General features: G+C 42.6%; 3 protein-coding genes across 5 annotated transcripts; 2 read left to right on the plus strand and 1 right to left on the minus strand.

Annotated features, from left to right (window-relative positions):
• Nucleotides 1–2,488: 2,488 nt before the first annotated feature.
• On the plus strand, nt 2,489–15,740 carry TEX26 (testis expressed 26). Of its 2 annotated transcripts, XM_048494598.1 has the most exons (7): nt 2,489–2,746; nt 3,923–4,004; nt 7,169–7,331; nt 10,096–10,252; nt 12,358–12,534; nt 13,907–14,068; nt 14,218–15,740. In XM_048494598.1, the coding sequence occupies exons 1-7, from the start codon at nt 2,632–2,634 to the stop codon at nt 14,310–14,312; spliced, it is 951 nt and encodes a 316-aa protein (XP_048350555.1). In that variant the 5' UTR covers nt 2,489–2,631; the 3' UTR covers nt 14,313–15,740. The 2 variants fall into 2 exon arrangements, with proteins under 2 accessions (XP_048350555.1, XP_048350556.1); XM_048494599.1 differs by lacking the exon at nt 12,358–12,534.
• A 6,195-nt stretch (nt 15,741–21,935) lies between these two features.
• On the plus strand, nt 21,936–68,634 carry LOC125430831 (WD repeat-containing protein on Y chromosome-like). Its single transcript, XM_048493085.1, has 31 exons — nt 21,936–22,007; nt 22,274–22,302; nt 27,264–27,543; nt 30,840–30,893; nt 32,751–32,834; nt 33,093–33,158; nt 34,871–35,101; nt 35,760–35,839; nt 37,111–37,203; nt 37,309–37,354; nt 40,586–40,632; nt 40,838–40,955; nt 42,962–43,031; nt 43,789–44,032; nt 45,322–45,427; nt 45,515–45,666; nt 48,401–48,503; nt 51,470–51,576; nt 52,611–52,690; nt 52,783–52,837; nt 53,815–53,860; nt 54,116–54,175; nt 55,374–55,536; nt 56,522–56,626; nt 57,722–57,780; nt 59,807–59,948; nt 61,659–61,698; nt 61,782–61,870; nt 63,854–64,020; nt 67,274–67,371; nt 67,459–68,634. The coding sequence occupies exons 3-31, from the start codon at nt 27,427–27,429 to the stop codon at nt 67,616–67,618; spliced, it is 2,982 nt and encodes a 993-aa protein (XP_048349042.1). The 5' UTR covers nt 21,936–22,007; nt 22,274–22,302; nt 27,264–27,426; the 3' UTR covers nt 67,619–68,634.
• Nucleotides 68,635–68,642: 8 nt separating this feature from the next.
• HSPH1 (heat shock protein family H (Hsp110) member 1) lies at nt 68,643–93,642 on the minus strand. 2 transcript variants are annotated; one of them, XM_048493086.1, is made up of 19 exons: nt 93,358–93,641; nt 89,886–89,943; nt 88,679–88,819; nt 87,617–87,739; nt 86,243–86,342; nt 85,161–85,294; nt 83,867–84,111; nt 82,811–83,039; nt 81,794–81,900; nt 79,995–80,128; nt 77,743–77,948; nt 77,056–77,187; nt 75,978–76,124; nt 75,094–75,219; nt 74,105–74,212; nt 73,900–74,019; nt 70,731–70,892; nt 69,410–69,637; nt 68,643–69,266 (listed from the first exon to the last, which is right to left on the minus strand). In XM_048493086.1, exons 1-18 carry the CDS (start codon nt 93,462–93,464, stop codon nt 69,443–69,445), a joined length of 2,574 nt encoding a protein of 857 aa, XP_048349043.1. In that variant the 5' UTR covers nt 93,465–93,641; the 3' UTR covers nt 68,643–69,266; nt 69,410–69,442. The 2 variants fall into 2 exon arrangements, with proteins under 2 accessions (XP_048349043.1, XP_048349045.1); XM_048493088.1 differs by lacking the exon at nt 77,056–77,187 and having other exon boundaries at nt 93,358–93,642.
• Nucleotides 93,643–105,084: the final 11,442 nt, after the last annotated feature.

The following is a 105,084-nucleotide window of genomic DNA, read 5'->3' on the forward strand; positions in this document are numbered from 1 at the left end:
ATGGCTGCTATTGGCATGTCCTTGAAACAAAGCAACACAGATGTTTTATGAGGTAAACAGGCACGGGTTTCTTAATCTGAACAAAGATCAAAACTGCTTTAGTGGTTTGTCATTTCAAACTTGCGGCCACACTATCTTACCCTATATAATTCACTAACATGCAAATTGTCCCAAAAATGAACTCTCAGCCAATGTCCTGCTTGCCTATTGGTTGAGGGTTCGTCATGCAAGGGTGCACCAGCGCATTTGCCCACCCTGCCGGCACATCTGGCAAAGGGAGTTGCATTGGTGTCCAATTGTATGCTGGCACCAGAGGGGGTGGGGTGGGCCAGGGCATTTCTGGGGGAGGAGCTGACGATAGTTGGTTTCCATCCAGGTTTCCATCCAGGCCACAGCCAGTGCCCTAGACTTACACCACCCCAAAGGGTGATGTAAGTCCATTTAGTCCTGTGGAGGGCTTTTTGCTGGTCGGAGAGGTTTGTTGTTTTTCCTGCATCCCTGTGCCACCTGAAAGCCCTCTAGAGGTGGGGAGGGGAGTGTGTAGTAATGGTGCCAAATCCTGGCACTTTGAGCTGTAGTTGGGGCTGCCCGGGCAATATCCTGCTCCTTCTCCAAAGTGTCTCTCTCTCAGCTAGTGATTTAGCTAGGACCCCCCCCCCCTCTCTATCCTCTTTACTATCAAGTTCTGGGGAAAAAATTATCTACACTTTAAACAGAGCCCTGTTGTGCATAGCGTTAAGCTGCAGTGCTTCAGTGAAAGCGCTGCTCATGATCTGAGTTTGATCTTGTCAAAAGTTGGTTTCAAGTAGTCTGGTGAAGGTTGACTCAGCCTTCCATGGTCAGTAAAATGAGTACTCAGCTTGGAGGAGGTAACACATAGATGACTAGGGAAGGCAATGGCAAACAATCCCATAAACATAGTCTGCCTAGTAAACGTAATGTGAAGTCAACCCATGGGGTTAGTAATGACCCAGAGTTTTACCTTTTAATCTGTGCTTTTGTCAACATTTTACCCATTCAAGGTCACTTTTAAAGTGTGAACTTTAAAAAAAAGTGGTCCATGTGATATATGTAGTACCTCCATGACTTTTTACATCAAAAGGGAATATTGATAATAATTTAGAGCCACACGTGAGTCCATGGCAGAACTAGAATTTGAATCTGAGCCTACACATTGTTAATTGAGGGGCTGTGATGATTCTTAGAGAAGGGTAAACCAAATTCAATATATTGAGGTCTAGTCCTTTAGCTCAACAGGGATGGAAGGTTGGGAACACCCCTGCGCTAGCTGTATGAGATTTAGGTTGAGCTTTATCCTTGTATTTGTTTTGTGCACAGTCAAAGCCAAAGGGCTCTTTGTTTCTGACTTGCAGGCCGGTGGATCCAGGACATGCTCAGGATTTGTAATATTGTGGGTCCCTCCCCTGTTGTATTTATATTGTACTTCATTAGCCACTTATGTGTTTCAATTTCTTCTGCTCAAGACATTCCTGAAGATTTGGAAGCGGTGCCTGGGGAGGGCAGAGTTTGAGGTGGGGGCTCAGCAAGGATGAGATGCATCTGAGTAGGTATTTTCCAGGATACAGCCTGGTCCACCTATCAGCCTACCAGCATGGCCAATTGGCCATGCTGGTAGGGGCTGATGGGAATTGTAGTTCCTGAACATCTGGAGAGCCGCAGGTTCCCTACCCCTGCACTAGAGTTTACTCTCTCAAACTTTCAAAGGTAAAACTTTCATTTTAAACCTTCAATCCTAAAAAAATACAGCAAGAGAAAGACTGATAAAACCATAGATACACAAAGCAGAGAATAAAATGTTAAGTAAAAAATTGTTGCTGGCTTTTTTAATTTCCAAAAGGAAATCTGCCACTATCACACAAAAGGATGGATCTGGATTGGGCAGCTAGTAATCTAAATAAATCAAGGAATTGTTCCAGATTCAAGGAAATCAGTTCCAAGTATGTGAGTCTTATTCCTTTATTTGTAACTGATCTCCCTGACTTATCTAGATTACTTTACTTGCAATTTTTTACTTAACATTTTATTTGCTGCTTTTATCAGTCTTTCTTTCCCTTGCTGTATTTTTAACTGTTTATTATGCCAATAAAGGCTTGATTGAAGGCTCAAACTGCCATTTGCAGCATTGCAGGCGCAGCCTGTAGTCTGGAGATGAACTGTAATTCCAAGAGATCTTCAACCTCTAGCTGGAGGACGGTCGCAACCCGAAAGCCGTTTTGAATAAGAAAAACACAGTGATAAATACCATCAACCCCCACGTTGGAAATACGCCCCCATGTTGCAGTTTGGGATGAAAGGAGAGCTCCTCCTGGATCTGAAATGCCAGAAGGCACAGCTTATGACGGCCCCTTTGGCTTTGGTCACTCATCCAAAAAAACAAAAGCCACCCTCTGGTGAAAACCACACTGGCCAGCTGGGTCATAATAACAAGCTTGACACCCGGGCAACCAGGCAGCAGCATTATCCATTACGTCTCGCACTTCCCAGCAACGCTGCCTCCTGCCCATTTCTGCTCCCTTGTCCTTCCGCGGATACAGCTTTTCTTGCTTGCGGTCCAGCAGCAGGAGAGGGATTGGGAGACAAACTTTGCAACCACTGAAGCGGGCAGCCCGCATGGAGTCGTCGGAAGGCACTCTGCTACCCCCCATTAAGGGAACCGGGTCTGCTCCTATTCCCCCAGCCCGCCCATGGAGACCAAGATCGGCTCGAACAGCACCGTCCCCTAGTGGTGAGCAACTTATTTCGCGCCTTGCCCAATGGAGCAAGCTCCCTGAGCTGATCCAGAACGGCCTTAAAGCGCACGCGCAAATGGAGAGAGCATGCGCTCTGATGGTCTTGAAGCTGTTGCCCTTGCTAGAGAGTTTGGGGACAGTAGAGCAGTGGTGTTGGTTGTTGAATTGGCGTGGGGATAAAATGGAGAGAGAACAGGTGGGGAGGCTTATATTAAGCATAGCTGGGGTGTTTGGGATTCGAGGATAATAGTATGGACTCGCACACAAATTCATTTTTCCCTATATTTCAATACCTGGTAAAGTCGCACCTGTTGAATTTCTGCCTGTTATGCAGTCCATGAAAAGGCTATAACACTAGAATACTAATTGAAAGTGTCTATTATACCCAGTGACACATTTCTTGTAGAGAAGGTATAGAAAAATAAAGATTTAACCATTTTGTGTTGGTACAAATTAAGGGTTTGTGGAAAATTCTAAGCATTCCATATGGCATCTGTTTGTTAATTCTCTGCAATAGTCTGTAGTCGCTCATATAACAAAGGGTCTTGTGGTCATAGAGTTCATGCCTCTGACAGAATGGGGTCTGGCTTGCAAGACCTGATGTCACAGTAAATTATTTAGTCTTTAAGGTGCCACAAGTATCTCTTAACATACTGATTCTGTACTCTACAGTTTATGATCATGACCTTATTGAAATCAAGCACTTTAAAATTCAGTTGATTGATAAGATTCAGTTCAGGGGTTTTGATTGTTTATTTGCTTTGTTTTAGAGCATGGACAAGAAGTTCGTTTCAGCATTTTCACAATTCACAGGAATTATTGTAGGCATACTATCTGATGGTGGAAAACACATTTCATGTGAAATGACTCCTGCTCTCCCTTAAAAGTAGGAGAGTTGTTTAAGTGTTTTCCCTTTAAACTATCAGCACGTATCCTGAATGTTGCTGCACAGAAGTTCTATGTGTGACAGTTGGCTGGTTCTGAGAGGATCAGAGAACAAAATGAAGTCAAATATCTCTGAAATTGCAAGGCTGTAAGGGACTATAATTAACTTAAGTCATTTTGTATAATTGGGGGGTGGCTCGGCTATAATTTTTCTGTTTTCTCAGTGGAAAGGACAATGCTAGGAAGCATTTAAAATTCATAGCACTTACAGCTACTGTTTTTAGTAGGTAAAATAAAGTGGGATCCTTATGAGTCGACAACGAAACACGATTTTGTCTTTAATCCAGCAACAGAACTCAATGCGGACTGGTAAGGCGGCATGAATAGATCAATTATAGTTGGTTTTTACCATCTTAAACCATAACACCCCTTCCCAATACGTTAGATGTGTGATGCCAGTGTGATGTAGTGGTTAAGAGCGGTGGACTTTAATCTGAAGAACTGGGTTTGATTCCTTGCTCCTCTGCATGCGCAGTGGACCAGGTTTGTTCCTCTGCTCCTCCACGTGTAGCCTGCTGGGTGACCTTGGGCCTGTCACAGTTCTCTCAAAACTCTCCCAGCCCCACCTATTTCACAAGGTATCTGTTGTAGGGAGAAGAGGGAAAGGTATTTGTAAGCTGCTCCCCTTAAGGTGGAGAACAGTAAGGTATTTAAGAAACCTCTTCTTTTTCTTCTGTGGTTTTAGACTGTTTGATGAGATTTTATTGTGGGATAACATCAAACTCTGTTCAGACTGAGAACAGTACTGTGTCTGTTCTGTTTGATCTGTCAGTGAATTGATCCTGGTATCTGTCTCTGACAGTTGCCCTCAGTTGTCTCTGACAGTTGCCCTCAGTTGCATGCAAAGACTAAAACTGAACTTTAATGCTAATATGGCAGTAATATTAAACATTGGAGCCCATGGGACCCTCTGTTCTGGGCAATACTGCAAACAGAGAACTTATTCTCTTTTGTAACCAATTCTGCTTGGGACTGCCAATTCTTCTGGTTGTGCTGGTTTTTCCGGGCTGTGGCTGTGGTTTTGTTCCTAACATTTCGCCTGTATCTGTGGCTACTTCTTCTCCTCCTCCTCCTTCTCCTCCTCCTTCATTATCACCATCTGTACCCCACCTTTGTCTTTGAACTGAACCCAAAGTGGTTTACAGTGTTCTCCTTTCTTCCATCTTATCCTTTCTGCAACCCCTGTGAAATAGGTTAAGTTGGGAGAATGTGACTTGCCCAAACTTCTATGGCAGAGATCCAGACCTGGGTTTCCCAGATCCTAGTCCAATATTCTGTGGGGAAAATGGTACCACTGTGGGGAGGACCAGAAAAAAATATGGACTTTCCCTTCTGAATGGCAGTCACCTGGGCTTTGGTCTGAGCTTTCCAGGAAGGTCATGGTAAAGCAGGTTTTGGACAGTACACAGCAAAGAGAGGGAAAAGATGGAAGGTTCAAAAAAGCACCACAATACTACGTGGAAGTAGAGAAGTTAATGGAAAACGGCTTTTCCCCTTCATCAAAACCAGGCCAGAAATCCAGTGTGGAAGTCACCATTGTGTGTATAGGTGTGTGTGAGTGAGAGGGTTCTGAAGTAGGCATAGGCTGCCAGTTGTTTGACTCCCCACATCTTTCAAAAATGGTTTGGACCTTGATGAAAAATGAGGAGTCAGTTCCACTGCTACTCACAGAAAATAAACTGGTTGTCGAAGACTTTCATGGCAGGAATCACTGGGGTGTTGTGGGGTTTCCGGGCTGTATAGCTGTGTTCCAGTAGCATTTTCTCCTGACGTTTCGCCTGCATCTGTGGCTGGCATCTTCAGAGGATCCCCAGCAAACACAGCTATACAGCCTGGAAACGCCACAACACCATAATAAACTGGTTCACGGGATAGAGCAGGAATCCGGAACATGGTATCTGTGGGCACTTTGGCATCCACCAAAACTTTTCCTGAAGGCTACTGTTTTTAGAAAATAGGTGGGACTAATAGGACATTTGCCCAACAGTGTTTCCGACTGGCCACTGGAAATCTGATTTGCTGTGCAGATTTTTTTATGCTTTTGGCAGCAGCTATCATCCCACAAAGATCTGTGTGATTGTAGTTAAGCTGTTTATATATTAAAAATGTTTTAAATAATATAGTCATTTTTAAAAGTGCCTTAAGTAGAACTTCTGCCTGAAGTGCTGAAGAGTTACTTTTTGAGTTATTCATAACTTTACTCCCTGATGTTTTGTAGTTGGCTCTGTCTCAGCGGTAGCTATTTTGTGGTTGCACCCACCAGCCTGTGTCAGAATTTCGAAGGTGCCCACAGGATTAATTTGTTTTATTATATTCAAAAAGAATGAGGACCCCTGGAATAGGATAATCTGGGGAACCCCACAAAATTTTTGCCTTGAATCTTCCAACACAACACCCTGAGATTTTCAAGCTCCTTGGCAGACTTAGCCTCAAATATCTCTCCCTCACTATGTTTTTCCTTTGTAGATTCCTCCTGTTCTACATCATTTCTTTCTAATATTTTTCCTGTGGAGTAATTGAAAGACATTTTCCTGCCTGCTGCTGTCTCCATTCCTGTAAAGGCATTCCAAAACACCGAGAATGCATAGAATTTCCTGTGATCCAGCAACAACTTTCTCTCAGAATAATTTTGAGAAGAAAAATCTCTATTGTGGGCTGTGTACCATCCATTACCTTTGGGCTTCTTGTAACAGCATTAGGACTTATTATGGTGATATCATGGACACCTTCTCTTCTATCAAATGTGTCTTTCCAGTCTATTTGGGTAAACACGACTCCCCCACACAAAAAAATATTTTGAGCCTACTGGCTTTATTAGAATTTTGAAAATGGATAGCAGGTGCCAGTAGGATTGCCAGCTCCTACCTGGAAAACACCTGGAGGTTTTGGAGATGGTAGCTGAGGAAGTTTGGATTTGAGGAGGTGAGGTATTTCAAGAGGGTATAGTGGCATATAGTCCATTTTCCAAAGCACCCATTTTCTCCAGGTGAACTGATCTCTATTCCCAGGAGATCTCCAACAGCCACCAGGTGTTTGGCAACCTTAGGTGCCACCACAAAATGGCTGCCATAGAGACTGGGGCCAGTCACAAAATGAGAGTGTGAGACCCAAGCATCCTCCTATGATGAACTGTTTATGGACAGTTGCTCCTTGAAGTCATAAAGATAACATCTGCTTGGTATACTGAAAGTTCCAGGCTCGATTTGCATTGACTCTTCTGAAAGGCCTCATATAATAAGGAAGCAGAAGAAAGCCAGGATTGGCTCTTGACTTTAAGGAAATGAAAAGTGGGCACCAGAAAATATACTGTCAGCTGTCCAGGAGCACTGCACTGAGGAGATAAACTGATATTGTATTGGAAGAAACTTTACTTAAAACATGAACAGAATAGGTTGGGGGAGATTTGCAGTGAAACCAGTTCAAAGATAGAGGCTGCTGTTGTATTTCATTATCATCCCAATTGTTTCATATAGTGCCGGAGCAGGGACAGGACATGTCATTCCCTTCCAAGTGAATGAACCAACTGGGAGGAATACCTACCAAGATGAGTTCTATTGGAAGCCTTTTTCCAAGGCAGAACCTATAAGGTGCGAGTCTATATCTAGAGGGAGAAGAAACAATCCTCAGTCTGGAGAAGTAAGGAACACAGTTGCTACCACTCATTCATATTTCTACAGGAATGGCAGTTCAGTAATGCTAATATTTTACTTTGGCTATTGAATGAAAAGAACTTTAGAACCTCACCTCACATATTATGCTAAGATTTAGGAGTAAGAAATGTGCTAGCCTTGTTTTATGCATGTTTATTCAAAAGCAAGCTTCAGAGAATCCGGTGAGATTTACTCCCGAGTGTATAGGATTACAACCTTGGTATAATTTGGATTGGTGATGTATGTGGTATGAATTCACATTTGGGGTTCCAGGCAGGGTTACAGCCCTTGGCTCTGGCCTGTGTTTGTTTTTCATTCCAAAAATTATTCAGATTTTGTTGTTAGGGGGCCTTTCCCCACTCTCCCCTATTTCCCCTATGCCGCGCGCCAGCTGCTACTCAGCTGCAGGGTATCCCTGGCGCTGTGCCCTCTAGCATCCCCATCGACTATCCCGCGCTATGCGCTAAGTCATCAAAGGCTTTGGCAAGAGCGCCAGGGATGCTGCGCGCTGAGGGGGCGCGGCAGCGGCAGGGCGGCTGCGCTGTCGCCACCCCTCTTGTGGGGAGTGCAGGGGGACCCCGCGCTACTCTCCTCAAGTAGCGCGGGGCTTAAGGTAAGTGGGGAAAGGCCCACAGTTGACTATTTAGGTCACGAGTTCCCCTGCAGTGTCCTTTTACACATATTGCATCTGTATAATAGTTCATTTAATATAAAGAGGTGAGTTCCCAAAGGCACCTGGTGGGCCACTGCAAGTAGCAGAGTGCTGGACTAGATGGACTCTGGTCTGACCCAGCAGGCTCTTTCTTATGTTCTTATGGGAAAACAACAGAAGTCATCATCATTTTTTTCCTGTGACCCTGTTGGAAACCTTTCTATGTTCCACTGCTACCTGCCTGGGCCACTGCAGGGAGGAATTACCTATCTGCAAGATGGCACTATCAACAGGCCTGCAGCAGAGCTTATTGAATGAGAATAACTTCTTCCAGGTAGATGAACGGCCCCATGCCTGAGCATTTTCTTTAGCAGCCCTGACTTTGTGGAATGGCCTTCCTGAATCAGTCAGGAAGTGTGCCATTCTGTTACTTTTCCCGAGACTTTCAAATTGCCTTTAAAAAGTAATTCTTAGACAATGGAAACATTATGGTCAAACTCTTATAGGTAGTCTTAGTTGGTTTCTGTATTGTATGGATGTTGCTTTTATGTTTTATTGTTTTTATTAAACGCTGTATTCCGCCTTGAATCCTTGAAGAGGAGAAAAGTGGGCAAAAATGCCGCAGTAAATAAATGGAATGTGCTGAAACACACATACATGATAGCAATTTAAGACATATTCATATCAGCTCCCTTGCTGCAGTTCTTAATGTCTGGCTTTCAATCTCAGTGGCAGAGTGCTGCTCTTCACATATTTTGTTTAATAAACATGCCTCTCCCTCTTGAATCTGCAGACTTTTTACAAGTTCAGAACAAGAAAAAGGCCATACCACTCAGTTTGTTCACAAGCAGTTGCGTTATTTGTTTATAAAAACTCCCAGAGAAGATGTGGGAGGACCTCCAAAAATTTAAGTGTAGGAGGAAATCAACTTTACAAGATAGGAAGCAACATCCTGTGGCATTTGCTCAGACGGTAGAAATGCACTGTCTCTTGAAAGGAATTCCTGATAGGCTGATAGGCATAAAACCACGGTTAAAAATTGACATCAGGAATTACTGTAGATAAAAGAGGGAATGTGGAAACAATATCTGTGTTCCTATATTCTAGCAACAACGACATGAGACTGTTGAGCAAAAGAGCATAATTACTGTAGAAGAGTATCTGAAGTAGTTGGTGTGGTATAGTGGTTACAGTCTCTGATGAAAGTCAGGGGAGTTCAGGTTCAAATCTCCATTCAGCCATGAATCTTTTACAGTGGTTTGTGGGGAGTCAGTCTCTCAGAGCCTAATCTACTAATTGGGGAGAGGCCATGACTGAGTGGTAGAACATCTGCTTGGTATACTGAAAGTTCCAGGTTCGATCCTCAGCATCTCCAGTTAAAGGATCTGGCAGTAAGTGCTGTGAAAGACCTTTGCCTGAGACCCTGAGAGCCACTGTCAGGCTAGGTAGACAATACTTGCTATAATGGACCAGGAGTCTGATTCAGTCTATCAGCCCAATCCAGAGCTGGTGGGTGGGTGGGAACTGTGCTGTTCCAGCAGCACTCCACCCTCTCCAGAGGGCTTTCCTGTGGTGTGGGAAACTCCAAGAAGTTTTTAAAAGGCAACCCACCCACCCCTCCCATACCAGGGAATAGAGATATGGTGGCATATTGCTGCTGATGGCTCCAATAGCGTAAAGGGGCCAACAAGACTCTGGAGTCCAACTAAGGTCAGCCCCCTCAGCCATGCTAGGGCAGCGTTTTGCGCCAGTGGGCCTGGGCAGTGGAGCCAACTTCTGGGTCAAGTGCTGTAGAGCTGAGCGATGCCCAGCCGTCTGGGTAAGTTGTCCCTCTTCCGGGGCATTTGTCCCTTGCATTGATGGAAAGGGCATTTCCACAGCATACAGGTGCACTGGCTCCAGAGAGGGATTCCCCCCACCCACCCTGGATTGGGCTGTCTGGCAGCTTTATGTGTTCATGTATAACAGGCTTTGGGGGGAAGAGGGGGAGAAACATGTATGTCACCTTGGGCTCCTTAAAGGAAGGGCAGGGTAAAATGTTGCTAGACTGTCACAAATTAACTCGACTTATTTGGCCTTTCTCTCCCTATGTTGGTAGCGTTTCTTGTTTTGGAGAATGCCCCAAGAAGAAACTCCATTATCTACAGACAGTATATCACCTTGGACCAAACCTATTTCTATACAGGATGTTGAAGAAACCATAAAAAAGCAGTACCGAACAGTATATACTGAAGATTATTTAGGGATACAACCAGGTGAGGACTTTCATTTCCCTTCTTTTAAAATATACTGTATTAAACATTAAGGATTGTGGGCTGTTTCTGTAACCAAGAGTGACAGGATTCTATTTCATGCATTTCCCACTCCTAGCCTATTTTGTCCCATGGAGGACAGTATTCAACTTTAGTTCTATATTTCCTTTCCCCCTCCCTCCTCCTAAGTGCAGAATCAATGTAGTGAGCCTGTGGCCCCACTTCCTGACAAGTCACCCAATTTAGATCATCCTTGATGGAATAGCGAAGCAGACCATGACCCTGACAAGATAAGAAGATAAAATGATGCCCAGCTGCTCTGCCAATATTGCTGCACTGACTTTCTGTGCACTTGGAACTGAACAGACAACCGTCTTGCAGACCTGCTTTGGAAGTGTGGCCTCTTTCATCCACCTGTTCTCTTCTACACCTCCCTGATACTTCAGTCCTGAGTAAGGGCTCATTTTGCTTGCAATTTTATCTTCCTCCCAGCAGATGCTCTTCGAGATAATATGACAGTCACCCCAGTTCTCCAAGTGGTGAGAGGTTCAAGGGGCTAGCATTTTCCTGGGTTTGTTTTCTGGGAAAGAGAAAAGCACTGGAGGCTTGGGATGTCTGATTTATTTACAGATATACACGTAGAACGCAGGTAGATGCACAGATAAGCCCCTGGGGGCAGCATACCTGCTACCCCACATCAGATCTTGCGCCCCAGATAGGGGGCTGTAGTGAGAAGGAAAATTTGGGAAAGGAATTCCTAGCACCAGATGAGAGCTTGCTCCACAAGCTGCTCCTGGAAGCAGAGTAATTAATCTCTGACTGAAGTTTCTGTGATGTATTTTTTTTCAAGAGGATTCCCTAGCTCTCTCCATCAGCTTTTTTTTTAACCAGACATTGCTGGGAAAAGCGTAGGTCTGCCTCTGTGAACATCAACACACAATGTTTTGAAGTCTTCTATTTTCTTGGTAGGAATAGGTCCAAAACTGGCTTTAAGTGAAGCTGGGTGAATTATTCTGTTTTCCTCGTCATTACTTCAACAATAGCTTTAGGGCAATGAACCCTAACATGGTAGTTGTCAGTAGAAGAACATTCCCATGTTGTTCCTCACATATCCCTTTCCAGAACAGATTTGGACTAAATTTGTGGAAAAAAACAGTTTATAACCATGCTTGTTTACATATTTCTTGCCTGTCTCTATTTGTATCTTTCATTTGCATGTCATAAAACTAGCATGTGCCACATAGTTCTGTAGCAAACACAGAATGTGGTGAAGCAGTCTTATCCAGCTTCTAACTCAACTTCTTACCACACTACCATTCCAAGGGCTCCAAGGGCTCTTAGCCTTAACCAGAGGGATTAACCTGCTGGCCGTGAAGCCAAAATGTCTGGTCTATTTTTTGTCTTTGTTTTATATAAATTAGCTTAATAGTATATTTTCATAAGCCCATATGGTCCCTGTCAAGGAGAAAAGCAGAATAAAAATTGAATAAATACATAAATAAAAATAAAGTGATGTGGAGAAACAGCAGGCTAATTGCAGAACGAGATAGGTGATTCAATTGTTGGTGTTGTGTGACTAATCTTGTTGCTCCCATCTGACAACTGCCCTTCATTTTCCCCTATCGAAGATACTACATGCTCTTCAATCAGATTGCCAGTGCTTTAGGATCTGTATTTGTTTTCTTTCTCTATATTCCTGGTTTATGACTGTAAGGAAAGTTCTGCCATGAACAACACATGGAGCTCAGCTGCTTCATACTGAAGGCAAACCAGTGGTCTTCTGAAATTGGTATCGTCTACTCTGGCTGGCAGACCACTGGTCTATTGAAATTGGTATTGACTGCTCTGGCTAGCAAATGGGTCTCCAGCTTCACAAGTTTCATATCATCTACTACAATATCCTTTCTAAACTAAAGACCTGGGGATTGAACCGTGGACCTTCTGCACACAAGGCAAATGTTCTATCCTTCAGCCAGACCTGTGCCAAATATAGACCCAATGGCATTCTGCTATTGGCTTTTCACATGGCTTTTTCTCTCTTCCACAAGAAAAAAGGGGGAAAAGCGGATCCTTGTCTTTACCATGGTGTTATTGTTGAACCTTTCCAGGTACGCCAAAAGAGTCAATTGCTTCTGCTCCACCAGACTGGAAAAGTTTAGCCCCGCATCCTCCAGATACTGAGTTCAGGCGTCATTACCAGCCACAAGTCCAGGCCCCTGACTTAAAGGACTTCACTTGGAAATACGGATGCAATGCAAATCGCCGTATTCCAGTGAGAGGTGTTGGTGAGAATTCAACTTTGGTTGTAAAAACTGTAGCATATTGCGAGAAGATGAACTTTAAGAGGGCAAGGGAGAACAAGATGAAACTGAATCCAAACCTGTGCCTACACTGAGGTCAGTTCAGCAGTGCTTACTTGGCCATACCGTCATCTTGGATGGTCTGTCTAGGTTAAATAAACCGTAAGCAGAAAACAACAGGAAATATGAACATGCAAATTTTAAAGCACAACAAACAAATCAAAGCACTCCCACACTGAGGGTGTTACAGACCAATCCACTTACGTGTAGTAACAAACAAATGGTATACTAAGCCCTGAGTCCATCCATACCAAACTATCAAACCCAGAGATGGATAGAGCCCTACGAGATGGCTACTTTGTCAGCTTTCTATGCATATTGATTCTGTAGTGCTACAGAATTTCCCGAGCTCAGCTTCGCCCAAAGGAGGTTTGAATGCATTGAGTAGCTAAATAGAATTCTACAGAAGTAATATGGGCAACATTAATATCCATAGAAAGCTGACGAGGTGGGTTAAAGACCCCATGAAACGAGAGTTCTTTGAGAATGACCGGTAATCTTGTTCTCAAGTCTTTCAAGTTGGGCGCTATGCATCACCCGTGGCAGAACTGCACCAACTGCAAACACTTCATTTTAGCAACATTACAGACTCAGCAGTGGCGTACTGCTAATGGGGACATGGGGCATCCCATGTCCCTGTCCGCCTGCCACCAATCCCTGCCTGTCCTCCCTCCCTGCAAGCTGGCTCCTGCTCTCCCTAGGCCCTGGAGCTGGCCTGCCATCGCAGCGCCCGTCCAAGCTGCCCCCCTGAATCCCGCCCTCTCCTGGCCTCCCTGCTGGGTCCCATAAGTGGGGCACAGGGAGCTGGGCGGGGCGGGGGCACAAGGAGGCGGTCATGCCCCCTGGCGTCATTTAGGCCCAGAACGCCACTGCTGCACAATGATCATGTTAGCACTAAGCTCTCCAGAATAACCAGGTTTTACACATCTTCTGGAAAGCTTGGAAGGAAGAAATATGGCATAAAGTATCAGGAAAACTGCTCCATAGGAGGGGAGTGACCAAAGAAACTTGCCTTCTGACCAAAGCCAGGCAGAGAAAGAATTAGCAAAACCAGTGGGCTGATCTAAATGAGTTTTTCAGAAGAGATAAAATGCTTCAGGTATGTGGGGTCCAGATCATCTGGGTCATTAGGTAGTTTTCTAATTTCAGTCAGACACACACATACGCACACACAATCCCATGGAGACGGTATTTGCCCCAGAGCAGACAAATGTGCGCCTTAGGATAGAGGAAAGACCTTTCCTGTTTCATTACTTCATAGCTTTCAAAAGTGTTTCTTTATGACTTGTCTTCCCAGTTCCTTCAGTGTCGTTTGTTCAGATCAGGAACCAAGAAAAAGCTAAACACTTGTCTACATATCAAAACGATTTTGGGAAAGAATATCAGGATATCGTATCAGTTTTGAATTCTCTGGACCCAGAAGAAGTTAAGGCCTATGTGGAAAGAGCTCCTAATCCTGGTGAGTAAACTTTTGTGTCGGTTCAGAGGTATGTAGAGAGAATTCCCAAGGGTTACAACCCATCAATTCCTGTTCTAATATGAAATAAACTATTTGGATGTCTTTGGGTAAGCAAGCTTCACAATACATTCTTTCCATTGTTTGCATAGAAAAAATCATCCTTCAGAACTTTCTTGACAAAGTCAATTGGAACAAGAAAGCAGAAAGACCTTCTTCCTCAAAGAAGCCAAGAGATCATTCCTGAAATTCATGTGAAAAATTTACCAGTATTCAAAGAACCTGTATAACAATTGAATGCCTTTGTGGTCACTCTTTATATTAAACTATCTGAAAACCTATGCCCATTTTTTTTATATACTTGAGGGCATCTTCTGAAATTTTAATACGGCTAGTACCACCACGTCACTAAATCTGGAAATTCAGAATGCTTTTGGGAACATTCAGTCACAGAAGGTATAGTATGAATCTCTGTACCCAATCCCAGTTTTGCAGAGGATTATTATTATCTCCTTGTTAAACAACTGTTGCAATTTTGAGATAGTTATTGAATAGGCATTAGTTTTGAAAAATAAAATTAAGTATATTCCGATTTTTATTGTGCTGCAATGTCAAATGAGTTTCTGGATATCACATTTTAATTCCTGAAATTCTCACCTTTAACCCAGTGCTTCTTTATTTTATTTTTTCCACTCTAGTTGAATAAGGGTCTGAGCCTTTTCCATATGGCTTAGATTTGCTGCTTTGTACATTGCTCCATTTAGAAACAAAAACCAAATACGCCCACTGCTTGTGAGCAAATGTTTTCACCATAGATGCTGAAGTTTTCCACATCAACAGTACAGTCCTGTACTGAGTTATGTAAGTCTACCCGTCTGTTAATTTCAGTGGATTTAGACTAAAGTAACTCTGCATAGGATTGGTCTGAAAATCAACCTAGTACTCATCTATAAGCAAGTTAACCACATGTCTGAGATCATTAAAATAGTAACAAGGGAAGGTTTGCTTAGAAGTCTGATGCCAGCAGCTGTGAGTCGACTGTGCAATGAATCAGAGACAATCACTGACAAATGATAGTAGGAGTTAATGATAGAAATATGCATAAATAAAGATTTGATTATATGATTAATATCAGAAGGGTAGCAGGTGGGTTGACACTGATGATTGCTTTATTTTTAAATATAAAACTATACGCTTGCATGTAAGTGAGAAGAGAATTATTTTTTCCAAATTCTTGATTTTGCATAAAGTGGAGGTGAGACAGGAATATTGGTGCATAGGGGAAGTATTATATGTTGCAGGGGGAAATTAAGTTGATTCTCAAATATATGAAAAGCCTAAAACAGACAAATGTAAAACAAATGTATGTGTGCGTGTGTGCCATCAAGACACAATCAACTTACGGTGGTGACCCCATAGGGTTTTCAAGGCAAGAGATGTTCAAAAGTGGTTTGCCACTGACTACTTTTGCAAGGGCTGGGAGAATTCTGAGAGAATTATGACTGACCTAAGGTCACCCAGCAGGCTTCATGTGAAGGAGTGGGGAAACACTTGTACAGAATAAAATTTTTGCTCCATTTACTACCTGCATTGATAGAATTTTGGCCCTTTCCCCACTTACCTTTGACCACACTTTGCTGCGTGCTGCTCTCAGTGCACGGCATCTCTGGCGCATGCCCGGGCGTCCCCACGACCCCGCACTCTGCGCGGGGTCATCAAAAGGCGCCGTTTTGAGGAGTGCCAGGGATGCCTTGCGCGCTGAGGGAACGTGAGAGCGGCAGCGTCGGGGCGGCTGCGCTGTCGCCGCCCCTGTAGTGGGGAGTGCCCTGGGACCCTGCGCAACTTGAGAGTAGCGCGGGGCTTAAGGTAAGTGGGGAAAGGGCCTCTCATACCCCTTCCCAAAATTCTGCCTTCTCAGAATATTCAATAAAATTCCATGCCAATATCAAATATCTATTTCAGTATTTTTGACAACTGGATTTGATTTCAATTGAATGTCGTATCCAGTGAATATTTGGAGTATGGTTGAATATTCTTGAGATTCCTGGTAAATCTTTAGTACCAGAAGTCAGAGAAAAATGATATTCACAAATATTTGGGTGACAGGTTCCTCTTATCTCTTCCATTCACCATAATCCTTTAAGATGAGAAAGTGAAAATCCATTCTATCCAATAGCTCAGGTTCCCTCATTGCCTGTACCCTCAGACATTTGTGGCTGTGGAAAGGCCCGGCCTGATGTCTTCTGTTTCATTTCTGATTACAGAATGTTCCAACCACTTTGTGAATCACTCTGGAATTTCTTGGCTGCTGCTCTGTGTTCTTGTTTGCCTTTAATCTGAAATACAGGAAATAATAATTGAGAATGAAAAGTTGCCCGCAGGCTAGACTGATGCACCTTGCATAATACAACATAGAGCAAGAAATTCTAGATTTGTTTAGGGCTTTGCACATTTGTTTTTCCATTAACAAGTGTGGTCTTTCCTACCAGGCAGAGAAGTGAATATGGAAAGAGGATATCAGTACATGGACTTTAGATAGGCAATAATCTCCATATACATAGGATCCTTTCATTCAATATCAAAAGTTTTCTTGTGTATGAGACTTTTCCTGCCGGTTGCAGTTATGATGATGCCTTTAAGATAATCATAACTCCATATGATCCACCATTTTGACAGAACACTCAACTGCAACTTGTAAAGAGGAATACCATGTGGTTTGCTTACATCATGCCATGGTTTTTAGCACCTGAGGAAAACAAATATGTGAGAAGAGGCTCTAGTAATGTTGGTTGTTGGAAGCTAGCCTTAATTCATGTAAGCTTTTTTGGGTTTTTTAACTGTATCTAAATAAAATAAAATGTTTTTGCTGGAATGTAAACTTCGTTTTGCTGGTTTGATTTAATCAGTACAACCTAGAGAGTGAACAATGTGTAAACAGAGTAAACAAACAAATGTGTAAAAGAGTAAACAAACAAACAAAGCAAAGGGACCTCATTCTAAATCAGTGAAGTAGACATTTCCTATTGGCATCAGGGGCAATGGGAAAGAACTCCCCTAGTAAGGCTCTGATAATCAAGCAACAAATAAAGAAAAGTCTACGGTCGTTTCCGCACGGCCCATATACGACTGCCTGGGGGATGTAAAACGTGCTTGCGCTTCCCAGGTCGCCGTTTACAGAAGCGCTGCTGCTGCTGCAACGCAGCAGCGGGCGACCTGACTCCGCTTTCCTCCCCCCCCAGGAAGCGGTGTCCTGGCAGCCCTAAACAACACACCCCTTTAAAGGGTTGTTGTTTGAGGGAGTGTCTTGCTCCAGCGACACTTGGTGCGAACCAAGCAGCCGGGAAGACTGCTTGCCCCTTCTCCTTCCCACTCACGTTGTCCCCGGTCGCTGCCTGCTGCCCGTGGAAGCCCGCCCGCCTATCGCTGTCCTCGGACCTCCAGGGGTCGGAGGACATGGGCGGGCTTCCACGGGCAGCAGGCTAACGCACCGGGACATCGTGGCGGGAAGCGACATGGAGAAGGGGGGAGGGCGGCCTGCAGGAGTCAGCTTCGCCCACGCGTCTGGCGACACCTCTGCTTTCGGCCCGCTCATCGCGAAGCGGGCATACAGCTCTAATGGCCCGGAACTCGGCCGGGCTGATGGAAGGCGTTTCTGGAGGCCGATGTAGAAACGACCTACAACATCACACAATCTGGCACTATGTTGCTTGAGTGGACAGAAGGGGATTTCCACAAAGATAACCAGTTTCTTGGATCGGGGGCCAAGTCACAGCGGAGCCTTGGAACTTGGATGTTAGGTCTCACAACCTTAGCCAATATATGGACTCTGAAGTATTGATTCTTTCATTTCATTCATTATTCGATTTATACCCCGCCCTCCCCTGTAGGGCTTGATGAGTAGCGTTTATTTAATAGGCATCAAAGCACCACACTTGGCAAAGACAGTTCTGACAAAGCTGGCATTCACAGTCCCCTTTATCCCCTCAGAGAGCTCCCTCCTCCTGCTTTCTCTCTTTCTCCTGGGTAGCCTAGGAAAAACAGTTTTTGGAGCTAAGGCACCCCAAAGTCGGCAGCAGATAGCAAGAGAAAGCCACCTGGCTTCCTGCCCTATGAGATAATGGATGTAGTACAGTTCCCATGGGACAGGAGTACTAGGGAAAGCCTAGTTGTCTACAAAGTGTGTGAAGCCATAAAGTAAAGATCAAGGAAAGAATGCACAGATAGCAGTGGTTACATATAGCAGGTTGGTTGCATATATCTTTCTAGCAGCAGCAATTTGTTATTTTAAGCAGTAAGGTTCCAGGAATGAATCTCAATCATCTAGATAGCCTCCCACGGGCAATGGAACATTCTTCATGTTGTATGCTCAAAACGATACACTTAAGAAGGAGTAATGAAGAGATTAACAGTCCCTTATTCTCTGCACTAGAGTAATTTTCTGTGTTATGTTCAATAAAACTTATACATGAGCCACATCAAGGGATTTAGCCAACTAGAGAACCTCAGTAGTGGATACTCGTTCACTACATTCCAAGCTCATATATTTCAGTCTCAAATGCATTCTTTCAAGAAGCAGTCAAGTAGAAAGAGGGCAGATTCTGTGAGATTTTATATGAGGGTAAAATGTCAAAAGAAAATCAGTTACAAAAAATATGAATGGGAGGGGGCCTGTCCCTTGGTACCAGTATCTTCAGGTTCTCATTTGTTTTTACCTCCATTTACCAAAAAGCACTTACAAAGAGAGTTAACCTCTTTCAAGAGCCGAAGATGGAACAAAATTATCTATTTCATTGCTGGGGCAGTTGCTGGGTTCATAATATTGGAAAAGGTGCAAAACATGTAGCGTTGGCAGCAACAGTTAGAAAAACCAATAACTGATGGTACAAATAGGTAAATGATTGGTCTGAAATAGGGAAATTGCCATGCAGCTTAGTGAGACGACAACATAGAGCAATATGAGTTGGATCTCATTAAGAATTTCTTCTAATTGAAGGAGGATGATTTTTGCTGATTTCTCTCAGGGCAGTCTTTTGGTGCTGAGGGAGGTCTGCTGGGTCAGAAGGAAAGCTCATGGGGCTACAGCAATGGGCAAGGGTGGGGAAGGTAGGAAGATTCCCTTGTTGACAGAATACATAAAGTGGTTCATAGAGGTTCATACACCTGGTGTTTAACAGACCCTAGATCAGTGGCGGCGAACCTATGGCACGGGTGCCAGAGGTGGCACTCAGAGCCCTCTCTGTGGGCACGCGCAAACAGAGTTGCCTCCCCCCCCCCCCCCCGCCCCCCCCACATCTAGGCTGGCCTGGGCTGCTGGGCTCGATTATTAGCATTAAATCTAAGACCTAGTTTTGAGGAAACCTACCGAGTGTAGGTAACCCTGTTAAGCCACTGTTAACCTCACTGATTTTCATCGCATATAAGAACTAAAAGCGCAATCCTTTACCTGGGAGTAAGCTCAGTTGCTGGCAATGAGTCTTGCTTCTGAGTAAACCCTCCTAGGGTCGTGATTCACCTGTTGGAAGAGTTGCATGGTTGCTTCAAAGCAAAGCCACTGACTACCACCAAACTTACTCCCAAGTTAACGCACGCATACTGAGCCAACCATTTTTTCTAAAACTAAAACCTCAGTATTCAGGTTAAACTGCCGTGTGTTGGCACTTTGCAATAAATAAGTGGGTTTTGGGTTGCAATTTGGGTACTCGGTCTCAAAAAGGTTCGCCATCACTGCCCTAGATTGTGTTTGAATAGGGAGGCACAGTTTTCAGTCATACTAGGTGATCATGCCCAAAAGCACAGAAATATTAAGCATGCTTTTGTATTATGCAAAAATGACTACTGGGAATAGGTTTCCAATGGGTGCTGGTCTGCAATTAAGATCCCAGTCCAGAAGCACCTGAAAGACAAACAAGATTTCCAAGGTATAAGCTTCTGAGAGTCAAAGCTCCCTTTGTCAGATATTAAAGAGGGAGGAAGCTTTGATTCTTGAAAGCTTATACCTTGGAAATCCTGTTGGTCTTTAAGAAGAAGAGTTTGGATTCATATCCCCCCTTTCTCTCCTGTAAGGAGACTCAAAGGGCCTTACAATCTCCTTTTCCTTCCCCCCTCACAACAAACATTCTTTGAGGTAGGTGGGGCTGAGAGAGCTCTGAAGGACTGTGACTAGCCCAAGGTCACCCAGCTGGCATGTGTTGCAATGCACAAGCTAATCTGGTTCTCTAGATAAGCTTCCACAGCTCAAGTGGCAGAGCGGGGAATCAAACCCAGTTCTCCAGAGTAGAGTGCACCTGCTCTTAACCACTACACCACACTGGCTCTTTAAGGTACTACTGGACCTGAATCTTACTCTAAACAAGATAGTAGAGGATCCAAATGCTGTCCTTATGAATGCCGTGCCATTCAATAGCAATTCCCAGTGCTAAGGTCTGAACTGTTTTTAATCCAGCTGTGAGGTCTGAGTGGACAATGCAGTATAAAAATATATTTTTAAACCTATCCAGCAGTGATTTATTATAATTTGTTGCTGTTTGATGATATACAAAATAATATACAAAATATAATTTCTGGAATTATATTTTTTACTGCTGTTGTTTACTAAAGGTAAATCAAATCCCACTCACATTTTAAAAGCCTGCTGAAGGGGTACTGCCTCTAAAATAGTTTCAAAATAAACAGAGATGAACAGTTTAGAAGTCCAACCCTTCCAAATCCAGTGGTCAACAAAGTTAGAATGGTGTAACTCTGCTTGGGATGGCGCTGTTAAATAGCCAACATTGGCGTCAGATTGAAGCAGTGGTGGGATCCAAAATTTTTAGTAACAGGTTCCCATGGTGGTGGGATTCAAACAGTGGCATAACGCCAATGAGGTTAAGTATGCGAGGAACAATTAAGAGGCGTATTGGGCATTCCAGGTGGGAGGGCATTCCAAGCGGGCTGTAGGCATTTCAGGCCATGCCTAGTCCTCATGAAACATATGCGAGAAGGTAATGCCGCGCAGGGTACAGACCTGCCACGACGCCTGTGCGGCACTCTGCTAGACTGCTTTAAGTTCTGCGGCCTTCCACTGCTGAGGGAGCGGAGGAGGGGCGTAACTAAGGCAAAAATCACGTGGCAAAATCACCAATTAGTAACCCCCTCTCGGCACACACAAATAATTAGTAACCTACTCTCGGGAACCTGTGAGAACCTGCTGGATCCCACCTCTGGATTGAAGTGGCAGAGTACCAAAACCTGCTGAAGTTAATAGGGACTTACGTGGCATTTCTACAACCACAGAATATGCAGTGCTCCAAAGTGCAATAAAGGTGTTACCTGGAAACAACAAACATTTGGTTTAAAACCCTGAGAAAATGCGATTTCCCTGCAAAAGCTGAGGAAAATGTCTGTATTCCAGAGTATCATTTCAATGTGCAAGGAAAAATGCTTGGGGATTGAGGAGATTCACAACAAGATTCAAGATTAAGCAGGAAAAATTCCACGAGGTTCATGAAAAAAGGGCTGAGCGAACACAATGGCCTGAAGCTGAGATAAAACATGCGGAAGTAAGGAGGTCTGACACAATACATGTATACCACCCTTCTGCTCCTGTCTCTGCTGCTTTTTTTTTCGGAATTCCCTTGCTCAGCTGTGCATTCATCGTACAGTGTGAGCAGGTCCGAAGGGTTGCTATACGTATTCCCAGTCACCTTTACATGTGATGCTGTGGGACTTGAGGGAGGTGCAAAGATAGCTGTCACAAGAACTGCTGCAAACACTGAGACCTACCCAGGAAGCTCCAGCGTGCACAGCAAAGTTGGCACGCGCTGCTGCCAGAGAGAGAACTTGCAACTGTGGTTGACGCTGGGCAGGTTGAAGCTTGGCTTGGTTTTTTTTATACCATGCCTCTGAGGAGAAAAGTGAGATCAAGTTCTGCTTCAGGAAAGCTAGAAACATCTACTCTGAACAGGTAAGAAGTAGAAACATGGAAGAAAACAACAGCTTGTTTTCCTTTGCCTAGAAACCCAACTATTTTGTTGTCTTTTTTGAAAACTAAAAGGAGTTGTGGTTCAGGCAGAGGCCAGAACCGGCTACTAATCAGTATTGTTTGGAAGCTGTACTAGTTGTTAGGAAACCAAAGTTGTTGATCTTTCTTTCCTATGAACCGAAATATTCTACTACAGGATGATCAATTATTCTGTTTAGAAACAATCCCTTTGTTTTCTGTCTTGTCAGCGTGTGCATTTCACTTGTGGATATTCTTGGTATGTAAAAACACTTTTTTTTTGTTCTGCCTGCTTTGCTTGGAAACGTGCTGCGTATTATAATTAGCTTCACCCCTGAGTGCTGGCTACAAAGAGAGAATCTTTCAACCCCACAATCTCTCTTAGATTTGGAAAAGGTCATGGCACTCTGTTTCTTTAGGGAAATGTGAGCAGAAAAGAAAAAGAAAAAAATCTGTCTTTACTAGCCAATTGCACGGCAGCGGTGTTGTGCTTTTAATTTCTACTTTCATTATTGAAACCCCACTGCAGGAGAATCTGCTTAAGACATCTGACAGACGAAAAATTAGCAATGAAAGATACCAATCAAAATGATACACAAGTACAAAAGCGTTCAATAAAACCTGTTTTTAGCAATAAAACTATCCAGTATTCATGTTAAAACTGGCAGTCAATAAAATCAGCAGCAAAGTCATACAGTCCTAGGGTGTTTCCCGCTTACCATAGTCCAAAAGGTTGTTATAGCAGAACTTCCCAGCGCTGCTGCCATTGGCGCTGCGTCTGAGAAAACTTCCTACCTAATTCTGCTGGGCCACCTGGGTCATATAAAAGAGTGCCCGGTGCAGTTTCAAAGGCACCAGGAATGTCGTGGGCGCTGGGGGGGGGCACAACAAGGAAGCGCCGGGTGTATTTCGTTGCGCCACCCTGTAGTGGGGAGTGTTGTAATCTCATGCTACTTCTAGAGAGAGTAGCCATTTAAGGTAAGTGGGAAAACGCCCCAAGACATAAAAGAGATAAAAGCCAGCCACACATCCCATGAAAGCCTCAGTAAGTAAGCCAGAAGGCCAGGATTAAAGCATACCAGTGATGGGATAAAAACAGAATCATTTTAATGTAATCATTGACATGCTAATAAAATGGGTTAGTTAGAATTAGCTGATTTATAAAGCCGCCTGCAACTCCCCCCTCCCCCTGCCTAACCCAACCCTGTTCATCAGCATCATTTATTTAGTTCCCATAATCCAGAGATTCCACAAAACAACCATGAATTGTATTTTCTTAGAAAGTTCTGTTGATTGTTCTATTTTAAAAAAATTTAGTCACAGTGCCGAGTTCCCTTCCCAGTACAGATGAAGAATAAGAAATCCCAGTTTTTTTGAATAAAATGTCTATAGCTATAGAAATCTGTAAGGATTTCTGCCATAACAGATTACCATTCTGCATGATAGACTCTCCAGATAGTAAGTGCCAATCTAAACCACATCATGCCCACGTAGTTGGCAGCCAGTATAGTGTAGTAGTTAGAGAGTCAGACTAGGATCTGGGAAACCCAGGTTTGAATCCCTGCCATTGAAGCTTGCTGGGTGACCTTCAGACAGTCATACAGCCTCAGTCTAACCTACCTCACAGGGTTGTTGTAAAGATAAATTGCAGAAGAGGAGAGCAATGTAAGCCACTTTAAAGCCCCATGGGGAGATAGGGCAGAGCAAGTATGAAGTGAAGCGATCCTTTGAGCCTCCGAATTACAGGGATCACACCTCCCATCCTTGCCGTTGCAAGCATGGCTAAATTGCAGGGCTGATGGGAATTGTAGACCTCCATAACATCGGAGTGCCAAAGGGTTCGCTTTACCATGAAAAGAATAAATCATTGCTTGACATCTCGTCTTGGAAAGTTATTCTAGTTGGTTTGCCACACACCACATTCAAGAGGAAACAGCAATCCACACAAGGCTAGTCTTCCTATTGATTACGAGCTAATTTTGTGACCCAGGTACTTAGGAAACAAGCCATCAAACTGCTAATTTGCAATGCCATCCTAAACAGAGTTACACTTTTTTCAAGCTGATTAACTTCAGTGGCTAAGGACAGCACTGTCCATCACACAGCGATCCTCCTGATTTGCCCTGGTTGTTCAATCTGGTAGTGGTGAGGAGACACCAGACCTGGCTGGTACTTGGCAACTCTTTATTGTTACAATCTAGCAGGATGGTCAACATGCAACTCCCTCCCTCCTCCAGGTCCCATTAAAATATTATTTTGTCCAGCACCCATTATTTTCTCCAGGGTTTGCAAACATCCCTCTCCCTTTTTTTTTTTAGTAGAGTGGACCCTTGGTACTAAGAATTAGAGCCTCATTCTGACAAACTTGTTAAGTTTCTCTTTCCCACAGTGCAAAAGGAGAGTTCCAGACAGCCCCTTATATGATGCTTTAGCTTATTTAAAATGCACTGAACCTACTAGATCAGCGGGGCTTCTTTTTTAAATCTTGAGAGGGGGTTCTGTACAGTATCAAACCAGCACTGAGCTAGGGTCAGTTCATTGTTTCACAAGCATATTCACATGCAGCAAAACTTTCCTACAGCTCTGTCCAAGGTGCAATCAGCTCAAACTTAGTTAGAATTCTGTTGAATATTCATTGGACTGCATGTGTGTTTTGCTACAAATCACTGAATCATTTATGAACCACTTTAATCTCCAGTTTATCAAAAGAATAATTTCTTTTTGTTACAGAAACAACTTGGAGACCTGTACACTATGCAGTAGGCATAACTGCAGCCTAGCAACATTTCTAGGTCAACATTAAACAAAACAAAAAAAAGCAACCCAAACAACCCTTCACGACTTATACACAGAAATAATTTCTCTTCAGTCTGGCCTTCTGCCAAAAATCCTTCCGGGCCTTGTTTTGGCCATTCATAGTGTTAGCAGTGCTATGAAGTAACCAGGCTCCCATACTGTAAATAATTTGTGTGAGCAGGGCAACTGGTTGGACCATAGTAAAAGGAATCTGCTTCTAACACGGTACAACAATTTGATCTGGCTGCAAAATAATTTCAAGTCCCTATGCTCGCAGAATCCTAAAAAGAATGACAGCCTTCTAAGCCCATTGACTTGTGCTCCTTGTTTCTTAAAGGATGTCTACTTTTTAATTCCTGAACTGACTGTGTATGCAAACGCTTTCTTCTTTCATTCCTGTGTACTTGTAGAAACCTTTATTTGGGTGTTGTGGATCATAGAATCATAGGTCAGCTCGCGACGTGGGCATTTAATGGCTGACCTGGAGAGGCAAAAAGCGCTGGCCTCCAGGTCGCTTACGTCTTCGCACAGGCGCAGCTGCTTTGCAGCCACTTGCCCACTCTCAGCCAAGGCCACTGCTCGTCTGGCCGGCGTTTTTTTCCCCAGTGCTACTGGAAGCGCACTCTGGTGAACGCATCCAGCGAGCTTTAGCGGCTTCCGGCGCTTCCCACTCCTCCCCGTAGCCTGTTTGTCCCGCTGGCCTTCAGCTGATACGAGTACCTGGGGATTACGCTTCACCCTGGCGCTGCTGGAGCGAAGCGGCGCCAGGTTAGCGAAGTGTCCCCAGGCCTCGGCCGACAGCTTCAAGAAGGCCCGGACATAGCCGAGTCGGCTGGCCATGCTGCGAGCGCTGCCAGGCAATCGTTTTTTTCTAGGACCGTCTGCGTTAATGAAGACGGTCCTAGCGTCCTCGGGTCGGCTTCAAGTACGCCGACCCGGCCGCTTCCGCATTCGTGCGGAAACGGCCATAGAATAGAATCATAGAGTTGAAAGAGACACCAAGGGCCATCAAGTCCAACCCCCTGCAATGCAGGAACACATAATAAAAGCATTCCTGACAAATGGCCATCCAGCCTCTGTTTAAAAACCTCCAAAGAAGGAGATTCCAAAGAAGGAGATTTTCTAAGCTGTGTGGCCATGGTCTGGTAGTTTTTGCTCCTAACGTTTTGCTTGCATGAGAACGAAATAGTAGGAGCAAAAACTACCAGACCACAGCCACACAGCCAGGAAAACCCACAACACCCAGTTGATTCTGGCCTTGAAATCTCTATTTCATTTCAGATGGGAGGGGGGCTTCATTAGCTATTCAAATTCACTTTGCCATACATAAACCATTAATTCACTTAGAAGTGCAACTTTAACATTCCCTGGCTTAGTGCATATTACGGAGGCTGAGAATAGCCACAACTTTCTGTGTAATCCCCCCCCCCCACAAAAAAAACCCCACCCTTCAAATGCAGGTCAAGTTGCAAGCCTGTGTAGTTTAATATAGAAAACGTAATCTATACTGATTTAACTACATGTTTAATACAATTGTATCCCATCTTTCCTACCAAGAACTCAGGACAAAATATGTGTACCCCCACAAGAAGAAGAGGAGAAGAGGAGAGGCTTACAAAGTCCTTCCGTTCCTCTCCCCTCAACAGACACTTTGTGAAGTAGGTGGGGCTGAGAGAGTTCTGAGAGAATTGTGACTGGCCCAAGGTCATCCAGGAGGCTTCATGTGGAAGAGTGGGGAAACAAACCTAGTTCTCCAGATTAGAATCCACCTCTCTTAATCTCTATACCCTGCTGGCTAAGTGAGGCTGGTTGAGTTGCGAGTGAGTGGGTGGGCCAAGACACCCACTGAGCTTCATAGCAGCAGGGACGTTTAAACTGGGTTTCCCCATTTCTCATCTGACCAGTAGTATCTACTAGTGACCGTTAATATAGCATAGTGGTCAGAATGTCAGTAACACCCATGTTCATATCTCCATTCTGTCATGGAAGTTTGTTGGCTGACCTTGATCTGGTCACTCACTATTAGCTTAATCCCCACTGGGGAGAAGGTAGGTTATAAATGAAGTAAATAAAAAAATATACCACACTGAATCTGTAGTGAAATTGTCCATGCTGGAGCTATACAGCATGACTTCTCTTTCTGCAATGCTGGTACTCAGTCCTTGTGTGAATATGAATGGATCATCCATTTGTGCCTCAGTTTCTTTCCCCCCCCCCCTTTTAGTACCATAGACGAGAAATTTGAGAATTATGTATGAAAAAGAGTGCACAGTTCTGTCCTCTTCAGTTGCTAGCCCAATTCATGCAGTGGAATCATGCTATTTTCTGCTTGGAACCATACCTTTTTCCGCTGTGGGCATCTAATAATTAATGAACAGAGATAATATGATCTGTGACTACCTTCTCACATTTGTGCTTTGGCAGCATTCTGAATGAGCTGAGAGAGTCTACAGCTACAACAGACCCTTTGTCTCGACGTGCTCAGACTTCTTTAGGAGGCCCCAGGTTGCAAGCTGTTTCTCCGGTTTCTCGCAGCAGTTTTTCACAAGACCCTCAGGAAGAGATAGCCCAGGTCCCAGAATGGCTGATGAAGGAGTTCATCAAAGGGCAGCAGAGAAGCCACTCCATAGGACTTATGGAAAACATACTGGAGAGCGAAAGAGTTCATCATGTCAGTCCGTCTAGGAGCTCATGGAGAGGAAAGGTATTGCGACTTCCCTTGCAGGGAGCTGGAGGATTTGTAAAAATGTTAAATGGTGCAAGAGATTATGTTTGTGTGAATGCTTGAGTCATGTAAATATCAGAGGGGGATCTGTTTGGAAGTTTAGTGAAGTGAATCTTGGTTGTGATAATAATATCACACTTCTTATAAATGCAGCATTTGCACAATAAAGAGGCTATATGCCAATAAAGGCTTGTGTTGTGTTGAACAATAAAGAGGCAGAGGCAGTTGCTTACTGAATAAAGTTTACTAACTATAAAAGAAGGGAAGGGTAAACTTGGATATAAAACAAGAAGATGCCTTTCTAACTGGCTAGTTCCATCAGCTAGCTAGCTTCTGCTTGGCTATCACACGGCTAATAAGCTACTAGACAGCATGTGCAGAGAATGAATAAAGGATATATACCTCTTGCGTACATGCAGACCTGCATGTAGACCTGCTTGACCAATGGGGGTCAATTACCTGGTCACTAACTTCTGACCTCACTGACTAATTAGCTTGCACAACATTAACTCCTTCATTACTGGATTATGTGACTGGCACTTGCCAAATACCAACATTTAGCCTTCCAAAAACGATCTGCCAGGTACAACTGATATATTGTAAAGCTGGCACGTCTTAGTCATAACACCAAACCATGATTTGCTTTCACATTAATAAACCTGAAATGTGATCTCTCCTCACTTTCCCTCCCACACACCACAAGTTACAGCCTGGATAAACCTATTGTTTGGCATTACATTTGAACTGGCAAACCACCACTGCCCCCCTTCTAAGCCAATACTCATTAACTTCAGTGGACTCAGAAGAGTATAAATCTGCTTAGTGTGGCACTATAAATTTTGCTCTGGTTTTATAAAACTAGGGTTGCAAACAGGTTACACCAGACTACATTTGTTATCTTGACTTGAAAGTTAAGCACAAATAATAAGTTGACAGTTCAGTCGGAAGTGCCAGCAATGGTTTACCAAACATCAAATTACTATTTAGCTTGCTGCTCATGAAAAGAGAAGTGAGGCTAATTCACGTAGCACCAAACCATGATTTGGTGTTACCCTGAAAAATGTGATTATGTCAGACAGCAGCAACCTGTATCAGATAAGTGAGAACGATTACATATGTTATCATCACAGTGAGGATACCAGCGAATAGGTCCTTCTGCATACATAATCAGCAGCCACTGGAAACATCAAGCAGGGATGCATGGACATTAGGAACATTTGCAAACATTCATATAGGATAGGATGGCTTGGAATGCAGAGGCAATTTTGTCTTCATCCTCATGCTGAATGTGATGCTTCTTCCAGTTATTACTGAGCAGGGGCATGCAAACCCAAATACCAATCTGATTAGCAGTAGGGAAGGAGAATGTCCTTCAGGTACCCTGACCCCAAGCCATTTAGGGCCTTAAAAGTAAGAATTGCCGCTTTGAATTGTGCCTGGAAACAGATGGGTACGATCCGTATTCAACACTTAACAATAGCCAGGCACCATTTTGCACCAACTGAATTTTTCAGCTGGCTTTCAAGACAACCTCATGTGTTCATATCAACACATATACACGACTCCCTGTTCCTCTGCCAAATTTCCACCTCCAGCTGCTCCCCCTTCCAGTCACAATTCCATTCATGTATTTCCATACTAAGCACAAGTCTAAAACTCTGACTGGATTGGTGTGTGTGTGTGTGGAAGTGCAGTGGATATTTTAATCATTTGCATTTTTATAATGATCTGTCTGTGCTGCTGGGGTTTTTTTAGTTCCTAGCTTCTAAGGCAGGGTTTCTCAACTAGGGTTCTGCAGAGGTGACTAGGAATTCCATGGGAGATCATGATTGATTTAAAAATTATTTCAAATTAGGGCAATCTGCTATCAAAGGAGTAAGCAGAGACCAAACAAAAGTACAATTGCAACTCTTTCTAAGCTCTCTGGCAGTGCGCTGAGGGGCTGGGTTTATTTAGTTGAATCCAATAATGATTTTTGATATGAGATAGGGGAGACCATTGAGGTAAATGCTATATTACAGAAAGGGGAGAGTAAAGCTAGTTTTTAAAAGAAATTAAATGGAATCATCCAACTTGGCCTGTGATATCAGTCTCTCCCTCCTGTATCTTTTCCCTGCAGTTTTCTTGTAGTTACTTTATCCTGTTATCATAAATAAATTTCATATATGTCCATTAAGTCATGTCTGAGGGTCCGACAGCAGGCATTAAAAAGAAAAGGAGGATTCTACAATAGACAGTCCTGATAAGTTTAATGATGTTGATGATGATGAAAAAAGTAAATCTTCTCAGATATTTCCTTGCATTAGTACATCAATGCATATATGCATATATACAGGCCTAAACATGAAACTAATATAATAATTTTGCAACTTATGGCCATTATTTGAACCTGAATGTGAAGGGTTACCTGAGGTCTGAAAAATATTTCAAGGGTTTCTTCAGGGCCAAAAGGTTGAGAAAGTCTGTTCTAAGGTATTGTTTCCTGACTCTCTTAACAGGGGTGGGGCAAATTCACGCTAGACATGGGTATTAGCCATGGTAACAAAATGGAGTCTTTATGTCCAGACACAGTATATCTCTGAACATCAGATGCTGTGAACACATGACTGCAAAAGACCGTCAGCTTTATGCCTTGTCTGAGAGCATCCAGTGACATTTGGCAGACTGCAACTGAAACATTGAACTGGTTGATTCAGAGTTGACAAGGTTGTTCTTTTGTTCTTACGTTCCAATCTTGTGAAGGATGGAATCCAAATTGTTAATTAACAAACGTTTAGCAGCAATGTGCTTTGCTATTTTGACACAACTGTAGTAGAATGAAACGCAACCTTTCCCATTTTTTTTCTATTCCAGTGAAATAAGTAATCCAAAAAGCTATCACTTCACAGCTAAGGGATTCACATTGTGTACACAGTAAATTATTGATGCATGATGCCCTGCACATATTCAAATAGCTGCCTTCTTCTTCTTCAAGGAAATAAAACCTCTGAGGCAGCTGGTGAAAAAGAATAAGAAACAAAAAAATATCAAAAGAGAGCTAAGATTCTCTACATAAAATTATAAAACACCAGAATGTGGACTTATCTGGTCGAAGTGATTCACAGTAGTTTCAGCACAGACACAAAGGCATTTCTGTATGCAGGTCAATATCTCAAGATATGGAGATAGGTCAATTCTTTATTCTCCTTTTATGTTTCCAAGGGACCTCCTTGCCTGGAATGCCTGATGCAAGTACCTTTTGAAAATTATTTCATTTTACTTTTTGTCTCCATAAGATTGAGCAGCAAGTAACTCTTGAGGAGCTTCAGAAACTCCATGCAGCCTTTCAGGTATGACCATCCCAAAGTGTACACTCCAATGACAAAGATAATTTTCAGAAGAACAACATGTGGGGGACAAAAGAACATGGATTCAAAATGATCTTTTGTCTAGGGATAGCTCTGTTTTTAACCTCTAGATCAGTGATGGCGAACCTTTTTGAGACCGAGTGCCCAAATTGCAACCCAAAACCCACTTAATTACCGCAATGTGCCAACATGGCAATTTAACCTGAATACTGAGGTTTTAGTTTAGAAAAAAACCGGTTTGCTCCGAGGCACACGTTACTCGGGAGTAAGCTTGGTGAAGCAACTGTGCATTGCTTTGAATGGGTGAATCACGACCCTAGGAGGGTTTACTCAGAAGCAAGGCCAGCCTAGATATGTGTATGTGTGTGTGGGGGGGTGATTTTCCGCTCCCTCTACATGACGAACTCTGTGCACGCGTGCCCACAGAGAGGACTCTGAGTGCCACCTCTGGCATGCGTGCCATAGGTTTGCCACCACTGCTCTAGATATATCATTGTGGCGTAGTGGTTAAGAGTAGGTGCATTCTAATCTGGAGGAACCGGGTTTGATTCCCCACTCTACCACCTGAGCTGTGGAAGCTTATCTGGGGAATTCAGATTAGCCTGTACACTCCCACACACACCAGCCTGGTGACCTTAGGCTAGTCACAGCTTTTCGGAGCTCTCTTAGCCCCACCCACCTCACAGGGTGTTTATTGTGAGGGGGGAAGGGCAAGGAGTCTGTAAGCCTCTTTGAGTCTCCTACAGGAAAGAAAGGGGGGATATAAATCCTAACTCCTCCTCCTCCTCCTCCTCCTCCTCCTCTTCTTCTTCTTCTTCTTCTTCTTCTTCTTCTTCTTCTTCTTCTTCTTCTTCTTCTTCTTCTTCTTCTTCTTCTTCTTGCCTCTGAATTATTCTCTGGTAGAGGTATAATGTTTAGGTAGGGCTTTATTTCATTTTATTAAGAAACAGTGCAAACCATGGCTTGTTATGCTTATACGCAAAAGATTTTGTGATCCCATTAATTTATGTTTGGTTCCAATAGCTGCCTTGTCTCCATCTCTAGCCTTCTCCCCTGACCTTCCTTGTTCTCTATTTCTCCATTCTACTTCATGTGGAAACCATGGAGGCTGACTCGCCCACTGAGATAAATCAGATAGAACTTCATGGTGATGCATCAACTCCACATATCATAAATCAGGCTGGGAAACTCCAGCTTCATGAACTGCTACAGATTTCTCTCTGAGTTGGCCCAGATGCTGAATGGAGGGTTACCTCTTTGCAAGAATAGCTACACTTCCTACTAGACATTTCCATGTGAAATGTTATGAGTGATTTGTTGGAAGTGAAGCCTGTGATACTGCAAACTGCTCAGGGTTTCTCTGAACACCTGGCCTGGTGTGCATTAGATTCAATTGAACCCAAGTTTCAGAGAGCCTGAAGACAGGGAGTATCAAGTATCTTCGTGCTTTATTTCTGCTTTCAGCTTTGCTCAAATGTAGGACTTTTCAAGAGAGAAAGAAATGGTACTAGTGTGAGTCTAGGGATGCCAGCCACCAGATGAGACTGGGGGATCTCCTGGAATTATAGCTCATCTCGATTATAGAGATCAGTTCCCCTCTGAGTTGGAGAAAATGGATGCTTTGGAGGGTGGCATGATACCCTCCTGAGGTCCCTGTCCGCCCCACGCTCCATCTCCAAATCTCAAGAGCTTTCCAACCTGGGTCTGGCGGCTCTACCACACACCCCACGTCCCCTGCTGGTGACCAGAGGGAACCTGGAAACCCTATATGAGACTATGGTGTTCAGCCCTAAAAAGGTTGGCCACTCTCTTTCTAATTATGGCTTTATCTGATTCCAGGAACTAGAAATGAATGGACATAAATATTTGGATATAGAAGACTTCAAGCACACAGTGAAGAAATGCATGGGATCCCACAATGTAGTAAGCAAACAGCAGTTTGAAAGATGAATGCCAAATAGCTTATTATTCCAAGAACTAAAATTGAGAGAGTGTATGAACGTCTTGTCCTGCCCCACATTTAACACCTGGCTCTTAAGATTTTTTATGAGTACTGCCACCACTTGCAATTGCTGGGTTGTATCCGGTGAATTCTTTGCAAGTAGAGACCCTAGCACGCCTCATGAAATCTTGCTCTTTCAATATATAGAAGTTCATTATGGATCTTTTTTGCCCCTGCAGAACGATGGACAAATAGAAATACTTTTCATGAAAATAGACTATTTTGCAAGTGGCTGGATTCAGTGGGTGAGTTCATGTTCCAAATAAATGTAGCAAGGAACTGGCATAGAATAAGTACATGATGAAGTTCTTAAAATATGATATGACTGTGGGAAAGTGATGAAGAAAGCACAGGCCCAGTAAGGAAGAGAGATAAGATGGTGGCAAATTCCAGGTGTTCTGGGATCACGGAGCTGAAAGGGAAAATAAATGTCTTTCACTTTGACACAGTTCACTGTTAGTGGCAAGGCAAGAATCTTGCCCTTTTCACTATAGACAGAATGGAGCTAATGGGTGCACTCCTCTGCCTAGTGCAATGGGTTGCCCCAAATCTGACTCCACGACCTGACCAGGTTTGTCTACCCAAGCTTCCACCCAGATGGATTTTTTAAAGATCACTGTCACCTTTATCATGCTTAAGTGATTCTGAAAAATGTCCCCCTTCAGATTAATTAGGACTGACAGTGCACAAGAGGTTTCTCAAAGAGTTAGGGGACAACCAAAGAACAGTACTGTTGAGGAAAGAAGGTGTTCATTATAAATTGACAAAAGTTTCTGAACATAAAAATAAGTGTCCCTGTTCAAGTTTTTACATTTCTGTTGCTAGCAGTTTGTGAGCTATCAAAATATACACAGATTCTTGTGCTTAGTGACATTGTTAATAGTAGTTTCTGTTTCAGCCCCCAGTTGCTGGGAGGGTGCAGGATCCCACAGATCAATAGCTGTGAAGGATGGGTGGGTTTCAATGAGGAAGGGAATCAGAATCAGGCATAATCATACCTATTTTTCTAGTGCACCAGGGAGAATCTTGGCAGAGGAGACATGGTGGAGCAAGAACTTTATTGACCCAAGAGCATGTCCAGGCTGTGGTGTAGTCACAGAAGGGGGTAGAGCCCCAGCACCACTTCTTTGTGTAGGGTCACGCTCCCCCCTTGCAACTGCGCCCTGGTCCTAAATGCCCTGTGGAGTCTGGGGCAGGGGCACAGTTGAATGCCAGTGAGCCCCCCAGTACTCAGTCTAATCCTGAGGATTTGATTGAGCTGGAAGCCTGCAGCTTAAAACTGGACCCAGGTGAGCTGAGGCCAGTGTCAAATTGGCCCTCCACATGGAGATCAGGGCAGGGTGAGCTGGCTAGCCCACTCCCAAACTCCACGTGGAAATCGGGGGCAGGGTGAGCCTGAATGGTTGAGTGGGGCACAGTGTCCAGGGTTAGCCCCGGGCACTGTTTTATAAAATTATTCCCCTGTGCCTAGGGTAATGCCAATTACCACTTAGGGGTCAGGAGAGAATTTCCCTCCATGCTAGATTGGCCAGGGATCCTGGAGGTTTATCGCCTTCCTCTGGGCAAAGTGCAGGGGTCATTGGGAGTGGGGGGCGGAGGTAGTTGTGAATTTCCTCTGTTGTGCAAGTGGTTGGATTAGATGACCCTTGAGATACCTTCCAGTTCTATGTTTCTGTGCTTTCCTGAACTAAAAAAAAAAAGTCTGAGACTAGCACTAAAAACCAACCTGACTCAGTACCAGGTGGAAAGGCAAGGGAAAGATATTTTACAAGCAAGGCATTATTTCTTTGAAGACTTTCTGGTTATGGAGCAATACTACCTAACAAAGAAGGCTGGCTATGGGCCTGCAACTTCTATAATTTGTACTATACCCTCCAATGCCAGTTGGTCCTCTTGACCCAGTGACAAAGAAAGTTACTATCACCAATGACTGACTCTTTTTTCCCCTCTGTACTAGAATGACTTCTGCACGTACATGCACCTGGAATATACAGGGCAGGATAGGTCAACTGTCCGATTGAAAGGAACCACTTTCTCACTTCCTGCCACAATTCAGGATATCCCATATGGAGAGCCTGTGATTCGCATTTGCTCATTGTTGAATAGCACCTTAATAACAGCTCGTGAAGATGGAACTATTTCCTTCTGGACACCACAGCTCAAACAAAAACGAAGCAAGATGGTGTTGGTATGTTTCATTTCTTCATCTTGTCTAAGTGCTATTTATCTGTTATTATTGGATCCTATTGGTACACTTCAAACTGCTTACATTATGTAAGTCTTTGCATGTCATGGAATTCCCTCTACCAGTTTAATTATTTATTAACTTCATTCATGCCCTGCCTTCCTCATTGATGAGGATCCAAAACAGCTTAAATCATTCTATTTTCTTCTATTTTATCCTCACAGCACTCCTGTGAAGTAGGTTAGACTGATTGTGTATGACTGGCCCAAGGTTACCCAGCAAGCTTCCAGGGCAGTCTGGAGTCTGTGGACATTTGTACCAGGATCTGTTAGGTCCTAGTTTGGCACTCAGACCACTACACCACACTGTACTAAAATCAAACTCAACCCTCTATTCCATGCTTGCATAGTTTTCATTTAAACCTTAGAATACTGATGCACTCAAAAATATTTTGTCACCATTTATCTTAAAGAAAATCTTAAAGAAAGTCTTCTCTTCCAAACATAAAACTTTCTTCCTCATCCAGTTCAGTTCCCTGCTCATCTAGTTCTCTCCTGCACCCAAGTTATTTTTAGTCAGTTGCCTTTTGAAAACATATTTGATTGATTGATTGATATTTGTAACTCAGGAATCACAGTCAATGCTTAACTTTTTTTAAAAGGGGAAAACCCACAAAAAATCTAAGCGGTTGATGGATTTTGCTATCATGACTCCATACAACAAATTAATCTTGGGAACTGGGTAAGTGTATATTCTAAATAATCACTAAAACAAAAGGTCTTCCCCCCTACTAATGTTCTTCAACTGGATCATTGGGGTTTGGCTCACTGGAAAAAGCTGCAAATTTTGGCTAACATTATAGAAATCCTGTTGAATATTCTATTGATGTGCCTGACAGGGCTGCTGAGAGCCACAAAGATTCAGCCTTGCTCCCCCCCTCCCCATGACCCCCCTTCCCATGACCCCGATCCAAAGCAAATATTGTAACAAAACAAATCACTTTTCTTGCTGTTACCATTAATCTATAGCATCCTGTCGGCTTAACCATCCTGAAAAATCTGCAGTTGTAGAACATGTGTTAAACAAAACTGGACATAATATTTTATTTGAGAACACTGAAATTCTGGACAATTTGAGAACACTGAAATTCTGGACAATTCAGAAGCTTACTATGTCAGACTGCACAGGGAGGCCATTGAAATTCACAAACACCAGGACAACTTCAATAAGAAAGAAGAGACATTAAAAATTAGCAAAGCCTGGCTCCCAGTACTTAAAAAATGGACTGATAACCCCACCCGCAATACAATGCGCTCAACCACACCTTTGAGTAGCAAGTTTCACCCAAACACTTAATGATTGGTCCCCCACCCTGGGACATGGACAATATACCCCACTAAACTTTTCCTTCTCACTTAGACACAGTGTGAAACAGACTTTTCTCTGTGATACACCCAGTGGTGGGATCCAAAAATTTTAATAACAGGTTCCAATGGTGATGGGATTCAAACAGTGGCGCCGCCGCATACACGAACCTCCAGTCCCTACTGGGCAGGGAGGTTGCTTTAGTAACCCCTTCTCAGCACTCAGAAAAAATTAGTAACCACTTCTAGTGAACTGGTGAGAACTGGTTGGATCCCACCTCTGGATACACCTCTGAAGATGCCAGCCACAGATGCAGGCGAAACGTTAGGAACAAAATACACCAGACCATGGCCACACAGCCCGGAAAACCCACCAGAACTAATTGGAAACACATTCAGCAAACTTCAGGGATCCTCCAGCTGATTTAGACCCTTGGAATTTTGTCCCCCAGGACCCCTGACAGTGATACTGGTGCCAGAAAAAAATATATAAAGCAGGTATGGGCAGCATAAATATGCAGGGCCTTGAGTTTTGGCTCATGCTAATAATATTCACCAACCATGATAAAATATATGGTAGTTGTACTGTTTCTCTTAGGCAATGGAAGAAGACGGTCTGTTTATACACATATTTTAATTTTGTAACAGGGATCATGAACTTCAGTTCTATGAAATCTCCAATTTCGAACCGTACCTTCAAATTAGTGGTTTGGAAGCTATACCTTTGAATTTGGACTACTGGTAAGGATGTCAAATTTATATCATGGCCAAGGATGGGCGAGGAACAAGTAAAATGAAATTTTAAAATAATTTTTCTTCCTCTTTCTCCTCACATCATTTATTCAGCTATACAGATCCTGACGAATGCATGATTCTTTATGGTGATGATCAGGTATGTGTAATGTTTCAAAAATGTTCTCTAAGGCTCATTCCGCACATGCAGAATAATGCACTTTCAAACTGCTTTCAGTGCTCTTTGAAGCTGTGCGGAATAGCAAAATTCACTTGCAAACAGTTGTGAAAGTGGTTTGAAAACGCATTATTTTGCGTGTGAGGAAGGGGCCTTCGTTAAGAGAAATGCAGAGGTACTCAAGGAAGTGAAAACGAATAAAGCTTGAGCTATAGAAAACTGGCAGTTGTTGGTATGGTATAATGGTTAAACTATTGGATTGGGATCTGGGTGGACATGAGTTTATATCTGCCTCTGCCATGGAAATTCACTGGGTGGCCTTGAGCCAGTAATTTTCATAGAATCACAGAGTTGAAAGGGACCATACAGACCATCTAGTCCAGCCCTCTGCTCAATGCAGGGTCATCCTAAAGCATCCCTGACAAGTGTTTATCCAACTACTGCTTGAAAACTGCCAGTGAGGGGGATCTCACCCCCCGCCCCCCAGCAGCTGATTTAACTGCTGAGTAACTCTTACTGGAAGAAATATGTTTATCATATCCAGCTGGTACCTTTCCACCCATAATTTAAACCCACTATTGTGAGTCCTTTCTCTCAGCCTACGTTGTTATGAGGGAAAATTGCGGAAGGGAGAATGATGAAAATTGCGGAAGGGAGAATGATGAAAGCCACTTTGGTCCCCATATGGGAGAAAAGTAGGTATACATAATTTTAAAAAAAATCTGCCAAAATACTTTCTGTGCAGCTGGGTAGAAACTTTAGATGGGCAAGGCTTCTTCATTAATGAAGGCTTCTTCATTAGATCCTGAATCCCCATTAGCACATTAATAAACTTAGCAATTGAATAATGGATATCTGATTAATCAAAAATGTACTTTTAGCAAACCAATTGCCTTTAAAGAAGAAGAAGAGTTGGATTTATATCCCCCTTTCTCTCCTGTAAGGAGACTCAAAGGGGTTAACAATCTCCTTTCCCTCCCCCCACCCCTCCACAGAAAACACCCTGTGAGGTAGGTGGGGCTGAGAAAAGAGCTGTGACTAGCCCAAGGTCACCCAGCTTGTGTGTGTGGGAGTGCACAGGCTAATCTGAATTCCCCGGATGAGCCTCCACAGCTCAGGCGGCAGAGCAGGGAATCAAACCCGGTTCCTCCAAATTAGCATGCACCTGATCTTAACCACTATGCCACAGCTGCAGTGCAGTGACTCCCTGATAATACACAACGGTTGAAATTATCCCTGATAATACATTTTATTTCTAAAGGCATATTACCTTTCCAATTCTAGTAATACTCAGCAAGCATTATTAATACTACATATGTAGATACACAGCAAGTTCAGAAATTTTCAAAATAAATATACATATAGATAAAGATAGAGATGTGTGTTTGTATGCAAGTGTGTAAAAGCTGGACTGAAGAAGCTTTACATCTGCCTGTTATCTCAAAGTTTCTTAAAATGGAGGAAGTTCTCTGTTTTTGTACTTTATATTCTGCCTTTATGTTCTTATCTGCTCTTTGATAGCACTTCCATGTGGATGGTTTATGACTTTCTATGCCCACATTATCCCCTTCCATTCTGCTCAAAAGCTGGTCTGTGAGCTACATATTCATGGATAACTCAACATCATCTCCAAAATAATATCAACAAATATGAATTCTGAATCTCTCCCCATATCTTCATCTATTTGCTGCTCCTTTCAAGCTTGCAATCTTGGGCCAATTACCCACCGATGCATGGGCCCGCGATGGGACAGGCAGTGCGTTGGGGCAAGAAATCTTGTCCTGCCATGCCTCCTCTTTGTGGCGCACTGAGAAGGTGTGTCAGGGCAATATTTCATGTCATTAAGTGTTTCCTCTTGCCCTACACATGCTTCTCGCTTTCCCCACAGAAAGTGAGAGCACTTCTGGTGTGATTTTTCATGAGTGTTTTGTGGATAGGAAGTAAAGAAGGAAACAGGGAAAGGGGAAAGGATATGGGACCTGCAAGAAAGAAGGAAAGAGGAAATGTGGAGGAGTGTAATAAAAGGGAAAACGAGGTACATCCCCACTTATCAATATGTCTAATTCTCCACATAACCAAATCTGAGGGTACATAACTCCAGAAATTCGAGCCATGGACAAAACAGAAAAGCCCAGGTCTGCAGAAAAAAATTGAAATCTAAAAAACAAAAACAAGCAAAAGAGAGGAGATTTAATCACCTCAAATAATAGAAGCCGTACCTATAGCTTTAAGAAACAAATGCCCTCTCAGTGGCCATTGTGAGGCTTGCTAGGCAACTGCAAGTATTGCCAACCTTCAAGTGTTGGTTTCTGTGAGTAAAAGGCAGTGGGAGGGGAAAAGGCCCTTTCCATGACTGTTTCGGCCCTTGAGAAGGGACTCTTGAGGACCAGGGTCAGCAGCAACCACTGGGCTACTTGCTACCATGAGACTTGTATGACTCACCAGGCCCTGATACATGCTACTGTTCAACAGCAGTCACCAGGAAATCTCTACCTTGTAGTGATTAGAGTTTCAGCCTAGGACAGTGATGGCGAACCTTTTCGAGACCAAGTGCCCAAATTGCAACCCAAAACCCACTTATTTATCGTAAAGTGCCAATTATCGTAAAGTGCCAATGGCAATTTAACCTGAATGTTCAGGTTTTAGTTAGAAAAAACAGTTGGCTCTGAGGTGTGCGTTACACAGGAGTAAGTTTGGTGGTAGTCGGTGGCTTTGCTTTGAAGCAACCGTGCAACTCTTCCAACGGGCGAGTCATGACCCTAGGAGGGTTTACTCAGAAGCAAGTCCCATTGCCAGCAACCGAGCTTACTCCCAGGTAAAGGATCACTCTGCTTGCGCGTGCCCACAGAGAGGGCTCTGAGTGCCACCTCTGGCACCTGTGCCATAGGTCTAAGCCCACCACTTTGGCCTAGGATCTGAGGAGGAACTCCATGTTTTGAACTATCCACCTTCAAGTGCTATGGAAGGTTCTTGCGGGGTGACCTTTATACTAGTTATGTTACATTTTTCAACGCCCTGAAATCTACCTGAGCTTTTGTGAGGATAAAATGGAGGAAAGGAGAACAATATAAGCTGCACAAGCCCAACAAATCAAAAAGGCATATTCTGAAATAAATCCATCTATGTTCATAAATAGATGCCTTTCATGTAATTGTGTTCTGCAGCTGCATAACTTTAAAAGCACATTTATTTATTTTTTTGTCATTATTGCAGGGCTGTGTCAATATCTTGCTCTTGCAGTCTGTGGGTGAGTTCCTAAGGCAAGTACTTCCATTCTACAAATTTAAATTGATAATAAAAGTAGCCATACTTTTCAATATTTCACATTAACTGATATTGGCAAACAAGGATTTTCCTTGTGGACAATGGTGGATTGTCCATTTAGACAGCAGTCCCACAACAACCAATTGAATCTGGCCGTGAAAGCCTTCGACAATACATAATTTCAACTGTTTTTCCCCCTAGAACTTGGAACAAGCTACCAAAAATGGAACATCTTCCTAATATAAGCCTTGAACATGTTGCTCTGTCTCCAAATGCCACTTATATTCGCTGGAAAGTTCATGGAGATTGGGTTACTCAGGTAAAAATAATGCCCTACAAATCAGTATATTATAGGAAAATACAGGATTAAATTCACTCCTCTGTATCAGGTTTAACTAGCAACTCATGACCCAATAATCTTGTCTAGTTTGAATCTCAGTGTTATGTTTAATGCTTTTTTTTAAAGGTGCCTTGCGGTGTCACTGCAGATTTTCTTTTAGTTCCTGTAATGCCTTTCTGGTATTCTGAGCTCAGTGAAGAGAGTGGATTGGATGTTTTGCCAGAACCCCATATTTTGTGACCTCTATCAGTTGATGAATCTTACCCTGACCTTCTTCCAAGGATTTCAATTGAGCATACGTGATTCTCCCCTCATCCATTTTATCATGTCAGCGAACTGAGGAGGAACAAAAATGGCTTTCTAATGCCTATCTTTTCCAATCCACATTTACTACTGTACAGCCAAAGCTACCTCAGCTTGCACCACCAACTACTGTTTCCTTTCTATAAAGCTAAGGATTATTTCAGATGTTCACAGGAAACGTAGAAATTGATGTGATAGCATCCACACATCCAACTCATAGACCCTACCATCATTTTAAAGATATTTAAGAATACCACAAGGATGCAGCACGGTAGGCTGAGGCATTCTTGCCCCACTGCACACACCTTTTCAAGTGCCAAAGTGGCTCCTAGGGATGTGTGTGGCCATTTCCGCACTTGAAAAGGCTGGAGGAGAAGAAACAACAGCACCTCAACCTGAAGTTCTCGCAGCATTTTAAAATCCCTTTAAAATGGAAGCAGTGCCCACAGGTCAGACTGATGGATAATGCCACATCTAGGTCAGCCCTGAAAGAATTACCAGTGTGCTGTTTTGTGTACCAAGGGAATTGTTTTTATTTATTGTGCAGGCAATTGTAGCAACATTTACTCAGAAGCTGGGTTTCAGATGTCCTGAAAGTTCTCTGTACTACAGTCTGTAATACTTTTTAAAAAATAATAGTCTCATAACTGGATTGTTGGGTTTTCTCTATTTTCATAACATTGAAGAATGCTGGCTCTAAAATCAAATAGAAACTTTAGGAACAAGATCCACCAGACCACGGCCACAGTCTCCAATAGATGGCCTCATAGCTCCTCCTAACTGGCTTTCTCCAATCGCGAGTGGCACCAATCAAGACAGCAAGTAGTAGATCTGCAAGTACTCTGTCGGCTTTGGACTGGGAGAGTAGGGTGAAGTGGTCCAATATAGGATCAGAAAACGGCCAAGGGGCCTTTAGTTCCCTTACTGTATCAACTGTGGCAGGGAGATCTCAAAACTTTATTCTCAAAAAAGCTCATAAAAGCCTCAATGCTAATAGCCAATTCCTTATTTTTGTCAGTGATCAAATTGCCCTAAATAATTGTGCTGGCCATGATCAAGTGAATGCAATAGAAGAAGAAAGAAAGATTTTTTTTCGTCCTCTTAATTGCCATCTCATACGCTTTTGGGTGATGGTAGGCAGGTAGGCAACAGGTGTTTTAGATGAATGGGGAAAGGGAATTTATTCAGCTATGTGCACAGCACAGTTCCCTCAGGAAAGCAAGAGAGAGAGAGAGAGCGCCAAAATTAGCAAGATGACAGCTAGTTTCACACTCCTGTTGAGCACAGCATGCTGGCTGAGGAAAATGGATTGATCACAAGTGGTGAAATTACAGGCCAGGCTTGTAGCTGTCAAGGGTTTGAGAGCATAAAAGCAGCTGGGAAACAGTTTCTTGAGAGCAGCTGGGGAGAGATGGGGGTGGGGGGGGAGAAATGGTTTGAAGACACGTTAAACAAACATGCCATACCTCCTCGGGGGATGTCAGAACAAGAAGAGCAACACCATGCCCATGAAACCACACTGAGACAAATATTTATAAATGTTATTTATATGCTTAAGTGTTTTCGCTCTCTTCGTGAATCAAACTGTTACATGAAGGAATAAAATCTCTTCAATAGAAAGGATTCTTTTATTACAATATTTTGACCATTTGCATAATAAATGTTATTTTCTATCTTTTTAGCTCAATTACTATGATTCTATTAAAGCGATTGTTTCTGCCTCAAGGCATGAGCCTACAGCCTTGGTAATAGGTAATTATATTATTGCTTTTACATCCCGGGAGGTGGTTTATTTATGTTTATGTGTGCTTGGTTTGTACACAGCGTCTCTTCTCTTCCTACCTGCATTACAGTGGCATAATTTAAGGTCTATATACAGTACACCACATGACAAGTCTTTTGCTCAAAGCAGCTTTTATAAATTGGTGCAATTATGAAGTTGCTGTTTTAAAGTACTACTTCAAACTAAAAGACTATTCCTGCTATACATTGATTGTGGTGCTCAAGTGCTCAAGTGTACATCATTCAATGAAGCCATGGGTAGCAGCTGCTCTCAAGAAACTGTTTCCCAGCTTGCAGGGAGAAGGGATATGGTACTGCTGTTTGCTATCCAGGTACAATGCAGCATAAATAAGTAGTAACAGCTATCAGCAAAGGGAGCTGCTGTGAAATTCTTATGCTTTAACTGTGTCTTCATTTCTGCTCAGACCTAGGAAGTGTCAATATGGCATTTTCAAGCAGTCGGGGAAGCAACCTAATTACTTTGGATCAGGGCCAAGAGGCAGTACACATTTTCCTCCATAAGGCTGTTCTGTCTGCTGACTGAATATGCTCCAAAACGCATTCTTGCCCTATATGGCAATAGTTCCTTTCCTTTTTTTCATATTTCTTCAATCAAAACATTTCTGGTAGCTCCCAGTCCTGGAACATGCTGGTGTTTATTCTGTGGGAGTATGCTGTGGTGAACTTGTGGCTGAATACAGTATTCACAATTTGTGTCCTTCTGCAGGCTGCGTTGTTGGAGCTACCAATGTTGAACAACAGATGAAAGAAATAAGAGAGCACAGGAAGGATTCAAAGGCAAGGAAAGGGCAGGCGAGCCTAGGAACTCCTTGCAGTCGAGCTGAGGGGGATCAGATTGTTTTTCGAGTTCACAAAGGGGTAAAAACATTTGCTTTCAGTAAAAAGAACAACCTCATAGTAACAGGTGGGATGGATCGAATCATTCGAATGTGGAATCCTTATATGCCTGGGTAAGATATTACATTACTGCAGTAAATTTTTGCAGGCTGTGCCCATTTCACTTTATATACAAATGTATAAGATAACATATTTATTTAGGACAGGTAGATTTCTCTGATTTTCTTTTACAATATTTTATGGATGGGTTTATAAATGAAAGTCAAATCCATGACCACTTTGGGAACAAAATCCTAGAGTATAAATACAGTTTAGGAGCCTGAGATTTTATTGGTGGTGATCAATGAAGCTAGCGGAAGAGAAAGGGGGACAAAGGAGCAGACCTTGGAGGAGCAATATCTCAGCCACAGCAGTCAGGGAGGGCCAGGCCTACAGTAATAACCAAGGACTTGCTCATGTTCTCAGTACTCAAGAACATAGGAAGAGGACATGGGGAGGGCATGGTTGAAAGGAAGAACTGGTCAATCCACAGTGGAATTGGAAGGAAGAAGAGTTAGGTTATCGTTATAGGCAAGAGTCCTGGAAAAGAGGCAGCTAGAAGACTTCACAGGGTCAAAGATACAGACATTTCATCCTGACTAAGGGGAATAGAGAACCAGAGATTGCTTCATAGATCTCCCATGGCCCTACCCCCTGAAGAAAAAGAGCAGGATTCTGCTGCCACTTATAGCTGCCTCATATAGGGCTTGGGCAGCAGGTTTATATCAATGCCTGTAGCTTCTACAAACTCCAAATGGGGCAAAGGCTGCTCCTTGCTTTGCCATAGCGAAGTCTTGGGGGATGGGGGGGGGTCAACAGAAGCGTAGCTCCAAGGGGGCGGGGATGCACGATGCACCGGGTGCGCGCCCCTGTGGGAGTGTGACGGGGCATTACGGGACGGAAGCATTGCGGGGCATTGCGGTGCAGGAGCATTGCGGGGTGAGGACGCACCAGTGCACCGGGCACTTTCCCCCCTTGCTATGCCTCTGGGGGTCAGTGGTGCAGTGGCAGTGATTTTGCGTCCCGCGCTAGACTTTTACCCAGAATCACTAAAACCTCCCCCACAGGGTCGTTTTAGTAATAACCTCAGAACAGTGAGAATTCCCTGTCTTATGAAATCTACCTGGCTGCAGCTTAACAAATATTATTTTAAAAAACTGAAAGCCTTTTAAACAATTAAAAAAGACTGAAAGTATTTTGAATTGCCGTTTGCTGCTGCTACCATGTTTCCTTATTGTTTCCTCATTTTATTGATATTAATATTTTTATTTACTGTGTTTACTTTCCGCTTTGAGCAGTTAAAAACCGCTTAGAAATCTAGTTAATTAAAATAAAATACAGTAAAATTCTGATCATATTGCAGAAGGCCAACAGGCATGCTTAGAAGCCATATGGCCCCTGTTTTCTATGTCTGCATATCTGAAGAGGACAGTAAAATATTTTCCATCTCAACAGACAACACTGTTAAGGTCAGTCTACATTTTGTGTGTATTGAATTATGCTTACAACATCTTCAATGGTTTATTTTCAATGTGGCTCAATTTTTTTCCTTGCAGATATGGGATATAGTAGACCAAAATTGTCTATTCACAGCCTGTTCAAAAAACAATGAAATAAAAGGAGAAATCAGTGCTTGCCACTACTTCTCAAGTAATAGATCCCTTTATGTTGCCACAGACACTTTGGCTGTTCTCCGTCTAAGATTAAGGTAAATCAGAATTGAAGATTTTGTGCATTTAATTAAGTTCTACATTTATGGAAAATCTAGAGAGCATGCAGAAGTATATAGTGAGCATGTCAATGCAATCAAATGCCAGTAACATTGACAGGTATTACTATTTTGGCTGCAAAAGAAATCAATATAGAGCTGAACAAAAATTTGTAAATATTTAAAAATATTGCAGTGTTCATACTTGGCCTTGAGTGTCAATCATTTTTTAAATGTTTACTTTTTAAATTCACTGTTAAGGGATTCCTTTTTTTTTAAAGTACTAACTCTAAAATTTAAGCCATATTCAATATTTGTACACTTTGTCAGGGCTGCAGCAAGGGTTCACAATTGATGCGTGATGCACACAGTCATACTCATCTAGTTCCGGCATCCTGATTCAGAACACAAGATATTGTCAAACCATGCTGCTAGCCATGACATTAGCCATGCTGCTCGCCATGACACACCAAAAGCTATCAGGATGAGGGCTGCTGATAATTCTGAACAATTCCTGCATTTCCAGGATTGCACTGCAACACAGACGGTGATATTAGAGCTGCTGGACTAGAAAGATACAAGTTCCGGTCTTTTGCTATAAACTCACTGGGTGATCTTGGGCCAGTCACATTTTCTCAGCCTAACTTACCTCACAGAATTATTGTTGTGAGAAAAACAATGAGGGGAGAACAATGTTCTAAGCTGCTTTGAGTCCCCATTGGAGACTCAAAAGTTATGGCAATGTAAAATTATTGTGCTGATGTTTTTTGTTGATAATGGCTGTTCTATTACATAGTTGGTTTGTGTATTGTTTGTGTGACTGTTGGAAACTGCCCTGAGCCAATTGACAGGGTTGGGTGGCCCATAAATCAAATTAATTAATAGATAGAAGAGGGATATAAATAACTATAAATAAATGCAAATAAATGACATCCTAACTGAATTACTTGCTTTTGACTTCAGTAGACTTAGAAGGATGTAACTGTTGAAGGAAAGGCAACCCAGGATGTCTAGACACTGAGGGGGAGGCTACTATATTTTTGTTTGTATTAGAAATAGATGTGTGAGTTATCTTCTTACTAAATGGGGTGGCTCTCCTTTTCTAAGCTAGGTGTTCTTCTGACTTCTCCTTTAACTGTCCTTTTGTGTTCATCCCTTTTCTTTGTGGTCTTGCAAAAAGCAAGATACTTTGGTGGGTCTCCACATGAGAGACATGCTGGCCAGTTTATATGTGCCTGACGAAATCATACTTACATTCACCTGATTCTAGACAAGCTAACTGGTTGTCTTATGGGGAAGTATTGTTTATATTAGGCTTCTATCCAGTGGCAGGATTCAGCAGGTTCGCACCACTTTGGCAGAACCGGTTATTAAAATGGTGCTTGTAAACAACCAGTTGTTAAATTATTTGAATCCTACCACCAGAACCAGTTATTAAATTATTTGAATCCCACCACTGCTTCTATCTGCTTTCTGCTATAATAGATCTATTATCATGGATGCATAATCCACTTGAATGGAATGTAGGTTTGTCTTTTTCTAATATATTTGCCTCATGTAGGGATGCCAGCCTCCAGATGGGATCTGGGGATCCCCTGGAATTACCAATCTTGATCCTCTTTGATCTGAGATTGCAAAAGCCTTAACAGTCCAGGTGCTCGGGAGCAACAGCCGCAGAAGGCCATTGCTTTCACATCCTGCATGTGAGCTCCCAAAGGCACCTGGTGGGCCACTGCGAGTAGCAGAGAGCTGGACTAGATGGACTCTGGTCTGATCCAGCTGGCTTGTTCTTATGTTCTTACAGTTCATCTCCTGACTATAGAGATTAACCCCTGGAGAAAATATATGCTTGGGAGTGTGGACTGTATGGCATTGTACCCCACTGAGGCGCCTGTATTCCTGAGGCTCCATTCCCATATCTCCTGGAGTTTTCCAACATTACCCCGTATCCTCCACCCGTGGCCAGGGGGAACCTGGCAACCTGCCTCATGTATGCTTTGAGTGATTACTTGTATTTTTTAACTGTGCAACTGTACTGCAGTAATTAATAAATATTCCAAGTAGTAACTGGGCCAAGGATGGCACTTTCAGCCAAATGTTGGGGTAACTTTTGCCTGCACAAGCAATGACACACTACATATTTCTAAACATTCTAATCACATGAAATAACAATAAGTAGAGAAGAGGACTGAGCAAAGACAGCAGTGTTAGAACAGTTAATTACAGCTCTTAACACAACTCAGGTAGGAAGCAATCTTCAACCACAAAGGGTAATCAGAGTAAAACAACAATAATTTAAACAGATTGGTGAGAAACAACTACGGTAAGTCTGGGGTCTCAACACCGACACTGAAGGCACCAGGCAGTGCTCAAGGTGAAATGACTTCCGCAGTTACTCTGTGACAATTGAAAAGGTTCCAACTATAAGTGACAGATGCACACGAGGCTTCAAAACAGGTGAGACACCAATGGAATGCTTGCAAATGGATCTTCCCAGGGTCTTTTCAAGCTTGGTCCCTGCAGCTTGTAGTGCTGACTCAGATGCAGAGAAAGAAGAGGGGTTTTAACCCTATCATCCTATCATATTGTAACAAATCAATACCAGGATCCCCTTCTGTTATAATTTGTTAAAGAAAAAAGGTGGGAATCCCTGATCTCTGTCTTGTCTAGTTTGACAGTTGAATAACCAACAGTGTGTTTCCCACTTCTCTTGTTTTGATTCTCCGCATGGCAGCACACCTGCAGATCCCAACTTGGTGATTTCCCACAAGGACCCCGTTTTGTGCTGCAAGTACAACAGAGTGTTCAGGCATGTGGTGAGCTGCTCGGAAGGCTCTGTAAGTGAAACGGTACTGTCAAAGAGTTCTCGTAGGGTGCTTCCCAACATGGAATGATCCATGCATCACAGTGGAAGCTGGGGTGTGGCTCAGTGACAGAACCATTGCTTTCCATGGAGGAGATCCTAGATGTCTAACTGAGCACCCATGAACATACATGAGTCTGCCTTATACTGACTCAGACCACTGTACAATCAAGTTCAATATTGTCGACTTAGACTAGCAGCAGTCCTCCAGGGTCTCAGGTTAAGGTCTTTCACATTAGCTGCTGCCTGACCCTTTTAACTGGAGATGCTGAGGATGGAACTTGGGACCTTTAGCATGGAAAGCAGAGGCTCTTCCATTGAGCCACAACTCCTCCTTTAAAAAGTACTGGGATACAGTAATGATGTCATCAAGGCCTGGTTCCATCTCCACCCAGATAACACATGGAGCTCAGCTGGTGTCAAGGTTAGTTTTTGTCTGCTCAGACTGGCAGTGACTCTCCAATGTGTCAGGCTTTCACATCACCTGCTACCTGATCCTTTTAACTGGAGATACTGGGAATGGAACCTGGGACCTTCTGCATGCGAAGTAGAGACTCTTCCATTGAGCTACATCTCTTCCCCCTTAAAGGACCCTTATAGGATGTTAACAACATCCTGGCAGCTATTATTCTGGATAGCTGACTAGCAGTGAACTAGATGGATCAGCATTCATTGCTTTTGCTAAAACAGAACAATAGTTTTTGATAATGCAACATACAATGATTTTCTGAAAAGAGAAATTCACCCAAAGTTATGTACTTGAAAATCTTAGTGGTTTCAGTGGGAGATATTCATATGTGTTTTTAAAAACTAGCATTGAAATCCATGGGACTTGCAAGCCTATATCTTTGGATGGAACAGCTGAGGAGGTTGCTTCTGTAAGTCTTGAAGTCTATTGAAATATTTATTGTATATATCACCTCCCTTCTACCTTTGTAATCCCATTTCTTCACTATTATATATCATGTCCCAGACAGTTTTTGTTGCCTAAGACAGTTTTTGTTTAAATTGCCGTCTGAGGGTGGAGATTTCCGGGGCAAGTTTTCTAACCATAAACCACACTGCATTCCTTTTGGCTGGGGTAAATCAATCGGCCATAGCCGTATTTATTAATAACAAAAAACAGAAGCGTGAGGTGCAGCATGGGTCTTGATTTGATTGTATCAGCATCACTGTGGAGCGCCAGTGGGCGGATGCCTCATGCTGGAGCTCCGCCCCGCCATGGGGCTCTTCCAGGCGGACGCTCCTGGCAAGAGCTGCTCCCCAGACACCCTGGTCGGCAGGGTGGATGCCTCTTGTCGTTGTCTGCCATCCCTGGGGGAGGGATAGCTCCCTAGCTCCCCCCTTCTGCCCTTCCAAATCAACACCCATGCGCGAAAACTGCCAATGGCTATGACAGGTTAGCATGCATTAACAACAATTGTAACTCGGGAGAGGTGGGTGGGAAAATCGTCGGCCGGCCACAGCACATGGCCGAGACAAAGAAGGGGTTGCTCCTTTAAAGGCTCGGGTTCCCTCCTCCCCTTGACGTGGCCGGCGGGCTTCCAACTTGCCGTTGCCCGCCCAAGACAATAATGGCCACCCCTTTGTTTCTGCCCTTACCAGGGCTGGAATCAGACTCTGCCCTTCCCACCCCTATCAGCAATAGTGGCCCGTGGTGATTCACAGCCTTCCTTTAATGCATTGTTTTCTGGTTCTGCAAACCTAATCGTACTGTATTGTTTATTTTGATGCCCAATTGCAATGCTTTTCATAGTTGATAAATCACCCTTGAATCTTAGTAAGAAAGACAGGTACAAATGTAGTTAACAATAGTAGTGACAGTAATTATTATTACCTCTTAATCCATCGCTTGCACTTGTATTTGTATAATTTAAGTGATTAAAACAGGCATCTTGTGGCAACTTAAAGGCTAACATGTTTTTATTCTCGTACAACCGCATTTTGTTAGACACATTTCCAGAAGTGAGCTCTAGTTCACAGAACCCTAGTCCTCCAAATGTGCTGATATTTAAGATGCCACAAGACTTCTGATTATTTTTGCTGGAACAGGCTGTCATGACTACCCTTCTGGAAATATTACTTTTTTAAAGTTGCAGCACTATTTTGTTAAATAAATAAAATAAACCCCTGACCTCAAGAATGTTTTGCAACAACCTGGAGTGCTAAGTAATATAGCTGCCTCTGTCAGAATATGACAGGGAGTTAAATAGGAAACTCACAAGCATCGCCTGAAAACACCAAATACGGCTCTTCACTGAAATTAAGTAGGTCTAAATCTGATTAGTGCCTAGAATGGAGAATGCTTATGAAGGACCCTATATATATCACCTTAAGCTGTCTGGAAGAAAGCTGGGGTATGAATTTAATAACATTAAGATGGGATTTAGAAGCAGGCTTGTGGTATTATAATGTTGGTAGCAACAATTTTTCCTTCTGCACACAGCCTGATATACAATTTGCAAAGGAAAAGAAATCTTAATCAGAAATTATGTTTTACATGCACAACTTCCTGCTTGTGATGTAAATCCATGTGTCTGTACACGGTTATTATTCCATTACCTTATTTGTGGCTCAGTTTCTTGCATTAAGACTTGTTCATCCATGTACAGAACAGTGTAAGCCAATCATTCTCTTCCACTCCCCTGGAGGGCTCAGGGCGGTGAACATGAATATACGAATAGAGCACAAAATAAAATCAATCTCAAATAATTAAATAAATCATAATAAAATGGCTCTATACACTTTGAATCATTAAAACCCCATTAAAAGCAGCGTACTGGTACCAAAGTACAATAAATAATACAACAGGAGGCGACCTACTAACTAATCCCCTAAAAGAGGGGAGGGACGGCAGGATCCACAGATGTTAAAGGGGGGGGCATCCTGGCTATGATGTTCATGCTGATGCTTTTTTCTGATTCTGCTTTGCTTTTTAAGGTGATCAAAGTGTGGGATTTTGAAACTGGAAAGCAGCTGTTTGAATTTGGCAATGCTCACGGTGGATCTGCAATAACCTGCCTCACTTTTGACCCTAGTGGAAGAAGGTATGGTTCTATATACTTATTCACAAAGGTAGAAGTTTCCAAAATTAGTTTGGACTAATTAAAATAAATCATTACAAAAATAGGACCCCCCCGGGGAGGGGGAACTTAGCCAGGCTTCTCCCAGCTGGGTGACAGACAGGCCACATGTGGGGGGGGGGCGTGTTGCTGGTCCCCAGCAGGCCCATGGCAACTCCCCTCCAACGGCCTGCTGGCCAGGTGCTCTGCATGCGGGGGCGGGACGACGCCCTTCCTGCCTGCCAGGCGCTCCTCCCTCCCAAGGATGCTCCCACTGGGCGAGAAAGGCAGCCACCACCGTCCAGGTCCTGGGTTTCAGCCAGAGAAAGCAGGAGGTGCCTCTGCCGAGGGAGCTAGCCCGGCCACATTCCTCTCTTGTTGGAGCTGGTAGGCGGCCCACCTGTCACTCCTGAGCCCGCCTGCCTTCAAGTGGGGCTGGCCAGTGACTTGGAGTGTGGGAGAAAGGAGGGGGGTGGGGTGATTTTCAGTCCCCCCACATGACTAAATGGGTCCCCCCCAGGGACCTTTGACCCCCATATGTCCCCTTGGGTGGTACGCCCCTGGATACTGGCAACCAAGACGAAGTTAATTCATGCCATAGTATTCCCCATTACCATGTATGGGGTATAAAAGCTGGACAATGAAAAAAAGCTGATGGAAAAAAAGTAGGAAAAGGTAGATTCTTTTGAAATGTGATGTTTGAATTGAATAAACTAAAATTGTCATACTTTAAAGTCACATAATGAGAAAACAAAAGTCACTGGAAAAGTCAGTAATGCTAGGAAAGGTTGAAGGCAGCAAGGAAAGAAAAAGACCCAAGATGAGATGGATTGACTCGAGAAAGAAAGCCATGACCCTCAGTTTGCAAGATCTGAGCAAGAGAGTTAACGATAAGACATTTTGGAGGACATCGATTCTTAGGATTACCATGAGTTGGAAGTGATTTAAGGGCCCTTAACACACACACATATTCATTTCATTCTATCCATACTGAAGAAATAATTTTCATCACATTTTAGACTTATAACAGGAGGAAGAGACGGCTGTTTGAAAATATGGAATTATAATAATGGACATTGTTTGCACACTTTGAAAAAAGGTAAGTGTCGTGCTGACAAATAGGAAAATAAACATACCAGTCTGCCATACCACACTCAGGTTTTAGCGCTGTTGTGTTTCTGTTCTGTGCAGAAGACACATGCGAAGAAATCTGTGACTGCACCTATGTGGAGGTGAATCGAAAAAAGTAAGCAATCTACTGGGCAATCAAAACTGCTGCCATAGAAAGTGATAGTTTAGGGCCAATTTTTTTCTCCAGAGGATATGTTTGGTTACTTAAAGGGACCCCTGCATGAATGCTCATGCTTCCAAGAAAAGTTAGTAGCAATTAACAGCAAAAACTCTCAAAATACCAATGATGCCCACAGGCTCAAAAAGGTTGGGGACCCCTGAGCTAAAGATTGATTGATTGATTGATTGATTGATTGATTGATTGATTGATTGATACTCTGCCTTTCCTGACCAGAACTGGGCTCAGGGTGGCTTACAAAGAGTTAAAACAATAAAATTCCACTCCAACATTAAAATTCCAATGCAATCTTATAACTAATTCTAAAATGAAGCACATATAGGTGCCAACCCAATAGGGGTCCTAAGTTCCCAAGCCTAATAATCTAACATTTCTCTTCCCGGTTTATTTCTTTCTAAATTGTGCAGGAAGGGAGGAGATGAAGGGGCACACAATGAATGTGTAAGCTGGAAATGGGGATGCTGGCAAGTGTACAATTGGACTGATGGCTGGCCTCAACCAAAAGCCTGGTGGAACATCTCCATCTTACAGGCCCTAAGGAACTGAGTAAGGGCCTGCAGGCCCTTGGTGCCTGCAGACAGAGAGTTCCTCCAGGCTGGAGCCAGGACCAAAAAGGTCAAGACCAATCCTTGGGGCCAGGGACTGCCAAGAAGTTACTACTGGAGGATCAAAGGGTCCTCCATGGGCAATATGGAAAGATATGGGCCAAAGATTGCAAGTGAGATAGAGGCCAAAGGTTGATATGAGCATGCTTCTGCTCCTCACAAAACTACTGGAACTTGGACAGCTGTGAGAATAGTTCTCCATTCATGCAAGTAGATTTCACTTTACCAATGTGAGCTGCCACTCTATGTTTTCTAGAAAACCAAAACTAATCTAGATCAATATTGCTTATGTATTGATTGTTCTTCCAGGTATATCATAGGTGTTGGATGGGACAGAAAAATAAACATGTTTTATGTAAGTAAAACACACCTTAATACTATCCTTGCATGTCGGTTCACTTAATTATTGGTACATTAAGCATATAAAATGCTATCAGTGCCATCTGTAAATACCATTAACCTTAATGAGATGCTTAGCGATACAGAGTTAGTGGTCACTTCTTCATTGGTCCTGTGGGGGAGCTATGGATCCTTGGAACTCCTAGCACTCCTCCTGAACTAGAATTCCGAGGATTCTTTGAGTGATCTTTTGTTTGGTTGCTTTTTTCAGGATTCGACAGACAGTTTCCATCACCTTCAGAAACCTCAAGGCCATTGGCAGGATGATATAGTAAGATTCTATATCCAGCAGTTGCTTCTGCTAAAAAGTTTGTTTTGCATACTTTAAACCTGTGAATTGATATTGGGAAAAAGGTACAGTGTTTGATTTGGAGGATTGTACAGAAGGGATCACATGCTGTTTTGATGTGTGCTTTAAGTCATGTGAAAAAAAATTTCTGCTAAAGAGCCATGGATAATTTTGAAATATGGTCTCAAAGAGTAGATGTTATTCTTATCGAATTGAGACTTTATCTGCTGAAAAATGATGGGAGAAGGGAGTTATATCTTTAGTTCATGCAAATTAAAAAACCAAAACTTTTTTCCATTATTTGTTGCAGCAACTGTGCAAACAAACCCAGTGGTATTAATTTTGTCCATCCCATAGCCATTGTGTTGTGTTACTTTGTTTTTAAAGTTCTGTATCCTGATATATAACCAAGGTCCTCAAAGAAGCTTAGAAATGGAATAAAACATCACAACAATGCTTTAATCAAAAACAAAATGGAGACAATGCAAAGGTGCCATTATACTAGTGAAATGGCACTTCTATTGGCAGGGGAGGAAGCGTTTTTTTAATCAGTTCCCTCTCCCACTTGTAGGCAACTACTTTTCCTGCCCACACACTTCTTGAAGGTCCTTTGACCCCTCCCCCTGGAGCAAAATTGGTGGGGGAAGGGTTCAGTGGTAGTGCTTTGCATCCAATGCTTTGCCCCCCCTCCTTTAATTAGGTGGCCTCAATTGCATCTATGGGGCCTTCCGTTCCCCTTGCGGGTGTGTGTGTGTTTAAATTGTTGGACGCTGTTTATTATCTGTGTACGCTGTGTTTATATGGTTTTAGTTATTTTAATGTTATGGAGCCACATTTATTTTTATATTTGCGATTCTGATTGTTCTGTTCTTGTATGTTGTGTTTTCTTTTATGTTGTACACCGCCCAGAGCCCTCCGGGGGTGGGTGGTATATAACACAAATAAATAAAATACAAATAAAATAAATGAAGTGATTAACCAGGGATGGGAACTAGAAATTGGACCCTTCATGCAAGAGGGGATTGCTAGATAATACTAATGTTTTAGACCTCCAACTGTAGCAGTTGCAATCTTGTGTTATATTAATTTGCTGGACCTGAAATGCCCATGCATAAGGAACAACCTCCAACAAAACAGTCTTTTTGAAGATTATCTTTTTCTTATGTCTTTCTTTGCTTAGAGCCGTGGACATAAGGAAGATATTCTCTGCATTGCGCAGTGTCCACCTACTCTCCTTGCCACATCAAGTTATGATGGTGAAATTATTGTCTGGAATATGATCTCAGGCCGCATATGCCATAAATTCCACACTCCTATTCTCACTTCCTCTGTTTATACCAAAAGTAAGCATGAAGCAGATTCAAACAACAATTCCGTATTTTCCCCCAAGATTAATAATGTGTGTATGAATCATTGCATGTGGGCTTTTTTTAAATGGGAAACTTTTGTGAATTTGAAATTTAAAGTCTATTCCAAGTTGTTTTGTGATCTAAAGAGGCCTGGTGTAGTTGAGACATACCAGCTACCACCAGGAATGATACAATATAATTTGGTTGTTTTTCCTATACGTAATGGATTCTCCAGTTTACTGCATGAGTTGAAGGCTTGAACTTTTAAATCTAGGCATCTTAATTTGGCAAATGCAGCCTTTACAGATAATATAAAGTCTCTCCTTTAAAGTAACAATAATTACATCAGCCTTTTCAAAGAGCTAGTTTGGGCTGCTGCTTGTAAAAATAAACTGTCTTACAGTCCTCTCCTACTAACAGAGATTTTTCCAACACAAATTGATGGACGTTAGTCCTGAACTTTGGGAAGGTGGAGCAGTTTTTGGTAACAGTCTATAATTTCTCTTTAAATAGGAACAAAAGTCCTGTTCAGACATTTGATTTAGGATTCTTGTGACCTTTCCAGTACACACAGTTGCCATTTTATATGAATGGGGAAACTAACATTTTTAATATCTATATCACTCTGGGATACACACAAATGTAACGTGTTTGCACTTGCCAAAGCTGTATATGCATGCAAAATATGCATACTGCCCTGTTCATACAAAATAACAATTGTGTCTTTTGGTAAGATTGTGTATAACATGCCTTCTGTTACACAAGGTTGGAGTGCTAAAAATGAAAATCTGAAAAGGGCTTTAGGGGTGTAACATCTGGAGTGAGTCCAATTTCACCCAACCTTGTTTTCCCTCCATTTTGTTTCAGATCAGTGTGTAGCAGTTGTTTAACTATTGGCATTTACTGTATGTAGGATAAGGCAGAATTTTAAGGTTTAATTGAAGCTTCCTTTAAATCAATGAAAATTCTTTTTTTTTAGCATCCCAAGCTGTAGATGCAAGTGTTACTCAAATACTGTTTCTAAAGACCCGTGTTGCAAAATTTGAATCAGCAGCATCCTCTCTAATTTCCAATGGACCACAAGGTAAAATGAGTGCAATGCAGTATTTGTCGCCTCACCTCCAGAAAATTACTATTGTACTGACTGATAGGGGTATATATTTGGAAATAAATTGAAATCTCAGCTGAGTCACAGCTATTCTTTAGGATAATACAGTGAATCAAGACAAGGGAAGAGAAGCTGGAGAAGCAGCTGGATGAAGGATTCCTTAGATTATCTAACAGGGGTACATTCCAACCAGAAGAGTTACCATACTGTTTTCCATAGGTTTTTTTCTGCACAACATTTCTACTTTTTCCCTATTATTGTACAGAGGTCTTTCTTGTTCCTATCATGTATAAAAAGAAATCAATGTTGTTTGCTTGCTCTTTTATTCAGTGATGTATTTTTACAAAATGCCCCCCATGCCCAGTCTCCAGCTGAACTCCCCCCATGCCCCTCCTTGCAAAAAAATTCAACAAACCTTACTTTAAGCCAAGCATGCCAAGGCTGGCAACACACTGAGGGCGGGGACAAGGACAAGGAGGGAGCGTGCTTGAAGAAAAGTTTGCCTGGCCTGGCCTGTTGGGGTGGGAGGGGTGGGAGAGGTGTGTGTGTGTGACTTAAATGCACCCCCTGTGTGACCCAGGCAAATGGCCCCTGGGTCATATGCTCCCTCTGTTCCCCCCCTAGATACGCTATTGCTTTTATTCTAAGCTTTAATGCTGTGCCTCAACAGGTACTTCTACTGTCTGCCTGAAATTTGGCAGAATTTCTTTGGTGAGGAATACAACTGCTGAGAATTTTGTCCTGAATGATTGTGAGAAATAATGTGACTGGAGTTATTTCCTGTGTACAAAAATAACCAGTGTAGTACAGTGATTAGAATGGCAGACAAAGATCTAGGAGACCCAGGTTTGAATCCCCACTCTCCCATGGAAGTTTGCTGGATGAGCTTTCTTGTGCATCATATACTCTCAGGCTAAACTGCCTGGGGGGGGGGGGGGGGGGGGGGGGTTGAAGATAAAATGGAGTAGAGCAAATAGTAGCCATTGGGGAGAAAGGTGGGATATACAAAATATTAAGTACTTTTTTTGCTATCAAATATTTCTAATCACAACTCTGGACATTTTTTCCTAGGTTATGTACACTTTTGGAGTTTGTTCTCTAAAGATCCACTTGTGGCAAGTTTCACACCTGTAAGTCTGGCAGATAAAGTCACTTTACTGGTGCAAAACTGGGTTCTTGGTGGGGTTGTTGCAGCCATTCTGTCTTTAACTTCAATAGGTACATATCCTCTTTTGAATTTGGATTACAAATTCACACATATTATCCCTCACAGATTGCATCCAATTGCCATAATCCTGTGTAAGGCATGGATATTATGTGGGTGTGGAGGGGCATGAATATTATGAAACCCCTAAGCAACCCCTTAGGGTTTTCAAGGCAAGAGACATTCAGAAGTGGTTTGCAGTTGCTTGCCTCTGCATCACAACCCTGTATTCCTTGGCAGTCTCCCATCTAAATACTAGTCAGAGTTGGCCCTGCTTAGCTTCTGAGATCCAATGAGATCAGGCTGCCCTATCCAGGTAACACCATGAATATTATATCTGTAATCTATAAGTTCTGTGGAAACTGATGGGTCGAACACAGAGGTGGGATCCAGCAGGTTTTCACAGGTTCCCGAGAGTAGGTTACTAATTATTTGTGTGCCGAGAGGGGGTTACTAATTGGTGATTTTGCCACGTGATTTTTGCCTTAGTTACGCCCTCCTCTCAGCAGTAGCGCGCAGAACTTGAAGCAGTCTAGCAGGAGGTGCACCGGCGTGCATGGCAGCCTGTGCCTGCATGCATTCGTTTCCCGCCCAAGGACCGGCGCAGCGGCTGCATCCTTGCCACAGCCCTGCCCAGGAATGCCCCACCCCCGGAATGTCCGGCCACACCCCTGTCGTGCCCCGCCCCACCCCATTGGTGCTACACCACAGTTTGAATCCCACCACCATGGGAACCTGTTACTAAAATGTTTGGATCCCACCACTGGTCAAACACCTGTATATGCTGATGGAATTATTACAGACATTGTGCTCTGCTGCCTTGAGTATTATCAGGAAATAGCCACATAATGGCCAGTGGGGCTTGGTACAACTCACAAAACACTTTTGTTTGCATCCCTGATGTCCCTACTAATTTTAATCAAGTTGTAAAAACTCTTTTAAGGGCAGGCAGAAGCAGTGGCTTAAATCTTGCCAAAAATCTCCAGTAATGGAAGGATTTCTGCTTCCCTGCTCCCTCTGCTGCCCCAAATGCTGCTTCTGGCCAGATGGGTCTCCCAAGGACAGTATGAGATGGGTGTTAGAGGTCTGCCACAAGAGGAGGGGATCCGAGAAAATCTTCCTGATTCTTGCAGCAGAAGTGATGGGTGGGATCCAACTGTTTGATTCCATATTAATTTCATATTGTGAGCATTCTGGAAAAGGAAAGGGCCACCATGAATCTACTGTAGAGGCAGTCTTTCAGAAGCATTGTTATTCCAGCCCTGCAGCCAGTGGACACACATGGTCAAGTATATGTGTTTTTACATCCTGTAGAAGATTTGTTTTTATACTCTGCTTTTCTTTACTGTAAGGAGCCAACAGGCACCTTGTGGAGCTGTCAGAAGCCAACAGGCACCTTGTGGAGCTGAGGGAATTCTGAGAGAACTGTGACTAGCCCAAAGTCACCCAGTAAACTTCATATGGAGGAGTGGGGAATGAAACCTGGTTCTCCAGATTAGAGTTCGTCACTCTTAACAACTGCACCATGCTGGCTCACAAAACTTCTGTCAGCATCTGTATTCCCGTTCCCACTGAATCCCATCTCAAGCGTCATGTCAGCCAGCTTTTATTTTTCAAGCAAAGCATTCAGCATGTGAAAGTAGCCTATCACAGAAGCCCTTGCTCATTATGACTACCATACTCTCAAAGCTAGATGATGCTAACTGAACTAAGGACTGTGTTCTTTGGGAAATTCTGGACTTCAAGAGTTAGTTATCCCTAATAAAAATTGTTAACTTAGAATGTGGCCTGTGTCAGTGGAACAAATTTCAAAGGAGTAGTCACGTTTGGCTGTTGCAGCCAAACAACTAAGACTTTTGTGACACTTCAAAGACTAGTAACCTATAATGTTCCATAAGTGTTTGTGAAACCCAGTCCACCTTACCAGATGCATGTGTCAATGTGTATTCCAGTCTAGAGAGAAATCCCTGATCAGCAGCATTGCTATTACTTTTGATGATTCATATCTGTATGCGGCAGACGAAGATGGATATGTGTACGTCCATGACATCAAAGAATACGCTCTTCATGATCTAGGACAAGAAGCACCAAAATGTACGTGTGTGGATAAATACGTTTCAGCTTTATACAGTGGTGGGATCCAAAAATTTTAGTAACAGGTTCCCATGGTGGTGGGATTCAAACTGTGGTGTAGCGCCAATGGGGCTGGGCAGGGCATGATGGGGGCGTGGCCGGGTATTCCAGGGGCGGGGCATTCCTGGGCAGGGGTGTGGCAAGGACACAGCCGCTGCGCTGGTCCTTGGGTGGGAAACGAATGCACGCAGGCGCAGTGCACCTCCTGTTAGGCTGCTTCAAGTTCTGCACGCTACTGCTGAGAGGAGGGGCGTAACTAAGGCAAAAATCACGTGGCGAAATCACCAATTAGTAACCCCCTCTCGGCACACACAAATAATTAGTAACCTACTCTCGGGAACCTGTGAGAACCTGCTGGATCCCACCTCTGGCTTTATATCTTAAGCAGATGAAATCAGTGTGAAAGCAAAGTATAAGGCTGCCGGTTTACAAAGCCGGGTTTCTTATGCCTTTGGTCTTTTCATGGAATATCCAGGTTTGCCATTAACAGAGCTAATGTTGTTGCCCAGGGCAAATCTGGGGAGGGATGAGTGGCTCAGTGGCAGAGCATCTGCTTGGCATGCAGAAGGTCCCATATTCAATACCCAGCATCTCCAATTGAAGAATCTGGCAGCAGGTGAAAACCTGGAGAGCCCCTGCCAGTCTGAGAAGATGATGGATTAGTGGTCCACTTCATGTATGCAAATTCCAGGGCCCGCCCTTCCTCATTCAGCTAAGTGGGAAGAATTTCCTTGGAAAACCACTGACTAAATGTATGTGCAAAATCTCTTCAGGTTTGTTGTGAGACCCTTCGTTCCCCCGCCCCCTGCCCAAGGTGCACTGTGCAATCCAAAAAGTGCATTTCAGAACCTTTTATCACAGAAATTGGTTGGGCACTATAGTTGCACCCCAGCATCCTCTGAGACATTGCAAGGGATTGTGCACAGGGGCTTTCAGAACAAATACTACTTTACTGATGCTCTCTAAAATATTACCCTCCTAGGAATTGCTTGTTTGGTCAAGCTAGCCTTAGATGCTACTCTCTAATACCAATATAAAGCAGCCTAGTTGCTTCTTAACAAGCATATGTTTTTGTCTTGCATAATTTTAGTTCCTTTGCTCAAATATTTAGCATCTTTGTTTTTAAGACCATTGACTGAATGATTTAGAGTACATGTGAACAAACAGAGGCTGAATGGAGAATCTACTAAGGATTAGCACTTTTCCCTTTTTTATGTAGATGCATTACCCTTTTGCAGAGGTGTAGCTCCAAGGGATCGGGCGCAATGCACCAGGCGCATGCCCCTCTGGGTGTTCCGGGGGAGTGGGGGGTGTGTGTTCCGGGGCAGGACAGGGGCGGAGGACGCACCAGTGCCCCGGGTGTTTTCCCCCCTTGCTACATCTCTGCTCCTTTGAGAATCAAGCTTGTGAGCTTCTTATTTCCACCTAATTTTAATTTTAAAGAACAAGGCCTGTGGAAGGGTGAGGTGAAAATTGGTGCTGAATTTGGATCTAGATATGATGTGTATAATTAGAGGAAAAGCAAAACAAAACCAGCTTCTATCTATATGGTTAGTAAGTCTGCCCTCACTGACCAATGTGATGTTAGTATGGCAGTACTTTTGAATATTATTGTACATAGTAATGTACATTCTGTGCGTAATTTAAGTCTATTTCTTTTATTTGGTATAGATGTGAATCACTGGAGAGCTCATATAAATTTGGTTCTAGCGTAAGTATTGATTTGAGTTCTATCAAAATAAGGACTTGTGCTTGTACATCTAACTGAATGTCATGTTTCTGGCTTACCAATAGGCTAGAGATTATAGACGAAGATAATATCCTTCTGTCATGTTCCGTGGATCGTACTGTTCGATTATGGAGTCAATCTGGTGAATACATTGGTAAATACAGTTCGTTTAAAGTTCAAATCAACACAGACAGAAGGGACATTGAACAGCAACATCACCAAAGTAGAATTTTACACCCTCGCTGTTAATACCAGCCAATAGATTTTCATACAACTGAATGTGTTCATGATTCAACTTTATTCCACATAGATGTTTCTATTGGAATTACATGAATTCTTTTTTGGCTAGTAGGTCTATGATCTGCAGAAAAATGGAAAGCCCGTGTGGCATAGAAATGCGCTAGAACTGGGGATTTAAGAGGCCCAGCTTCAAACCCACACTTAGTAGCAAAGCTGATGGGATAACTGTGGTCTAGTCCAGGGGTAGGGAACCTGCGGCTCTCCAGATGTTCAGGAACTACAATTCCCATCAGCCTCTGTCACCATGGCCAATTGGCCATGCTGGTAGGGGATGATGGGAATTGTAGTTCCTGAACATCTGGAGAGCCGCAGGTTCCCTACCCCTGGTCTAGTCACTCTCTCTCTCTTAGCCTAACCCCCCTCACAAAGATCTTATGGAATGAAAGAGAGAAGACTGATGCAAGATGTTCTGAGATCTTTGGGAAAAGAACATAATAACATCAGAATGAGCCTGCTGGATCAGATCAGAGTCCACCTAGTCCAGCACTCTACTACTCGCAGTGGCCCACCAGGTGCCTTTGGGAGCTCACATGCAGGATGGGAAAGCAATGGCCTTCTGCTGCTGCTGCTTCCAAGCACCTGGTCTGCTAAGTCTTTTGCAATCTCAGATCAAGGAGAATCAAGATTGGTAGGCATACATCGACTTCTCCTCCATAAATCTGTCCAAACCCCTTTTAAAGATATCAAGGTTAGTGGCCATCACCACCTCCTGTGGCAGCATATTCCAAACACCAATCACACGTTGCGTGAAGAAATGTTTCTTAAATTACAGATTAAATATACTAAAAATGTCGCAGGCATGGTATGATCTCTTGTACCACTCACCTTTTGAGCATCAACTTGTAAACTTTTTTCTACAGTGGACTCTACCCCACAAAGTTTGTGCCTCATTGTGTTTTAGTGCACTAGGTGCCACAAACCTGTGTTTTGAAACTAGCACAACTACTCCTCTGCTATGTCTAACTCTTCTTTCTTCTCCTGACTTCATTATTATCTTGCGAAGCACTGGAAAAAACTTGATAAGAACCTTTGAGAACAATTTATTTTGCAGCCCTCTGCAATTGGTGCTGTGATTTCAAAATGTGAATAAAACAAGGTCCTTTTATTTCTGCTATCAAGACCCATATTGTTTCTGAGGCAGGTGGAGATACTTTAGATATAATATTATTTTTGATAAAAAGTAACATTTACTTTAGATAAAATTTTAAAAGAGTTTATCAGCAGGTGGTATTTTCGAATATAGGTTAGTTTCTTCTTAAATCTAATTTTAAAGAAATGTTTCAGAAGATACTATTACCTAACGGGTATTATGAAATGTAGAAGCACAGTGCATTTCTGACCGTAATGTTGATCATACACTGATTTGCCCTTGTTCCAGTTCAAGTCTTTATATTCTGCAATGCATTAATATTCTTCTAAGTATCACAGCAGGCTTTTTGATAAAGTAGCCAGCAAACAATGGTTACCCACAAAAAAACCTGAGTACAAGCAGGAGACATCCAGTCTGAGCTGGCAAATGAGTGTCCACAGAGATCCCCAGATTCACTTGCAGTCATGGACACTGAATTCTTTTGGAGCAAAATTGTGATTTCCTATCTAGATGATGTTAGAAGGGGTTAAAAAAAATCCTGCAACATGTACTAACTAGGAAAAGAACAAGAGTGGCTTCATTTGACTGTATCGGAATATTGAGATTCTTCACCATTGTTTCTCCTGAAACATTCTCTTTAGGCACAGTTATTTTTCACTGCAATTACATAAATGTAGTGAATTTACCCATGAATGTTGCTTCTTTAGTGTGGATAGTTAGAATTTTTTCCATTCTTTTTCTGTACAGGAACTTTTGGTCAGGCAGAATCTTGGGAAATTTTTACTCCGGCCTCCTGGAAGCATCCCATGGTTCCCTATGAGATTCTAATTGATCCACAAAGTATGCCTAATCATCCAGTGCTAGAGGGAGATTCTTCTGGTTTGCAGATTACAGACAAAGACAAGAATACTCAGGTGATATACAAACCTTAGAGGTGAATTTGAGCTGTAGAACTTTTTTTTTTTTTGCTCGAAGAACAAATGCAGTTATTAAGGGAAAGCAAAAGCTCCTCTGTCCAACAAATACCATTTTGGAGTGTACCATGACAGTTTCAGAGGCCCTCTAGTAAATGCAACCATGGTGACTGAATGGGTTAAATTTTATGCATAGACGATTCTCCTTTCCCAGCTTCCATTGTTTTCAGTAGCAGGTGAAGGTTTGAAATTAATCACACGTATCAATATCAAAGAACCCCCCTCCCCCTAATTCAGTGGTCTACACACCTAACAATGAATGCATCATCTTTTGTTTATGTGTAGCCTGCCTTTCTGGCTAAGAATCAAAGCAGACCACATAGTATAATCACACAGTATTTGACACTCAAAAGCAAAAGGACAAGATTAGAATGATGCACAAGGAAAAAACATCAAGGCATGATCTGTCAAATGTATTGATCCATTTGGTTTTGCAATAGTTAATGGTCTGACACTATATTAACCATTGGTTGTTGCCCAATGTGACAAACCAGGCCTCCTTATCCCAACACTAAGATGCAGCCTTGTGACACTTGTTCCTATAAGTTTATTCTGCTTCCTAATGCGGGGGTACCACTGACCATACAAACCATGAACCCTGTAGGGTATTTGTGGGCAAACAGTATTTTCTTCTGCTTCATGCTCTGTCTGCTTTGAGGGGAGGCTACGTATGCTGCTTTAGAAACTGACACATTTTAAATAACCTTAAACAAATCTTTATTCAAAATAATTACTGCATGACTTTGGGATTTTAATTTTAACTTATCCTAGGTAAAACAGGACCTACCAGTGTAGTATTTAATTTTGCTATGTGTGTTAAGTGCTGTCAAGTAGCTTCTAACTCATGGCAACCCTATGAACCAATTTTTTAATTTATTTATTTATTTATTTATTTATTCGATTTATTATACCACCCCATCCCCTTAGGGCTCTGGGCGGTGTACAATACAATGCACGTATACAAATAAAGATGCACATATACAAATAAAATAACTAAAACCATTAAAAGCAAACTCAAAGGTAAAGTTTCCCCTTCAGTCGTGTCTGACCCTGGGGTACCACTGCGAGCAGTGATTTTATAGGCAAGCCGTTTTTGTGGGGTAGTTTGCCATTGCCCCGGCTATTCTTTACCCCCTAGCTATGAGCTAGGTACTCATTTACCAACCAAGGAATGGATGGATGGCTGAGTTGACCATGAGCCAGCTACCAGGATATCTAACCCACAGGGGGCTCGAACTCCTGATTGTGTGAGTGGCAGTGCAAGCACTTAACCACTACACCACGTGGCTCCTATGAACCAATTGCCTATCCTTAACTACCTTGCTCAGGTCTTGCAAACTGAGGGCCAGTTACGGCTTCCTTTATAGCAGTAATGGTGAACCTTTTCAAGCCCGAGTGCCCAAACTGTAACCCAAAAACCACTTATTTATCACAAAGTGCCAACACAGAAATTTAACCTGAATACTGAGGTTTTAGTTTAGAAAAAACAATTGGGTCCAAGGCACACATTACTTGGGAGTAAGCTTGGTGGTAGTCGGTGGCTTTGCTTTGAAGCAACCATGCAACTCTTCAAATGGGTGAATCACGACCCTAGGAGGGTTCAGAAGCAAGCCCCATTGCCAGCAACTGAGCTTACTCCCAGGTAAAGGATTGCGCTTTAGTTCTTCCCATGAAAATCAGTGGGGTTTAACAGCGCTTAACGGGGTTACTTACACGTCATGCCCAGCGGCCCAGGCCAGCCTAGATGTGTGGCAGGAGGGGCGATTTTCCACCACCACCCCCACAACGAACTCTGTGCGTGTGCCCACAGAGAGGGCTCTGAGTGCCACCTCTGGCACCCGTGCCGTAGGTTCGCCACCACTGCTTTATAGAGTCAATCTATCCCACGATGGATCTTCCTCTTCTCTTCTGCCTTTGACTTTTCCTCATGTTGTTGTTCTTCCCATTGAGTCTGGTCTTCTCATAATGTGACCAAAGTATGATGGTCTTTAGTCATTTAAGTTCCTACGGACAGTTAAGGCTTGATTTGATCTAGAACCCACTTATTTGTCTTTTTGGCAGTCCATAGTGCCCATAAAACTGTCCTTCAGGGCCACATTTTAATTTTAATTTTAGTACATTTTAATACACCGTAATGACTAAGGTAGTGTTTTCAAAGCAAGATATGTTCAGAGGTGGTTTGCCATTGCCTGCCTCCACAACACAACCCTGGTGCTTCTTAGAGGTCTGCCATCCCTAGCCAAGGCCGACCCTGCTTAGCTTCTGAGATCAGACTTTCTAGGTCATGCCTATGGCAGGGGTGGCCAACCTATGGCACTCCAGATGTTCATGGACTACAATTCCCATCAGCCTCTGCCAATTGGCCATGCTGGCACGGGCTGATGGGAATTGTAGTCCATGAACATCTGGAGTGCCACAGGTTGGCCATCCTTGGCCTATGGGATCATAATTTAGCTGTGACTTGACAGAAAAACAACAACAATCTAAGGTAGATCCAGGCTACTAGATAAAGCAAAATCAAACACATGAGCCGTTAAGTCCTTAGTTACCTAATGCAACAACCTGTACACAAACGTGTGCACTGATAATCTGTAGCATAGATACTATGAATCCATTCTGCTAACTGTGGATCTTGCCACTGCTCCAAGAAGCCTTCCCCTGCCAAATCAGGGTTGGTAAAAAGATACAACTCCGCTGTACACAAAACAGATTCAGTTTCCAGCCCTTGGATACCACCCAAGGGGCATTCTCGACTGTGCTGAAAATATCACATGTAAGGAACAAGCAAAATAAAAATTACAAGCCATCTCCATTCAGTGGATGTAAACGCATCCTAATTCCAGCATACTCAAGTGTTCATGTAAATACAGCAAGGTGAGAAAATAATGGATGTTGCTTGTTAAATGGGGGTTCTTGCACTATTAAACTTGTTAAAAGGGGGCTCTTGCACTGAATATATCTGTTAAGTGAAGGTTTGAGATACAGATAACAGTGCTAAAGTAATTGAAATGTACAGAATGCAAATGGCCTGATCAAAGAGGACTGATCTTTTGCCATCTGCTTTAATGTGAGTTCTTCAATGCAATAGCATCCTCAACTTCCACTGGTAGTAGGTGTGATAGTGGCAGTTATGCCTATTCAAAAATGGTCACGAGTGTAAATAATACAGCAGCTGCCATCCTTCTTTCATCAGGAAGCAGCAAACTGCAACCCCAGGTTGGCCCAAGTTACTGATGAAGATATAAAAGAAGAAATCAACAAGCAGTTTTTCACACAAACACCGGGAAGGAGGTAAGTCTAAGCCTAGGCCAATCAAGGATGTTCTACTTTTTACAAGCAGTTTTCATGTGTTCCAAATTCTCATTTCTCATTTTCTAGATGGAAGCATGAACGTTCCAAGCGGTCAAACAGACTGGTTAGCCGTGGGAAGCCAAACACCTTCCGTGACATCAACTATTATGAAATAGACAGTTTCCCAGGAAACTGCGAGAAGCCTGACTTGTCGATTCTTGGGACAGACATTTTTAGTGTTCGTTAACAAGGAGCAGCTGAGCCACAAGCACCTCGTTTGCCAGAGTAGTGAAACAAGGCACATCACGTCAGTCTTGATATCATAGCGTCTATTCCCTTCCCAATGAAATGGCGCATAAAACTTTGCAAAATGGGTGGAAAAAATCCATGGAAACTAATCCCTGGAAGCTCAATCATAGTGTTGCTTTTCAGGTTTATTTACTACATTTGTACCCCAAGACTCAAAGGGGATTACATCCTCCTCCTCTCCTCCATTTTATCTTCTTACAGACCCTGATAAAGTGAGTGGGCCAAGGTCACCCAGCTTTGTCAAAGAGGGGATTTAAACCTGAAGTCTCCTTGTTCCAAGCCCGACACACTGGTTTGAGATGTTATTATAGTTGAGATGAGAGATGCAGTGTGGTCTACTCCGGGATATATTTTCGAAGTGTAAAAAGCTAAGAGCACTTCTGATTATTCCTTGAGAATGAAAATGAGCCTAGAAAGGGATCTGTGCTATTGCTGTACAGAAAAAGAAGCCTATTAAACAGACTGTTAGCCATTTTCAGCACAATCCTATGCTGTCACTCCAATCTGAGCCCATTGAAAGGAATAATCACGGTTTGTTATTTTTGGTTTTGGTTGGGATACAGTGGGGTCACATACAGAGTGGAGCTCCTTCGATTGGGGAAAAATTACAGAATGAAGGGGGTATTGTCTCTTTCCCTTCCTAAATTGCATTCCTGCAAAAACATGAAGTATTTCATGAAGTTTCCTCACAAGAGGAAAATGATAGCTGATGACACTTTTGCAAGCAGGCCTTTTTGGGGAGTTATCCACTCCCTGATTGGAGCAACCCATTTTGGCAAGGTATCAGCTCCCTGATTGGAGCAACCCGTTTTGGGAAGTTATCCGCTCCCATTTTCTGTGTTTGAAGATTTTTTTCTCCAGCCTGAGAAGGTAGTCCCACCTGGTGCTGCAGCACTGCCAATGCAATTACACAGGAAACTGGGCACAACAAAAAGGCGAACTCCATATTTTTACAAACCGTATGATTTCAATGAACTTTATTAAAGTTCAATAAAAAGACATCACAAAAAACTTACAATACGATGAGTATGATCTTCATTTTGCTCAACACATTTCTGTGGAAAAAGCAGGAGACTAAAGCGATTCTGCATGCTGCTTCACATATTTCTTCTTACCTTTCCTTCGTCTAGCAAATATCTTGGACAATGATATCATACAAAGAACATAAACTGGAGTGGAAGATAGTTTGGTTCTCTTGCAGGCTTCCCAGGGCCTTTTATCAATGGAAAAGACACACACAACATGGAACATGAGAAAGAAAACTACCTTGGCATCTACAAAAGATCCAGCTGCAACCTTTTCAAAGGAGCAGTACCTTTGTAACAGTTCTTTGCTATATCTGCAGTTGATATGAAAGGTTTTGATTCCCACACAGAAGATTTAATATGTGTTCACAATTCCACAGGAATCTGAAAGTTACCAAGGCAGTTTTCCTTTTAGGATTATCATAATCATAGCCTACCTTTTAATACATTCATCACTCACATAATGCAACAGAATTTGAGTGCTTTAAACAAAATATAAATAGTTCCCTCAAACACAGCCCCCCGCCCCACCCCCGAAACATCATTCACTTCATGGATTTTCTAGAACAGGGGTAGGGAACCTGCGGCTCTCCAGATGTTCAGGAACTACAATTCCCATCAGCCTCTGTCAGCATGGCCAATTGGCCATGCTGGTAGAAACTGATAGAGTATGAATTCCTGTTTAATCTGAAAGGCTCCTGGATCTAGAAGAAACTTCTCACTGACAATGCAATGGCCTAGTCCAAGTCCATGTTCACTGGACTGTCGTTCATGTGGCATTCGCCATTTTGTTGTGCTGTTTCAATGTTTTTGATTTCTTCGATGTCTTCATTTTTAGGCGTCATGGGCACGTCCGGAGGTTCTTCCCTTTTGGGAGAGTCTACTTTTGGTTTTGGTTGGGATACAACGGGCTCACACAAATTGTGTAGCTCCTACAATTGGAGAAAAATACAGAAGATTAATGGGGCCAAGAAGAAAATTTTGACATGAGGTGATCCTCACCCTTGTAGATTCAGACATTTAAATACTTTCCTTTTGAATCTTTTTTTTTTTGGAAACAGGTGTAAACACCACTATTTGTAAATGCTTTTTTCTCCCTTGGAGAAGTATCTGTTTGATTTATATCTTTCTGTCTCACGTTCCTGAATAGCAGCAAGCCTTTATTGGCATAGACAACAGTACAACAATAATAAAAAATAGATTAAAAAGCATATACAAAAAGGAAATAAATGCTAAGTCGAAGGAAATCTACTGGCATTTAGTAATTTCCAAGAGAAAGTCTGCCACTATCATACAGAGAGAAGGATCAGGATTGTCCAACAAGTAGTGTAATCTAATTAAATTGGGGAGTTCGGGTAAATGTAAAGGAGTAAGATTCACATACTTGGATCTGATTTCCTTGAATCTGAGACAGTGTAGTAATTGGTGGGCCAGAGATTCAACTGAGCCATCATTACACGGGCACAATCTTTTAGCCTTTTCTTGCTTATTAAATCTGCCATGTAACAAGGCAGAAGGCATAATATTAAACCTGGCGAGCATTATGGCTCTCCTTTGACGTTCCTGAATAAAAATTTCACTTATTATACATGCCATTTTTGATGCAATTGTTTTTATAGTGAAATTACGATTCTATGACCACAAAATGACATAGCTAATTAAGTTCCAGAATTGGTTTCTGCTTGGTTTTCCCCCACTACCCTTTACACACCTGTAAGCGTATTTCACTTTTGGCAAGGATACCCGGGAAAAATACAATGACTGGGAAACACAGACATGGGGCAAGAGGGCAAAGATTTGGCACAGAGCACTGAATCCAACATTTTCATTATTAGAAACACTGCCCAGCTTACAAGCATCTTTTGACACTTCAACAGTTTTCTTCTCAATCATCAGGGCTAGAAACCAGCCCTGCCCTTTTTAAGCCCTTCCAGCAAGTAGGCAGAACCATCATTGCATGTATTTACTTCCTAAAACTTCAGCCTGACCTTCAGTAATTAAACCAATTCTGGCATGACCACTCACCATCAGCTTTCTTTTGATTTCATGACCATAGACCACAGGATCCTGATCGAAGCTTTGTTTTGCTTGGGCGTTGATCACACTGCTTAACCATTCCATTGTGTCCCGGACACACTTCTCTACTTTGTCCATTTCAGTTTCATCGATGTGGATGTATTTCTCATCCTGAAACAATGACTTATTTAATTTCTATCCTGCCATTTCCTGAACAAGGTCAAGCTCAAGGCAGTTTACGGCAAATTCAAGAGTTCAAAATGTACTACATAGAAATTATGCCTAAAAATATCTTTAAAACCCTCTGTTCTATTAAAAATTCAAGACAGTGCCCTTAAAACTTTGTATAATAATGCTAAGCTGGTCACAGGAGGGGGGAGAGAAAAGGAAAAAAACAAACAAAGGATAACCAGAACAACAAAGGAGATGGAAAGTGAAGTAGATAAAAATAATATAAATGGGTGGGTTAGGGATGCCAGCTAAAATAAACTATTGGACCTAAAGATGTCCAAAGGGCCTCCAGTTCACTCATCAATGTTGGCAGGGAGATCCTGACTGAGCTACAAGATTTTATCTGGGGTGCTGTGTGGTTTCCGGGCTGTATGGCCGTGTTCTAGCAGCATTCTCTGCTGACGTTTTGCCTGCATCTGTGGCTGGCATCTTCAGGCCTTGGTTTTATCTGCAAAGTAGCTCACAAATGTCTCAAAACTGATTGCTAAATCACTAAAATTTTGAGATCCCTCAGAGAGAAAAGTTAATAGCCTGATTAAAACTGCACCGGGAGAGAGAAATGGAGGCCACATAATATATCTTATTAGCAGCCTTCACTGCCAGCTCATAGGATCACACAAGTTGCTCTTGTAGCTTTATCATGAGTTCACTGCCAATGTAAGAAAGGAACATAACGAATGGATGTAATGTATTTGTGGTTATCATAATGTTTTAACTGGGTCCTCAGATCCCAAACGCACAGCAATGTGATTTTTTTTTTGTTCACCACTGGAAAGCTACTTTGTATGGTCCACAGAAGGGGAAGAACAAAAACATGAGAGCTTTTGTGCTCTCCATAGAGCCAGTGTGGTATAATGGAATTAGAAAGTCAGACTAGGATATTTCATACCCTCACTTGGCCATCAAACCCACTGCATGATGTTGGGCCAGTCACCACTTCTCAGCCCAACCCATCTCAGATCGTGTTGAAAAAAATAAAATATAGATGCTGCAAATCACAGATGGTGCCTTGAGCTTCTTGGAAGAGGAGGGAGACAGAATCATGATTGACAAGGCATTCCCCCTATCCCAGTGGTGGCGAACCTTTGGCACTCCAGATGTTATGGACTACAATTCCCATCAGCCCCTTCCAGTATGGCCAATTGCCCTATTAGTCTGTTGCAGAAACATACGAACAAATTATGCAGCAGCTGTGATACTAACAGATTTGGTACAGCATGAGGTTCTATGGCAGGGGTCTGCAACCTGCAACCAATTGGCCATGCTGGAAGGGGCTGATGGGAATTGTAGTCCATAACATCTGGAGTGCCAAAGGTTCGCCACCACGGCCCTACCCTACTGCTTCTGGACCTCACTAGAAGTAAGGAGCAGCGACAGTGGGCATTCTCAAATTGTGCAAAATAGCTATGGAACTCCGCCGATATTTAGCTTAATCCAAAAGATGTCTCACCAACTACGTATATAATAAGATTACTTTTGCAAACTCCACCACTCCCACTTCCTAAGCAAGACCAGAAATTGGCCTATACTTGTAACTGTTTATGCTTGAATACAAACTATAACGGCTGTACATGAAACCGGTACTTAGAGCAATTTCAAACTGCTCAGAATAGCGTAAGCGGTAATTTGGTATGTTAATGTGATGGAAACGATCAATGTGGGTTTTCTAATGTTACTGTGGCCAGCTGGGCCGGCTGACTGGCGAACGTCAAAACGGAAGTAAGATTTACAATGGTTAGGACACAAATTCCATCTGGCAGCAAAAACATTTAAGCGCCTATGCCTATTTCTGTGACAGAAAGAAAAACGCTTGGAAAATTATATTTCACATCCTATCCCTGCAAAACTGAAAATAACTTTCACCGCAATGAGCATCTAGTCTGTAACAGCCATGTAGAGACAGACAGAAGGCTTACAAGGAAAAGTGATATTGTGAATCCAGTAAATGAAGTTGTGCATGAAATTAAACAAAAATGTTCAGCTGATCTCATGAGTAGACCTAAATTTTGGCCATTTTGGATTAAAAAACCGAGACTCTTATTAGTGTGCCAGGCCAGTTTATTAGCATCAATACTTTACTGCTTCCTTGGCCACGACTAAATGTGTACAACTTTTATATGCTGCTATCACTACCCAAATGGTAACTGTGTGTGTGGCGAATGGACTGCAGTTTTGCCGGGTTAAAAATCATCCAGGTGCACCTCTTCTACAGGAAGTATCAATTTGTTATGCTGCCCCCAGTAGGAGGACAGGCTACACATTTTTATACACTGCTGCATCAACAAAACAAAACATACACCCAAAACCCAACCCCTCCCCCCCCCCCCCCCCACTTCTCACACACCATTTAAGCATGTGAGAACTCCTGGTTGCCTTTGCTCTTTCCACCTTCAAAAATCTTTTCTTAGGGCTCACACTCCATCACTGTAGTTGATTTCCCTACAGAATAGAATAAGGCTCAATCCTTTCCTGGATCACTTAAAACCATGATCAGGCCGATTAACCAGCTTTCTTGCTAAGCGGACCTCAGGCTACCTCTGGTCTGCCAGCAGCGAGGTGTAGAAATGTCTCCATCAATCACATGAACCCAATGGGTTGCTGAAACGGCCTCTATTCCATAGAACAGGGGTCTGCAACCTGCGGCTCTCCAGATGTTCCTGGACTACAATTCCCATCAGCCCCTGCCACCATGGCCAATTGATTGCAGACCCCTGCCATAGAACCTCAAGCTGTACCAAATCTGTTAGTCTCACAGCTGCTGCATAATTTGTTCGTATGTTTCTGCAACAGACTAATAGGGCATCCTTTGGAATTTGTCACTCCACGCAGAAGACATCTGTTTGGCCTTGCGATCAAGTGAAAAAACTCTGCTGCAGAACACAGTGGGACACCCTTCCGCCCCATCCTGCCACCCAGATTCCAGCAGCCTGTATGGAAGGATCTGTACCTTGTTTCTGTATTCATCTGTTATCCTGGCATAGTGCTGAACTGCATTCCCCAATTCATCTAGCAGTTTGGGTCGTTCTTCAGCTTCTTGATATCGGATTGCAATGGGAGTCCCAAATTTCTAAATCAATCAGAATGTATCTTTCAGCAAATCAGAGCAAATATTTCTTCATAACTCAGTGCACTTAATTCAAAAAGAGCTATACCTTCAAGTCAGCCAATTTGTCCATGTAGACCTGCTTGGATTGGTCTTCTCCTTCTTCATACAGCCAGTCTTCTGTCTCTGTCAGCAACTTGGAGAAATTTTGGTAGTCCTAAATGAGATGCAAAGGAATGTTTATTGATTTGGTGCAGGCCCATCTATGGCAGGTTGGGAAGCTTTGGGAAACACAGTAAAAAAGGCCAAGGAGGGAAATAACAAGCAACCAATATTATTTCAAGAGAAAAATTGATAACTAAAAGTGCAAACACCTACACACACTGCAGAGTCCCAGTCTGTAAATAAGCACCAGTACCTGGAAATAATTAACTTGCTGAAGCATTGATTCATCCCTCCAGGAAGGTCTCACCTTTAGCAGGTAAGGTAAAGAACCTGAGATGAGATGAAGTTTCCTTCTGAAGGGAAAACCTTGTCTCATTCCTAGCCAAATTCCTAGCCTTTGTGAGGTGGGCCAGTTTTTCATAACTGAATAATTATAGGTTGGGGGAGACTTATCTTGAAATTAGTATGAACAAAAAGGATCTAGAAGTCTTAATGGACAACACATTGAACATGAGTCAGCAGTCTGATGTGGTAACTAAAAAGGTGTCCAGATCACATACAGTGATGGTACTTGCCTTACTCTGCTCCAGTTAGACCCCACCTGGAGTATTGTGTTTAGTTTTGGTTACCATAATTTAAGAAGCAGATAGACAATCTGGAACATGTCTGGAGGATTGGCAACTGTATCAAAAATGTTCACTCTACAGCAGTGGTTCTCAACCTGTGGGCCGCAACCCCTTTGAGGTCGCCTAAGACTCTCTGCATCTGTAAAATGGATAAATGTTACGGATTCGGGGTCACCACAACATGAGGAACTGTATTAAAGGGTTGCAGCATTATGAAGGTTGGGAACCACTGCTTGCAGTATTTTGAAGAGTGGCAAAGGTTGGTAATGCACAGAGCAAAAATGAGCCAATGTTAATTATGGCATACCTGAGGATACACAAATTTCTCATAGGCTCCAGATAACTTGTCTCGGAAATCGTAAACATACTCTTCGACAGCATTCTTGGCATCGTTTCGTTCCTTCTCGAGTTTGTCTTGCATAATCATCTTGCCCTATTTGGGTACAAGCCCCACCACAAAAACAGCTGATCGTCAGATTTAGAAGTACAGAAACATAGTTGACAGGAACGAAACAGGAGACTTGCTGCACCTTGCTTGTATTCCAGCAAAAGGTTTTGTGGGCAAGACTATGGCTTCCTTCAAATGTCATGCATACATCTAGCCCAAGAAATCTTACACTAGAATCATTATTGCTGTTTACTGACTAACCACTGAATCACCATTTAAAATGGAAAGACTTTCTGAACTTAAGAGACATCACAAGAATTTAAGACAAAAGCACAACAGGCACTAACATGACTACAACATCGTGTGTGATTGAGCCAGCACTAGATAAAACACAACAGGGGAAAATATTCAGATAATCTTAAATCCAATCCAGTTTAATGGGGAAGTTCATAATCCAGCCAACCAGAAATGAAGGAATGTTTATGCAGGTACAAACCATCCCTCTGCTTTTTAGATTACAGAAGTATCGTTCTAAAGGGATCTTAAAGTTCGGCCCTAAAGCATGCATACTTGGAAATACTGTCACTGAAATCATTTGGAGTAGTTCCCAAATAAACATGGTTAGGCCATTCAATAAGTATCCCGCCCATTCAAAAGATCCATAGGTGTCAGAAATCCGGCGATCCTAGTCCCATGTCGTGGGGAATACACATCCCCAAATATCTTTCAGCTGCAATCTATGAGGGCTCCCAAGTGCACTCCTAATTAAACAATATTAGGTTCAGATGGTAAACCAGACTTACCTCTGTCTCAATGTACAGGTTGAGCAGTTCCTTCCCCAGCTGCCAGACCAAATTTGCTTCAATGGGCAGTTCGACATTCTTCACTTTCATCTTGGGCTTTTTAGCTTCGGGAGGCTGATCGCTTTTCTTTTCACTTGTCTGAGTGGACTGCAGAGAAGAGCATCGCATCAAGAGAACAGTGAGCTACATCTTTTTTTCCAAAAAAGGGCAGCATTTTCACAACTTGTTTTTCTTAGTAGTTAGAATGTTGGACCAATGAAAAATGCATTTATTTACATTTCACATTTATATCTTGCCAATCTCACAGGGGACTTGAGGCGACTTACATATATATAAAATATAAAACGATAAAAGCAATACAAAATACAAATATTGCAGGGATACCTTCAGGCCAGCCATTCTCTCTTAACCTAACCTACCTCACGGGGTTATTGTGATGATAAAATAGAAACAGGGAGAGAATGTTATTTATTCTTATTTAACAAAAGTTAAATACCCTGCCTTTCTGCCCTCATACAGGTCACCAAGGCCACTAACAAAAGTAATAAAATCTCGAGTTAAAAACCATTAAAAGCAATAAAAGCACATAATTAAAACCAGAGTACACACACATGAAAACATAAAAACAAAGTATTGGGCAGCAAGGAGGGATCCCAGATAATGCCAAGCCAAAAAAAATATTATTTCACTGGCTGGTGGAACCCGAATTGGACAAACAAGGCTCCTTGGGACAGAGTTCCAGAGTTTTGGCGTCACGACCAAGAAGACCCTCTCCCATGTTGCCACCCACCTAGCTTCAGAAATTAGGAGCACCCAAAACAGGGCCTTGGAAAATAATTTTAGTGCTTGAATGATCCTTTCAGTAAGCTAACTTATGTTGTAAGCTACCGTGGATTCCCCATTGGAGAAAAGTGGGCTTAACAGACAATGCTAGGAAACATGAATTAATTTAATTGTCTGGTTAATGCAAGGGAGCCGAAGTACCATGCCGCATACTTATAACAAACATTTCTTTAAATGTGTAGCTAATGTCATTCTTTCCCCCCTGCAGAACATGTTTTTTAAAAGGGTCACTCACTTTTCCAGCATCTGGGATTTTGTTTTCTTCAGATAGAGGCTCAGGGGAAGGGGGAGGCTGTGATGCTTGCTGACCATCTATTTGTACCTGGGTCTGGACTCCAGCTTCACTGTTGCCTTGCTGGATATTCTTCTGAAACGGGAGCCCAGGCACAAAAAGATGTGAAAAAAATACAGACACGTTTTCGTACATCATGCTACACAAACTTTGAGAGGAGGTCACTTACAAGTACCACTTCATCCCCCTCTTACTTTAATGAGCCAACGTTCACAGTCAGGTGAATGTTTTTTTCAGTCTCGCTTGTAGGAAGAAAGGACTTCTTCCTCATAAGTAAGCTGTTTGAACCATTCGATGCTTCTGAGGTACTGCAAACTAACTCTCCTTTTATTGATGGCTTATGTAGCTTTCTCTGCGGCCAAGTCAGACACACAAAGGTATTTAACTTCTATATTACGGGGGTCCGGTTCAATCTAATACAACAATTGATTTATCTGGAACATTTCTATGCCCCCTCTAGGGAATCTGTCTGACATACTTGAAACAAATATGCATACAGAAGGCAATCCCCCACTCCCCCACCTTCATCCATTCACTGCACAAGATCTTATCCTTCCTACCCTGAGACTCTAAGGCAATTTAATTGCAGGCTCTCTATTTGAACTATCTCAGGTAAAGGGGCCAACTTACACTACAGGAATTCTCTAGTGGTATCTGGCTTAGAGTATCTGCTTCACATTCAATACTGCGATTTTCATTCTCTTCTGCTTTCAGTGGCTCCACCATAGATGCAGTAGAAACACTAAAAATGCCATGAGTGTTGATGCGGATTTTGACCTTGACTTTTGTTTTCTCCCCGTCGTTCTGAGCTGCAACGTTCTGGATAATGTACTTGCCTAAAAGCAAATGAAAGGTCCTGAGATGAACACACAGTCTTAGTTACCCCGTGCAATGGCTGCCAATGTAATACCATGCAACACAGCACTAAGAAAGATGGAGAAATTTCATACTGCTCGTGAAGCTGGGTTTGAGACTTCAAACAAGCTTGTGAGTTACTGAGGGTAGGACAACAGTAATTATGACAAGTATTTTACCACATCTTTCCACCAAGAGCAACCCTCTAGGTCACTTACAAAATCCAACAATAAAACCAGTGAATCACACAGGCAGCTGATGGAGAGAAATTTCAGTGTCCCCTCTCAAGTCTGGGAAGATCTTTTTGCTGGCTCTGGTGCATAGGTGTCAAACTCGCGGCCCTCCAGATGTTATGGACTACAGTTCCCATCATCCCCTGCCGATGATGGGAACAGTAGTCCATAACATCTGGAGGGGCGCGAATTTGACACCTGGGCTCTGGTGGTTCCGTCAGAGAGTGATGGAAGGGTAACAATACCAACCCTGCCCCAAGAAATGAAATTGCTAGGTTTGCTTACATTTGGCTGCCCAATAGTGAGTCTCGGGGAAGGGGGTTGTAGCTTCTGCCTCTGAACAGGCCCAGACAGCTTGTTCCTTCCTCTATCTGGTGGCCTCAGAAAGGGCAGTAAGAAGCCAGAGGAAGGGGGTACTTAGCTCCAAGTGGGTCTGGGAATGATGAAGGGATGGCTGGAAACTCCAGAAGATATATCCAGTGGAGAAAAACACTGGGTTCTCACAGGAGAATCCTCAGAATGAATTTGTTCACAGAACACCCACAAAGTAATGAACTTCGGAATTCCAGTTAAGTAGTTAGGGTAGAAGCTGACTACTGAAGGCAGAAACCCAATGTTGCCTAGCACCAGGCCACGATTTCCAGACAAAACTGACCAGCTTATCCAAGGAAAAAGGGAAGCTTGTTTTATATAGCTAATTATTTTCTCTGTCACTAGAACTGAACAAGGGACCTAAAGAACTATGAGGCTTTGAACTGGCTCTTACTCTCCATTGTCTTTCTGGTCCTTGAATCATGTACTCATCCTGCCCGGTCTCAATTTTACTGCGAGTGTGGAAATATCTGCAGTGACACAACCTGACTGCAATGCCAAACTCTCCAAAATAGTTCCCCCAGCCCCCCGCCGGCAAGCAGCTTTTGCTACAGTTTTCATACAGACGTGATAAAGCTCACTGCAATAATGTGGGTACGCTCACTGCAATAATAAAGACAGCTCACTGCAATAATGTGGGGATCAACTAAGAACAAACATGTGTCAGGATTTGATGAGACATAAGACCAAGCAAAAGCGACTGACCAAAAGGTGCAGCACATCCATTTGTGTGCAAACGCTGTTTAGAGTTCTTCAGCAATAAAAACTTTGAATAATGCAGTTGCTGTGAGCCAACTGTAGCTTGTTTGCAGGAAGAATTAGTCTGGTTTATCTTTCACTTTCTAGCACTGACCCCATTGGCCCTTGCATTCAGAACTGAGACTTCCTGGTTTGAAAGATTCCACAGTTTGTTGTCTTGCACAAAAGTGGGCCACTTAAAAGTGCAGTTTGTTGAAATGTTTTATGAGAACTCTGTATGCAAGGGCGGGCGAAGTCACAAGCCCAAGGAAAAACCGTGCTTCTTCTGTCACACACAAACCAGAATGCTTTCCTGACATCTGAATGCAGCCTATGTTGCACAAAATGGAGTATGTGTGAACAAGATCTGACAGTTTCTCTCTTTGACCGTGTTACTGAATAAATCACATAACAGTCATATATAATCCAGATGTGCATTTCTATCAATATTTGATCAGCATGGTAATTTAAGAATATTAAAGACCAGGCAATTTAAATCGGTTAGAACATAGGTGTCAAACTCGTGGCCCTCCAGATGTTATGGACTACAGTTCCCATAATCCCTTGCCAGCATCATGCTGGCAGGGGATGATGGGAACTGTAGTCCATAACATCTGGAGGGCCACGAGTTCGACACCTATGTGTTAGAAGGTGGTCTCTCACCTAACCCAGACAACCACTTACCTATCATCTTCTCAGGGTAAGGGACACTACTGGGGTCAGAAAAGAAAGCCTGGAGTTCAAACGGGCCTTTTCTGTAAAATGTTAAAACTTTGGAGAATGGTGCCGGATGGTGCCTGCTGAATACTTCATGAATTCTATAAAGCAAAGGGAAATGAATTAGAGATAGGAGTGTGCCAAAGCAGGTATTAATCAGATTGGCAGCTGACCTCACACACTCTTGCTACTGTAACCCTGTATTGTTCATGGGATCCCAGCATATCATTCCACGCAATATATTTGGAAGCCTGCTTTCTCAACCCCTCATCCCTGGTTATAGCTCATTCGAAACTCTCTGTCAACTTCCTATTACAGGGCTCCACAATGTGGAACTAGTGGGCTCCATGGTGCCTGCCACGTATTCTTTGGAAATGCGTGGGATCCAGGAAGGGCTTTTTCCCAACAAGCCTTCTAATTTGACTATTGGAGATTAGATTGGCTGTGCAGATTTTTAAAAAACACTGCTCTGACAGTAACCGTCTCCACAGCGCAAGGATCTCCACCGTTGGCTGTTGGGGTTTTTTCCGGGCTGTGTGGCCATTGTGTTACTGAAGTCAGGCTGTGGCAATCATTTTGTGGCTGGCTCCACCGCCTGCAGCAGACATTTTGTGGCAGCCATTTTGTTACTGGACCCACCATGCCATGCCAGAATTCCAAGTATGCTCACAGGCTCAGAAAGGTTGGGGACACCTATTCTATTGCATATATCTTGACACAAACTGGGCAAACGACTTCAGCCAGAGAAAACAAACCAAAGGACGATCCTTGTTTGGAACCATATATACCAGACTATTGCCACCGGTGGCAGCATTACTTTGATGAATGCATGCTTGTAGTCAAACAAATAAGTCACTAGAGGTTCAACATTAACATCACTACTGTCATGAAATCAGTCAAGCTGAACATGCTCTACTCTGTTTTGCCACAGATGTGCACTTTGCCAACAGAAGAAGACCCGTGTCACCTCTTCCTCTCCTCCCTGAATCATCTAGGTATACTCTGTGCTGGATGGGATACCAGGCTGTCAAATATTCCACCTCTGTGAGGAGCAGCCATTGAAATGGAACAGGAAAATGCAAATGTATACAAAGCATTTAATGGGCCTGGACCCATATACCTGCAGGACTGCCTCTCTTGTTCTGTCCAGCTATGACTGTTTTACTCATCTGACCAAATTTTTGGTCACTCTGAAAAAGGGTACGACTCATTCACTGTAGAGGCGATCACCTTGTGAAACGGTTGGCCTCAGGTGATCAAGGAAGGCTTCCATGCTTTTGACATTCCACAAAACGTGCAAAACAAATACAGTGTAATGGAACTGATCAGAATGATGCTTCTGCAAGGGCTGTAATCTACCTCAGTGTTTATTGTAGGTCTTGCTTTCATGGCAATGTTTTCTACCTTTGTCATCTACTTCCAGCATTGTTCATGACATACCTTGACTTAGTTGTTTGCACTGTTTTCTAGTTCTGTAATCCTTGTCTTATTACACTGTTCTCTGGATGTCTTATGATGCTTCGCTGCATTGTTTATACTTTCAGTAATCTGCCTTGAGACTCAATGAGAAAAGTGGGCTATATTTAAAGTAAACAAATAAAAGATCTGGTTTGTATTTCCAAGTATTCTGAGAGAGACTTGGAGAGTGGCTGCTGGTGATAGAAGCACTCCAGCATGTACTATAAACCCTAGTTTTGGCCCGAGTTCACATTAACGTTACAGGCCAATTATATTTTTTTTAAAAACCAACCCATGTTCCTACTTACCCTTCCACATCTTCAGTCTCTGCACTCCACAGCAATGATATTGGAAATGGAACAACATCTGTGATGGAGAACTCTCTCACTTTAAAAGCTGGAGACAGAATTGCACACTAAAGTGCGAAAAGCAGAACTAGTATTACTTCTTTGCCACTGCCCACAACAATTTATAAAGAAAGAATCAGACATTTCAGTGGCTTCATTCACTATAACTATTGATGTCACACGCAAAGGATTACTCCAAATACATAAATTATATATATACATAACAGTACCAGCCATGTATTGCATGATTCTGAAACCATATTTACTTGAAATTAGCTCATTTTCAAGAAATCATAATCGCAGCATGTTCAAAACACTCCACCATTTTTACCCTCACACCTGCTCATGAGATAACCTAACGTGGTAGTTATAGACCAACCCTTTCCCCCCACAACAGACCAACCCTTTCCCCCCACAACAGTAAAGCTCCTGGCCTATCAAAAAGAATAATACTGTGAATATCATAAAGCCCTGACGGCATTCTAAGCTCTAGGAGGGGGGAATTTTGAGCAGAGAAGTATCTAGGGAAAGGAAGAGAGATTATTTGAAACTGGTTCTTCATCTTGTATTTTCCCTGTACCCTTCTCAAAGCTCAAAATGCCTGGCTGTCTAGTAAATGTTGGTCTTTGAACCCCCAGTCAGAAAAGCTACTGGTGTGTGCTGCAATATGAAGCAGAGAAACTTTGCATAGAGACTGGCCCACCATTTCCAGCCTCCCATCCTGTTTCTCCGCTTGATAGCTTCCCTGTCCCTGAGGTGCTTTTCTTTTTTTAAAAAAGCATCAGATTCTCCAACACTATTGGTCTGGGCAAGAAGACTTATGCACTACTTCACATCACTGTAATATGTAATACGTAATGCTTTCTCTCATACTCAGCTGCAAACCACTGTACTCAGTACACAGATGAGGTATGCACATAAACGAACTGGCTTAAATCTGAAGTCTGCCTTCGGAGAGAAGCGCTATCACCAATGTACCTGCAAAGCACAGCCTCTGGCAACTGCTTCATCTGCATTCAGCGTTGTGCTGATGTCTTTGCCGAAGAACTTCCCAATCTTCTCTTTAACCGCTGGCATGCGTGTGGCGCCACCTACTATCTCAACAGCGTGCACATCTTCCACCTTGAGCTGGGTTTGTTCCATCAGGGATTGAAGGGGAATGTCTATTCTTTGCAAGAGATCAGCACACAATTCTTCAAAGTGGGCTCTAGGAGAAAAACCCCAGCAGACCAAGTCAGAAGCTTCTTTTGTGCAATTGTAAACACTGACTACCTTCACCAATCAGAAATGAGAGACGCTTCCTTCCGCAGTCATGGATTTGGGATAACATCGAAGCAATTAGCTTGTCAGAAGATTCAGCTACTTCAACCTTAACAATAGACACAGAAGTAGGGCACATATCTTACAGTATTATACAAATGGGTAAAAGGAAAATGAATCAGCTGGGTACACGTGTAATATTTTGATTCTCCAAACCACGACCTGGAGAACTGAGAACAACCATTTGCGCTCATGCTGCCCCTATTCCTCAGAGAATTCTTTTCTAGTTCAAGCCATGTACAGTTTGCCATTACGTTCAAACTGGTTTGCAATGGCTTGTGATAGCCAAACAAACAACAAGCAAACAAACAAACAATTATTGAATACAACAAACTGCATTTTTGGACACAATGGCAAACAAAGGTTTTATTGGACAAGGAACTGACTGAACGGTGAGGACGAGGAGGGAAATCTGTATGCACCAGGCTTGCTCTTCGTCCTCTAAGCCACAATACGAATGATCAAAAATGTTAGGTGTGAAAAGACAGTGAATTTTCCAAAGCACACACTGGGAAGGATGAGGAAGCAACCAGCGCCTCCTTCAGCATCTGCTATTTATCCCTAGATGGTGTCACTTTATATTTTAGGGATACCAAACGTCCAGAAATCACCCATCTTCCCCTTGCTTCATCAGTTTGCCTCTCTTCACCGGGACACCTTTGAAACAAAGTTACTTCCTCCTGTTCAACAGACCACACCAATCAGATCTCTTACCTATTCATCTTCCCAGACACATCTGTATCATTCATAAAACACTCAATGTTCAATGGAATGTCTGTGCTGTTAGAGCTCATTAGTTTCTTCAGCTTTTCACACTCCTGATGTAATCGCAGAAAGGCTCGTATTTTTGTTTTGGGGTCCAGCTTATATTTGGCTTTTATGTCAGCACAGAAGTAATCTACTAGTTTCTCATCAAAGTTTCTTCCTCCTAGGAAGGGGTCAAAAGCCGAACCAAGGACCTGGTTTAAACAAGAAGGTGAAAAGTTACATTTGCTGTGGACATGGCTGTTCCTTCTTGATGTCAACAGGGAATAAATTTCCAAGTACCCATGTGGGATAGTTTAATAACTTCAAAATGTCTATTTAAACTTATATACCTTAAACTTAAACTTATATATAAACTGGGATATGCTCTGTGGTTGAGTTGCTCACCTAAGTTACGAATAGACAATAACAAATTTAAACTATTAATGACAAATTGACTGCAATAATTCATCTGTTTAGCCCTCCACTTTTATAAATCCAAGCTACGGCTATTTCTGCATTTCTTTACACAACAACTATTTTAAATGTCGAATTCACTTTCCGTAGTGATGGCCGCGGACACAGACAGTTTTTAAAGGGGATTTAACCAATTCATGGACAATAGGTCTATCAGTGGCTACTAGCCTTGATGACTAAAACAAACCTTCACAATAAATAAACCTCTGAATACCAGTGCCAGAAGGTAACATCAGGCCTTGGCCTCTATGCCCTGTTGTTAGTTACTGTGTGAGTTGCTAAACTAGATGGATCCAGCAGAACATTTCTTATATGATTTTGCAAAGAAGTACAAAACTGCAAACTTTCCTATTTCCTATATTCAGACCAGGTGGCTGCTTTTAATTACTATTTATTAAATTTCTACACAGCCCCTCTCCTCAATACATACCAGGCCCCAGGTGACCTTGGCACCTGAAAATGCTAGGTAGCCCGATGAAATTTCTCATTTTATGGCAGAGGGTCTCTGTGATCTTCAATGGGAGTATAAAACATTAGGCTAATTTGTCATTTCATTTGAACATCACAATATGTTCCATTACGGAACAAAACAGGCAAAGACAAGGTTTCCATGCACATTTACATGGAAAGGCACTACTTCCTGCTGTGTGTCCAGTCTTGCAGTTTTGTGGTGCAGCAACAATCCCCTGCCCTTTATCTGCAGTGAGATAAGATCCCCCATCCCTTACCCAAGCAACAGTCCCTCCATATCAGCGTATTCATAAAGGAGTTCACGGCTCCTGCCTACCTTCAGTTTACCCTTGTTAAAAGCACAGGCTGACACTTGAAATGCAGAATGGCCCATGTCCACGAACACCACCAGTTTCGGTTTCTCTTCCAGAGGTGGAAGGTCTTGCTTGTAGATTCCATAGTTCAAAGCCACTGTAAAAGCAACATTTTGTCAATATACAGCGAGCTACTTACATGTGCTAGAACTAAAATACCGCTTCTATGTGTGATGGCATGTTAGAACATAAGAACAAGCCAGCTGGATCAAACCAGAGTCCATCTAGTCCAGCTCTCTGCTACTCGCATTGGCCCACGAGGTGCCTTTGGGAGCTCACATGCAGGATGTGAAAACAATGGCCTTCTGCGGCTGTTGCTCCCGAGCACTTGGACTTAGGAGTTCTATGTTGCTGTAGCTACTAAGCAATAAACAGCGAAGCAGAAGTGGGCATCACAAAGGTGTCCTCGTAAATGAGGGTTAACAACATATTCAAAGGGAAGCAGTGCCACCAAAAGGAGAAGACATTGGGTTGTCCTTTGCCTTAGTATACACGCTGTGGGGAAGCAGCAGTACAGTCTAATGAACCTACAGAAGTATGTAAGAAGATCTGAGAGCTTATGTATTTGTGGGAGACCTGTTTTATGATATGAAAGAGAGTCTGGATTTATATCCCACTTGTCTCAACTGGAGCAGGGAATCAAACTTTGTTCTCCAGATTAGAGTCCACCTGCTCTTAACCACCACACATGCTGCTCTTGCATCAGAGGTACATCTACGGAAAATGTAGCCCGGTACAAAATCTGACTTTTCTGCCCCCACTCCCACACCCCATTGTATAGGCAACTGCCCTCCCCACAACGACCAAACAACTTTTTTTGAACCAGGTCTTGTAGTCGGTATATGGACCCGGGGGGAAGAAGGAAGGGGGGGGGGGTTCCGCCTCCCACGTGACTAAATACCCGCAGCCCAGGGACATTTGACCCCATATGACATTTGACTCCTGTCTTACATAAATGCAGAAGTAGCTGAACCAACTTGTGGCTGCTAAGTGAAATTAAATGTCTGTCAACTATTTACAAGAGAAGTTCACTTGATTAGCTCACCTGCTGTCATGTCATTCATTAGTCTAAGACAATTTAGCCCAACAATCTGGGCAGCATCCAGTACAGACCTCCTTTCTGCATCAGTGAAAAAAGACGGAACCTGAAGCAGCAAAGAAACAGAGGATTACCACAAGGGAAGCCTTGCTTTTTGATACAAAGGTGATGTTGCTTGGAATTACAAGATTTCAGTCTGAGTGAGTAAGCTGACCTTTCACAGCCTGTTCTAATGCAATATTAAAGGTGAGCCTGTAACACAGCCTTTAGCAATTTACCGGAAAGGCAGCATATACATTAAAGCAAATAAAATAAAAAAATTAACCTCTAGCACTTCAAAAATGACTGGAAAAGCAACACATTCACACCTATTACAGCACTTTACAGCTGCTTTATTGGGGCATTGGAAAGAAGAAACAAGTGTAAGTGGAATCACCTAGGAGGGGGAAATTCATTTAATAATTAAGGATGCTTTACATAATAGAGACTTGCTGCCTGGAAGATATTCTAGGCGGGAATTAATGTGAAACACACAGGGAAGCCTTTTGCTCGGTGGCAGGTGGCTCCTTTGCTGGCATGGTATCCAGAGATAAAATTCAAAACTGGCTCATTAAGCTAGTCAGACACGCACCGTTCACCATGGAGGCCTGCTGGGAAGTGCAGGGGCATATCCCACCCACAGGGATTAGCAAAATTCTTGCCAAAACACTACAGAGGATGAAGAAAATTAAACCTTGATCTAAAGTACCAGTTTTCCTGCCAGTCAAGGAATATGCCAAAAAAGCACGTGACAAAAGAAAATGGAACAGAGACTGGAAAAAAAATATAAGGATGCTGGGGATGAGACAGCAGTAGAAAGAAATATCTAGGGACAGAACAGAAACTCCAGCGCTACATGGAAAACCACAGCAGGAGCAGCGGCAAAACAACAGGATTTGGATCCAGACTACCATTTCCATGATTGCAAGGAGTTGCAGAATATGAATCCCTTGCCCCCAGGACAAGGAGCCAAAATGCCTCCCAAAATCTGCCAGTCTGTATCCAAACCAGGGAGAGGGGTAACCTTGATTGTTGCCTTTCACTAGTTCTCCTATGTATTTTAATTTAAAATATACGTAGTTCCCACTCTTCTAAGGCAAGCATAACAGTCTCACATTCAGGTTTTCTTTGGGTTCACGCCCACTCAGCTTCAGCAATGTTACATCAGGAGCCCCTCAGCCAATGAGCGGGTCCAGCTCCATTCATGTGTTAAAGACCCAGCAACATTCAACACTGTTCATGAGTCTGCTCAAAGATCAAGGCAAATGCCGAAGGCTTCCACAGTGTCCACATAAGACTGCATGCATGTGAAGGAACGCACAGTTACACAGGACTACTTACTGAAATAACACAGTCTGTAACAGGCTTTTTGAGGTTATTCTCAGCTGTCTCCTTCAGTTTGGTCAACAGCATCGCTGTTATCTGTTCCACACTAAATAAGTGATCCTCGTCCATATATGTTACCTATGAAGGGAGAAAGCGAAGGAAGCAAGCGCTGTAGTATTTCAAGGGTAGGCAAACAAAAATCCACTGATTCTTTTAATTCAGTATTTTCAATTTTGTATTAGTCGAAAACTTTCCATTTCCAAAGTGAAACATATGATAAAGTTTCTCACTGGGTGCTTGAAGCTCAAATCAGTCTATTTGTTCCATTCCTTTTCTCAGCTGGGAGACCATATGACACTGTTAAGGTACCAGTAAAGCAACTTTGCTGACCAACTATAATCTAAACTAGCTTCCTCACAAGCAAGTTCAACCAGACTCACTGACCCTTACTTCTGAATAAATATGCTTAGGATTCTTATACAAGACAATCAGGGTGGTGAAGGGACTAGGATTGGTGAGACTTGCTAGGACAAACACCTGTGAGTCAAGAAGCTCACTAGGTAACACTAGGACAGTCTCTTTCCTGCAGCCTACATCACAAGACTGTTGTAAGGATAAGAGGAAACTGCCTTTGCCACCATGAATTCTTAGAAGGAAGTGTAATGAACAAAGAGCTACTTAAATCTTTCACAGTTCAGCAGCAGCTCCAGATTCTTCATTTTGCCTCAAAATGCCACTTTTTTTTCAAATACAAAAAAATAAATAGCCTGCTTTGTACTTTCTGATAATCTGACTTACTCTAACAGGTGTTACACTGCTGATTTTAAAAGATTCTTCAAAAGGGACTATGGTCTTCATCTTTAATTAAAGTCCCTTTAAGCTAAAATTGAGTTACTACAGTGATGAGCCACCTTAGGTGTAAAACAAATACACTAACACAGAACACAAAATAATTTTAAACTTTAAAAATCTATATCATTCCAGAAGAAATTTTTAAAAAAACTGTTTCAGTTCTGGACCTTAAAACCTTTTCAGCTTAGTTAGAAAAGTCTGGAAATGCAATAATGGTATTTTTACCTTCATCCCAACGTTTCCATTTTTCAGTGGAACTAAGCAATAGCTCAAGTGCTCTTTCTCCTTTTGAACAAAAGGGTCATTAAAGGCACGTCCGTGGAATCTCTTAAAGTTAAATACTGTGTTGTTGGCATGTGTGATTAGCTGTGGGAGAAGGGAGAGAAAAAGACTGGACATCTTGACATAAAAAAGATCAAATCACATGCAATGTACATCAACAATTGACAAAACCTAGAATGTTCAAGTTCCATTTATTATTACTCCTATTAGTTAAACGTTGGTCACATTTGACGGATGAGCGAAGAGGAAAAGGTAGAGAATTAGGAATCCTTTCCTCAACCATACACGCTCCTGTACTAAGCAATTCATATTCCCCAGACACGAACAGCGCCCATTCCGTATATGAGAAAGTAAGTGCCAAAGGACTTGTAATACAAGTAAGAGCAAAAGGACTTGTAATACAGAACAGATTCAAATTCTGGTGTGTCCAGTTTAGTAGACCTCAAGGAGTGAGCACTGGGAAAGACTGGTTGTGGTGAGTTTTCCGGGCTGTGTGGCCGTGGTCTGGTGGATCTTGTTCCTAACGTTTCGCCTGCATCTGTGGCTGGCATCTTCAGAGGTGTATCACCCTCTGTGAAACACTTCTGAAGATGCCAGCCACAGATGCAGGCAAAATGTTAGGAACAAGATCCACCAGACCACGGCCACACAGCCGGAAAACCCACCACAACCAGTTGAATCTGGCCATGAAAGCTTTTGACAATACACTGGGAAAGACCTTTTTCTGTCTGGACCCTGTACTGCAAGGCCAGTCAGAGAAAATAATACCAAATTTGACAAAGTAGCTTTGCAGGATGAAGCATGCGAATCCAAGACATTCAAAACCAATACGTATACCAGATTAAGTAGCACCACTAGCATAAGTGACCTTTATACAGGAGCATATTCACTCCTGCCCCCACCCCCTGCATGTAAAAACACAGGCCCCTGCCCTATCTCACAAGTAATTGCGTTCAGTCATTTTCTCATGGTCAGCTCCCTACGGAAAAGCATTTCTGTGAAGGGATCAATCACTATTTGGCTCCTCATCTACTATTTTTAGGAAGCCACATTTTAAGGCCTTCTGCACAACCCTGGTATTCAGGGTTTACAGCACAGACCTTAATTGTTATTCCTGTTGTGTCCTTTTCTTTCACAAAAGAGGACTTACTTGACTTTTAGCAGCCACTCCAATAGCTCTGTTTTTGGATCCAAATGATACTACTGACCTGAAACGAGATTAAATTCCCCAGTGATCAAAAATCACATGTTAAAAATGCTATTCAATTTGTGTATTAGCATTACAGGCAAAATACGCCTCAAGACAAATTGCTACATTTTGCCCACCCACACAGTTCACACAATGGAACAGCATTTCTATTCGTGGAAGAGGGTAGTGGTAGTTGATGACTCCCTCTTCCCCCTGAAGAAATCAAATTCCCCTCTATGAAGTTCCTGAGAATCCCCCTCCCCCCCCCCACCCCAACAACAAAAAAGCAGTTCAATGGGATGCACAGGGGGTGGGGAGAATAGGGAAGCCTTATTTGAAAAAGTCTATGAATAATTGGATGCATGCCACTATAAGCAAGACTAGGGTGCTAAAACATACTTTCAGAGCCAGAATCTGATAGCAATGCTTTAAATATTTTGCAATGTTCTGATTTATTGCCCCTGTCACTCTAATGGAGATATCATTGCCCACAATATTACAGCTTTACGTGTTTGTTACTGCACGTAGACTTTTAAAGATTACTTAAAGAGTTTCAATAGAACTGCACTTTTAAATCCCATGCAACAGAGATTTTTTCATGTGCAAGACCTGGAATCTTCCATAATCATTCTTGATCCAAGACAAAAATGAACCAGTCTCATGAAGGAAGATGCTGACTTACCTGAGCAGGTTCCAATGAGCTAAGCAAAGCTAGAAATGTAAGTGGTTTTTTTAAGAAAAAGGAAGAAACCAACAACCAAGGGATAGGTAATGTAAAGAGCAGAGAAAGATATTGCAACAAGAGGATAAAAATGCTGCTAAAAATGACACTGTTGTGTTGAATTTCCGTGTGTAATGTCATTCTATATGCCCAACCCCACCAGCAAGAGCCAACAAGGTGCCCAGCCACAGAAACAAATGACAAGATGACATCAAAGGAGGCAAACTCAACCTCTTCTGCCATATTTAGGATAAGCCACATTTCATTTCAATCTAAAACTGTTCCCAACGAGGCAATTCTCTCTTTTACCATCAAATCAGTTTCTAGAAGCATTTCATTTCAGTACAATAGTTGATTCTATAGACCAGCAGTATAAGAGAACCAGTATGAACTGTAAAACCAGGGGGTTCCATTTGTCCTCTTAATTAAATAAGAAATTAACAGCAGCACATATTAAACAGATGACAACACTAGTTCACATCTAAAAGTTAACAATTTCCATTTTGCTTTCCTATGCATCAATATGATGAGCCCCATGGCGCAGAGTGATAAGCTACCGTACTGCAGTCAAAACTCTGCTCACAACCTGAGTTCGATCCCAACAGAAGTTGGTTTCAGGCTGCTAGCTCAAGGTCGACTCAGCCCTCCATGGCTGGAAAATGAGTACCCAACTTGCTGGGGGTAAAGTTTAGATGACTAAGGAAGGCAATGACAAACCACCTCGTAAATATAATCTACCTAGTAAACGTCATGATGTGACATCATCCCATGGGTCAGTAATGTCCTGATATTTGCACATGATAGTAATTCTCCTTCACAGCTTCTAAATAACACTAATGCTGAAATCTCTGAAGCTGTTGCTACATTTTTACTCTGTGTACTGCAAGTTGTGTAATAATGATCTTTTTATTGTATTTGGAATTCATGACACACACGGTTTTATGCCTAATAAAGGTATTGGATTTGGATCTCTGAAAGCCCTTTACCAACAGGTTTTGGATCTTTCCATTTTGGGACCAACTGAAAATGGAACCCAATGAGCTGTTAGACCATGTCATCAATCACATGAGATTAAAGTTGTTTAATGGGGAAAATGGGGAGATGTTATAACCACACTAGTGTAAAAACCAGACCTGTGGACAGCAGATCAAAGAAGCTGGCATGGAAGCATGTTAAGAACCAGGATGTACAGCACAGTGTGGGAAAAACCAAAGGTCAGCATCAAGTGGAATCCTCACCATTGCTGAATAACCTTACTTTGCCATCTTGTTGTTCTTAGAGCATGTGCAAGAAGTCAAAAGCATGATGATGCCCTTGTTCCCTACATATGTGCACCAGTTGCAGGACCTCCCTAACAGCAGCAAATAAATTGGTAATCTAAGCCGATGGGAGTCTAAGGCCAACCTGAGAGTCCCACTTCATGAGCTGAGGACCACTGCCTTATGTTATCTGGGCCCAAGGTGTCCAAATGACCAAATCTATTCTTCACCCATTAAAAAGGACTTTCTCTATGTCCCTTGCCTTGGGAGGAAATACATGTGATCACCAACATGAGAGGGCCTTCACAGTGACTGCACCACAGATATAAAATCCATTTTGATGTTACAGCACCAGGCAAAAATATGGGTGTTTTGGTTTACTGTTGAATAAAATTCTGTTGCATACATTTTTGCCACTTCCTGATGGAACTTGAAACTGCTCTCATTTTTATCTGCTTCCCTGCTATCCCCACCCCACACCCAGTTGAATTTCAATTCTCAGTGTGCTTGCATCCTGTATCTTTACCTTGGGGTTAGAACTTTGGAAGCTTCTAGCAGATTCCAGATCTTACACTAGTCAGATCCACTTGGCACATCCTCTCCCAATCTTTCTCCTAAGGAGCAGGTCATTGAGAAGAAAGACCTGCTCAGGTAGGAACCGCCTAAGCGAGAGTAGATCAGGGCTAGAGAGCAACAGCAGCATCACTTCCCATTTAAACCAAGATTTTAAAGAGAGAGAAAAGCAGTCAATATCTTCTCCTTGCAAACCCCCTCCCTAACAATCTGGTCCTATTTGAGGAGGTCCGGGATCATTTATCTGCATGAAGCTCCCTCCCGCAGTGCACGAAAAGGCAGATAGTAGGAATAACAGATGATCCTTAAAATAGGAAGGAGCGGCAGTCACAATGCTGCAAAAGCCAAGCTTGGCGGGTGGGGTAAGAAGCATGCATGGCGCTCTTCTGCAGTTGTATTTCATAGTACAGAAAGAATCACCTTTGGGAATAATCCCAGAAGGCAGCAGTTCTTTGCAGTCAGGTTTAAGCAGGACGGCATTTTAACGACCCACCCTATTTTAGTCCAACGTGCACCTGATGAAAGAACGGCTCTAATAAATGTTGCATAGTCTTTCGGGTGCCACAGGATTCTGCTTCGGAGTAATTCGGCAAGGAAAAGAGAATAGGTACGTTAAGGCAGGGGCGCCCCATATTGACGCAGGGGCGGCAAGTCCCCTTCGTTCTCCAAGGGAACCTACTATATGTGTGCTCGGAAGCAAACCCCACCAGATTCAATGGGACTTAAGGGCAAATAAGCGCGTTACTGCAGGCTTAAACTCCCATAAAAAACGTGGCTGGATGCGAGAAAGGGAATTGCAAGGAGAAATCGCTTCACACCCATCCGTGACAGCCTCCCTCCCTGAAGACATCCAGTCCCCTTTGGGATGCATCTAACTTACGGAGTACATCGGTCGCTGAACTCGTTCGCCAACGTCTCGATGCCCCCGGCTCTGGCCACGGCGATGTAGCAACTCTGCGAGCCCAAGTCAAAGCCCACCACAGCCATGACTGAGTGGCTACCCGTTTTACTGCGCCGCCCTCCGTCTACGACTGCGAGGAGGACCGCCTTCCGCTCGCACCTCGCCCTACCCGGCCACGGACTCCGCCACCCGCCGAGCGAAACCTCTCTGCCTCCAGCGCTAAGGTTTAAATAGGACAATAGGCAGAAGTTTCCAGAAACTGCGACAAGCTTACTAGCCGGCTCCACGTGCGGCTTCCGCTTCCGCCTTCTCTGGCCTTCTCGAACCCTGCCTGCCAATGGCGGCGGCCCAGAACGGATGACGTCTACCGTTGTCCGGGCGACAGTGGACGCCGCGCGCGTCACCATTCTAGACTTCTCCCGCTAAGAGGGAGGACAAAAGATCTAATTAGAGCGCTTGCGCAAGATTTTTATTTTAACCGGGAGGGCTGGTAAACAAAATAAGCCCTCCGTAGTTTGGGACAGAAGGTGGGGTGCTAGTTGCAGTGGTGTTGCAATACTGATGTCTGTTGGTGCCACCCTTCCAATTATGTTTTTATCTGGTTGTTGGCTCTGTTTAAATTGTTCTTTGGGCAGATTTTATGATGAGTGTAACAAGAAAACAACAACGAAAATAATTCTAAACTCCCTGGAAATGAATGTAGTGCAGTTCTATTGAAACAAAAACCATAGGTTGTGAGGGTGTAGGAAAACAATGTCAGTATTAGCTTACCTCTCCAGTTATAAGAGCTTTTACTCTATGCTTGTAAGACTGTTTTTCAATCTATATTGTTTTCCTGTATACTTACAATTTAGGATTTTTGTTTAAATAATAAAGCACTGCATTCATTTCCAGGGAGTTTAGAGTTATTTTTGTTGTAGATTTTTATGACTGCCAACTCCAGCTTTGTGAAAAATTATGGATATCTGGAAGTGACACCTAGAGATAGAGGCCTTGGTAAAGGCAAGGGATCTTGGCAGGGATGTGGTGCCACAGGCTCCACCTTCTGAAGCCACCATTTCTTCCACCGTTTGATCTCTGTAGTCTGGGCATCAGGTCCAAGAGAACTGCAGGCTGATAATCCTACATTTCATGCTTGTTCTCACCTTGTACCTGCTGTGTAATTAGTGCATTGAAGTTCTAATGTATTTATTTTTTAGACTGCAATCCCACAGACCCTTTCCTGAAAATAAGCTGTCACAGCCCCAGAGGAGCTGTGCTTGAGCACAGCTTTGCTCAAAGACAGGAATCAGTACTTTAAAAGTAGAATTCTTGTTTTATGGATGGCAAGCATAAGAACTGGTCAGATCCTTACAAACAACAGATTATATGTTCCCAGCAGAAGTATGTCGGGCTCCTCTGCTTCCCATTACCCAGACAGGACACACAATTCCCAGAGGAGCTAGGAGGGGGGAGAGAAGGCAAGGAGGAAATCAAAGGCAGTTTCACCCAGACATACACATTCCAAAAGAAGAAGAGTTTGGATTTATATCCCCCTTTTTCTCTCCTGTAGGAGACTCAAAGGGACTTACAATCTCCTTGCCCTTCCCCCCTCACAACAAACACCCTGTGAGATGGGTGGGGCTGAGAGAGCTCAGAAGAACTGTGACTAGCCCAAGGTCACTCAGCTGGCATGTGTTGGAGTGCACAGGCTAATCTGAATTCCCCAGATAAGCCTCCACAGCTCAGGCGGCAGAGCTGGGAATCAAACCCGGTTCCTCCAGATTAGAATGCACCTGCTCTTAACCACTATGCCAGATAACATTCTTGACCTGATAACTCTCTTTCTTTTGCTGACAGTGTGAGAAGAGTCCCAGTGAGGGTCATGACATAAACCCCACTGAATAACATGGATCTTTCCTCTGAGTAGTCCTGTTTAGGATTGCTTCCTTAGTGCATTTTCCCCTCACTTGTTAGACCCATCCTGCCACTCCACTTGGCTATTAAACATAAATTTAAACAGTTAATTTATTAAAAGTTCTTGGAAGGAAAAGATTCTTGGTAATGTCTCTTTCCAAGCATGGTGGGAGGATACCTGGCTATTACCTCTCCTCTGATAATCGTAGTGGTGGAGGTTGGCTTATAGTATTTTGTTTCTCTGAGCAAGGGTTGTCAGTTTCCTTCTCTTGACAGCAGGTTGAGCTTGAGCCAAGCTTGGCTTGACCTGACTGGAAATAATACATGTCTCAGAGAGGAAGCTGGCCTGTGCAGCTGAAGGCTGGACATGCGTCCTTGTTATGCTGCCCTGGACAGTTGTTTGGGTAGTTTGCACAGAGAACGGGCCTTATTAGTGATCGTAACTGGGAGCAACTCCAAGCTGGTCCATCAAAAGAGATCTAAAACAGATAGACTGTCTTGCCTAAGTCATGTGCTGCTGCATATGGTGGTTTATGTGGTGCATTTTGATTGTGACACAGTATGGCCTGGAATATGTAGGTTAACACTTAGTGAGCTGAAGTGTAGAGCCTCCTCTTTTGGGCCTCTTCTGAGTTTATTTTGGAGCTGGTGGACTATTTGGACTTCCTACTGCAAAATATGCTACACCTGAAATTTGTGTGCCTGAAACCAGAATTGGAACACAATCTTACCTTGGTTGTTGTGGGTTTTCCAGGCTGTGTGGCCGTGGGCTGGTAGAACTTGTTCCTAATGTTTCGCCTGCATCTGTGGCTGGCATCTTCAGAGGTGTATCACAGAGAGAAGTCTGTTACACACTGTGTCCAGTGAAGTTGCAGTATTTTACTTCTTGATGAAGTTGTAGTATTTTACTCTTCGCACTCCTGGAATTTCCATTCTTGTTTTGGCATCCAGTGGCCTTGTGACAGCAGGCATGGAATTATTCCATTTTATCTTCACAACAGCCCTGTGAACATTAGCTACTGCCTCAATGTCAGCTTCCAAGTTTCACAGCTCACTGGGGATTTGAGCAGTGATATTCCCACTGTCTATGATCTTAAAATGCCTATCAATCAGCTTTCACATAATTAGGTTTTGATTTCAAATGCTATAACCATTCTGTTCAGCTGAATTTTTTTGAGTTTGTTCAACATTTTTTTTACACTGGATACAAATTTTCTGACCTGGTACATTATTATACCTTGTCATCTCTGCAAGTTAGAAAGCTGTGTGGGCAGATAAAAAATAACAGGCTGGATTAAAAAACAAAAAGGGAAACCGTTATTTCTGTAAAATTTCTTCCTAATGAGCAAAGGGATTATTTGAACATACTAATCAGATATTAGTGAATGTATCAAAACATGCTATGCATTCTTAGAATTATTACTTCTGTTCTGTGTAATATGTAGTGTACATTTTTTGTAACTAGTATATTTTAAGAGGGGAAGTATTGCTGCTGTTCAATACCTCTGTGTCAAAACCATTCAAAAACTATAAATATAATTAGAATACTAGGGGGAGCTCTAACCACATGGAAAACACTAGTGTCTTTACTTTTAAAGACTCAAATGACACTGGAGTCTTTTTTTACCTATTTCTTAAGCTGACCTGATTCTAGTCATGTGACTTCAACAGAGCTCTTGCTTGACCAAATGAAGCAGGTGTAACCTCTAACTGTGTGGGTTCTGTGGGGCAGTACTTGGAATGAGTTGCAACAACAATTTTTAAACAACAAAATGGTTTACTTTTCTTTACAATTAACACTTTTAAAACATCAACATTTAACGTTACAATTCAAGGTCCTGTTCAGGTTGCATTTCAAGTCCTTCTATTTACAGTCTACTGATATTGCCAAGTCCAATTCTTCTTTGCAAGTGGGTTGGCTCCTGAAGACTCCAAGGGCTTGATGAACAGGTTGCAACATGATGAAGGTCTCCAGGAGAACTCTCACCCATTACAACCACAAAAGAAAACCCTTAACAAGGTGTTAAGGGCTTATAGAAATCAAGGTCCGAGTCTGGTACCCTTGTCTTCTGCAAAGAGCTCTTTCAGCCTTCCTGCTGCTCCGAGTCTCCACCCCCTTACTGGGTCAACCCATTCTGGGCCAACCCATTCTGGGCATGGGGGTTACACAGGCACTTGTAAAATCCTAACAACTTCCAATGGAAAGAAAAATGCACACAAGACTAATTGATGTTGGATCAAACTATGATGAGAGTTCAATATTAACAGAGTAATTTGATTCCTGGAATGAGCAACAGTATTTCACTGGAGCTCAAACCCACAACTGATTTTCAGTTAATGCCGGAGCAGCGATGTAATAACAGGCATGCAAATATCTGCTGCTGGGCTTCCCACAGTGTCATCCTGCACAGAATCACATCCTTTTAAATTCATTGAGGCCAATGGGCTTAAGAAGCATAACTCAGGTTATAAATTTTCCAGACCGTAACGATCCTTGGAGCATCAAGTTTGTAACTTCCGTTTATGAAAACATCCCATCTTCATTGCTACTCTACTGCAATTGCTGAAAATTGGGGTGCAGGCTTCAAACAAATCTCAGGGTTGATAAGCTGTTAAACAATGCATTTATTCTTTGCCCATAATCTATCCTCTTGTCCTTGCATGTAGAATCAATCACAGACGGCCTTGTTTGCAGAAAGACTCCTTATTCAAAAGGTAATACGTTATTTTTATTGCTTGTAGACAGAACAGGAGAATGGAAAGAATGAGAATCTGATTGGCTGAGAAAGCAATAAACTAGTCTTTCATGTCAGGAAGGAGAGAGTGGGCTTCTGCTGTGCCAAATTGCTAAGGGACTTATGAATATCGAATCAGTGTTATGAAAATGACGTAATGTGTTTTTTGTTTTGGAGTGAGGGACTTCTGGTATTGGTTATCTCTGTTCCACGGTCCAGTGTTACTTTAGAGAGATGAAATATTTGGGCAAAAGAGCCATGTAGCATAGTGTTTTGATGCTGGGCTGGGATCTGGGCCACCTGGGTTCAAATTTCACATCTACCATGGAAGCTCACTGTATTGAATCAGTCATACACACTCAGCCTAAACTACTTCATAGGTCTCACATGCTGTGAGTGTACAGTGGTGTAGAGAAGACTGTTATAAGCCATCTAGGTCCCCTCTGGGGAGAAAAAATGGATATAAATAGGTAAGAGAGTCAGGAAATCCAAGACAAAATTGCAAGAACAGAAATGCAGTCCTTGTGTTTATGAAACACAAAAGAATTCTGGTGACTTGCACTAGGAAGATGAGGCAATAACAGTTATCTTCACTGAGAACCAAAGGAGACAACAACTTGATGTGTGATGATCGTAAAATCCAATCTGGCTAGAGAGACTAACTAATTGTTAGTCCATAATGTGAAACTACTGCTAATACCATAGAGTAGCAGGAATTTATTGGTAGTAAAGATTATGGCACCTCACTGAGTCCCTCCTTCCTGGGATATCAAAATTGTTAGAATGTTTTCTATGAGCTAGAATCCTAAAATATTACTACAGAGTCCATAAAAGGGGGCTTTGTATACCTCTCCCTGAAGATGGGAGACTCAAAGCCTGTCCCCAGATGGCTAAAATACTTACAGACTGCCTAGAAAATCAGTGTTAGTTAAGCACATACTTTAGGACATATTAGTGGAGAAAAAAAATTAATCATTTTGTAAGAATCTCCTTTGCAATCAGTGCGTGTGGCGAGGGGCGGACATACAGCGGCATGCCCAAAGGGTTGTAGTACATCTAGGACACCCAGAAAGCGGAAATTTGATATGCGTGTAGCACAAAATACAGTGAATATTAAAAGTCAAAGCTTGGGGCTTGAATTTTACCTCAACATTTCAGAACAGCACAAGCCAATATTCAGATGTAATATGATATGAAAATGTTAATTCCTCTTGGGTTGCAAAGAGGCACTTCTACCTGAGCAAGATATACATGGATGAAGAATGCAATTTTGATTTACTAGTAGAATTATAAATTAGTAGAATTATAAATGAATAGTTAGGCAGTTCATTGGTCTGCTTGGGAAGTGCATAAGCATAGTACCTAGCATGGGGCCCATTTAGGAAAGAGCACAACGGCATCATAATTTTCTGGGCGTTTGCTGCTTCTCCCAATTTGATGTAATCTGCAAATTTAATGAGTAGTTCCCTGTACCCCTTCATCCAGCATTGGGCCCAGAACTGAGCCTGTGGCACTCCACTGGACAGCTCCCTCCAATCAGATGTGATGCCATTGACAACTACTCTTTGGTTGCATTTCTCCAACCAGTTCCCTATCCACCAACTAGTTAGACCTGCATTTCGCTAGCTGACATTTGCATAAGGCTAATCATGTTACTTCCCTATTGGGCATAAATGGTATAGTACAGGGGTAGGGAACCTTTAACACTCAAAGAGCCATTTGGACCCGTTTTCCATGGGAAAAGAAAACACTTGGAGCCGCAAATAATTTTTGACATTTAAAATAAAGATAACACTGTATATATTGGGGTTTTTTACCTTTTACTCCACTCATTCTGAGAAGCGCATGGATGCATCTGCCCTGCAGGCAGCAGGGCGGATGCATCCATGCGCTTCTCAGAATGAGCGGAGTAAATGAGCTTCTCAGAATGAGCGGAGCAAGGATGGGGCCAGCGGCTCAGCCTCGCCGGCCGCCGGGAAAGCACCCGCCCCGCTCCAACGGGGCAGGTGAGAGGGGAAGCCCGTGGCGTGGCCCAGCCAGCCGCGAGCAGTTGGTGCGCCCGCCCTGCTGCCTGCAGGGCGGGCAAGGATGGGGCCAGCGGCTTGGCTCGTGGAGCCTCAGTGCAAGGGCAGAAGAGCCGCATGCGGCTCTCGAGCCGCAGGTTCCCTACCCCTGGTATAGTAGATGCTATAATAGTTGGTATAGCTCAATTCTGAGTTCCATTTATTTTGATACGATAGACAACTGTGAAATATAAAAAGTTTTAATTAGGAAAATAATCCGAAATATGGTGGTAATGAGCGTCAGTGGTAATTTTGTTCTACATTTCTAAGTTTGCTGAGCTTAAAAATATACTAGAGGAAAGTTCTTAGGATGATTTTTATAGGAAGGTAGAAGAAGTGACTGCTTTTGTTTCAGAATAGATAAAAGGAATTCAATTAAGTAAATCTGCCTACTTTGCTTTCAGTGCCATTGTATTTTACTGCTCAGTTGTAAATTCAACTAATTAGTTATACTTCTAATTGATTTTCAGTTGACGTGTGCATTGGGAGAAGGGTCAGAAGAGGGTGAAAAAGATGCCTGTACAGAATTCTTTCAACAAACAGTTCAGATGGTCAATTCTTATTTGCCATTGTGCTGCCTGTTAATGTGGTCTTAAATGATTTTGAATTTATAATGAGCACTTATCATTGACAGAGAACATTATTAAGGATTTTAGGATTAAAACGTGTTCTGCTTTAAAATCAGTCAATATTGTTTATTGTCAAAAGTAAAAAATTCCAGTGCATGCAGTTCCACCAAAGATGAAAATCCTAGGGTCTGAGATCCTTTTAACTGGAGATGATTGGACTGTATATACTGTCTTTGCTTGGTCTTGTCTGAGCTATCTCTCCTGGCCTCTTTGAGGAAAAGTATCTTATTTGAGACAATCGGGATTTTATTGTCTCTGGTCCTATAATAAGTGTTTTCCTGGTCAACTGAAGGAAGATTCTTGAACCCCTCTAGCACTTCACTCTCCTGATCTATGCTAGATCAGTAAGAAGACAGAGGCTCATCTGGATTAGAAGGGTCCAGATTCTGAGTAATCAGATTCTCTTGGGTGACTGGACACATGGAGGTTGCTAACTCTGCCACTTCTTTTGTCCAAGACTTGCCAGGGCCATCTAAACATGGTTCAATTTGTAGCACTATTATTGATCTAAGATCAATATCAAAGTCTGCTGCTCTCTGCATCCCTTGTACCACGTAGTGTGGAGTTGATCTAGCTGCCTTGATGGCTTCAACTGCCAAGGTTTGAGATTCCCTCTCACTGTGACTAGTATGACTGCCATTGCTAATCAAAGTGCCTGCTAAAACATCAGTAAGAAGTTGGCCAGTGGCTGAGAAAAGTTTGGGTGAGTCATTTGGAGCAATGCAGCTCTCAAGTGTTGGATTCTTTCCTGTGGTCAAGGTTGAGGTAAATAAGCTTTGTATAGCTTCTTGGCTAAGTACTGGGGCAGAAAGTGATTGCCCGAATGCAGAGGGCAAAAGAGTTGAGGATACATCATCACTGGTCAAAAAAGCACTATGATTTGCTGAAACTTAAACTTGTGTTGTAAGGATACAGTTCACTTTTTATAAAGTGTCATCTAGGGGAAAGAGATCCCTAGGGGAAGGATGACACTTTATAAAAATGTTAACCCCAGGATGAAATCAAACTATTGAGAATTGGTATACTGAGGAAGATACCTTCGAAAACGCATTCAGATGCGTGGTGCTATTCTATACAGGATTCTAATTTCCAATATACCATCTTTGTATGGACTAAAGACACAGGATATACTAGCTCCTTTGTGAAGTTCCATATGAGAATCACATGCAATTGGAAATATAAATATCTCTTGGAATTCATTATTCTTGAAGTCTCATATGGACTTTTTGATATACACTTGACAATTAATGAGACAAGACTAACAATCATTCTTGGAAGATAACTACAAAGACCTTTTGGTGTATATATATATATAAGTATATTATGAAAATTGTATATTGACATTGTTCCATTGACACTGGCACTTTATTTAAATGTATTGCACTTTATGATTTTCATGAACTTGAGATTAGAATAGGGTTAGTGTTAGGATAATTGTCTTATTGTAAATCATTTACATGAAGAATAATTGAAGTAATAACTTTGTACAAACTGATGTTTGAATCATTTATTATAATTGCTATGAACATATAAGTCCAGGTTAGTGTGCCAATTTGGTTTGTTCATCTCTGTCATTGCTGCTTGGCACGCTAGTTCCATTCCTGTTTGCTATTACTGCATCTAGGGTTGCCAAGTTCAGGCCAGGAAATTCCTGGAGATTTAAGGGTGGAGTCTAGGGAGGAGAGGAGCATCATCAGGGTATAACAGCTAGAGTCCACTCTTCAAATCAGACCTTTATTTTCCTGGATCCTGATCTTCAGAGGAACGGGTTCTATAGTCTGATGAGTTGCAATTCCATGTGGTCCCAGGCCCTACCTGGAGGTTGCCAACCACAGCATGTCAGGTTGCATGCTGTAGGTTTTCCCATTGTGAGTATCCCTTTTTAGGGTTACCAACCACTTGGAAGAACAAAACTCTCCTGCCTGCTTAATAGCACTTCATGAATTTCATAAGCAACACACTATAACTGTTTATGCACACACACACACACACACACACACACACACACACACACACACACACACACACACACACACACACACACACACACACACACACAGTGTTATCTTTGTAATGTCGAAGGCTTTCACGGCCGGAATCACTTGGGTGCTGTGTGGTTTCCGGGCTGTATGGCCGTGTTCTAGCAGCATTCTCTCCTGACGTTTCGCCTGCATCTGTGGCTGGCATCTTCAGAGGATCATCCAGATCCTCTGAAGATGCCAGCCACAAATACAGGCAACTATCAGGAGAGAGAACTAGACCATACAACTCACTCCCCAACACAAATGATATCTTCATTTTAAATGTCAAAAAAGTATTTGCGGCTCCAAGTGTTTTCTTTTCCGTGGAAAACGGGTCCAAATGGCTCTTTGGGTGTTAAAGGTTGCCGACCCCTGAACTAGCCATTCCAGAACACTCAGCAGACTAAAGTCTTTATCTTTTCATGAATCAGATAGTCATTTGAGGAGGAGGAAACAGCTTCAAAGTTGTCCAGCTCAAATAGAAACCATCTAATGCTCTGAGCAGTACAAGTTAAAATGAAAATAATAGCAAAACGCAGAGAGAATTACTGAGGTTGCTGTTTCCTTCTCACTTGGAAGTCCCCATTTGGACTATATATATATATATGCAAAGCATGTGCTCTGCCATGCAGTTATGGATCCTCTTCTGTGTATGTGAGAGGGAGATGAATCTTGTAACCTCTGAGCTATGGCCTGCTCTTCTCTGTGTCTAATGAATCTTTTAATTTGTTCACTTGACTGGAAGAACATCAGAAAACGTATGAACAATTTTATTTCACCGTGATGATCCTAGATCAACTAGCAGCAAACGCTTCCTATGGAAGATGCATATTTATATCTAAATGTGTAAATAAAGTCGTTAATGTGGTTGTTTCGGTAGTGAGACTATTTAATGAAAGTTTCAGAAAACATTCTCCAACCTGCACCTCCAAGAAGTGACACAGAAAATTGTTCTCAGCTGAAAAGCAGAGTTTAAGCAGCACTTGTCTATAAGCCATGTATTCTAGATGAATTTAAATTATATCTTGTTTCCTTTTGTCCTGGCATCCTGATTTACAAATAGGACACATGAATAATTTATGTGGGAATCTCTGCAGTATAATATAAAGCCACGTTGTGCCACAGAGACATTTATTGCTAGTGGATAAATGTTTATGGGGTTTGTTATCCTTCTCATAGGTAATGTTTCATGAATTCAGAACAAAGCCCAAATATTGAATACTGTGTTTCCTAAATAGTTTAAACGAACAAGCCACTGTAACAAGTTAGATCTATGAACTGATAAGCCAATAAGGGCTTAGGATTTTGTGAGGGGTGGGGAGGGGTTGGTGGTATTAACTGTGGAACCAGCACAGAGTCATAACTAATGCTAATGTACCAGGTAGGGGTCCCCCCTGACAACTGGCAAAGGATGGGGGAATAGGGTTGCCAGATCCACATTGGGAAACTCTTGGAGATTTGGGGCTGGAGTCTGTGTCAGGCCTGCGCCATTCCAGGCCTGGCAGTTTGCACATCCACAGCCCAGCTGCAGATGGCTCGACCATTATCATTGCTCAAGGCTACTGAGGCCTCCCTGTTTTGCTTGTCATACCTAGTTCAACAGAGCTTAACCGTTTCTCCTTATCTGCATTCTTGGAGGAGTAAACTGTCTGTACCAAACAATGCTGTTATTCTCACTGTCCTTTCACATGCTGATACTATGGAAATGCGAGGACGGGGGAACTAAACTGTAAAGTATATACTAAGGGTCAGGGAGCCAAACCCCTCAGTTTCTGCTACCTGAACCTGGGCTGACAACAGTTCCAAATAAAGCTCTTGAAATCTTCCTGAGTCTTGTTGATGACGAGTAACAGACCTTTACAGTCTGGGGAGGGAAAGGACCTCAATGGTGTACAAAGCCCTAGAGTCTGCCCCCCAAAGCATCCATTTTCTCCAAGGGAACTGATCTCTGTAGTCTGGCGATGAGCTGTGATTCTGAGGGACCCCTAGGTACCACCTAGAGGCTGGCATGCCTAGCACCTGGTGTAAATTGAGATGTAATAGTTATTGTCCATGTACTGTACCTACCCTGGATTTTATCTCTCTGCAGCACACAAACTGATGGGCACCACTGTGAAACTGACAAGAGCTTCATCCTGCCGGTGGGCAAAAAGATCCGTTTTGGCTGAAAACGCTTGTATGCTCCAGTGCTATAGGGGCACAAAATCCCAGAACGGATCTTTTTATAATGTCCTACAGAGGCTATATTTCTGCTGTGTGGAATCTACCATTGTTGTAGGACCATTGATTTCAGTTGGAAAGATTGACAGCTCAGTCTGGAGCTGTCAGGTGGGCGGGGAAAGCAGACTTCAGCACTGCTCCG

This window comes from Sphaerodactylus townsendi, linkage group LG04 (genome assembly GCF_021028975.2).
Source record: "Sphaerodactylus townsendi isolate TG3544 linkage group LG04, MPM_Stown_v2.3, whole genome shotgun sequence".
Lineage (NCBI taxonomy): Eukaryota > Metazoa > Chordata > Lepidosauria > Squamata > Sphaerodactylidae > Sphaerodactylus > Sphaerodactylus townsendi.

Bases quoted from the DNA above. Each gene is read 5' to 3' on its own strand.
- TEX26 (XM_048494598.1), top strand. From the start codon at position 2,632: ATGGAGTCGTCGGAAGGCACTCTGCTACCCCCCATTAAGGGAACCGGG. The intron at 7,332-10,095 runs GTAAGGAACACA...CTATGTTGGTAG, and splicing joins ACAATCCTCAGTCTGGAGAA to CGTTTCTTGTTTTGGAGAAT. The intron at 12,535-13,906 runs GTGAGAATTCAA...TTGTCTTCCCAG, and splicing joins TATTCCAGTGAGAGGTGTTG to TTCCTTCAGTGTCGTTTGTT.
- LOC125430831 (XM_048493085.1), top strand. From the start codon at position 27,427: ATGAAGGAGTTCATCAAAGGGCAGCAGAGAAGCCACTCCATAGGACTT. The intron at 35,102-35,759 runs GTATGTTTCATT...TTTTTTTAAAAG, and splicing joins AACGAAGCAAGATGGTGTTG to GGGAAAACCCACAAAAAATC. The intron at 40,633-40,837 runs GCAAGTACTTCC...TTTTCCCCCTAG, and splicing joins TCTGTGGGTGAGTTCCTAAG to AACTTGGAACAAGCTACCAA.
- HSPH1 (XM_048493086.1), bottom strand. From the start codon at position 93,464: ATGGCTGTGGTGGGCTTTGACTTGGGCTCGCAGAGTTGCTACATCGCC. The intron at 87,740-88,678 runs GTAAAAATACCA...CTCCCTTCATAG, and splicing joins ATGGAAACGTTGGGATGAAG to GTAACATATATGGACGAGGA. The intron at 74,213-75,093 runs GTATGCCATAAT...CATCTCATTTAG, and splicing joins AGAAATTTGTGTATCCTCAG to GACTACCAAAATTTCTCCAA.